Source organism: Saccopteryx bilineata, chromosome 2 (genome assembly GCF_036850765.1).
Source record: "Saccopteryx bilineata isolate mSacBil1 chromosome 2, mSacBil1_pri_phased_curated, whole genome shotgun sequence".
Taxonomy (NCBI): Eukaryota; Metazoa; Chordata; class Mammalia; order Chiroptera; family Emballonuridae; genus Saccopteryx; species Saccopteryx bilineata.
Window position 1 is genome coordinate 332218145 of NC_089491.1, and position 144179 is coordinate 332362323.

The 144179-nt window shown below is 39.1% G+C and overlaps 1 protein-coding gene and 1 non-coding gene across 3 annotated transcripts; both read right to left on the reverse strand.

The window, feature by feature from the left end:
• Nucleotides 1-26624: 26624 nt before the first annotated feature.
• ZNF800 (zinc finger protein 800) lies at nucleotides 26625-80591 on the reverse strand. Of its 2 annotated transcripts, none has more exons than XM_066262218.1 (6): nucleotides 79952-80591; nucleotides 79382-79500; nucleotides 73733-73828; nucleotides 61469-61612; nucleotides 57183-58875; nucleotides 26625-27808 (listed from the first exon to the last, which is right to left on the reverse strand). In XM_066262218.1, the coding sequence occupies exons 2-6, from the start codon at nucleotides 79440-79442 to the stop codon at nucleotides 27637-27639; spliced, it is 2166 nt and encodes a 721-aa protein (XP_066118315.1). In that variant the 5' UTR covers nucleotides 79443-79500; nucleotides 79952-80591; the 3' UTR covers nucleotides 26625-27636. The 2 variants fall into 2 exon arrangements, with proteins under 2 accessions (XP_066118315.1, XP_066118316.1); XM_066262219.1 differs by lacking the exon at nucleotides 26625-27808 and adding an exon at nucleotides 54141-55902 and having other exon boundaries at nucleotides 79952-80589.
• TRNAS-GGA (transfer RNA serine (anticodon GGA)) lies at nucleotides 47229-47304 on the reverse strand. Its single transcript has one exon. It is a non-coding gene; the product is annotated as a tRNA-Ser (tRNA).
• Nucleotides 80592-144179: the final 63588 nt, after the last annotated feature.

A 144179-nucleotide genomic window follows, 5' to 3' on the forward strand; every position in this document is an offset into this window, starting at 1 on the left:
GGGATGTTGAGAAATCGACACAGAAAGGAATCTGAGGAGAAAAGTAACACTGAAATTGATGGGCTGGCTTAGTCTTTAGAAGCATGTGTCATGTAGAATTTTTTACCTTTCTATTATAAAATAAAACACAGATACAGAAAATTATACATATCCAAGACATAGCTGAATAAATACTATAGTATGATATAAAGTAAACATGCTTGTAACTATCGTCCTGAGCTCATACAAATGCCTTATTCCAATCATATCCTTCCTCCCTCTGTCCAAAACTAACCTCTATCTTCCCTAATTGTTATTACTACCCTGTATTTGTCATTTTTATTGCCCATGTGTGTATCTTTAGACTTAATAGCTTAGTCTTGCCCATCTTTAAAATTTTTAAATGTCTCTTAAATATCTTTTAATCTACAAATTTATCTTCTTTTTCCTTACATTTTATCTGATGGAGGATTCATAGCATTTGGCCTGGTTTCCCACAGTGAGTGCTGCTGGCTCCCAACTCATGAAGCAGTTCATGTTCCTCTGTCCCCTCTATGTCCTACAAATTGATCAGACTCAGGCTCAATCCCTTTGGTAAGTGATTTGCATAAAGTATGGACTCTATAGTGTGTCCTCTTTAAGGAATAAAATGTGAAACATTTCATTTTATAGGCTTATATTTGATCTTAACAATTTCAAAATGTAGATTCCGAAAATGAGTCGTTTAACTCCCAGCTCTACCTAAGAACTGGCTTTAATGGAATTCAGAGCCTTTCAGTTCACCTTTCTTCATTCACATAATCTAGCACTGACATCATAATACCCTGTGGGATTGTTTAATGATAATAGTAATTGCTAACACTTACTGAGCATTTTCTTATGTCAGGAACTAGTCTATAGACTCTCTATAAAGCAACTCATGTAATTCTTGCAACCCTTTGAGACAATTACCATTATTAATCCCAGTTTATAGATGGAACAACAGAGGCATAGACAGGTTAAATAAGGTCTCTCAGCAGATGAGTGTAGAGCTCATCTCTAAACCCACTAGTCTCATATTTAAGCTGGTCTTTACTAAGCTTTTAAACCCTATACAGTTTAGTTTAAGAAATTGTCTTCTAGCCCTACTACCTAACACAATGGGCAGAGGGCAAGCAGCAGATAAAAGATTACTGGCTTGACTTTTAGAAATAATATGGGAATTGTGCTGTCATCTGTCTTTGTGGATCTAACACAAACCCTCTCATTTTATAACTGGTTCTGTAAAAGAAGTTTGCTATTGGCCACCTCATTTCAGTGTCTGCTAGACTACATCTCTAAGAAAATTTATCTAGATATAATATCTGCAATTAGAACCAAAGCTTTGATTTGACCTCTCTGAAACACACTAATAGTACATTTAGATTTATTGATAGGTTTTTTTTTAACTAAGGCCTAAAGTCTGCTTGCAAAACAAGTTATCTCATGAGATAATTTTTGCCATATGTGATACACATTTATTAATGAAGAGCTAAATATAAACTGACTCAAATTTTAACTACACTTGGGAGATTTGTTTCTGAAAGATACTGTATTATATATTGACTCATAAATGAAAAAAAATTCACATTTGTTCCTATTGTAAATCTATATAAATTACACCTGTGTCAGACTGATGTTCCCAATAGTAATATAACTAGGTGGCCTTTTTTAGCCTTATACTGTCACAATTGATTTTAACCAAAAGACTGAAAAATGATAGGCTTATATAAATATTGATCAACTTACAACCTATGCAACTTACGACCATTCGACTTTACGACCACAATCGCTAGCCACAACTGCTCCACACAAACGTTGCCCAGCTGGGCGTACGACAGTGCAGACCAGCTTCCGGCAGCACTACCATCTCCACGTGCACCATTTCAACTGTTATCCCAGACTCTGTACAGCAATTTGTGTTTTGTGTCTTGGATATTTTTCATCAAACCCCTCCCAAGATGTCTACCAAGAGGAAATTGCCTTTGCAAATATTAAACCAGTTGTACTGGTAATGCAGTGTTTTACTTAAACCTGACAAATGTAAAACTAAGAAACAAAATGGTGTAGAGATGATACAAGTGACATAAAATGAATAAAGAAAATTATGATATATAACAATAATGGGAGATCAAGAGGGAAATAGGAGAGACAAGATGGCGCTGGAGTAGGCGGACGCACCAGCATCTACCTCCCAGAACCAATGTGGATTACAAACTAATTTTATGAACTATCAGCTGGAAAAACCAACTTTGGACTAAACTAAAAGGACTCTTCAACCCAGGAACGCTGAAGAAGCCACCCAGAGACTGGTAGGAAAAGCGGAAACGCGGAGAGGGCTGCCCAGCTTCTCGGAGCGAAGGGCAGCAGGTAGAGACTCGCGTGGCGGGAAGTGAGTTTAGCAGAGGGGGAAGAGTCCTGAGCCCCGGGAACAAAGCCCCAGCCTGCATCCCCAGACCCCAGAAGAGGCGTAAGGACAGTATTTAGCTGGAAACAAGTCAGGATACTGTTTGTGAGAGAGTCTGATTTCTCAGACCCAGGATCCTTCTTAAAGGGACCACGCAGAACATCTCTCTCACAAACACTCACCCGGGGCTCCTGGGGATGGGAGGAGAGAGGAGAAAACCACAGTAACAGGAAGAGAGTGCAATCTAGGAGGCATAGGGAGAAACATTTTGAGAGATAGCCACCCTAACCCCTGGGACGAGGCACTCCCCAAAGCTGAAGTGAATATTTCCCCCGGAAACAGCAATACCAGCAAAGGGACGCAGGAGAGCAGCCAAACAAGCCCGCAGCATTCAGAGCAGAGTCGCATAGAAGGAGGGAGCTTTCGGGTCTACAGTAGTGAGTCTTAGGGTCCGAGCTGCAACGCCCCCACCCACGCGGCTGAGGGCGCACCGGAGAGCGGGCGGCAGCGGGAGACAAAAGCGCGGTTCTGCTGGCAGGGGCGGAAGCCAGCTGGCCACCAGTGGGCTCAGGTGTGAGCTCAATCTTGCCCGGCTAGGGAGAAGGGGGCGTGCAAAAGTGGCCAAGCTCAGCTGCTGGCAGCCTGTAATCCAGCCTCCGGGAGAAGGGCGGGAAACCCAGAAAGGGTAGAAACCAGCCCCGGGGCAAGGGCAGAGGAGCACATCCCTGCCCCGCCCATGCAACCCAGGCTTGCGGTCTGACTTGGTAGCCGGCTCCTCCCATGAGGGTGGAGCCAAAAGCCCAGAAGAGGCGGAGTTGCACTACGAAGCTGAGCTTGGGCACACAGCCCTGCCTGGCGGTAGAGCCAAGGCTAGCAGCTGTTCCTTGAGTGGGATCATCCTGCAAAGGCAGAGCGAAAGCTCGGAAACAGGCGGAGACCCGCAGTTGAGCAAAGGTGCTCGCCAGTGCCCTCAGGACCAAGCATAACGTCACACACGGGGGCGGGGCAAAGGCCAAAGCCACCAACCCTTGTGCACCCGAGCACATGATCACAGCCACTCTCGTGAAGAGAAAATGCGGAGGCAGAGAAATACAACACAAATAAACCAAGAGAAATCCCCAGAAAAGGACCTAAGTGAATCAGATATAACCAAATTACCAGATGCAGAGTTTAAAATAACGATTGTTAGGATGCTCAAAGATATTAGAACCATCATAGATGGCCACTACGAAAACCTAAATAAAGAGATAACAAATATAAAAAAGGACATTGAAATAATAAAAAAGAATCAGACAGAAATGACAAATACAATATCTGAAATAAAAAATACAATGGAAGGAATTAAAAGCAGGATGGGTGAAGCAGAGAATCGAATCAGTGAGTTAGAGGACACAATAAATAAAGGCACAGAAGCAGAGCAGAAAAAAGAAAAGAGACTCAAAAAGTCTGAGGAAACTCTAAGAGAGCTCTGTGACAACATGAAGAGAAATAATATCCGCATCATAGGGGTTCCTGAAGAAGAAGAGAAAGAACAAGGGATAGAGACTTTGTTCAAACATATTATAACGGAAAACTTCCCCCAATTAAGGCAGGAAAACATTTCACATGTTCAGGAAACACAGAGAACTCCATTAAGGAGAAACCCAAAGAAACCAACACCAAGACACATCATAATTAAATTACCAAAGCTAAATGATAAAGAGAAAATATTAAAAGCTGCTAGAGAAAAAAAGACTATCACCTACAAAGGAGCCCCCATAAGGATGACTTCTGACTTCTCAACAGAAACACTTGAGGCCAGAAGGGAATGGCAAGAAATATTCAAAGTAATGCAGAGGAAGAACCTACAACCAAGACTACTTTATCCAGCAAGGCTATCATTTAAAATTGAAGGAGAAATAAAAAGCTTTACAGACAAAAAAAAAACTCAAGGATTTCACTGCAACCAAACCAAGGCTGCAAGAAATGCTAAGGGACCTGTGGTAAACAGATCAAAGGAAAAAAAGAATATAGCAAAAGAGAAAAACAGTTTTAAAGAAAAAAATGACAATAAACAATTACATATCAGTAATAACCTTAAATGTTAATGGATTAAATGATCCGATCAAGAGACATAGGGTAGCTGCATGGATAAGAAAACAGGACCCATACATATGCTGTCTACAAGAGACACACCTTAAATCAAAAGATGTACACAGACTGAAGATAAAAGGATGGAAAAAAATATTTCACGCAAATGGAAATGAAAAAAAAGCTGGGGTAGCAATACTTATATCAGACAAAATGAACTTTAGAACAAAGACCATAGTTAGAGATACAGAAGGTCACTACATAATGATAAAGGGAGCAATCCAAAAGGAAGATATAACCATTATAAATATCTACGCACCTAATATAGGAGCACCTAAATATATAAAGCAGACTTTGATAGACTTAAAGGGCAAGATCAACAGCAATACTATAATAGTAGGAGATTTCAATACCCCATTAACATCATTAGATAGATCCTCAAGAAAGAAAATTAACAAAGAAACAGCAGACTTAAAGGACATATTAGATGAACTTGATTTAATAGATATCTTCAGAACCTTTCACCCTAAAACAGCAGAATATACATTCTTTTCAAGCGCTCATGGTACATTCTCTAGAATAGACCACATGTTAGGGCACAAAAGCGGGCTCAACAAATTTAAGAAGATTGAAATCATATCGAGCACTTTCTCTGATCACAATGGCATTAAACTAGAAATCAACCACAGTAGAAAAATTGAAAAACATTCAAACACTTGGAAACTAAATAGCATGTTATTAAACAATGAATGGGTTAACATTGAGATCAAAGAAGAAATTTAAAAATTCCTAGAAACAAATGATAATGAGCATACATCAACTCAAAATTTATGGAACACAGCAAAAGCAGTCCTGAGAGGGAAGTTTATAGCATTACAGGCATACCTCAAGAAGCTAGAAAAAGCTCAAATAAACAACATAACCCTGCATCTAAAAGAACTAGAAAAAGAACAACAAGTAAAGCCCAGAGCTAGTAGAAGGAAGGAAATAATAAAGATCAGAGCAGAAATAAATGACATAGAGGCTAAAGAAACAATACAGAGGATCAATGAAACCAGGAGCTGGTTCTTTGAAAAGGTAAACAAGATTGATGAACCTTTAACAAGACTCACCAAGAAAAAAAGAGAGAGGACTCAAATAAATAAAATTAAAAACGAGAGTGGAGAAATAACAACTGACACAACAGAAATACAAAATATTGTAAGAAAATACTATGAAGAACTGTACGCCAAAAAACTAGACAACCTAGATGAAATGGACAAATTCCTTGAAACATATAATCTTCCAAAAATCAATCTGGAGGAATCAGAAAACCTAAACAGACCAATTACAACAAATGAGATTGAAACAGCTATCAAAAAACTCCCAAAAAAGAAAAGTCCTGGGCCTGATGGCTTCACAAGTGAATTCTACCAAATATTCAAAGAAGAACTAACTCCTATCCTTCTCAAGCTATTTCAAAAAATTCAAGAGGAAGGAAGACTTCCAAACTCCTTTTATGAGGCAAGCATAATTCTGATTCCAAAACCAGGCAAAGACAACACAAAGAAAGAAAATTATAGGCCAATATCCCTGATAAACTTAGATGCAAAAATCCTCAATAAAATATTAGCAAACCGGATCCAGCAATATATGGAAAAAATCATATACCATGATCAAGTAGGATTTATTCTTGGGAGGCAAGGCTGGTACAATATTCACAAATCAATCAATGTGATTCATCACATAAACAAAAGAAAGAGAAAAACCACATGATAATTTCAATAGATGCAGAAAAAGCATTTGATAAAGTCCAGCACCCATTCATGATCAAAACTCTCAGCAAAGTGGGAATACAGGGAACATACCTAAACATGATAAAGGCCATCTATGACAAACCCACAGCCAACATCATACTAAATGGGCAAAAATTAAAAGCAATCCCCTTAAGATCAGGAACAAGGCAGGGGTGCCCCCTTTCACCACTCTTATTCAACATAGTTCTGGAAGTCCTCGCCACAGCAATCAGACAAGAAAAAGAAATAAAAGGCATCCAAATTGGAAAAGAAGAAGTAAAACTATCATTATTTGCAGATGATATGATATTGTTATAGAAAACCCTAAAGTCTCAGTCAAAAAACTACTAGACTTGATAAAAGAATTTGGCAAGGTGGCAGGATATAAAATCAATACTCAGAAATCAGAGGCATTTTTATACACTAATAATGAACTGTCAGAAAGAGAAATCAGGGAATCAATCCCCTTTACCATTGCAACCAAAAAAATAAAGTACCTAGGAATAAATCTAACCAAGGAGATTAAAGACTTGTACTTGGAAAATTATAAAACATTGATAAAAGAAATCAGGGAAGATACGAATAAGTGGAGGCATATACCATGCTCATGGTTAGGAAGAATAAACATCATTAAAATGTCTATATTACCCAAAGCAATTTATAAATTCAATGCAATACCAATGAAAATACCAATGACTTACTTCAAAGATATAGAACACATATTCCAAAAATTTATATGGAACCAAAAAAGAACACGAATAGCCTCAGCAATCCTGAAAAGGAAGAAAAAAGCAGGAGGTATCACACTTCCAGATGTCAAGTTATATTGTAAGGCCATTGTACTCAAAACAGCATGGTACTGGCATAAGAACAGGCACATAGATCAATGGAACAGAACAGAGAACTCAGAAATAAACCCACAGCTCTACGGACAACTGATATTTGACAAAGGAGGTAAGACAATACAATGGAGTAAAGACAGCCTCTTCAACAAATGGTGTTGGGAAAACTGGACAGCTACCTGCAAAAAAATGAAACTAGACCACCAACTTACACCACTCACAAAAATAAACTCAAAATGGATAAAAGACTTGAATGTAAGCCGTGAAACCATAAGCATCTTAGAAGAAAACATAGGCAGTAAGCTCTCTGACATCGCTCGCAGCAACATATTTGCTGATTTGTCTCCACAGGCAAGTGAAATAAAAGACAGGATAAACAAATGGGACTTTATCAAACTAAAAAGCTTCTGCACAGCTAAAGACAATAAGAACAGAATAAAAAGACAAACTACACAATGGGAGAATATATTTGACATAGCATCTGATAAGGGGCTAATAACTAAAATTTATAAAGAACTTGTAAAACTTAATACCAGGAAGACAAACAATCCAATCCAAAAATGGGCAAAAGAAATGAATAGACACTTCTCCAAAGAGGACACACAGATGGCCAATAGGCATATGAAAAAATGTTCAACATCACTAATGATTAGAGAAATGCAAATTAAAACCACAATGAGATATCACCTCACACCAGTCAGAATGGCGCTCATCAATAAAACAACACAGAATAAGTGCTGGCGAGGATGTGGAGAAAAGGGAACCCTCCTGCACTGCTGGTGGGAATGCAGACTGGTGCAGCCACTGTGGAAAACAGTAGGGAAATTCCTCAAGAAATTAAAAATCGAACTGCCTTTTGACCCAGCTATACCACTGTTAGGAATATACCCCAAGAACACCATAGCACTGTTTGAAAAGAAGAAATGCACCCCCATGTTTATGGCAGCATTGTTCACAATAGCAAAGATTTGGAAACAGCCCAAGTGTCCATCAGAGGACGAGTGGCTTAAAAAGCTTTGGTACATATATACTATGGAATACTACTCAGCCATAAGAAATGATGACATAGGATTTTTTACAACAACATGGATGGACCTTGATAACATTATACTGAGTGAAAGAAGTAAATCAGAGAAAAACTAAGAACTATATGTTTCCATACATAGGTGGGACATAAAGATGAGACTCAGAGACATGAACAACAGTGTTGGGGTTACAGGGTGGGGGGAGGAGAGGGAGGGTGTTGGGGGAGGGGAGGGGCACAAAGATCATGGCTTTTCATCATTTGCCATATTCCCCCCTTAATCTACAGACTGCAAATATTTACTTATGGTGTTTCCACTATAAAGACTGCTGTCTTACGGAGAAATGCTGATAAACTATTTCAGCAGTTCCTCCTTCTTCAAAGACTTATAAGTAAACATAGAGCTCCATGTTTCATAGGACATACTCAAGCTCACTCCATGCTCCCTGGAGCTTTAGCACAAGGGAATGCCCCCCCCCTTTTGTGGGTTGTTGTTTTTTTTAGTATTTTTTCTTTTATTTATTTATTTTTTGTATATTTCTGAGGATGGGGATGGGGAGGCAGTCAGACAGACTCCTGCATGCGCCTGACTAGGATCCACCTGGCATGCCTACCGGGGGAAATGCTCTGCCCATCTGGGATGTTGCTCTGTTACAACCGGAGCCATTCTAGCGACTGGGGCAGGGGTCATGGGGCCATCCTTAGTGCCCAGGGTGGATTTGCTCCGGTGGAGCCTTGGCTGCAGGCAGGAGGAGGGGGGCCGGGAGGAAGGAGAGGGGAGGCAGTGGAGAGGTAGATGGGCGCTTCTCCTGTGTGCTTTGGCCGGGAATCGAACCCAGGAATCCTGCACACCAGGCCAATGACTCCGACGGGTCTACCATATCATGCTTTTTACTTAAAAAAAAAAAATTACATTTCTTTTGAATGCTGATGAACAGGAGACACCAAATCTTTTTCGCCTGCAAACTACTACCTTCTTTATTAGATCTAGCTAATAACACTGTTCTGTCTTTTTTCCAAATAGCTCCAGATATATGGAAAAGATTTATATAGGCGGATGGGGATCCTCAAACCCCTCAGCGAGATCTTCTGAGAATGGCTCTTAAGATACCTAGAGGCAGAAAAAGCCCAATAGAGATCAGGGGGAACTACCAGCTTTTAGGATACACCCTTAAAGGCTCCAACACCCCAAAGGGGTCTCATAGGATGCCATCTGGGTCCTGCTTCAATAGTGGAAAGGAAGGTCATTGAGCTAAAGCCTGCCAGGCTTACACGCCTCTGCTGTGAGGAAACAGGGACACTGGAAGGTGGGCTTCCCCCTTGCTCCTCTAAGGGAGGGTTCAGTCTCTTCCAGCCATGCTCCAGCCACCTATGACCTAACTTTGCCCAGAAAGCTGGGGTTTGCCACTGAAGGCTGAAGGTGCCCAGGGCCGTCGGCCCCATCTACGACACTGTGGACGAGCCTAGGGTATTTCTTCCAAGAAGCAGGTAAACTGATCTCATTTGCACAAGGGCCACTTAACTATGTCTTGCCTGAATAGTCAGGTTTTTTTATTCTTCCCTCAAAGATCTCTGTTGTGGGTGTTGATAGTCCTATTTTCTGCTGCTTTGCTTAATATATAGTGTTTCCTTTATTCCTCCTACCTCAATGCCCCACTCATATTTCAGGCTGGGACCTACTCCTAATTTAGAGCTCTCTTTCCTCCTTTTGCCAACTTGTATTATGAATTTACCTTTGCCACCAAGCTTAGTGTATCCCAAGGTTCTCTTTACCAGGCCACAGCCACAGAGCTCCAGGGAAAAGCAACCTGGTCTCAACTCTCCAGGCAGAGGAGAACAGGAGCTCCATATCCATGCATGCTGCAAATGGCTTTTTCCAGTCTACCTGAATCATTACCAGCTAGAAGCAGCGGTCATTGGGACTTGGACATGAGCTGCAAAGTATAGAATGGTGACAACAATTCCAGTGCCATGCGGACTTTTCCTGTGGGGAACTTTCCTGTACTCCTGCTCCCTGTGACAGCTCCTAACAGACTGAACTGTGGTTGGGTTGCATTTTTCAGGGATTTGGCATGGTGATGGGGTCAACTTGGACTTGGGGAACATGTTAAGGACACTACTCATTTATGGATTCTTGCTGTATTCGCCAAGAGTTTGCTTAAAGGCTCTTAATCACTGTAAAAAAAAATAGAGGACTGGATGAAGAAGATGGGGCACATATACACCATGGTATATTATTCAGCTAGGAGAAATGGTGACATCGGATCACTTATAGCGGAATGGTGGAGTCTTGGTAGCATTGTGCGGGGTGAAATAAGCGAATCAGAAAAAAACAGGAACTGCAGGATTCCATACATTGGTGGGACATAAAAGCGAGACTAAGAGGCATGAACAGGAGTGTGGTGGCTATGGGGGGTGGGGGGAGGGAAGGAGGGAGAGGGGGAGGGGGAGGGGTACAGAGAGAACTGGATGGAGGGTGGCGGAGGATGATCTCTCTTCGGGTGATGGGTATGCAACATAACTAAATGACAAGATAACCTGGAAATGTTTTCTTTGAATGTATGTACCCTGATTTATTGATGTCACCCCATTAAAATAAAATTTTATTTATAAAAAAAATTAAAAAAAAAACAATAATGGAAGAAAATTATGATAAAATATGACTTAAATATTTTTATAACATCACTTCACAGTACTGTATATATAGCCTACTCAAGTTACAACCAAATCGTGTTAGGACCAGTCGGAACCAATCATGGTCGTAAGTCGAGCACTAGCTGTAATGTCAATAAGATCTTTGAAAGAAGGATATGTCCTCAGATGATTGTCAGAGAAGTTCTATGGTGTCTCCCATGAGGCTCTTCTCCCAGGCTCCTTAGGAGTACAGCCATCATCATGCTCAAGTTTCTGGTGTAGCCATTAAAAAACAAACAAACAAAGCAAAAGTGGTGCGGGGAATGAATTCACCCCTGCCTCCCCACTTTCTCTGCCTGTTCCCATGGCTGCCTCACTGAGAGCCTCCACCTGTAAGCTCAGCAAGTATCTAGAGCTGTGTCACTATCAACATTACCTGCAACGCTTCTCTCTCACAGGAACATGAGATTAATCTGACTCAGAATCCCACCACCTAGCTATAGCTGCTGGGTTCTGGGGTACTATCTTTATCTCCACCCCCACACCCATGCTTTCTTTTCCACTAACTACATCTAGTGTGCTAGGGGAAACGTGGGGTCTTGATTTTCTTCTTTTCTTTTCTTTTTCTTTTTTTAGCAAGAGAGAGACAGACAGACAGGTAGGAAGGGAGAGAGATGGAAAGCATCAATTCTTTGCTGCAGCATCTTAGTTGTTCGTTGATTGCTTTCTCATATGTGCTTTGACCAGCAGGGCTCCAGCAGAGTGAGTGACCCCTTGCTCAAGCCTGCAACCTTGGGCTTCAAGCCAGCGACCCCTCATTCAAGCTGGTGAGCTCACGCTCAAGCTCTCGACCTCCGGTTTCAAACTTCTACGTTCCAGTCGGATGCTCTATCCACTGTGCCACCACTTGATCAGACATTGATTATCTCCCAAGTTGAAACATGGCCTATCTTCCAGCCAAGGAACTGCTGCGCCAGCCCTGTGAGGCCTTGCCAAGGACCCAGTGTCTGGCTTGCTCCAAACTGGCTTTTCTTTGCTGTGGTGTTGAGACCTGAGCCTTGGAAATGAGCTAAGAGAAAGTTGGTTGTCAGCCTCCATACCAGATACACAGCTGCCTCTTGTGGCGCCAGTGGAATCCTGCACTGGAGGGGTTGGCACGAAGTCATAGCGAGTGCACATTGGGGACTGCTGTCCTCGGTGCCCGTGTTGCCCACAAGCTCCCTGAAGAGACGGCGGATTGCTTCAAGACAAAGCTTATATATATTAGAGATTCTGCTCAAATACTACTAGTATCTTGTTTTCACTCGTGATTAACATTCTGGAAAAGTTATTATTATTTATGCTATAAATATAATTCCTCTTTAGGATTAAAGTTGTCTTCGCTGGCTTCTGAAAGTTCTAGTTCAGTGTTTCTAATTCGTATAGACTACTGCATAGTTAAAAGCTGTTCGTGTCTTATTGCTAGACTTATTTTTTAATTGCATCTATCTAAACATATTAATACCCTCAGTTGTTGGTTTGTTGCTGTTGTTTTAGGAGTGAAAAGTAAAAGCAGAAAGGGGAGAGTTCAGGCTGTGGGACTGGCCTGTATTTCTGCGGATTGATTCCAATGGAGACGGACATTCATCATCCACCGCCTGAGGTGGTGGTTTAGTTTTTAGTAAGAAACTAAAGAAAGAAAATATCTCCGGTGGTTCCATTGATCCGCTCACGCCATCCTCCAACCATTCATTACTCCTTAATAATGGTTCATTTGCTCCTTTCTTGGGAAGAATCGATTTTTCAGTTTAGTCTTTATGATTCGCAGAAGAAAGAATATGAAGATTTTCGCCTTCAGAAGATGAAAGCTCATGAAGAGAATGTGGAATTAAAATGAATCCTTATTTTTAATATGATATCCTTCCTGAAAAATCGATACAGCCAAAAATATAAAAGAGCACACCCACCCTACCCCCCACATTACTGCAAATATACCTCGCAAATCTAAATCAGAGAAAAAAAATATTTGTTAACTATTTAAATTGAAAAAAAAATAAAAGAGTTCTCTCCAAGAGAGAACAAGAAACATGAAGACATTGGAGAAGTTGTGCAGCTAAATGTATTCCTGGCAGTTCTCTAGTACCCCAGCGGCAGGAGAAGCCGTAGGAACGATCGCAGCGACAGCAGGAACAATCGTGGCAACAGCGGTAGCAGCTAACAAAGTGTTTACTATGAGTCAGGACTTGGGCAGGTCTTTACAGCTTTATTTAACTTAATCTTTAAGGAAATCTCAGAGAAAAATAATTGCTGTTATTATTCCCATTTTTCATGTAAGAAAACTAAGGCTTCAAAAAATAAAATTTGCCTAAGGCCACGTAATGAACAAGCAGTAAAGCAGGGTTTGAACCCAGGCATTGATCTAAACACTTGGACACAGACGATTAGGATTGAAGCAGTTCGTAGCCAAAACTATAAAATGTCAAATCCATGTCCCAATCTTTGGCTTATCCTATTAAACCACACTTTCTTTCCATTTATATTTCAATTCAATTCTCTTCATTCATTCCTATTAACTCTTTCATTCAAATGAACTGAGCTCCTTTGATGGGGGCCCCAGAATAGCGACATCACAAAAGCAAACCATTTCTTCTCTTTCTGTTCCTTTATCATCTTTTCAACTTACATGAGAACCCAGAGTACTGAAAGAAAAAAAAAATGTAAAGAAAGCATGAAGAAAAGGAAAAGACCAACAACTCACAGACAGACAACAGTATGGTGACTACCAGAGGGAAAGGGGACTTCTATAGTAGAGGGTATAGAATGAAAAAATGGTGAGGGAAGGAGACTTGACTTGGGATGTTGAGCACACAATACAATATACAGACGACGTATTATAGAACTGTTCACCTGCAACCTATATACTTTTATTGACCGATGTCAACCCAAAAATTCAATGAAAAAGAAAAAAATAAAGAAAGCGTGACATTTTTTAAAGTTTGATTATGTTAAAGTATCTGCTTCAGGCAGAAAACCAGCCCTTTCATAATGGATTTGCTCAAGCTACATATCCCTAGTTCTTCATTCGTTCCTTTGATTTTTATGTATGTGTTATAATGCTGATGTGGGCAACTACTGGAAATAGTATATTCCAGAAGATGATCACCCAGTTACGTAGAGCTATTTCCTGGGCAATTAATCAAGAGAAATAAGCTCTGACATTTTATTAAATTTAATGTGCTGTCTTAACATTTTAAATAGTCAGCAAATGGCAACAATTCTGAAGTATGAATAGAAACATTTCTGAGGGCTGTGAACTCAAGTCTTACCCTTACTGTTCTCTTTCTGAACCTCAGCCTACAATTGTTAAATACAGAATTTCAACTGACTTAAAAGGAGAACTAGAGAATAACTAAAGTGTTTCCAGAAAATTAGCACTAGGCATTATGTTTGATTTATTATGCACAATAATAAATAATTATATCACAGGATAGTGAAAGTCAGGTAAGAAAAACAATAGCAAACTGATTTTGCATTTGTTTTATCCTAAGAAACTTGAGTTTTCTGATACACGAGATCATGTTCAGATTTCTGCTAATGCTAAAGCAAAAACCTACAAAGGAAGATAAATTATTTATCTGCATGAAATCTAATTTCTACAAAGCACTTTATAGGATTTGGATGTCAGAAAAAATTATCAAAGCAATCAAATAAATTGTTGATTGCATATCTTTTTTACTTAGAAACAATGAATGCTGTTAAAGAACAACATAAAAGGAAAATTGCAAATTTAAGGTTTATGATTCAAGGACTATTTTTCATTCTGCTCAAAACTGATAAACTGGTCATTAAGCACTGCCAGTTAAAATTGAGGCTTGAGTTTTTACCTCCACAAACAAGCAATAAGTTGTTTAAAGGAAGTTACATCAAGCATCCAAGCACCAGGCTGTTTAAAAATGAAACTGGCCTTGGCCCATTTGCTCAGTGGTAGATCATTGGCCGGGCCTGTGGGTGTCCTGGGTTCGATTCCTGTTCAGCGCACACAGAAGAAGTGCCCAACTGCTTCCCCACCCCTCCCTTTTCTCTCTCTCTCTTTCTCTCTCTCTCTCTCTCTCTCTCTCTCTCTCTCTCTTTCTTCTACTCCCACAGCCATGGCTTGATTAGTTCCTGCCTCAGGCACTAAAACAACAACAACAACAAAAAAAAACCATGCTCCCTTGCTGAGCAACGGAGCAAGGGTCCCAGATGGCAGAGCATCCATCGCCCCCTAGTGGGCTTGCCGGGTGGGTCCCGGTCCAGGCGCCTGCGGGAGTCTCTCTGCCTCTCCTCCTCTTACTTAAAAAAAAAAAACAAGAATCATTTCTATAGTTCATTTAAAATAAAACTGAAATCTGACTCATGACAAGTCAAACTTAAAGGGCTTTAAAGAGACCACTGAGTTATTATGTGTCCCTACAGATTTGGTCTACAGTGAGCTGGGGTCTGACTCTTCCCTGAATTAGTGTTTCCTGTTGCTGCTGCAAAAAATTACCACAAACTTAGTGGCTTAAAGCAATGCAAATGTATTATCATCCTGGAGACCAGAAGTCTTAGTAGGCTACATTTTAGGCATCAGCAGGGCCATGTCCCTTCTGGAGGCTCTGGTGGAAAATCAGCTGCTTACCTTCTCCAGCTTCTAGGGGCCGTCCACAATCTTGGGTGCATCACGCATCACTCAAACCTGTGCTTCCGTAGAACCTTGATCTGGAGGATCCAAGACCGTCTCCTGATTTTAAACTCCCTTTTACACAGCCCTTTTTGCCACATAAAATAACTCATTTATAGGCTCTAGGCAGGGACTAGGCATGGACACCTTTCAGGTGGGAGGGCTCATTATGCTGCTGAACAGGAGTACCTGCTGGGAGGTAAACAGGAAGAGGCAGCCCCACTGGCAACCAGTGCTTCTAGACAAGATCAGGGCAAAGGATGCCTTAGTGTTTGCCATTGAGCAGATAATGTGGGCAACATGGGAGATTCAGGCCGTGTGAGGGGCAGGCAGGCCTCAGATGGGGAAGGAAACATCACCATCTTCAGGCACTGGGGATAGAGCAAGCACCGAGCTGAACCAGTGCTCTTCACTCTGAGGTCTGGCTCTGGTCCACAGCTGTCCCCATCTACAGTAGTTGAAATACATAGCAACCAAAAGTAAGCTCTTAGAAAACTTCATAGTAGTTTAACAGAGTACTTTATGTCTGTAGAACGTGATACTTTATCAGGTGTTTACATTTTATATTTATTTTTTCATTTCATTTTACTAGAAATACATATTTATTTTACTAGATATAATAATTTCCAAAACTATTGGTCCATGGCAGATTGAAAAAATTGAAAATTATTGTTTCCTTTCTCTTTCTTTAATGACACACAAACAAACCTGGTTTTTCACCATGCATGGTTTTATAAGAAACCCTACATGGGGGGAGGGGGAGTGCATGGCTCACAGAAGAGAATTCTAGGTGAAAGGTCCCCTAGCAGTATCTGAGGAGCCAGAATTAGCTTTGAGCACCTTCCAGGCCAGTGAATGTCACACCAACTCTGAACACTATCAGTCCATGAGAAACTCTCCAGGCTTCCTTACCCTCTTCCCATCTCACGCTCCAACCCAGAGACTGGGCAAGATAGGAGAGGGGTAGAAGCATGAAGCCGGGAAGGGGGTGTAATGCCGGTGGCCAAGGCCAAGAAGGTCCACATTGGTCTTCCTTCAGGAAGACAGTAGGGACACTGTGGAGCCGGAAACCGTTCGGCTATTGATGTTTAATAGAGTCTCCCAACGGCAGACGAGCACACAGGCAGGAAAACCCGCTTCTCAGGCAAACGAACAGCAAAAATGGTCCCTCCACAGTGGCCAGCAGGCAATCCATAACCTTACATAGACTATACACACATGGCAGTGCCACGTGCTTATGCACTAATCAGGCAAAGTACAAGCAAGCAAGCCTAACAAACCTGTTTTCCCAGCACTTCAGAAAGCAGAGATGTTCAGACTGAGACTTCTAGGTCCCAAACACCCAGAATGTAGTCTACGTAACCGGGCTTGGGGTCCAAGTGGGCATAGTCCCTTGCTCCCCAGACCCTTCACCCTGGCAGAGCAAGAGTGACCAAAGGAAGGCCAGAGCAAGGCCCTGTAAAGCAGAGGCCCCAAAGCAGGGGCCCCTCTTTCCTGTGTCTGAGAAGAATCTTGAGATTAGATCCGCAGGCCATGCTGGGACTAACTTCTCAGGACACAATAATAAGAGGCACCAGAAAATCAATTTATTCTACATGTTATATCAGTTGAATGTCAAACTATCAAGAGTGATTCAATGACATAAGACTGAAGTGTGGAAGCCAAGCTAAAGGGCCATTTTGGATGTTGCTAATAAACAAAATTAGTGTTTCCTGGAGTTTTATATTTTTAATATTACCCGGTTTTATTAAAATAAAAGTTTTCTTAATATCCAAAATTTATAAAGAACTTATAAAACTCAATATCAAAATACAAACAATCTAATTTAAAAATGCATATTGGTGTAGCCACTATGGAAAGCATTATGGAGTTTTCTCAAAAAATTAAAAATGGAATGACCTTATATAACCCAGTGATTCCAACAGCATGGATGGACCTGGAGATTACTGTGCTAAGTGAAATCAGCTAGTCAGAGAAAGATAAGTACTCTGTGATTTCACTCATATGTGAAATCTAATGAACAAAATGAACTAATAAGCAAAATAAAGACAGACTCATAGAGAGCTGGCTGACAGCTTTTGGGGAAGCGGGTAGGTGCACTGGACAAGGGAGGTAGAGGAATGGAGCAGGAAAGAAAAAAAAACCCGTGGACATGGACAACAGCGTAATGATTGGCTGGAAGGGGGAAGGGGGAGGAGGGGATGAAGGGATAAATGGTGATGGACGAAGACTTGACTTGGGGTGGTGAACACGCAATGCAGTGTACAGAAATGGGTTGTAGATTTGGGCACCTGAAACCTATATAATTATATTAACTAGTGTCACTTTAATAAATTCAATTAAAAATTAAGTTTTCTCTAATAAAATATTTCAAATAGATATTTTTAATGCAAACTTTTTTCTTTAATGTAGAACTTCTCAAAGCCTTTAATATAAGAATATGTTGATGAACATCCAAATAGGCAAATACAATAGGTGATATACATATGGGTGGGGGCACGTACCTGCACATGCATGCATAGTATGTCCCTTGGCACAGGAATTCTGAAAATACTATCAAACAAAATCTCTGTATTAGTTGGAGTTGAGAGTAAGAGACATAAACTACTTACAGCCAGTTTAAGGAACAAAGAAATTAAATGAATGATTATCAAAGGAGTTTTCAAGGACCAAGTTTGAAAAGCAAGCAATCTGGGCATAGAAACCACAGCAGAGAAAGTCCAATGCTAAATGCTATTAATACTGAAATAAATCAATTCCCAAACATCACTACTTCCTTATGTAATAAGGAAATGCTCACGAATGACATAACAAAACCATAGTGCAAAAGAATATAAGCCAAATTCTATCAAAAAGTAAGAATATTGGTAGAGCGTCGGCCTGGCGTGCAGAAGTCCCGGGTTCGATTCCTGGCAAGGGCACACAGGAGAAGCGCCCATCTGCTTCTCCACCCCTCCCACTCTCCTTCCTCTCTGTCTCTCTCTTCCCCTCCCGCAGCCAGGGCTCCATTGGAGCAGGGTTGGCCCGGGCGCTGAGGATGGCTCTGTGGCCTCTGCCTCAGGCACTGGAATGGCTCTGGTTGCAGCAGAGCAAAGCCCCAGATGGGCAGAGCATTGCCCCCTGATGGGCATGGCGGGTGGATACCGGTCGGGCGCATGCAGGAGTCTGTCTGACTGCCTCCCTATTTCCAACTTCAGAAAAGTACAAAAAAAAAATTAAAAAAAAAAAAAGTAAGAATATTGTACAGAAATAGTCCTAGAAGGAAATACAATAAAATATTAACTGTTTTATTCATGTACATGAATTACATTTGTAATTACAGATTAAATATTTTAAAACTACCTTTTTCAAGTTAAAAAAAATGTTTTAATGCCAAAATTTTGTGATAAAGTCCATGTTAATGATTTTCAAATGCTTCCTGAGTTCATAAACTTTGATAATGAGTTTTTCTAATTATTAGATGATCATTTAATTCTACATTACCTGAGGATTTTTGATGCAATATACATTTTTAAAGCTATTTCTTGCCATTTACATGAATAACTAGGACATTAGATAGAAATCACAATTTCAGTGAATTATTGGTATGAGTGGTATACTGTTGTTAGTAATAGGTATATCACCACTAGTTGGCACAATTGGTAAACTCCTGTAACAAAGAACTCTAGGTACTTGCTAGCATATAAATTCAGATAAGACCAGATAACTATATTTTTTCCAAACACAATTAGCTCTTTATTAAAATAGCAACATAAATATTAATAAATTTATTAAAGGGAAACAGGATTGACAGTAACAAAAACTTCACAATGCTATCCTAAATAAAACCAATCAAAAGTGAAATAAAAACAGCAATTATAATCTGTTTTTTAAAATAGCTACAATTAAGAAACTACATACCAAAAATTTCTGAGATGCAGTCAAAGTTGTGCTCAGAGGTAAATTTATAGCCTTATGTGTACTATTATTAAAAAAGAAATAAAAATAAATTAAGTTATCAATTACAAAGAAACATTCATAAAACAAAACAAACAAGAAAAATAAAGAAGAAATTAATAAAGAGTAAAAGTTACATGAATGATGTTGAAAATAGAAAAAATATAATTTATAAAATACCTAAGTGTTGGTTCCTTCAAAAGACTGTCAACTGTGATTAAAGAAAAATGCAACTAAAAAGACTAGAAATGACAAAGAAGTTACAATTATAAATACAAAATATTTTTTAAAATGAACTCAATAAATACAAAATATTTTAATTACATATAGGAATCTACTAATAAACTTTTAAATTCCATGAAAATGCATGGTTTTCTTTTAAAAAAAGTTTTTAACTTTTACTCAAGAATTAGTAATTAACCTGTCTAGGCTAAAATTGCAAAGAAAACTTTAATGTTTTCAGAGATTTATCTTCTACTCACCCACCCTTAAAAAAGCTTGGGCCCTAAACAATAGTATGCATGAATTCCTCCAAACCTTAAAAGAATAGGTAATTCCTATACTCAATGTTAATCTAGAGGATAGGACATTTTTGAAATCTGATAAAAATAGAATTTAGAGATGTAAAACTATAGTCCAATCTTATTTATCAATATAAATGCAGTTATCCTAAATAAAATATAAAAAGCTGAATTCAATATTATTATACTGAAAAGGGGGTCAGGGGAACCCACCATGATGAAATAGGTTGTATCTCATGCAGAAATAACCCAATATTGAAAAAGCTATTAAAATAATTTATTATCAAAGGAATAAAACTATATAATTTCTGATTCCCCAGAACATGTTTATTGTAATTCAACAGCTTTCAATAAAATGCTTATAATACTTGAACCAGGAAACCACTTCCTTCACCTGATAAAAACATCTATGCAGTCCAACAGCCAACAGCTAACATTAGAAGCTGATGAAATATTAATGGCATTCCTAAAAAGTCAGGAATAAGAGAAAAACTAATACCATCATTTATTTAATATATAAAGTATAAATATTATAGAGGAAGAGATCAAATTAGCATTAATTAAGCTTCAAATGATTGTCTTCTTAGAAGAGAAACAACTAGTAGGATTAATGAAAGAGTTCAGAAAAGTTGCCAAATACAAAAATCAGTAAATTGAAACAGGGGACATGATATCATGCTGGCATGGAGAGGGAGGATTAATTAGCGGAAACCCTAAAGTCTCAGTCAAAAAACTACTGGACCTGATAAATGAATTCAGCAAGGTGGCAGGATATAAAATTAATACTCAGAAATCAGAGGCATTTTTATACACCAACAATGAACTGTCAGAAAGAGAAATTAAAGAAACAATCCCGCCTGACCTGTGGTGGCGCAGTGGATAAAGTGTTAACCTGGAATGCTGAGGTCACCAGTTCAAAACCCTGGGCTTGCCTGGTCAAGGCATATATGGGAGTTGATGCTTCCTGCTCCTCTCCCCCCTTTCTCTCTCTCTCTCTCTCTCTCTCTCTCTCTCACTCTTTCCTCTCTAAAATGAATAAATAAATAAAAATTAAAAAAAAAAAAAAGAAACAATCCCCTTCACTATTGCAACCAAAAAAATAAAGTACCTAGGAGTAAATTTAACCAAGGAGATTAAAGACTTGTACTCAAAAAATTATTAAAACATTGATAAAAGAAATCAGGGAAGATACAAACAAGTGGAAGCATATATTGTGTCATGTATAGGAAGAAGAAACATCATTAAAATGTCTATATTACCCAAAGCAATCTATAAATTCAATGCAATACCAATTAAAATATCAATGATTTACTTCAAAGATATAGTACACATATTCCAAAAATTTATGTGGAACCAAAAGAGAAGAATAGCCTCAGCAATCTTGAAAAGAAAGAATAAAGTGGGAGGTATCACACTTCCTGATATCAAGTTATACTACAAAGCTATTGTACTCAAAACAGCTTGGTACTGGCATAAGAACAGGTATATAGATCAATGGAACAGAACAGAGAACCCAGAATTAAACCCACACCTTGCCCTGGCCGGTTGGCTCAGTGGTAGAGCGTCGGCCTGGCGTGCAGAAGTCCCGGGTTTGATTCCCAGCCAGGGCACACAGGAGAAGCGCCCATCTGCTTCTCCACCCCTCCCCCTTTCCATCCTCTCTGTCTCTCTCTTCCCCTCCTGCAGCCGAGGCTCCATTGGAGCAAAGATGGCCCGGGCGCTGGAGATGGCTCCTTGGCCTATGCCCCAGGTGCTGGAGTGGCTCTGGTTGCAACAGAGTGATGCCCCGGAGGGGCAGAGCATCGCCCCCTGGTGGGCAGAGCGTCGCCCCTGGTGGGTTTGCCGGGTGGATCTTGGTCGGGCGCATGTGGGAGTCTGTCTGACCATCTCTCCCCGTTTCCAGCTTCAGAGAAATACAAAAAAAAAAAAAAAAAAACCCACACCTTTATGGACAATGTAAGAGCATACAATGGAGTAAAGACAGCCTCTTCAACAAATGGTGTTGGGAAAATTGGACAACTACCTGCAAAAAAAATGAAACTAGACCACCAGCTTACACCATTCACAAAAATAAACCAAAATGGATAAAAGACTTAAATGTAAGCCGTAAAACCATAAGCATCTTAGAAGGAAACATAGGCAGTAAGCTCTCCGACATCTCTCAGAGCAATATATTTGCTGATTTATCTCCACAGGGAAGTGAAATAAAAGACAGGATAAACAAACGGGACTATATCAAACTAAAAGCTTTTGCACAGCTAACGACAATAAGAACAGAATACATAGACAAACTACACAATGGGAGAACATATTCAACATATTCGACAATACGTCTGATAAGGGGTTAATAACCAAATTTATAAAGAACTTGAAAACTCAACACCAGGAAGATAAACAATCCAATCAAAAAATGGGCAAAAGAAATGAATAGACACTTCTCCAAAGAAGATATACAGATGGCCAATAGGCCGATGAAAAAATGTTCAAAATCACTAATCATTAGAGAAATGCAAATTAAAACCACAATGAGATATCACCTCACACCAGTCACAATGGTGCTCATCAACAAAACAACACATATTAAGTGCTGACGAGGATGTGGAGAAAAGGGAACCCTCCTGCACTGCTGGTGGAATGCAGACTGGTGCAGCCACTGTAGAAAACAGTATGGAGATTCCTCAAGAAATTAAAAATTGAACTGCCTTTTGACCCAGCTATCCCACTTTTAGGAATAGACCCCAAGAACACCATAGCACTGTTTGAAAAGAAGAAATGCACCCCCATGTTTATGGCAGCATTGTTCACAATAGCTAAGATCTGGAAACTGCCCAAGTGTCCATTAGTGGACGAGTGGATTAAAAAGCTTTGGTACATATGTACTATAAAATATTATGGGGCCATGAAAAAGATGGAAATCTTACCTTTTGCAACAACATAGATGGACATGGAAACTATTATGTTAAGTGAAATAAGCCAGGCAGAAAACGAAAAATACCACATGACCTCACTCATTTGAGGAATCCAATGAACAATGTGAACTGAGGAACGGAATTGAGACAGAGGAGGATCAAAGGGACCAGAGGAAAAGAGGACAGAGGGAAAGGGAATGATGGGATGGGATAAAGCTGAAGTGAAGGGGGGAGGGTGTAATCGAGAAGAAGGAAAGGGAGATGTTGAGGGGAACACGGGGAGGGGGGATGCATTCGGGGCAACACTAGAATCTATGTAAACACAATAAATTAAAATCAATAAAAAATCAGTAAATTTACCCTACAAGGAGCAACCAGTTATAAAACATAATGAGAAAAATAATCCCAACAAAGACATGAAACACCTAATAGGAAATATGCAGGATCTACAAAATTACTGGACAATATATAAGAAGCTTCAATAACCTTGACAAGTTCCTGAATGGAAAAATTAATATTACAAAGATTTCAATTTTATTCCAATTAATCTATCACATTAAAGCAATTCTAACACAATGCCAGTAGATTTTCTTTTGAAAATTGACCAAAATATAACTAAAGTTTCTTGAAAAATAAATGCACAAATATAGCTGAAAATATTTTGAAAAAGAATAAGATTGCACCCATTAAAAAGGTAATCACCCAGTAAAGCAAATTATAAAATGACAATATAAATGACAGCATGGTTCAGGAATAAAGGAGGATACCAAAACAAACTAACAAATAAATAAAAGCCAGAAACATTCCCAATATATGTAAGAATTTAATATTTGATAAATGTGAAATTTTCAAAGCAGTGGAAGAGTTCCAATAAATGATAATGCAACAACTAAATAAATATTTAGAGCTTTAATCACACCTATATCAAAAATAAATTTCATCTGGAGTAAAGATTTAAATCTTTAAAAAAAAGAAAACAAATATTTTTATAACATTGAGGTGGAAGAAACTTTTAAAAATATATCACCAAAAGCAGAAATCAAGAGAGAAAAGATAAGTTTATCTAAATGGAAAATGTAATATTTCTGTATATCAAAGACATCATGAATTAAATTGGCATCCATATGACAAGGGGCAAAATATCTGTACATACAGAATAAACAAATGGTTAGTGGCTTTAATATAGAGAGCTCTTACAAATTAATAAGTGAACTATCAAAAGGAAAATGAGCAAATATATTTATTCATTTCTTCAACAGATATTTATTGTTCACCTAATATGTACCAAGTATTTTTCTTAGGGCTGGAAATATGATGTTGAAGAATCTAGACATCCAGCCTGACCAGGTGGTGGTGCAGTGGATAGAGCGTCAGACTGAGATGCAGAAGACCCAGGTTCGAGACCCCGAGGTCGCCAGCTTGAACGCGGGCTCATCTGGTTTGAGCAAAAGCTCACCAGCTTGGACCCAAGGTCGCTGGCTCGAGCAAGGGATTACTTGTTCTGCTGAAGGCCCACGGTCAAGGCACATATGAGAAAGTAATCAATGAACAAATAAAAGTCTTGCAACGAAAAACTGATGATTGATGCTTCTCTCCATTCCTGTCTGTCTGTTCCTGTCTATCTATCCCTCTCTCTGACTCTCTCTCTATCCCTGTAAAAAAAGAAAAAATAAGAATCTAGACATCCAGACACAGTCTCTTCCGTCATTCATTCTAGTATGGCAAACAGCAAATACAACCACCACCACCCCTCCCACACACACACACAGAGTAAATAAATAAAGTTACAAGTTGAGATAAGGAATTCTAATAAAGAACTGAGAAAGCAAATGGGAGAAGGAGGCTACTTTCAATCAATGCTCTGGGCAGGTCATTCTTAAAATGTTTTTAACCTGTTATCTAAGAAAGAGGTTGTGGTGGGGAAGAGGCTAGCCAGGAGAGCAGGTTAAACAGATACATTTACTAAGCCCCTGAGCTGCAGAAAAGATCTTGGCCTATTGGAGGAGCCAGTTTGGCTGCATCATGGGCAATAAAAATAGAAGCATTCATGGGGTTTGAAATATAAGTAAGGGCCAGATTGTGCAGGGCTCTATGAGCCAGGTAAGGAGTTCAGATTTTATCATAGTAGAAACACTTAACTCGATTTATAAGTAAGGTCATTTTTGCCATTCTATCAAGAAGTGGGTCTTAGGTCAAGAGTGGGAGCAGAAAGACTAGGAAAGACTGGCTGTCAGATGAGAAAAAATATATATGTTGATCAGGATTCAGTAATGCCATTGAAAATGGAAAGAAACCAACAGATTAAAGATATATTTTGAAGATTCAATCAATAGATTATGTTGGTCTATTTGATATAAGACAGAGGTTATGAAAAAAATCACAGATGTTGCTTAGAGAGAAATTGGTTGGATGGTGGCACCATTTACTATAATAGGAAAAAATGGGGGAAACAAGTCTGGGGTGAGAATGAGGAATTAGATTTTGGACATGTTAAGTTTGAAAGATTTGTATCATCCAAAGGAAGATATTGAGCAAGCAGTTAGACATATAAGTCTAGAACTTATAGGAAATGTCAAAGTAGGAAACATAAATTTAAAACTCCTTAGAATAAAGACATAACTTAAATCAATGGAAATTGATAAGCTCATCCTGGGAAAGAACATAGGAAGAAAAGAGTGTTCCAATGGCAGTGAGAAACTTCAACTTTTCAAAGTTAGGCAGGAGATCTAGCATAAAACTGAGGAGTGATCACTGAAGCAAGAAAAGAACCAGAACAGAACAGTGCCTTAGACATGAAGAGAGAACATTTAAAGAAGCAGAGTGATCAAGGTGAGGACAAAAGAAAATATCCTTTTGGATAGGGTAATATGGAAGTGACTGGTAATCTTAATTAACAATGACACTTTCAGCAGTGGTGATGGGGAGTCATCACGTTGTGAATTTTAAAGTGAATAGATTAGCGAAACTTGGTTATGAAGTAGAGCTGAGAAATGGCTCACTGATGGAAAAGATGTACACAAGGGAAGGGTTGATCAAGATGGGGGACACTGGAGCATATCTGCAATCTGATGGGAAGGATTCATTCGAGACAGAGATTGATGATGCAAAAGAAAGGAGATAACCTAAGGACAAGAGTCCTTGAAAAGAGAAGAGGGGATGGGGCCCAGAGCTCGAGGAGCTAGCCTTTGAAACTTCCTCCGTAGTCACAAAAAGGTAGAACGTGGTTACCAATGCAGCTGAACTGGGAGCAGAGGTCTTGTGGTGAAACAATGAGGAAGTTTATATGTAATACCTTAGTTTCCAAGGGAAATTTGAAGCAAGCTGAGAGGAGGGGGTCACAAACACGTGGAGGAGATTAACAGGTGTAAACAGTAGTTTTAGAAGTGGGAAACTGGCCCTACAATAGGAACAATAGCACCAATTTGAAGTTAGAAATAACGGATTGAAAGTAAAACTGGTTGGCTGCATTATGTGCTTTTCTTGAAGAAAATGTTCAGTTGTCCCAGTCAGGTGCATGAAAGGCAAGTGGTAAGATTCATCAAAAGCTGGGATCTTACAGGACAGTAAATTGGAAGAAATTCAGGTTCAAGACTGCTGAAAACATTGTGTTTCAAGGAGGAGGATTATAAGGATGGACTATGGGCTTTAGGCTAGAAAGAAAGGAAGTAAATCCAAGAAATGGCTGGCAAATAGAGGAAAAACGGGTTAATCAATTAGCTGTCAGTGAACGAAGGATTCAGAATAGGATGATGATGATCAGTGGAATGTCTGATACTGTGCTAGCTCAGGTCCTCCTAGAAGTAGACACCAACACAGGGTTAAACTTGCAAGAGTTTTATTGAGGGAACATCATTGAAGGATAAAGGGAAGGATTCAGAAATGGGGTGGGGTAGGCCTTCATATCATAAAGCAAGTTGGACAGCTATGAAAGGAGACGAAGGATTGCGCAAGAAGAACCTTAGACTGCCTGCAGCAGTTCTAAGAAAGTTTCAGCCAGGCTGCGGAGGAGTCCCCACGGCCAAGTTGCTCATTAGAGGAGTCCAGCGTCGCACATCACTAACACCCTCACTGTGCTCAGTCTCCGACTGGGAACAGCCTGGGAGCAGCACAGCCTGAGAACAGCAGCCTCGTGCACACCCAGCGCGCAGTGGATTCCCTGGGGTGGCAGTGCAGAGGAGTGGGAGCAAGGACTGATTCCGAAGGAAGAAATGGTCCCTGGAGACAAAGCTACAGGAGGGGACTGAATGTTGGAGCTCAAATCCAACCACAGTAACGCATTACGCAACTCCAGATTGTGTGGATCGATCGCCCAGACACTGGGGACGTGCACGCTTATGAAAACAATCTTCTGGCTGGTGTGTGGGGGGAGGTGGGGGAAGGCGGGAGTTAGCTACCTTGTTGATAGGATTTGAGGTGGCGAAGACTAAGCTGGGTGCTAGTCTTTGAAGAACTGATCATGAATAAAACTGACTAGGTAGTTGATAAATTATGCGGAGGAGGCAGAGAGGGTGGTATTGTCCAAGGGCAGGATTCTCAGAGAAGCCAGGATCTCGGCGGGCAGGAAGAGATGATCTGTGAGGCCAAGGACTGCAAGGCAACCCTCCCTACCCTCCGGCCCTAAGGCACGGGGTCCTCCCGGGCGGCTGCGAAGAGAGTTCTGGGCAAACCAGGTTCCGTCCGAGCAAGGGGGCGACGGGGTCTACTAATGCCGTGGACACCGGGAAACACTGACGACAGAGAGACTGGAGGGTGGGCGGCAGGGCGGACGCGGAGAGGCGCCTCAGGTCCTGGAGCGGGGAGCAGCGCCGGCGTGGTCCCGCCGGTGGCCGGGCGGCGGCGCTCACGGGGGCGCGGGCTTCCGGAGGCCGCGGGCAGCGTGCTGGCGCTCCCGGGCGGCGCCCCCACGAAGCTTAGCGCGGCAGCTGGCGGCGGCTTGGCGCGTGGTGACGGCGGCCGCCGACGGGCAGCGGCTCCCGGGGGCGGCGGCGCTGCGGGGCGACGACTTCCCGAGGCTTCGGCCCGCGCGGGCGCAGCAGTTCCCAGGGAGAAAGACAAAGACACGCCGGTTAGAAACGGGAAAACGCACCGGCGCCTCCCCGCTAACCAAAGAGCCGGAACCCAACTCAGCGCCATGCCATTTCCGCCCAACAGGTCATCGGGCTGTCACTTTGACACAGGAGATAAACCCGTGTGGACCACAGAGAAACTGCGTCCACCTAGTTGGTCGCAGACATGTTTTAGTAACTTGAGAAAATGGGTTACTTTTTTAGTACTTCGACCCAGAAATTCTAGTTTCATAATCTTCCCTTAAATAATGATTATGAATACAAACAAAATTTGCATAAAGGGTACCCAGTGCAGTATCTACAATAGCAAACAAACAAAAACAAAAGAAAAAATTAAAGAAAAATTAGAAATATCCTATACCTAACAAAGTGTTGATGAGATTAGACAATTTCTTATAATGTATACTGACCTATTAAAATAATGTTGAGAAATAATACCTAATCATTCGGGGAAAGGATACTAGATGGGATAAAAATCAGTTTCATCCCCATTTGTAGTGTGTGTGGACATGTGTATACTTATGTGTGTACATGTGTATACATGCATAACACACCACATATGTATAAAAGTGGAAAGACTCCAAAATGGTAACTGGTTATCTCCAGGTGATGAGGCTGCAGGTAATCTTGTTCCCCAAATTGTATACAATGAGAATATTTTATTTTTATAATAAAAATACAAGTTAACTCAAAGGAATTTTACTCCATTCTTATGTACCCATTCTTTCTCCCAATTCAAATTTATGTATTTATCTTTATTGATTGATTTTAGACAGAAGGAGAAACATTGATTTGTTGTACCACTTATTTATGCATTCATTGGTTGATTCTTGTATGTGCCCTGACCGGGGATCCAACCTGCAACCTTGGCATTATCATGACACTCTAACCAACTGAGCTACTCAGCCAGGGCCCAATACAAATATATTAAAATAATTATTTTAAATTGTGTAGCAGTGGTGGACATCAAAAGACTTTAAAAGTGAATGGTCTACCGAAGTAGTTTAGCTTTCTCAAAGGTTCTAAGTAAATTACAATATCACAGAGCAGTTTATCCCTTAACCATTACACAGTTTATCAAAACCACTGTCTTTTGTGAAGATATACCTCATTTTACTCTATTAAACATTTCTACCTCAGGGGGAAAAATGCCTTCTGGGCTTCTAACACACATAATTTGATTTGTAATCCCCACAGACCTGGGAACATAAACTTTGCTTAAACCAGAAAATATTACCATATTTTAGAACAAATATTTAACTACTATCAATGTTTGAAAAATGTATTCAATAATTTTCTCTTTAACTTGGAAGTAGGAACAAAACAAATATTACAATGAACTATAGTCTAAACATCTGGATCTTCCAATCATAACAAATTTAAAATCTTTGGCAATTATATAAATACTTAGGGAATCTGTTAAACTTTCTTCTAGGGAAATACATAAGGATAAAAATAAAATCATACTATGACAAGGGGTGGGGTTTTGTTACTCAATTGATAGAATATTATTATTGAAGTTCCAATGATATTTCAAGCTAAAGTGACCTCAGAGTTGTCAGGCTGATTTTACTTAATGATGAGCAAACCAAGCTTCGATGTTGATTGGAATGTTACTTAAAACAGGGTTTTTCAACCACCAATCCACGGACCATTGCCAGAAATTTAGTGCTTGTCCGTGTAAGAATTAACCACCCTGATGTTGTATGAAGAGTATAGACCCAATGATCTTAGTTGAAGTCACTTATGCTAAGGGTGATTTCTGCCTTAGCACTCCCTGAAATAATTGTATTTTCACAACCTATCCCCAAGTGTGGATAGGTTGAAAACCACTGATTTAAAACACACAATCCTGCAAGTTTCTTCCCTCTAGATACTGGATAAAAATTATCATGTCTAAAGGCATGCCATTAGTTTAAAAAAAAAAACAAAACCATAAATAAAATATACAAAAAGGCCAAATCCTAAGAAGCCAAAAGTTTGTGTGTTTTTTTGAGCAGTTAATTGCGACTGCTCCTGAACAAAAAGAAAGCTGAATGAGCTTTTTATGAAGCATCAGCTCTCCAAAAACCTTATCACCAAATGATTTCACATAACAGGATTAAATACAGGTAAAATGGAACAGCACTTATTTTAGGGGCTAGTCCAACTGTCTATCCATACTGAGATTTCAATTTAATTTGACATTTTTGAGTGCTCATTGTCACAGACACCTAAGAAAAACAAAACAAACAAAATATAAGGTTCCTGCCTTTGAGAAGCTCTAACTAGAAAATTACCTTCAGATTATTAAAATAATTCAGACCCTGAGGCTAATCTGAATCCCTAAACCACCCCACTCCACAGTCCTGCCAAAGTATACTTCCCCATCATATTCTTCAGATGAAGTAACTTCCCATCATTCCTTTCCTCAAATTCATCCCAAGAGCATCCTTTTGTCTCCATGCTAAATTATTAGTTCTTAACCTTTCAGGGGAGTGAAAACTCAGTCTGAGATTTTGACTAAAGAGGTGGATGGACTCTGTCCTCCAGAAACATGCACAGAGATGTATACACCATATACAGTGTGTCCGTAAAGTCATGGTGCACTTTTGACCAGTCACAGAAAAGCAACAAGACGATAGAAATGTGAAATTTGCACCAAATAAAAGAAAAACTCTCCCAGTTTTGTACCTATTCAGTGCAGTTCGATGTGGGCTCACGCACAGATTTTTTTAGGGCTCCTTAGGTAGCTATCCCATATAGCAGGGGTCCCCAAACATTTTACACAGGGGGCCAGTTCACTGTCCCTCAGACCGTTGGAGGGCCGGACTATAAAAAAACTATGAACAAATCCCTATGCACACTGCACATATTTTAAAGTAGAAAAACAAAATGGGAACAAATACAATATTTAAAATAACAAGTAAATTTAAATAAACAAACTGACCAGTATTTCAATGGGAACTATGCTCCTCTCACTGACCACCAATGAAAGAGGTGCCCCTTCCTGAAGTGCGGTGGGGGCCGGATAAATGGCCTCAGGGGGCCACATGCGGCCCGCGGGCCGTAGTTTGGGGACCTCTGCCATATAGTCTCTACAGACTCATCACTGACTGATGGCCTACCAGAACAGGGTTTCTCCACCAAACTACCGGTTTCCTTCAACAGTTTATCCCACTGAGTAATGTTATTCCTATGTGGTGGCGCTTCGTTATAAACGCGCCGATATTCACATTGCACTTTGGTCACGGATTTGAATTTAGCGAGCCACAGAACACACTGAACTTTCCTCTGTACCATCCACATCTCGACTGGCATGGCTGTGGGCTGCTCCGCTGTATACATGGTGTTACGTCATCATCTGCGCGTGCGCACATGCTACCATATCATCCTACAGAAACTGGGAGGGTTTTCCTTTTATTTGGTGCAGATTTCACATTTCTATCGTCTTTTGTTGCTTTCCTGTGACCAGTCAAAAGTGCACCATGACTTTACGGACACACTGGACTTTATTTCACTGCACTGAAAACTGATTTCCTGGACATAAGCAATAAATAACATTTATACAGGATTATGCCTCCCTCACATTGTTATTTTTCATGAAAGAAAAATGATTTCCTGAAAAAAATTAATTTAAAAAAATCCTAACTGCTCAGTAATCAATTTCAATGAATTGAGCTGAAAGTGTGATATGGCCTTTGACACAGCAACACATACATCATCTCTGATAATCAAATACAACTTTTTTATCCATGGCAACAAGTGCTGAAATCCTCTACTTAAAGGTACACAGAACAAAAGCAGAATTCTATAGCATGTTTTGTTAGGTTATGGTAGTCTGTGAACCAGAATACTAAATTCCTCCAAAATTCTCAAGTCAAAGTCACATTATTTCTTCTGCCTTCAAGTTCAATTAAGACTCCTGGAAAGGCAGCAAATTTCTGTCTGGTAGAGAAAAACATCATATTCTGTTCCTATTTCTTGGCAATGCCTCTTGGAAAGTGGTGACAGGTGCTGATACGGAAAATAGGAAGGCACAATGATGTATGGCTATCCTTTCCTCATCAAAGCAGGAAAACCATGATGTGTGATTAACATCACAGGTACACATCTGCCCTCTAAGTGCTATCATTTTTTCCCATTTAAATATTTATTAAAAAGAGAGAGAAACAGGAGAGAATTTTAAAGATGTTACTACTCTTTCCAGTTTCCAGAAAGTATCCCAAGATGGAATTATTTGATGACATCAGGGAGCACATGAAAACATGACTTGCACTGAGAGGCATCAATAGTTTCATGCAGTCGCATGCTGGACAGAAAATGGTATAGCACTCATTTTTTTTTTTCCAACTCTGGAGTGATACCATTTGACAGAAGCACTGCCTCAATTCTCTTAGGATTTCATGGACTATATAGAAGAACCTTTTGCACCAAACTACTTGCCTGTCTATTCCCCAAACCACACTATTATGTCCCATCCAATGCTTTTGTTCTTGGCATTTCACCCTTCAGAAATATATCATCTCCCTCCTCTCATCTACTCAAACATGCCCATCCCTCAAGACCCAGACCAAACCCATTCTGATATGCTTTGATTACTGCAGTCTGGAATGATTTATCCATTTTACTTCCCACAATGATTTCTATCTATGACCGTTCTCAGTGTGGTTCTGAGACTACCAGCTTCAAAAATGCACCAAAATCTGTATTTTTCAAACACCAGAAAGAGCTGTGGCAATTCTCCCACTGTTTTCACTAATCTGTTTCACCACTCTTAAACGAGTAAGTCATCCCCACGTGCATGGAGAGGGGAAGGCTGACAAGGCTTATTGTTGCTGGAGTGACCAACTGATTCATCTCAATTACTCCTTTCTGTGCTCACTTTCACACATTAAGTTTTGATTTGTCAATTGTGTTTGTCGGATCTGTAATGTCATTGTTGACTGTTGAATTTGCTATCATCAAACATCCATCCCTGTGTTTTTCAATTATCACCTCCCAATTCCAAGGCCATCCTATTGTTCAAAGCTTCAGAGGCTGCTACCATTTTCTAAATAACTACACTCTACGAAAAAGAATTGCAGCAGAGCCTGAAATGAAGGCAAGCGTGATTAGATGGAAAGGACTACAATAGGCATCTTTTACTCAAATAAAATATAAAGTTATATATATATTCTGGAGCTAAGCAGTAACTTGAAGATCATTTCTTCCTTTAGATTCACAGTACAGATAAGGGAAATGTGGAGAATAGACTATTTTGAAGCAAAAAACTAAAATTTTGAAAAAAACAAAATAGCAAAATCATGCAAAGCCAAAAGTGTCCTAATAAGTTAATGAATTCAACATTAAGGATAAATGAAATTAGGACTTAAAAGAATTAAATTAAAAAATGTAAAAGATGAGATAGGTCACTTATAGAAATGGCACAAAAGATTGTCTCTGACATTACAAATATCAAGATGGCCTGAATTCAGTGCGTTACGTTTATTAATATTATTTGTCAGGCATTAGGCTAAGTGTTTTACATTTATTAGTGTAATTTTATTAAACTCTAATGGGAAAAAAAATGTACTAAATGAGATAGTCCATATCGACTCTGTAAGAAAACAAACCAAGAAAGCAAAACTGGCCATGTGTCCATACCCTGCTTGGTTTAGTAGAAAGGTTGCTCTAAAAATTGAAAAACATCTGGTGTGTGTGGCAAGTACAGGGTGGGGCAAAAGTAGGTTTATAGTTGTTAGTATGCAAAAGTTTATTCCTATATTATTATTAATTGTATTATTTTCTATGGGAATAACTGTAAACCTACCTTTGCCCCACTCTGTATATTCCTATGGGAAAGATGAACATATCACACTACCAGAACTTGCTAACATTGATCAGAGAGCTGACTCAATGCTCATTAAGCAACCTCATAATTATAATTAACTTTTCCATGCAGATTTGCCAACTGGGAGAAAATATATTTAACCATAAATATGAGAAGTGAGTGTGCCTGATACTTCTCATTGCAAATTTGAACACTAGCATCATGGTATTTAAACAGCAGTATCTATGTGCCTAGGGTGACCTTGCTACATCAACCAATTAACCACAATCAATAACCAGGGCCAGCCTTAGAAAGAAGTGGCCACGTCACAGTTACCTGTGAGGTCTGGCAGGAAGGCTAGCATAGCCACTCTGTCTTGCTGTTCACCATCTTCAAACTACAATGCTATGTGATTTCAAACATGCACATGCACCTGTGCGCGCGCACACACATACACACACACACACACACACTATTTAATTAGAAATGGAAATGATGTAAAAAGAAGAAACATAGTGTTTACTCCATGCTCTAGAGCACCACCTTGTGAATTTAGAACTTAGTTTTAATAGCAGAGAAGGCTGAATATGGTTTTTAATGGCATAAACAAATAAGTATTTGTTTCACTTATTAAAAGAATTAGTCACCTAAACATAAAAGAAAAAGTTCAAGTATAACTTGGACATATAAACTTTTACTAAAAAGTATGAAAACATTTCCCATGACCACAATATGTAGTTACTTAGGGTGTTTTTCCCCCTATTTGGGGCGTTTTGTTTGTCATTGTTTATTTACTGATTAACATTTCTTTAGGAGAGACATAAATATAGCAAGGTCCTAAAAGGACTTATCACAATTCTTGACCAGACTTTAAAAGGTCCCAATCTTACACCAAGAATTTCAATGTCAGAATGCAGTAAGAACCAACAGGACCCGCCTAACCAGGCGGTGGTGTAGTGGATAGAGCATCAGACTGGGATGCAGAGGACCCAGGTTCGAGACCTCGGGGTTGCCAGCTTGAGTGCAGGCTCATCTTGTTTGAGCACAGCTCACCAGCTTGAGCCCAAGGTCACTGGCTTGAGCAAGGTGTCACTCGGTCACTCGTTCTACAAGGGGTCACTCACTCTGCTGTAGCCCCTCGGTCAAGGCACATATGAGAAAACAGTAAATGAACAACTAAGGTGCTGCAACGAAGAACTGATGCTTCGCATCTCCCTTTCTGTTTGTCCCTCTCTCTCTCTGTCTCTCTGCCACACACACACACACAAAAAGAACCAACAGGACCCCATGTCAAGGGTTGAAGATAACACACACAAAAGCTGCACTACTGCTATGAACATCAAGGATACAATCTTAACTTGTTCTGCTACTGAATTTTAACTATTGTGACAGTATTATAAAAAAATACTTTTAATCTTGTTAACTTTCTCCTATCAAAACCAGAGTTATTGATACTATTTGGAAAAATAATTACTCAGTAAATAATACACTGAGAAGTATTGCCATCCTTAGGGAGAATACTGGAGTACTGAATAATTAAATTATTTAGCCCAAATATAAGTACTTAACCTCTTTAAATCCTATCATGGACATTGGCATGGGACACATTTTTTTTAAATGATCTGTCTTTTGTGATACAGTTTGGTACAAAAGATAAAAAATAAAGCACTTCTGATAGGCACCAATTACTTCTGATAAATAAAGCAATAATTGCATTGATAGGTAAGTTGGCCAAAATAAACCCAGAATGATCAAAAGTATGGATTTTTTTATACAGATGATTATGAGTCTTATCAAGAATATGAAAAGATAAAAACTGTTTCATGAAACAAAAAATCATTTCTGTAATTTTTTAATATGAGGGTGTTTTAAATTTTAGAAAATAAACATTTATGGTTTGATATTTATAAAATCACTGCTATTCACTGGACATATTAAACTGCTTTGTACATACCATATGGTTTACACACATCTAACGATATATGATTTCCCTGAAAACAGCACCTGCCATTTCTTTATCAAGTAGAAAACATCCAAATTAGCTATATTTGGTAACTAGCAGTAATTATTATATACATTTCACTTTTTTAACTTCAACAGTTATAAAATAAATCGATGACCATGATCTCTGAAAAAAATGTGAAATACATTATATTGCACATGTGGTAGCCAATATGATATGCTATAAACAAAGAACAATTTAACACTTTGTTCATTTCCATTAATGAAAACTGGATATCTAAATGATAGGTAATATAGTAAAAACTGGAAAGTTCATGGACCAAGAAATAAAAATACCTGGGGTTCTATAATTTTCAGACATATTGTTAAAACATGATGAAAAAGTAAGGTACAGAAAAGTGGGTACTATATGCTAGCATTTACATGAAAAGAATTACATTTATATGGGTATAGATGCATAAAACGGCTCTTGAATGCCCAAGAAACTAGGAAGTTGTTGACTCTGGGAAAGAGAATGGAGGAACTGGAAGATGGAGTAGGACAGAGACTTACCTTTCACAGCACGTGTCTTTGTTAATTTTTTTACATGTACATGTTATCACCTACTAAAATAACCTTTAAGACAGAGATGGCTACTATCCCTGACCTCTTCATTAATTACACGTGACTTGTGCAATCACTTACCTCAAATTTCTCCAGTTTAAAATGAGGTTATACTAAATTCTAGAGTTCCCATCTACAATTCAACAGAATTATGGCTCAAAAAAAGGTATATACAAAATACCAGGTGGCTAAAGAAAATAAGCTTAACTTTGCAGTGACATACACAACATGACATTATAATTTATTTATTGTACATTGCTGCCTGCTCTGTTCCCATTAGGGCAGTGGTTCTCAAAGTGTGCACCCTATGGTATTCCAGAGAAAGATGTGCCTGTTGGGGACCAAAAAACCAACAGGGTTTTTGAAGTTTAGATTTTTGGGGGACAGAAGTGTGGGGAATTGGCTGTAAGCTGACAGTCTGCCCAACCCCCCACCTCACTTGCCTGATTAGGTTGAAAAAGGCTGTTAAACTGTGGTGCTGGATTATTTATACTACCCTCCCATGTTCCCAGGAAAGACTGGAGGCAAGTTTCTTCTATCCTTTTTTTGTGGTGTAAAGTTAAGATGATATGTATGGAGGGGGTTTTCTGCACTTGGTACAACTCTTGGGTTGTCTTGGAAACATGATCAAAGATCTCATTGATTTGTTAATGGCCCACTTTGCCCTATAAATAAAGCAAGATACGGTTTTTGGGTGTGCTTTGTTCTTGCCAGCAGCAATTATAGAGCCCTCCCTACCCCGTATTTTCTTAATTTTCTTAATTCCACGTATCTTCTTAATTCTGTACCATTCCCACTCGGGACCTGGAATTACTAGCTGCACTGGTTCACAGCATGTGCCCAGATATAAAAATAAATATAGTTACTCTATTATATCATTTCATTATGGAAATACCACTCTTTTTGTTAACACATCATTATTATATTTATTAACACATCATTATATTATGTTTAGATAAATACACCCAAATAAAATGGATAGATTTCTCAAAAAGAAGTGTGATATCGAAGAATCTGATTCTGGAAATGAGCAAAAGTTAAGTGTAAATAAAATAGGACTTGAAGACTGATGGGAAGAATTTAATTTATAGCATTTTCCATCACTTAACACTGAACAATACAATTGGATTAAAAACCTATTCATGGAAGCTTCAAGTGATTTTGGCTTAACATTAACAGAAGAAGAACTGGCAGCTATATCCACTGATCGTGGATTGATGATTAAACATAAGGAACTGTCTCTTGAAGCCTTTTGGATTTCTATAAAAGAAGAATATGTGGCAATATCTAAAAAAGCTTTGAACATTTTATTACAATTTTCAACATCCTATTATGTGAATTAGGATTTTCTACCCTCAACACAATTAAGAGTAAAAAGAGAGGAATTCTTCAATGTACTGATGAGGAGATGAGAGTTTGCCTTTCAAATATATGCCCAAACATTGAAGAAATCGCTAGGCACATCAGGCACGTTTCTCATAAACACAAGAATGAGAAAACTTAACACATTCACATTGGGACCTGCTGAATTTTCTAAATCTTACTAAGAATGTATCTATATATATAAAAAGATAACTTTTTTGTCATTTTTTAATTTTTTAACCCCCCTTTTTTACAAATTCTAAAAAGCATAACAAAAAATGTAACATAAAAATGTTTTTAATGTCAGAATAAATTTAATTTTATCATATTTATTTTGTTTAATTACTATAAAAGCACACTTGGACTTTATATTTTTTTCCTTTAATATTTGACAATTATTATAACATAATTTCTAAAAACTTTGTATATAGTGCACCTACAATTATTTATAGGATTTTAAATGTGCCCCAACTTCAAAAAGTTTGAAAACCACTGCATTAGGGTATAAAGGCAACATAGTAAGAAAGTCTGGGAAGAAAATTCATGTTTATCAACTTGACAATGACTGTCTTCTCTCCTTTTATTCTGTACCAAAAGTAAAAGTCTGGTTAATCCTCCTGTTATATACATCCAAACTATTGCTTCTAAGATATGGACTCTCAAAACATATTTTGATAATTAAATAAATATTGTGAAAAGCAATTATAAAGAGGTAGAATTTTTAAGTGAATCCTGAGATAAGGAAAAGATTAAAAAAATCACCCCTGTATTCCCATATATTAGCCCAAGAATCTCCTAAAATCATCCATAATCTTCATAAATACAAGATAACAACAGAATCACAGTAACCAAAAGTAGAGCAATAGAAAGAAGGGTCAGACCAGCAAAGTAGGACGTGAAGAGGACATGGAAAAGAAACCAAAGTTGATTGACACCCAGTGAACAGAGAATGGGGACAAACAGGCCTGGGACCCCCTTCTTCATTAGTCTACATGCTAGAGTAGCATGTTTGTCTAGGGCAGCGGTTCTCAACCTGTGGGTTGCGACCCCGGTGGGGGTCGAACAACCAAAACACAGGGGTCGCCTATTTCCAATGGCTTTAGGCGACCCCTGTGTTTTGGTCGTTCGACCCCCACCGGGGTCGTGACCCACAGGTTGAGAACCACTGGTCTAGGGTCTCAAAGGGCTTTGAGTCTAATCATGGGGGCACTGTAATTAAATAATGCAATAGTAACAAAAGATGAGAGTGAAAAATAAGTTCTTCAGAGGAAGAGGTTGGTGGGTTGGAGCTGTCCGGTAGATTCCCAGAAGAAACAGGACTTAGAAATCTATGTGATAAGCAAAGTAACAGCAATAGCACAAATAGAATAAAGTCAGCAAGGAGTCAGTTCCGATAGGATGATAAATTTAGTTTTAGTTAAGAGTTTGATTTTAAATAGTAACTCGGCAAAAATGTTAGAAACTTTTTTCAAACATCAGGTTGCCAAATATTCTTCATACTACAAAAGGAGTGATGACATGCTAATAGTATATCAAAAGTGACTGGACAGGCTCAAATATAAGATCAATATGCATCTAGATGTAAATTTTAATAGGGCAGGGCTCTGAGGTATGAGAAAATCAGACACATAGGATGTTGGGCAACCCTCTTCCAGTATTTTCTTATAGGTACCTAGTATTACTTTCTATCACAACCTTCACACTCAGGGGTCAGCTCCACCCAAAAATACATAAAACCAGGAAATCAAGAAGTGCCAGTTTTACCTTTCCATTGATTAAGTCTGGAATTGGGCCTGGTTGATGAAAGAGTGCTATAGGTTTCACTGCATGAGAAAAAATGTCAAAACAGAACAAAATACTATCCTCTGTCTCTCAGTGATCTAGTGACCTTGTAAAGCTAAAGGAATAATGTCTAACTACTTAATAGCTTTTGGAAAAATATGCAATATAAATTAAAAAGTAGTCATTACCTTATTAAAAATGTATCTGTGTGTGCACCCATGAACGTGTGCGTGTGATTTATTGGTAACACACTGATAAATCTTAAAAGAAATGTTGAAACAAAATTTACCTGTTAAATGCCGGCATAGGATGAGAAAGAAGATCAACAAATATAAAGAAGGTAATTAAGCAAAAGAAGTCTTCGATGCAGAAAGTATAGTCTAAAATCATATCCCACTGTTCATTTGTGTTACAATCCTCCAAATGCCTAAATACACATAAAACCTTTACTTAATAATCTCTTAATGATTTCCTGAGGTAAGCAAAGGTATATAGAGACTTGCCAGAAAAAAAAAAATCAACCTTTAAAAACAAATTTATTTTAAAATGAGGGTTTAAAACAGGTTATCAGTTAAAGGTTTTATGATTTCATATCATTCTGTGCTAGAGCAATGTGCTTTGTGTTATTTTGACATGGACATGAAGTTTATGCTATTGCCTATTATTGAATAATTTAAAGTTCAAAATAACAGAAAAAAGAGATCATTTTCAAAGCATTAAAACAGAAAACTTTGAAGGTTTCTTTCTCATTTTACTACAGATTATAATAATAAAATGTTGTTTTATTATAGCTATCCTGTCCTGGTTCAAGTCTGTCAGCATTTCTATTATTAATTTCAGTTTTTAAGGGTTATAACTTACCCATAAAATTTACTCTTGAAATCTGACAAAATATCCTTGGTTTATCTTCCCTTTAAAGCAGGGGTCTCAAACTCAACTCAGCATGTGGGCCGCAGAGCAAGATCACAGCGTTTGGCGGGCCGCACTAGGTCTACAAAAGGCAACTGTTACGCAACACTTTTCTCACTGCAGTTGAAAACAAAAAAAAAATCAGTACAAAATTGTTCGGCGGGCCGCGACGAGTTTGAGACCCCTGCTTTAAAGGGAGATAGTAATTAAAAGTTGGATAGCTCAGATGGTATAAGACCTATGCTTTCTGTATTAAATCAGTGATTTGTATTCCAAACAGGGTTGACTTCATAGAAGTCTCTGTGCACACCTTCCTAAGTATGTCTTGGCCTGGGCAAGGTAAACAGGTTGCTTCCTTTAAGTGCCAAGGTTGACAAAAATCTCCACTTGAACTCTAGTGGTTATCTATAGATAGATGGCAAGATCTCAAGTTTCATTGTTGGGTTCTCCCTTCAAAAAGGAGTGAAAAGAAATTGGGAGAAACCAGTGAGGGTCACAGGAACAGAGATGACAATGCAGAACATAGCTATTATTAACTGTTATTTTAAATATGCACTAGTCCAAAAAGTACAGCTTGGCATAGTAAAATTAGTATGTTTCAATCATCTGTTCAATGTTTGATAGCCTATTTTTTTTCCTATAGAATCTGGCTATAGCTACTAAATTCCTTAAGTTTATCATATACACTGTGTCAAGTTCTATTATTAGTTTACCCAGATGGCTTCCTTCTACTTTTCAGAAATAGTTTCTTCCTCGGTCAGAGACATAGGGACTAAATCACAAAATTCCAGGACAGATCAAGCTTTGGGACTCAACAAATCTTGTTCAGTCCAAGAATATTAATAGATTGTTTTATTTTTGAAAGTAAGATATTCCTTTTTTAAAAAAAATCTTTAAAATAGTTCTTACAAATTTTTTAAAAACCTTCTACATACAACACATAGCTTAGTTCACATTGCCTATTACTATTATAACTTAGCTTTCCAATGTGTCTTAGAGTAATATCAAATACATGTTATATTACAAATTTTACAGATGGTAGTGGGTGTAGGGGATGGGAGGTGGTGTGGGGAAAGAGACAGAGAGAAAACCAGTGCTAGCCAAACATCATTTTCCAAATGAAAAAATGAAATAAGAAGACACTGAACTAAATTACATAATAAGCTAAAAGAATATGAGAAGTGCAACGTTATGTTCTATTTATTTTTCCTGCTAATCTCTTCAAAACCTACGGCTGCACAGTAATGACTCCTAAATCTTCAGCCTCTGTACAATCTCTCTCCTGACCTCTAGTCTGTATATCCTACTCCTACTAAGCATCTCCAATTAGATATCCCACAAGCACCTCAAACTTAACACATCTAAACTTTAATTCAACATCTCCTAGAAAGTGTTCTCCCATTCCCTATCTTAAAGAATGGTGCCACACACCAACTCAAACAAAATGCCCAAACCTGAGAATCATACTAAATTCCTTCGTCTCCACTGTTCAGAAAATTCCATTTCTGAAATAATTAGCCTCAGTATCTATCTCCATAGTCCCACTGCCACTACATAAATTGAGGACCCATCACTTCTTAAATTTCTGAAGCTGGTTTCTATTTGATTTCTCCACCACAAATATTACCCCCACCTCTACTCCAATTCACTCTCCTCAATGCTATCAGATGTCCCTGCTTACAAGTCTTCAACAGCTACCCCTAATCTTCAAAATATAATTCAAACTACTACTTGGTACCTAACATCTCTGTTGATTTGGCCAGTGCCTTGTCTCATGTTCCTTCCCTTGGCCTGTATGTAGTCTCGTGTCTTTGTACCTACCTGCAAAGCTTTTCTGCCCAGTCAACTCAAAACTCAAGAATGAATTTAAGAATTACAAAAAGCCTTCCCTGACCCCTCATGTCAGGGAAGGAAGGCTTTTCATAATTAATATTCCACTACTGTACATCCTATAATGTGTTCTGCTTCCATGGTACTTGAGAGGAGGAACTATGTTTCTTATCTTTGTAACACTAGCACCTAATTCTGTCTTGCATAAACTAGAAGCTCAACATGTCTACTGAATGGATGAAATAAGTCAACCTAAGTCAGGGAAATCTGAAGAACACTCATCAAATTCTTAGACTTTTGACACGTGAGCAAGCTCCATGGGGAATAAAAGTTTAATTTGCTGACTATCACTAATCTGTCTGTAAATATCTTTAAAAATTTATTGCTTCTTCAATAAGTTTGTTACAATGAAATCTTCAATCTCTAAGAGGCAAATAAATACCTTGTTTCAAACACAACTTGTCCTACAAGTAATAAACACTTTAATTAGCAAATAGTACAAAGGCCTGCATCACTCAAGAAACAAGAAAGGAATCTGGGTTAACATAGCCTAGCACATACCTGTTTGGCTGCATGCCTAGGGCACCACCTAGGCATCAATGTAATAGGAAAACAAACCTAGCTGCCACCACCAAAGGCCCCCAAATCAACAATAGTTACATCAGCATTAGTATGAGCGTGGGGTAATATATATAATTGTTGACTCCTGTCCTCAGGGAATAAATGCAAAAGGCAGAGGGGAAATCCCATTGCTATTTCAGGAAGGCTACCATGGACTCAAAATGTAGAAAGATTCCAGGATCCGATAACTTCTCTGCCTTTGCTATCTTCTGCTTGCCTATAATGAATATTTATCTACCATCCATTGACTCATTCAACAAATGTTTTTTAAGCATTACTATATCCCAAGCATTGCAGTAGGCACAGGGTCTACATAACTCTCTCTTGTCTCCCCCCCACCACCGTCTCTTACATAAAGCTTTCCAGTGGGAAGACAGACATTAAACAAAACAAGGCACAGAGGCCCTGGCCGGTTGGCTCAATGGTAGAGCGTCGGCCTGGCGTGTGGGGGACCAGGGTTCGATTCCCGGCCAGGGCACATAGGAGAAGTGCCCATTTGCTTCTCCACCCCCCCCTCCTTCCTCTCTGTCTCTCTCTTCCCTTCCCGCAGCCAAGGCTCCACTGGAGCAAAAATGGCCCGGGCGCTGGGGATGGCTCCTTGGCCTCTGCCCCAGGCGCTAGAGTGGCTCTGGTCACGGCAGAGTGACGCCCCGGAGGGGCAGAGCATCGCCCCCTGGTGGGCATAGCGTCGCCCCTGGTGGGCGTGCCAGGTGGATCCTGGTCGGGCGCATGCGGGAGTCTGTCTTGACTGTCTCTCCCCGTTTCCAGCTTCAGAAAAATACAAAAAAAACCCAAAAAAACAAGGCACAGATATGAGCATAATTACAAACTATATTGGATGACAATGAAGAAACATGCAACAGAACTTCAAGGGAGACATACTTTAGATTGTCTTTATTTAGAAGTGGCATTTATACTGAGACCTGAGAATGAGTTAGTCAAGTGATGGACCAAAGCAATGATCATACAGCAACAACAGATCTGTGTTTTCGGAAGATAGTTCTGACAGCAGTTTGGAAGACAGATTAAAAGCAGGTCAGTTAAGAGACAATTGCAGTAGTGTAGGAAAGAGATAAGAATTCAAACTAAACTACTAAAGGTGGAGATGACAAGAAGGAGACAAATGTGAAAAATATTCAAAGGCAGATGGACGAGCACTGACCACTGATTATGTAAAAGAGTGTAAGAGAGAGAAAGAAGTCAATACAGAACATATTTCCTAAGATTCTAATTAGCCTAGGTCCGTGGGAAGGTAGAAGAGTGAATAATTGAGACAGGGGACACATAAAGGACAAGCACATTTAAACAGAAGGTAAGTTTGGTTTACTGAGTTTCTTTTGCATTTAAGATACTGGAGAAATATCCAAGGGAGATGTCTGACATGCAACTTTGAAAACAAAGCAGCTAAAAATAAAATTTTAAAGTGGTCTTATAATCAGAAAAATAGGCAGACTAGAAAATAGGTCTGGGGTATCTTCACAGATGTGGTAAGTAATGTTCTGGGAATGGATGGACCACCAAGAGAGTATAAAATAAGGAAAGGGACTAAGAAAAGTTTGATCTGTACTTAAAAACCTAGGAATAAAATAAAAACCAGTGGCAAGGGGAAGAATCAGAGTTCACCACATTCCAGGTATGATGCTAGATACGAGGTATGTAAGCAGCAGGCAGGAGCTCTATCCTTAAGATGTTTATAACCTAGGGGAGGAACACAATAGATCATTTCAATAGTTATTGATGGGGCACTATACATACATAGACACACACAAGGGGAAACCCAGCCAAACCCAGGAGTTCAAGCAATACACATGGAGGAGATAGTGTCTCGTATAAGGTTTTAAGACTGGGTAAAATCATGCAAAGAAAGTCGATAAGGGAAAACTAGATAAAATCAAAATAATATTTCCATACTTTTGGAATGCTGAACAGGAAAATGTGTAAAAAAAAAGAAAAGAAAAACCCTGGAAGACACCAAGAGGCTAAAGGAATTGAAACAGAAAATAACAGAGTTACTCTTAGAAGAAAATAATAGACCCAGAATATGGGAAATGTAGACATGGGGTTTTTGATAGAAAATTGACAGGTTTGGGGGAGAAGTGTTACAGAAGAGACTAAACAGAGAAAGCTGCCAAGCTGAATGAGGATTTTGGAGGAGAGATGAAACTTATATGAAGTTTGCTTAATTTTATGTAATAGTATCTTTTGACCTCCACAGAAGATTTCTGTAACTAGTAAAGATTCATTATTTTCCAAAGAATTTTGAGTTTGTCTGGGGGTTTTTTTGGATATAATACCATGTTGAGACTGGCCCAAAGTGACCCAGTTATAAATGACTATGAGCATCTGGGAAAGGCAAATTTGTAAGCATTAATGGTTGTGGAGAGGTCAAGTATGATGAAAAGCAAGATGCCATCAGATTGAGCATTTATGTGGTCAGCAATGCCCTTCCAACAAACTTTCAATAGAAATGTATGGGTAGAAAGCAATTGCAGACAGTTCTCAAATGAATAATGTAGACATGGTTCTATATTGTTCATTCATTCAACAAATACTTAGTGAGTGCCTACTGTGTGCTGGGAACTATCCTAGGCCCTTGAATCAACAGTGAGCAAGACAAAGCTCTCCTAAGAGCTGACTCTAATGGAAGAGGGAAGACAAGGAAATAGACAACGACAGTTATAGGGAACGGAATGCTAAAGCAGAGTAGCAGAGAGCACACACAAGTCTGACTGTAAAGGAAAAGGGAATTGACAGCAGTAACCAGACTGAGGGTAGTGTGGAGGGGAAGTTTATTTTTTTACTAAAAGGAATTTGAGCATGTTTGTAGGCTAGGGAGGAAAAGCTTGTAGAAAGAGAGACAGAAGATGGGAAGGAGGAAAGAGAGGAGAACAGTTGGAGGAAGGTGCAGAGAAGGTGACTCGCAAGGGTAGACATACTGGACTTGAAAAAGAAGAACATTCCTTCCTCCAAAGATTCAAAGAAGGTACAGAAGACAAAAAATAACTGAGATGGGAAAGAGGAGCATAAAAAAATATCCTCTACCCTTTGCTACAGCTTATTCAAGGTCACCTCTCATAAAGCAAAAGCATGGCTAGAGGCTCTGAGGACAGTGTAAAAGTTTTCAAGTTTGCAATGTGAGAATTAGATAAATGAAATCACTAAGCAATTCCAATTTAAGATTACACAAATGACAGAAGAGGCAATCAACAATTGTATGTTTCCTTTGTTTAAGTCTGGAAGTAGAATTTTAAGTAAAATGTGACCTACATTTCATACAGTAGGCAGAAACTAAACAAAGCTAAATCTCAGTATCATGCATACAGCACTCCCATGAGTTTGACTCTGTCACCATTACTTGGTGGTAATGCAGAAACAAGGAGGCTCATACAAAGGCAGGTAGCAGAAGCCATCAGTAGCAGAAATGAAGAGGCGTTTGGAGGAAAAGAAGTCATATATATTAGACAATGAGGTACTGAGAAAGGAGCTTAAAAGCAAAAATGTTTTGTTGACTAATGATAAGCCCGAAGACAACTGATGTTAATGTCCCTGCCTTCTTTCTTTCCTTCCTTCAACATGCTCTAGTCAGGTTCACTGTGAGGCACTGGTGATACAATCAGAAGACATAATTCTTGCTTGTAACCCCAGAATATGTTCATGTACCTGTAGTTTAATGTTTACCAAAAAAATTAAAAATGATCTGAGTTTTGTTATACAAAACTAGACACTGTTCTGTAAGACATTAATCACAAAGGAGCAAAACTATATCAAAAAAAGTTCAACAAATCCTTCAACAATTAGCAAAAGTGCTGCAAAAAATGGCAGTATATTAAAGACCCATAAAGTAGTATGTTTGAACTTAATACTGTTGTATATCTTGGCTTTATCACAGATGTTACATCTGACTTTTCATTAAACGGATGGATAAATGCCAACAAAAAGGCAACGAACATCAAATGGCAAAGCAAGATAACCAGAAACCAAGTGCTAGAAAGTACTTCAGCAAATTGACAATTTTAGTGATCACTACAACAGTAATATACATTTATTAAGCTCTCACTTGAGCCAGGCATTGTGATAAGTATATTCTATATAAAATAGCATTAAACTTTTATAAATTCCTATTTTACAGACAAGAAAAGTAAAGCTTAGATAAATTACGTTTCCTGCTCAAACTACACAGCTATTAAGTAAAGGACACAGAACTTGAACTTGGGTCTAGATTCTTTTTTTTTTTTTTTTGTATTTTTCTGAAGTTGGAAACGGGAAGGCAGTCAGACTCCCGCATGTGCCCAACCGGGATCCACCCAGCATGCCCCCCAGGGGGCGATGCTCTGCCCATCTGGGGCATTGCTCTGTTGCAACCAGAGCCATTCTAACGCCTGAGGCCATCCTCAGCGCCCGGACCAACTTTGCTCCAATGGAGCCTTGGCTGTGGGAGGGGAAGAGAGAGACAAGAGAGGAAGGAGAGGGGGAGGGGTGGAGAAGCAGATGGGTGCTTCTCCTGTGTGCCCTGGCCGGGAATTGAACCCGGGACTCCTGCACTCCAGGCCGACGCTCTACCACTGAGCCAACCGGCCAGGGCCTGGGTCTTGTTTCTTAAAAAGCCACACTTTAATCACTATATGATTGTTTCCACAAAAGAATGGCATTTGCCAGGCTCATGATGGACACTCAACAGTGTCTGTTGTGGAAGAAATGAACAAGAGGACATCAAGTAACTATTGCAAAGTGAGCCTAAATCTGGAAAATACAAGTAGAAAAGCAGAAGCAATATTTTAAGTATTCACTAACTCACCAACTCAAATTCTGCAGCGCAACTGTGTGTATCTGGGAAATGGCAGCAACTGACAGAATGGCCTAATACGCTGTTACAGAAAATACAATGGCTCTTTCTGAGTGAAAACTTCAGGCTGTCCACAAATCTGCAAGCCAACGGTGGTAACAGCATTCAGGCGGTTCAACAAAAGGAACTGCAGATGCTGGTCACAAAACACTTTCCCATGTTTTCTCAGCACAGAAAGGACTGTGGTGATACACTGACGTAACAGTCAAGCCCTTTAATGCTATCACTGTTAAAATGGAAAAAGTCATGTGTACCAGAAAGATTATGACATTCTAGGACTATCCAGATCCCTTTTATAAAAGATTCCCATTGAAAGATCCCTTTTATTGGGTCCAGGGCCCATATTCCACTTACTCTGCCACCATGATCACAAATGACAGGACCAACAGAGAGCACTTGTCCCAAAAGCAGCCAATCAGTGAAGAATAGCCTATGGCCAGCAATCTAGGAAGAGGCTTGGCATGGGAGATTTGCCCAACTTAACTGAACCAATCACACTTTCTCTTTCAGGAGTGTGACTTTACGCTATCTGGGAAGGAAAAGCAGCAGAGGGACACAGAGAAGGTAAGGAGCAGAAGAAATGAGGCAGTAATAACTACATTTACAAGACAGAATGAGGTAATTCACTTAAAGGAAAGTAAAAGCAGTCTGAAAAAGGTGAATAGCAGTAGAGAAGCAATACTTTCAGTAAGAGGGCAACACCCAATCACTAGAATTGCATTTTTTCCAGTTTCTATGACGCCCAGTGGAAATCTACATGATGAAGCCAGTTTGTACAATTACTCCTAGATTCCCATAAGGCCTGACCCCTTGTATCTCCCGTCTTTCCCCACATAAAGCCATCTAATAAACCTCTCCTTACTAACTACAGACCAAGTAAAACTCTGTGCTTGCAACAACAAAAAATAAAGCAGCAGCCCTGGCTGGTTAGCTCAGTAGTAGAGCATCAGCCTGGCATGTGGATGTCCTGGGGCCAATTCCCAGTCAAGGTATACAGGAGAAGTGACCATCTGCTTCCCCACTTTCCCCCTTTCCCTTCTCTCTCTCTCTGTCTCTTCTCCTGCAGCCACGGTTCAGTTGGAACAAGTTGGCCCCGGGCACTGAGGGTGGCTCCATGGCCTCACTTCAGGTGCTAAAATAGCTTAGTTGCTGAGCAATGGAGCAACGGCTTTAGATGGGCAGAGCATTGCCCCACAGGGGGCTTGCCAGGTGGAACCCAGTTGGGGTGCATGCAGGAGTCTATCTCTCTGCCTCCCACTCTCACTTAAGGAAAAATTTTAAACAGTAGCAGCAGTATAAGCCAGTATTGTACATGTGGGCGCACATGTACTCACACACCTGCAATTAGACAATATTGGCAGATTGGGTGGTGGCTGGTAATCCAAGCACTGTGGGTTTTACTTCCACCTTGTAGCATCTGTGATTGAAAGTTACTATGCTACTTAGCTCTTGTTAACTGCTTTAGAAAGAAGGAACTTCAAAGAGGTATCTTACTTACACCTTAAAATAATTCACATAATTACAATTGCACACTCAGAGATTAAAGAGGCCCAGGGCCATTACAGGAAAGAAGACCATCTCCTTTAAGTTTCTTCCCCTTGTGTGTGTAAATCTGTGTCCAAATTTCACAGCAAAAAGTGATTTTGTTCTCTTATAATCATAAGAAACAACAGTGGACTAGTCAAGACGGGTAGGCAAAAAAAAAGGGGGGGGCAAATTGGAAAATTATAAAAATGTTTTGAGGACAGCTTAACTTCAAGATATAAATATTAAAAATTATTTATAAATTTCATAAAGTGTGTTCTTATCTATCCTTATGGCAGCCCACTAGGCTATCTTATCTCCGCAAATGCCCAGTGTGGTGGATTCCAAGAAACACAATAAATATCTCCTCACCAAAGCCATGAAAATGACACAACCACTCTCCTACTGAACTTTATATAAAAAACCCAAACAAAATGCATCTCAAAAATTCAAAGAAACTACATAAAAATCCTTTCCCTGAGTTAATTTTTTCCATATAATTCAGTCAACTGAGCAATGTCCCTAGTGCTTCACTATTTCTAATTAGAAGAAAGTATTCATTGCTTTTTCTTCCCAACCAAAATAAAAGCCACCCATCACAACTAGCAGGTATTTTGGGGTTCAGGTCTACCAAAGTACTCAAAACAGTCTCAGCATTTTTAAAAAATATTTAACCCAACTTAGTTTGACTATAGCCACTGTTTCACTTCTCAGAGCTAATTTATTTTCAGGATAATTCCACAAATAGAAGGGATTAAATGCCAATATGCAAAACCAGAGTAGTAGTAAGAGTTCTATGTACTAAAGGTTCATTTTGGTGTAATAATGTCTTCCTCTCAACATCATTACACTTTTTTGGGGGGTGGGGGGACTCCTTAGTTGTTCATTGATTGCTTTCTCATATGTGCCTTGACCACGGGCCTTCAGCAGACTGAGTGACCCCTTGCTCTCAAGCCAACAACCTTGGGTCCAAGCTGGTGAGCCTTTTTTTTTTTTTTTTTTGCTCAAGCTAAATGAGCCCAAGCTTAAGCTGGCGACCTTGGGGTCTCGAACCTGGGTCCTTCCACATCCCAGTCCGATGCTCTATCTATTGCGACACCGCCTGGTCAGCAACATCATTACACTTTTATATTGAAAGTATTATCAAATTATATAGAGCAGGACACCCAAATACATTACAAGTTGTTATTGCTCAAGCATTCAAATTGGAAATTTTATATTTTGGTTTGGCTATTTTTTTCAACCACACCATTCTATTACTTAAACATTACAATATTCTGTGTGCCAGAAATATGCTCCAGACACCTGATGTAATTATTTGAGTATCAGAATTGTTAGGAAGCCACACAACCCAGGTGTTCAAACCCCAGCACTTGATCTAAAGTTCAGGATATGAAGGTTCATCCAAACCTACAGACAAGGTTCTCTGGTGTTGCAAATTATACCAGTCCCTAAACACTAGAATTTCTAAAATCATCATCTTCAGCTCAACAACGGTCAGGTGTGTGAGTAAACCCTCTCAGCAGATAATTTAACAGTACTTGGGCCTCAGCTGAAATTTGGAGTACTGCCACTAATGACTACCACTGGCAAGACTGTTGAAAAGTGCTGTTTCCTCTTATCTCTTCATTACACACTCATCAAAGAAACTCCTGACAGCCTAAATCGCGATCTCCCGAGGAATCCATTCTTTCCATAATGGAATGCTTCCTTCCAAACAGTACTGCATGTTTGTTTAGAAATATTTTATCTAGTTAATTAATATTTACTTCATGTCAATATTTTATATGACCAAAAATAAAATATTTATATGACAGGATACATCACTAATGAGAATTTTAAGACAGATAAGTTATTCTAAGGAGTAACCTTAAAAACAAAAGCTTAACTTTCAATGAATATACTCACAACTAACGAATATCTTGCAAGATAAATGAAAACCTTACAGGAAGAATGATAGGCTAATAATATCTGATCAGAAGAGAACTGATAGAAAATTATATAGCTGGTGTATCTTCATTGTCCCAATTAAATGCAAAAGAAGCTGTTAAAATGACATGTAGAAATAGTTTTCTCTTCTAATGTACACATTTTTTTTCTAAACTTGAGATAATTTAAAAATTACAGGTTTTGAGGTAAGTAGGGCACAAAATGTTTGAGTAACTTGCACAATGTCACACGGAAAATATATAATTTGTGGGTCCAAAACCTTCACCAACTCATAAGGCTCCAAAGCATTATACTAAGTCACCAATAAGGTAATGTAGTGAATGTGCTTTATTATGGTAAAATGTGCAAATGTCAGGAGTAATGGTCAAGGGCTCATACTCTGGAGACAGACCTGGTGTCAAGTCTCAGTTCTGTAATACACTACTTATGTGAACTTAAGTGAATCACTGAACTTCTCTAAGTTTTCATTTTCTGTTTTATGAAGTGGGGGAAATTAAGTAGCAGTTCTTCACAGGGGTGTTGTAAATGAGGGGCACTGTGCATGTGAAGGATTAGCAGAGTGCTTGGTATACAGTGAGTGCTCCATAAATGTTCATTATTATTAGCTAATTCTAAGAATGCTCTTCAGTATCATAACCTCTCATTTTCATACTGGTGGCATTTTCTAAAATATTAAATCTATCAATATTGAGATAATAAAAGTTTATAAAATTAAGATCCAAAGTCTCAAAGTATATGACAGCACAGTTTTGAGATGGAAAAGGCTACTACTTACTGTGGTATCATTATCAAACATTTATTTCGTGCCTGGGTGTGCATCAAAATGGGCTAGGCACTAAACAAAATTATCAAGACATAGTCTCTGACTTCAAAAATACACAATCAAGCAAATTAATTTTGCTGAATGAACACAAACAGCAAAACCTCCAACTCTGGGCTTTTCCAAACCAGATGCACCTATGTTCCCCTCGGTCTCTGGTGCAGTAGTGATGAATATATGCAGAGGAAGAAGCTTAAAAATAAATTATAAACCTGACAAATAAATGTAAAATATTAAGATTCAGGAAGAGTTGAGCTAACTTCTCACCCTCATACCATCCCCAAAAAAAGTCTTGGCTAACTTGGCACTAATGATCTCTGTTAACCAGAAAATAGAGAAGATAAGCTTAGAACACAGGTCACAGGAAAAGGCTGCAGAAACAAATGATAAGAGAGGAAAAATAAATTTGGAAAGTTAAAAAAGCCAAAATAATTGTGAGTTTAAGTGAAACATGTTCCATTCTGTGTGCTATCATATGCAGGGTGACTTAGAAACCAAACCACTAACAGCAGTTCTTAGATTGCTGAGCCTTATTCCTTTTCAATCCTGAGGCTTCCATTAGCTCCTGAAGTCAGAGAAGAAGAATAGCATAGAGTACAGAAGCATTTTTGTGCATATTTGCTCTTAACTGAGCAAACAGCACAGCCGACATCATGCTGCACATATCATAGACCTTGGTTTCAGATCAACTGTGAGAACCATGGCTAAGTCATAATCCTGGCAATCTATGGATTCCATTTGAAAAGTAACTCCTAACTAAGAATCTGGAATAGTTCTACAGGTCACTGCAAGAAACCTAGAAACCTCATTTCCAAAGTTTTAGAAGCATTTCTATCTGATTTTCAGTGGTCATGGTAGTCAAAGAGATATTCTGCAACTTCCCAACAGAAAATGATATCCACTATGCCTCTCTATCTCCATACTTAGTTGTCATAACACCAACTGGGAAACTTCTCTTTATATACCCCCAGCATCAAGCCATGGCAAAGCAATAAAACTCCCTGGCACTGCATCCACAGGCTCTTTAAAGCAAGCTGAGAACAGCCAATTGACCATAAAATATAACACATTTCTAAAAAAATATTAAGGTACTTTTAAATAATACAAGCAATCTGTGTCAACAGAAAACTAAACTCATATATACAAAATCAGGCTAAAACTTAAATAAGGGTAATTTATAAATTATTCAAGAATATGTATGAATATTCTTTAAGATTTTCTTCTTGAAATAGGGAAGAGAAAAAAAAATGACATGAACCAATGGTTATTGTGCACTCAAGGTACATGCGCATGTCCTAATGAATATCATCCCAGTGTCAGCCATACCTCATCCAGCTCCCACTTGCACTTCCAAGATTTAAGAAGTTGAGGTGCAAGTCAGATCTTTTATTGTTTCTATTCTTCTAACACACTTAGGAGTGGAAGGAAGAAAGATGAGTTGAATTCTCTAGAAAAACTCTTAACTGAGCAAATAGCAGCAAAGGTGGATATTATCTGTAGCCAGAAATATATAGGTCTTGATACAAGCAGTTTCTGATGATGGTGCTTTTACCTCCGTAGCTACATCAATAACAAAAGCACTATAAATATGTGTTTACATAGCCTACATGCAAAAAAGCTTCCAGCAAAAATTTCCTAGGCCTCTTCTCAAGAGCATCAAGCCTAAGCCTCTGAGAAGACAAAGCTCAAGAATCAAAATAAAACCAAAATGTAAGACAGAAGACCAGAAAGGAATAGGAAGAACAACGAATTTCTAATCCCTCTTACTAGTTCATGCTACCTTTCTAAACCAGTCCGCTTTAGCCTCTAACTTCTATGTCTGCTGTGATCTGTTAGTTTAACTATTATGATAAAATATTCCAAATCTCTCTAGGCCTTTCTAATGTAAACCAGTCCTGACATAGAGCTATTTTTTTATCAATGACCCACACAATATTTTTGACAGACCTTGAACCCTCAATTCTTCTTTCTAAACTCCTGCTCATGGCCCCAGAGTTATAACAGAGAATACATGGGGAAGCAGGTGAGTCAAGTAAGGAAATTCTAGCAACTGGGCTCCCCTCAACCAACTGCAGGCTGTTTCTCATTCATCCACACAGTATTTAACAAGCAAAGCAGAGAAGAAGAGGCTGACATACAAATGAAAGGCTGTAGCAAGAGCTACCCCAAGCTTTCTAAGAATCCTCTTATCTTTCCACTGGTCATGGATACTTAGGTCTGGAAAATATATATCTTTGGAATACGTCTCGTGTGTGGGAATGCATAAAAGATAACACCTTGCAAAAGTCAAACATACAGGTTTAATAATGTGCAGCTAATGAAGATGGTTTATAAATGAAATACCACCTACACATTTAGTTTCCTAAGTATATTACACTATTAATCATTAAAGTTAGACCTATAAGTACAAGTTTTCCATATGTGGAAAAGTAAATCTGTTTTTAAATTAAAGAGAAAATATAACTCTAATTCTTAAAAATAAAACTATAGATATAATTCAAGTGTAGCTGCTCATAGTCACTGAATAAATTTAAATTTAATAATAAAACATTTAAGTTTCAACCAATGCACCTTTGCTGAAGCACATTTAGCTGAAATAACTCCAAGTCTGGTTTATTTCCATCACATATAGTACATTTTTCCAACAAGAGCATGTACATTCAATATAGAACATTTCCAGCAACAGTTACAGTCTTTCTAGTTTCCTTTCACAGTATATTTTAGTGCAAAGCACTGGGAAGGGTAAATGTTTTTCTGTGTATGACCTTGTGGATCTTCATCATTTTAAAATTTTATACAAAAAAGTATATAGATGGACAGGATCCCTCCTAAGTACAGGTGTGAACTTATATAAAAACATGGTATATTCTCTGCTGTACCTTTTAAAATTATAATTTGACAAAAATGACTAAAAAATAAAGTTCCTAAAAAGTACAAAATATTGATACACAAAACCTGTCCAAAATTTCATAAAGATAGGTGTACTTCTGTTTTCCTAAAATCTTGATTAGAAAAATGAACAAGAATTCATTATTTTCCAAATTTTATAGTAGGAATCAAATATTATCTAAAGTGGTCATTTAAGATTTTACTTGGGAGGGAAAAAAAATCAGGGTTAACAACCCAATTGCCTTTTTTTTAAAGCAATATTTAAAGAAATAAACCAATAGCATAAGAAGTGGTTGTGCATGGATTGTCGGCATCCATAAAATATCAGTACGCTAGTTACTACCTTCATATTAACATTAGTAAAGGTGTGGTCTAAACAGAAACTGAAAAACTAAGTTGCATCTATCATTAAAGTGCTTTGTATAAAATTTAAAGAAAAACAGGGGAATGTTAAATTTTCAGAAAAACCTCAGATGCTTACAAATGACCAATGTAATGATCCATGGATGACAATGAACTAGAATTCTCCTCTGCTATATATTTTAGCATGAAGCTTTAAACATTTAAGTGCTGACGAACAAGTTAGAAATAAATGAATGTAAAAAATAATTACAAATATTTAGTAGGCTAAATATGTATAATGTGTTAATACTAATTTGCCTTTTGGTCCTAACACACACTCACTAGGAAATCAAATATCTGTACAATCCAGATGAAAATCTTGCCGAATAAACTGGAACAAAACTAAAATCCCTAAAATATAAAGTCTTTGTCAATTAAAAATCACCAGTGGTGATATTTTCTTCCGGTTGTTGATCACTTTAATCAACAAATTGGAAAACAAAATTTGCAACATTTTTGTAGAAACTGTAGATCAAATGCACAAGGTCAAAGGGTTAGCTGGTAAGACTATGATGACAATAAGTAATGTCACAGCTACTTGAAAGTGCTGGAAAGGCAGTGCCTTTGAAACAAGTGGTTAGATGATTATCATTTTAGTGAGAAAACAGCAGTTACAGTCAAATATTTATGATAATGTTTTTCTTTTTTTTTTCTCATAGTACCATTTGAAGATGTTTAGTGGTTCTAACACCAATTTAAAGTCTTTCCACAAAAATGAACTCCAAACCTTTTCGTACATCACTTGAAGTTATCTGAGGAGAAATGGGAATAAATGAACACTTTTGAGTTTACCAATAAAAGCTTGTTTTTAAAATTACACAACAGTAAATGACTTTTAATGGTTTCATCTCATTTTCTATAAAAATAAAAAAATGTGTGATAATCAGACCACAACATTTAACCTACTCAGCACTCAAACTAAGTATACTGCTTTAGAACCTGAATCCAAAACTAATTTAATACTAATTAAATATATTAATTGCCTTAACACAGGACACAGGTACTGAAGGTAAACTTTAAAAATACAGAGAGACTTAAAAAAACAAGTATAGGAATTCCACTCCTTGTTTTATATTGCATTTTAAAAAATCTCTATTTGTTCCAAAACCTTCTTAAAAGTACATATTTTTTCTTTCTTCCCAATAGGGATTTTAGTTTTCTTGCAACACACAAACACACCGAAAAAAAATATATGTATATATGTATGTGTGTGTATATATATGTTTACATATATATATATACACACACACACATATACATATCCCTATTTAATAATATTAACTACTTTGAAATGGTCACCAAAAAGTTTATTTTTTAAAAAGGGGGGAAATGAGAGAATTTGGGACTTAAATAATCACTTTTTTCATAGCTCAAACTAAAAATTCATAACTGACACTCCAAAGAAGAAAAAAAATTCCAAACTTTTATCAAGTTTCCTCCTTCACCTAGAAGCGCTATGTTAAATGTAAATAACAAATGCTAATGCATTCTAAATTCAATTTGGGGGTTTTGTTTTTCTGAGTGCAGCACTTTATTTAGCCGTCACAGATAATTTTTACAATAATTACAGTGCCTCAAAAGACTTTTTTCCTATAATTATTACCTTCACAAACAAATTCATTCTAACATATTTAACTTTCCTACAATGTATTAATTAGTAGACTAAGTCACTGAATCAAATTAAACCTGTGCAAAGTTAGTTAAACAGAAAACTTCTATTGTAAACATAAGCCAGTATAAATGTATATTTTACAACACAGGGAGGAAAGTACTGACCCTGTACCATCTTCCTATAACTATATTGCATTGTTCTGTGGAAGATAAGTTCTGAAGTTAACTTTTGTTCCCAAGCCACTGGAACAAAGGTCACTGAAGAGGAAATGCAATGTGCGCATTACTCTTGCAGTTCCCATTGCCATAAGATATATGGAAGCAAACATGGGTTAAAATGGAACCAGCTATAAATTATGGTCAAATGATTTTTTTAGTTCGATGGGGGAAAAAAAGCAAAACTCTGTTAACTGTTCCTCACCAGACAAGAGCCTTAGATCTTGTACTTCGGCCTTTGGTTTTGTTTCCTTCAGGTGAATTGGAAGCATTTGCCTTATGAGTTTTCTTATGATGTTCAAGATAAGTCTTTTTGGCAAATGCCTTTCCACATTTATTGCATCTGTGAAGAGAAAAGTTTTTTGTGACTTTTACTTCAATACCAACGTCAGCTACTTCATACTTTTTACTAGGAGAGTTAGAAGTGCCATCATGTTTTGAATCGCTATTTTTTGCTTCGTCCCTCGAAGGGCCTCTTTTTGCCACTTTATTTAGAACAAAATCAATAGGCTTTTTTATAGCTCTGATCTCCAAACTGGCTGTTATTTTCCCAAGATAGCGGGATGACTTTTTATGGACCACAGTTATATGTCGTATCACATCACGCTTCCGACGAGTTTCATAAGTGCAAAGAGGACACTTGTAGAATTTAACATAAATGTTATTCCCATCTGTGTGCAACTCAATGTGTTTAGTCAAGTTCTGTTTGGAAGTAAACTGACGTTTACAAAGTTTACAGTAAAGTTGCTTAAAGTCAAAGCCAGCTGAAAGTTTTGGTTTCCTGGTTTTTTGCTGGCCACCTGCAGCAGACGGACTGGTTGATTTAGGGCTTTCGGAGTCCTGTTTAACTTTATTTTTCTGTGCTGCCGGTGTGTTCTTTTTTTCATTTGAATGATTTGTTCCCTTTAATTCATTCTGTGGAGAATGGGTAATGGAAGGGGGTGAAGATTCTACAGAATCTGCTGGTTCAACTTTAACTTTTATTTCTGAACTGCTGGCAGTATTATTAGGGCCTTTCTCTCTTTTAGAGTTTGTCCCAGAAAGAGTTATCTTGTGGACAATTTGCATATGTCTTTTAAGCATTATTTGTGAACTATATTTCCTCTTGCAAAGGAGGCATTTGCATGCAGTTAAATTGTATTCAGCCTTTGAAGACGACTTTTGTTTTCGAGTCTTAAAAGATTTTTTAGGAGAAACAGAATCCAGGAACAAAGGTTGCCCAGGCTTTGTTGCTATATCAGGAGTAATTGAATCCCTCCTTAGTCCTCTATGAACTTCATCAAAATGTCTCCTTACATTCGCTTTTGTAGCAAATGATTTACAACATACTGGACAATTCCTACTTAATGGAACTAGAACATTCTTACTGCGCCCTTTAGAGGATTGGTTTGGATTCTTTCGTGTTTCAATGTACTTTTTTAGTTCTTCCATCTTTTTCTTGTGTACTTTTCGAATGTGACGACGAACACCTCGCCTGGAATTAAACTCTTTTCTACAAAGACAACATATCAACTGGTGACCAAAATCAGAACTGTCAGAAGTTTCCACGTCAGCCTGTGATTCCTGAGGTTGTTCATCAGTTGTAGGTGCAACTTCATCTGCAACAATCTCAACAGGAGGGGGCTCTACAGCTTCCACCTCTGTATCTGTGACTGGTGCTGTTTTAGAGGGTTCAGTGCTGCTTTCCTGTACTTGAACTTCGGTTTGTTCTGGAGTACCACTGGACTCTGTGACTTCAGTAGGATTATCAGTCCTTGAAATATACTGAAACACCGCATTCTGATTTGTTTCTATGGGTTCTAGCTTAATAATATATTCTCGCTTGTCCACACTTGGATATATGGCTTCTAGGAGATCATTTATGGCTTGGCTTTGTTTATCATTTACATCAGGAAGGTCTGTTAAGGAAAAAACAACATTTTAATCTGAAATAATTAGCCTACAACAGTCCACTAATATTTTTAAATGTATTTTAACAGTCTACCTTAAAATTTATTATATTTCTAGTTCATGTTTATTTTTATAACAGCATTACCTCATGATCACGGTATCTCCCCTACCAGGTAAGTATATAACAGCATTATCTCTTTTCAGTAGTTTATGAAGATAAGAACTAGTATTCATTAAAATTTGCTTTAATTTAGAACCTCAACATAGTACACAATGTTAAGGAATAAATGCAACTAAAGAGCTCCTTCCAATTCTAAGTGCCCTAGATATAAAATACACAAGCACATGACTGTCCCAAACAATAAAATAATATTTCACATCTTTAGTCTAAAATTTTTAGGCAACCAAAAGCAAATCAAAGTTCTCATAACCTGACATGAATAAAACATCATGAAGAATGTTACTACATATAGACTTTTTTTCAGAAAACATAATAGCATTCCTAGTAACCTTATCCATAATAAATTACCTAGTCTAATTGTAGGATATACTTATGGAAATGAAAAAGAAGTATTTGTAGGAAAATATATAAACGTGAATGATATGTATATGCTAAACTCAGTACTATTGTGTATCTCCTTAACGTGACACAATTCTATTAAAACAAATATTAAAAACTATAGATTTATTCCAAACACAGAACCAGTTGTATTTACCTGTATAAAAATTACACCCCTATAAGCAACTAAATATTCCTATAACAGAGCTGTTTAACACTGGTCATGTTTCCATGTACAACTCTAAATTCTAACTATATATTAATTATTGAATATAGCATCATATTTCCTATTTATTTAGAAATCAAGAAATCACTCATTATAGCTCTCCTTGTCCACTATCCATTTTAAAATGGATAAAGTATCTATAAGAAGAAAAATGCTTTCACAGAAGGATTTCTAGAATGAGTAATACCCAGAAAAGAGCACAATAATCCAGCAAATCCATTTATCTATTTCCCTCTATAAGTCAACTCCATCCTAAAAAATAAGAGTAATTACGAGAAAATTAACTTATTTTCTAGTAGTAGAAAATTAATTAATTGAAAAGTTAGTTTGAAACTAATCTTTATAGACTTCCTTTTCATTTACATCTCAATGATAAAAGTACAGATCTAATAATAGTATCCAAATAGAAAATTTTCATTTCATGTATGTCCTATAACATAGTTTGAGTCAGCTTCATGCTGACATATGAAGTTAGTATTTCATCCCCACCCCAAAAAGGTTAGGATAAAAATGTATAAAATCCACAGTGCAATATAGTATCAAATTGGCAAAATAAGTTCTATATTTTATAAGTTAACAGACTTAAATCCTTGAACAAAAAATTATGAAAGTTAGTATTTATTAAACTATTTTAAGAATATACATGAGTTCTTTAAAGCAAAAAAAATAACACCATTACATATACTGCAACTTAATCATACAGGGGCAATACACTTAATTCAACAAACATTTGGTTCCACAAAGACTCTATCATCCTGACCAGGCAGTGGTGCAGTGGATGGAGCATCGGCCTGGGATGTAGAAGACCCAGGTTCAAAACCCCCAGGTCGCCGGCCTGAGCATGGGATCATACAGCTTGAGTGCGGGCTCACCAGCTTGAGCACCAGATTGCTGGCTTGGGCAAGGGATCACAGACATGATCCCATGGTCACTGGCTTGAGCCCAAAGGTTGCTGACTTGAGCCCAAGGTCGCTGCCTTGAGCAAGGGGTCACTGACTCAGCTGTAGCCCCCTGGTCAAGGCAAATATGGGAGAGCAATCAATGAACTAAGGTGCTGCAACAAAGAACTAATACGTCTTATCTATCTCCCTTCCTGTCTGTCTGTCCCTACCTGTCCCCCACTTGCTAAAAAAAAAAAAAAAAGACTTTATCAGCCTACTATCTACCTTTATCACATAAAGCTACTTCAGGTCACAAGTTAGCCCATGATACAATCTAATTTCTGATCTAAATAAATTTAGAGAACAAGAGAACAAAACTGATCTTCAATCAAGACTCAAAAAAGACTAGAAACAGTAATATATTTTTTTAATGATTGCTACTATTCCCATGAAATCAACTCATTTACTCATTCTTTGTTCAAATCTAAACCTTCTCATTTACTTAAGAGGAACCTAAGTAAATGGTCAGTCTTATCTGATAAGCTGTTAAAGATGTAAAGAAGAAAAATAGCAATATCCCCTTCAAGAATTCATATTTTAACTTACAAAAATCCTGCATATAAATTATGATCCATATGAACATTCAAAAACAATATTCAATATTTTAAATCAGGTAAATAAACATATTCAAATCAAACAAATAAATATATTCATTAATCTTATCTCATATATCTTTAGAAAAATCCAAGTGAAAAGCACAGGCATGAAAGTACATATATCTAAGAAACTGAATAACAACACTGAGTCAAGTATTTAATTTTTTCTCTCTCATTAAGATATCTAAAATAGATATCCATAATTTAACACAAATATATAGTTGTAATATAAGGATATTTAATTACAAAAGCCTAACTAAATACATGAATAAAACTTACTGTCATCCATCTGGAGACTTGGTGGACAGTAGAACTTTTTGTGGGTAATTAAATTTGGTAATCCTCTGAAGAGACTTCGGCATAATTTACATTCAAAAATAGTGTCCACATCTTTTAATAAAATATGTTTAAGTTGTTTAGTTCCTGAGGAGGGAAAATAGAAAACACAAAAAGTAGCTTTAACATATACTTTTAACTGAACAACCACTGTTGAAAATCCAAAAGTGCAGTTTTACTCTTTAAAAACAAAATACACAGGCATTTCCAATTACTACTACAATGTATTATTCACAACTTCGTTATAAACTAAGTCCTAAGCAAAAATCCTTCCATCCTTTGGGTATTAAGACAGCTGATGCTTTTTTTCTAATTAAACAGCCAATAGAGTGTTGGGATATATACCAACAGTGGTCCAATATCTGTTTGATCATCATAATGACCTGGGAATAAAGGTGTATGTGACCCACCCCTAGAGATTCTGACTCTATAGATCTGGACAGGAACAGAAAAAACTAAATGTCCCCATCCCCTCCTATTACTTGCCAAAGTTTTTGCCTGATTTTTACAGCTCACTTCTGCATTAGAAAGTGAACATGAACTTTTGTAACACATTTTCCCTGATTCTGTAAAGCAATTCAAAACTGTCACAGCATTGTCTATGACTTTTCTTTTTTTTCTTCTTTTCTAAGTGAGAGTAGGGGAGACAGAGAGACAGACTCCTACATGTGCCCCAACCAGGATCCACCCAGCAACCCCCATCTGGGGCCATGCTCACAACCGAGCTATTTTTAGCACCTGAGGCGGAGGCTCCACACAGCCATCCTCAGCACCCAGGGCCAATGAACTTGAACCAATTGAGCCATGGCTGTGGCAGAAAGAGAGAGAGAGAAGCGAGAAAGGGAGGGATGGAGAAGCAGATGGTCACTTCTCCTGTGTGCCCTGACTGGGAATTGAACCTGGGACATCCACAAGCTGGGCCAACACTCTATCACTGAGCCAACTATTCTTTTTAAATTCAGCTCAAATTACTTCAGGTCCTGGGCCAACATAGGATTACGGCAATTTAGTGTGACAGTAGATCTTGTTCATAATTTTGAATTTTGCTTAGGCCTCTTGATACCACTGTATATTTACTCAAAACCTTTCTCCCTCAGAAACTTACCTCAATTGTAATTAATTAAATATTGGCATAATTACTAGTATAAAGCCTGTCTTTTCCGCTAAGATTATAACCTACAAAGCAGCCAAGACCAAGTCTGTCTTACTTGTAACTACAAAGTGTTCAGCTCTAGTAGTGCTCAATAACTATTCATTAAAAAATGTCAGTGATCTGGGAACCTAAGCATTGTGACAAAGGATCAAAAGGCAGAGAAAAAAAATAAATGGCAACAAGCATCTGATCTTTAAAATTAAAACATCCATCAAGAATAAAACACAAATGGAAAAAAAAAAAAATGGAAGGTCTTTGTCACTACTTCCTCCAGGTCTTTGCCACAGGTAAACTGACAAAACTGATCTGCAGTAATTTAATTAATGAGCCTTCAGTTTTCTCAAATACAAAATAATAATAATATTGATTTTAATTAAAAATAAAAGTGTCCTGAAAAATACCTTTAAGACTATTTGGGTGTAAAATGTTCTGTTATTCAACAGCATTTGACTATTTAATATTTAAGCTCAGGAACTACTAAAGAGTAAAATCTTACTAATGTAATTAATATTGAAGGGTCCATAAAAGTTAAACATTTCTGATTCAATCTTTTGCAATCTGTCTACATTTAATTTTTGTACTAATCACCACTTTTATTTCACCATCATCCTAAAAACAGACCAACCTTACTGCTAAAAGACTGATTAGCAGGTTACCACAACTTACCAAGTCTTTAGATGACCTTAAAGAGCATAATCTTTGCACTTTCATTTATCCATCTTGTAAAACAAACAAACCAAACCTATCTTAGAGAATTATGAAAGAAGATATATGACCTTAAATCCCCAAAAACCATATATTTAGGTTTCTACTGGAAAAAATATACATAATAAAATAATTTCCACCACTTCCCAAATTCAAATCAATGTTTACTAATATGGTCCACTAGACCTTATTACCACAAAATTAGAAAACATAAATTTAAGAAGATTCAGAATATAGCTTGGGTATTATTCTTTATAAAAAAGCAAATTTACATGCAAACGTACAAACATATATATGAAGTAAATAAAAAAGCATACATACATTAAAAAAATATACACATATTTGCAAAGTTCATTTCACATTACAAAATATACTGCCAATGAACTGCTACTACTTATAGTTTACAAATTCCTAAGTGACTGACAAATTATGAGAGGTGGACAAACAAAATATTTTAGATAAACCTCTAACTGATCTACATGAAGTCCTCAGGAAGTGTAGTTGAGTGTAAAACCAGCAGAAACATAGGAAATTTCTGCACACTTTAATTCTACCTTAAAAGACCTATAAAACCTACACTAAAAATTCAACTTTAAAGATATTCAAAAAAGACTGAAGACACAAAAGTAACATAATAGGTTAACTTAAGAATTCAGCTGAAGAGTTACATAAAAAAGGACAGCATGAGGTTATGAAAATATAAGACTGCATCCCTACATCAGACATATCACTTTGTCTACCAGGTTCTCTCAGTCAACCATTGAAAACAAAAACCATACTTAGCTGAGGCTCAGCTGCTGAGAGCATCGTTCCAACACATACAATAATCAACCAACGAAGGCATAAACAAGAGGAACAACAAACCGAGTTTCTCTCTCTCTCTCTCTCTCTCCTCTTTCCTTTCTTCCCTCCCTCCCTCCCTCTTTTCCTCTTTCTCACTCTCCCTCTTCAAAATCAGCAAAATACTTTTTAAATTAAAAAACATCTATCAATTTCCTACATATTCCTAGTTATAAAGTTATATTCATAGAGAGTGCTCGAAAATAGAAAAGCATTTGACTCTTTGACTAATCATTCTTAATTACTGATCACAAGTGCTACCCCACCCTAAACACACACACACATACAAAATAGTTGTGTTAACCCAGACATACCAAATGTCTTTCAGGTCCACGAATTAACCAAATTCTCTCTTTCTCGCTTTTCAGGACTTCACCTATGTTTTTATTTCTCTTCCTACAACATTCTACATTTCCCTGGTCGGGCTCATGTGTAGTAATCCTTCAAATCTCAGGTTATATGTCACATCCTCCAGGAAGCCTTTCTGACCCCTCCTGTATCTTTGTTAAAAATTCTTCATATCTATGCCCATAGCATGCTTTACAACTATACTATATCATCCCACTAGCTTGTAATTAATTATTTTTCTGTATCCCCATTCACCTGGAAGCTCTAAAAGGACAGAGAAGGTAGATTTAATGTTTATCATTATGTTCCCAGCCCTCACCACCATACCTGATTAACACTTTTAAAATGGCATATTGAGAGCTTTCTCTATGTGTTTAAGAAAATTCTCTCTATAAACAAGATTTTTCTATTCCATGTAGAGTTAACTGGGAAATCAATAAAGGGACCTGAAAGATTTATTAATTCTACTTACACATTTTATCAATAAGAAAAATACTTTTGGCGCTGGTGGGTTAGCTCAGCGGTAGAGCGTTGGCCCAGTATGTGGAAGTCCCGGGTTTGATTCCTGGTCAGGGCACACAGGACAAGCGACCATCTGCTTCTCCACCGCTCCCCCTTTCCTCTCTTTCCTTCTCTCTCTCTCTCTCTCCCCCTCCTGTAGCCATGGCTCAGATGGTTCAAGCAAAGTTGGCCCCAGGTGCTGAGGTTCCATGGCCTGGCCTCAAGCACTCAAATAGATCAGTTGCGGAGCAACGGAGCAGCAGCCACAGATGGGCAAAGCATCATCCCAGTAGAGGGCTCGCTGGGTGGATCCCGGTCAGGGCTTATGCGGGAATCTGTCTTTCTGCCTCCCTACTTCTCTTTTAGATAGATCAGGGGTCTCAAACTCAACTCAGCATGTGGGCAGCAGAGCAAGATCACAGCCATTCGGTGGGCCGCACTAGGTCTACAAAAGGCAACTGTTACGCAACACTTTTCTCACTGCAGTTGAAAACAAAAAAAAATCAGTACAACAAGCACAATCATACATGCAGTTTACTCAGTGTCACAAAATGACCAGAAACTGTAGTTCGCATCACAACTGCTGTTAACTAAGCTAATATCTAGCTAGGATGCTAGAGAAATGAAAAATACAAGTAGGCCCCTAGGCTTACTTAATTTTATCCAAAATATTTTGAACTTCGTGGATTAGTCTGCGGGTCACACAAAATTGTTCGGTGGGCCGCATGCGGCCCGCGGGCCGCGAGTTTGAGACCCCTGAGATAGCTAGATAGATAGCTAGATAGATAATTTAAAAATAAAAATAAATACTTTTAATTTTTAATTCCATAAATATAGGCATTAAAAGTTTTTCTAAGAGTTACAGTTAGTGCTCTTCTGTGCTAGACAAAGATAAGCTTTGATTTTTTTTCTTAATATACTGATATGTTGGTCAACAATTTTAAGTAGTGGTAGTAAACATTTTAAATGGTATACTGCTTGCTTTACTGCTGACCACACATGAACTCAATCTTCACAGTACCATCCCAACATTATAAGCAAATCTGTAACTCCAGTCAAACTCCTGAGTTCTAAGACAAGTATGAAAAAAAATTCTAACATATCACCCCTTAACATATGTTACTTAAAAGTAAAAACTAGGAAAAACTTAAAAACATTAAAATTGTCATCTTAAAACCACCACGTATAAGGGTTGTTTAAAAACTAGATTAATTATGGAACACTGCCATATACAACAAAAAATTTGGAGGCAGAATAAAATTACCTTAATGCCTACTTGGTGAATCTTTTAGTTTAGTTTAACAAATACTTATTGAACATCTAATATGCACTGGAGACATGAAAGAGAAGGGTGTGACCTGTGCCCTTGAGAAATTCCCAGACTAATATAAATGGCTGCTCCCTAGGAATACAGTCCCAAATAACAGGCTTTGAAGATGAATCAAAAAACAACAAGTCAAACAAATAAATCTACACTTTTTTTATTCATACAAAAAATAGTTGGCCTTAAAAATATCTAGATTTTAGCCCTGGCCGGGTGGCTCAGCGGTAGAGCATCGGCCTAGCATGCGGATGACCCGGGTTCGATTCCCGGCCAGGGCACACAGGAGAAGCGCCCATTTGCTTCTCCACCCCTCCGCAGCGCCTTCCTCTCTGTCTCTCTCTTCCCCTCCCGCAGCCAAGGCTCCATTGGAGCAAAAATGGCCCGGGCGCTGGGGATGGCTCTGTGGCCTCTGCCTCAGGCGCTAGAGTGGCTCTGGTCGCAACATGGCGACGCCCAGGATGGGCAGAGCATCGCCCCCTGGTGGGCAGAGCGTCACCCCATGGTGGGCGTGCCAGGTGGATCCCGGTCGGGCGCATGCGGGAGTCTGTCTGACTGTCTCTCCCTGTTTCCAGCTTTAGAAAAATGCAAAAAAAAAAAAAAAAAAATCTAGATTTTAAATTTTCTATAACTTCTATGTAAAAAACAAACAAAAAAAAAACACTTCGTACTGTATCTCTGATAAGTGCTAATTGCCTCCTATGCCTTTGCTTGAAGAGTCAGGAGGAAGGCCTCACCACCCAGTCACAGCTATACTAACTGGCATTATTAATGTTGTTCTAAGCAGTAAAAACAAACAAAAACAAAAACACTTCTTCAAAGAAGTTAAATGACCAAAGCTAAATTTAGAAAAATAATGACAATAGCAAACATCACACAAAGCTAATTCTCATTTTCACTACAATTTATTCCTCCTTAAAATTCAAAAAAGATGTTGTTCATTGCACATAGCAGTAGTGTATTCTACGGACAAAATCTTTTTTCAATAATATTACATATTATCTTTTTACAATATTACATATTTCAGGAATTCAAAAAAGATGTCAATTTCATATTAAAGACCAGTTTTATTATCTTTTCTAATTTTTTATTTTTATTTTTGAGAGGAAAGAGAAAGACGGGGTTGGGGAGAAGCAGGAAGCATCAACTCATAGTAGTTGCTTCTCATATGTGCCTTGATCAGGCAAGCCTGGGTTTCAAACCAGTGACCTCAGCATTCCAGACAGACACTTTATCCACTGCACCACCACATGTATCTAATTTTTTTAATTGAATGATTTTAGAGAGAGGAATGTAGAGAGAGAAAAAAACATCAATTTGTTGTTCCACTCATTCATGCATTCACTGGTTGATTCTCATATGTTCTCTGACCAAGGATCAAACCCCAAACCTTGGCATATTGGGATGATGCTCTAACCAACTGAGCTACCCAGTCAGGGTTAAAGTCCAGTTCTTTTTTTTTTTTTTTTTTTTTTTTTGTATTTTTCTGAAGTTGGTAACGGAGAGAGACAGTCAGACAGACTCCCGCATGCGCCCGACCGGGATCCACCAGGGGGCGATGCTCTGCCCCTCCGGGGCTTCACCCTGCCCAACCAGAGCCACTCTAGCGCCTGGGGCAGAGGCCAAGGAGCCATCCCCAGCACCCAGGCTATCTTTGCTCCAATGGAGCCCCGGCTGCAGGAGGGGAAAAGAGAGACAGAGAGGAAGGAGTTAAAGACCAGTTCTAACTAAGTATCAGACAAAATGATTACATTTCTCTCCACCCCACCATTTTTCTTTTTCTAACCTTAGGACAATCCATAGCTCTTTTGCCTCTACCAGAAGAATAAAAGACTTAAGAAAGTATTGAGCTCTATAAAATACATTTTAATAAATGTCTCATGAAAGTATACTTTGTTAGTTAAAATTTTGTTTCAATTTAGGGAGAAAGCCCAGGAAGGAAAGAAGCAAAAATTTTAACAGGCGCCCCCAAACTACGGCCCACGGGCTGCAATGTGGCCCCCTGAGGCCATTTATCCAGCCCCCACTGCACTTCTAGAAGGGGCACCTCTTTCATTGGTGGTCAGTGAGAGGACCACGTATTTGGCAGCCCTCCAATGGTCTGAGGGACAGTGAACTGGCCCCCTGTGTAAAAAGTTTGGAGACCCCCTGAGCTAAAATATAAGTGTAATAGAAAGGAGGGAAATTTGAGAACTGAGTGAGAAGTGATCCTGGAAGGACTAACACAACCAAGGCAAGGCTCTAGGAAAGGGCAGGGTGCAGTAAACACAGTACCAGAAGTCAGGGATTCAGAGCAAACAATATGTCTCAAGTCACCTAACCATCAGGGATTTCAAGGCAGAAAATTTGTAGGTCCGGGAAAAATAAGACAGTTTTCTTTAAAGAAAATGAGACATCACCTACAGACAGATGTCAAACAACAGTGCACTGTACTGTTAATAAAGCAAAGACACATAACAGTATACAGACTCAGCTACCACTTGTATTAGGAAAAAATGAGGAAAATATGCTTCTATATGTATAGAAGGGTTCATGGAAGAAGATACAAACTATGTAGCAGTGGTTGCCTGAGAAAAGAGACTTATTCTTTTATATCTTTTTGTTCTTCTTTGTATTTTAAAAACTACAAGCACATACCACTTATTCCAAAAAAGAAAAATCTATTCAAAACTAGTTTACAAGTCAAGTAGACAAAAATAAAGTTATCAGAGGTGGATAAGGACATGTAATTTAAAGCCAGAAAAACAGGGCCAAAGCAAAAGCAGAAGTGTGAGGCAAAGAGAATGGTCAAAACTGGTCATGCAGTCAGTACAGCACACATGGGGCTGGTGGACATAAAATATGAGTCAACTCCTTCCGCAACCTTTTATGAACTTCCAACTTGAGCAGGAATTAATACCAGGTCACAGAGAACCTAGCCTAGGCAGAAGAAGGTGAGTCACTTAAACAGAGATGACACTGTTGCTAAAGACAATTATCTGTGCTTGAAGGTAATGGTAGATATGCTAATATGATTATTGCCCAATCTGACAGCCTCCATAAGGTTAACAAGAACAAAAGCATGGACTTCAGAGCTCTGCCTTCAAATCTCCACCAGGTATACACCACTGCCAGCATACCTCTTTAAATGCAATGTGTGTGATCCAGCTATACTGGAAAGAGCCTAGAAAAGGATGAGTTATTGAAGCCACGCTTGGAAGTAGAGCAGCACTGGGAGAGACCTGCAAGGGTCTCAAGGTGGGAGGGCTCTCAGCTCCTCTAAAGCGCCATCTCATCATCCCAAAGTTTTGGTCAGCCATAGCTAAACACCTGAGTGCTAAAGAAGAGATACTTTAGCAGACTTTAGACTACCCAGATATGTAAGAGATTATTATCCTGGAGAAATTAAAACTGCTAAAGGACACATTAATGAAGTAAAAAATTCCTTCTTAAATCTAAAATTAGTCTCTTCACATCAGTCAGCATATTTCTAAATTACCTCTAATTTAAATTATTGAGTACTTAAAGAATTAAAATTATAGTATTTTCAGAATTTGCCTAAATGAAAATTAACTCAGAAGGCAAATTTGCTGGGAACATTTTAAAAAGAACATACGGGCCCTGGCCGGTTGGCTCAGTGGTAGAGCGTCAGCCTGGTGTGCAGAAGTCCAGGATTCGATTCCCGATCAGGGCACACAGAAGAAGCGCCCATCTGCTTCTCCACCCCTCCCCCTCTCCTTCCTCTCTGTCTTTCTCTTCCCCTCCCGCAGCTGAGGCTCCACTGGAGCAAAGATGGCCCGGGCACTGGGGATGGCTCCTTGGCCTCTGCCCCAAGCACTAGAGTGGCTCTGGTGGCGACAGAGCGACGCCCCAGGGGCAGAGCGTCACCCCCTGGTGGGCGTGCCGGGTGGATCCTGGTCGGGCGCATGCGGGAGTCTGTCTGACTGTCTCTCTCCGTTTCCAGCTTCAGAAAAATACAAAAAATAAATAAAAAATAAATAAAAAATAAATAAAAAGAACATACTACAAATTTCAGTCCTTTTTCTTTAGCTTAGATAGTAAAGAAATAGCAAACACAGAAAACAGATATGACCATAGTACAATATGGAAACAAAAAAACTTCATTTTTAAATACTGATCTTTCAAAATGAAAAAATATATAATTTTGAGTATAGGGTCTTGCTTATAGGTATTTTTTACAAGACAAAGCACTTATGAATGAACCAATTCTAACTTTTTAATCAAATAACTACAGTGGTACCTTGAGATACAAACAGATCAACATACGAATTTTTTAAGATACGAGCTGCGACTCGGTCCGTATTTTTGTTCAAGATCTGAGCAATATTCTGAGATACGAGTCGTGATTCGAGAAGCTGCCGCTAGTTGGCACATGGGTCCAGTATTGGCAGTTTGATATACAAGTTGACTGATTTACGAGCACAGTTACAGAACAAATTAAATTCGTATCTAAAGATACCACTGTATAGTAAACTGAAGCAGTAGAAAATGACCTTATTTATTCCACATTATAAATTTTTAAAAAGAAATATTACTAAATATACAATATTAGAAAGAACACAAAGAGGCCATGGTCGATTGGCTCAGTGGTAGAGTACTGCCCTGACGTGTGGATGTCCTGAGTTCAATTCCCAGTCAGGGCACACAGGAGAAACACTTATCTGCTTCTCCACCCCTTTCCCTCCCCCTCTCTCTTCCTTTCTCTCTTCCCCTACTGCAGCCATGGCTCAATTGGAGCACATTGCCCCCAAGCACTAAGTATGGCTCCATGGCCTTTGCCTCAGGTGCTAAGAGCTTGGTTGTTGAGCAACAGAGCAATGCCCCAGATGGGCAGAGCACTGCCCCCTACTGGGCTTGCTGGATGGATCCTGGTTGGGATGCATGTGGGAGTCTGTCTCTGCATCCCCTCCTTTCATTGAATTAAAGAAAAAAAAGAACACAAATGTTATGTCTAAAAGTAGCTAACAGATGTTCTTACTACAAACAGAAACTAGCCATTCTTCTGTTTTGTCAGAAATATATTTAAATACAGTTCCTAATAACTAAAATTTTAATTGTATTTACCATAGGAAAATTTGACCCATCAATTATTACTGTTGACCAAGGGCAATTATCAAAAATAAAAAACAAAAACCACCCTTAAATAGGTTACAACAACAACCAACCTGAGCATAAGTATATGGTATATACTCAATACTTATTTAATTAAATATACATAAAAGTAATGCCATGATGACTATAGATGAAAAGTCTAAGAAATGGATCTTAGAGAGTAAATAAAAAACCTTTATCTTTAGAGAAAGGAACAACTTATTTCTTAGTATCCTAAAATAAACCAAATATATGCTATTTCCCTTTACAATGTTTTAAAAAGAAGCACATCAAAAAATATCTCACCAATACAAAATGTGGCTGCATATAAATTATCTTTGCCTATGAATCTCAGTATTTTTTTCATTAAGATAAATAATATAGCCTGGCCAGGCGGTGGCGCAGTGGATAGAGCGTTGGACTGGGATGCAGAGGACCCGGGTTCGAGAACCAGAGGTCGCCAGCTTGAGCGCGGGCTCATCTGCCTTGAACAAAGCTCACCAGCTTGGACCCAAGGTTGCTGGCTCGAGCAAGGGGTTACTCAGTCTGCTGAAGGCCCACTGTCAAGGCACATATGAGAAAGCAATCAATGAACTAAGGTGTCGCAATGAAAAACTGATGCTTCTCATCTCTCTCTGTTCTCATCTGTCTGTCCCTATCTATCCCTCTGTCTGACTCTTTTTCTCAGTTAAAAAAAAAGATAAATAATATGTTAACATTTATCTTAATAATTTCATTAAGATAAATTAAAAATAACAAAAGATATTCTAATCCTGTAAGCATCCATTGTTAGAAAGCCATTGTCATGTGTGAGTTTTTTCGAATTTGACTCAATGGTCAGCAATGTCAGGGAAGCCAAATCCACTTGAGGTAGACCAGTGGATCACAGCAACTTAAGATCTTACTGATAACACAGGAGGAGTTCTAACACTTCTCAATCTTTGATAGGTGGTAAGCAACAATAATTCTATAGCACTGAATAGCAACTGCACAAATAGTACACTTACCTATCTAATTATTGTAATCATCTAATGCAGGGGAGGTCAAACTTTAATACCTACCGTCCACTTTTGTATCTCTGTTAGTAGTAAAATTTTCTAACCGCCCACCAGTTCCACAGTAATGATGATTTATAAAGTAGGGAAGTAACTTTACTTTATAAAATTTATAAAGCAGAGTTACAGCAAGTTAAAGCATATAATAATAATTACTTACCAAGTACTTTATATCGGATTTTTGCTAAGTTTGGCAGAATAAATCTTTATAAAACAACTTACTATAGTTAAATTTATCTTTTTATTTATACTTTGGTTGCTCTGCTACCACCCACCATGAAAGCTAGAACACCCACTAGTAGGTGGTAGGGACCAGGTTGACTACCACTGATCTAACGGAAAGAAAAACTAAAATGTATCTGAAGCTATCAGGGTTGAAATTAGTCTTTTTTCTATCTTGTGCTGGTTTAGATATTCAAACTCCAGGGTTAGAAGAGTCATAGAGCTGATAAAGTAATTAATCTAGGACAAGTGACCTCTCAGACATTCTGAGTAAATAATCCACTCTTCCAAAACTTACACAGACCTAGTATAATTTACCACGGCCCCTTGAGAGCTTATGAATAACGTGTCAAAAAAATAGCCTGACCAGGCGGTGGCGCAGTGGATAGAGCCTCGGACTGGGATGCGGAAGACCTCAGGTTCGAGACCCCGAGGTCGCCAGCTTGAGCACAGGCTCATCTGGTTTGAGCAAAGCTCACCAGCTTGGACCCAAGGTCGCTGGCTCAAGCAAGGGGCTACTCCATCTGCTGAAGGCCCGCAGTCAAGGCACATATGAAAAAGCGATCAATGAACAACTAAGGTGTCGCAACAAAAGACTGATGATTGATGCTTCTCATCTCTCTCCGTTCCTGTCTGTCCCTCTCTCTGACTCTCTCTGTAAAAATTTAAAAAATTAAAAAAAAAATAACAATGACTTTTCAAGAGAGAAAGGGACACTTTATCAGCATATATACCACATATTTCTTTAAACCATATTGAATAAGTTAATTTTAAAATCAATATATAATACATAGTACTGAAAATCTCTAGGTTACATCAATATTTATTCATCTACTGTTCTAAAAAATATAACATTAAAAATGCTATTAAAAGTGTAGACATTTAATCTTTAAAAATTATTTCTAAGAATTTCTAGGTAAGTTTTTAACTGCTATGTGAAGACTGAAAACTTCATCTTAAAACAGTCATACCTGATCGAAAGCACTCAATTATTTGCTGAATACCAGATTTGGATGTCTGTAGTGGCTGCTGCAGCAAAGGAGCATCTCCAGGTTCCAGGATATATACTGCAGGGAAGACAAATACCCACCCAAGGCCCACAAACAATGGTTATTTAAATCATTTACTACTCAAGTACAACAATGGTTGGCTACAGTTGTGTCAATGATAATCACACTTGTACATATTTCACCATCATCTTTGTAAGGCAAAATGAAATAACTAGAAAATAACAACTAAAATTATTCTCAATTCAAGGCTAAAATAAGGCTACTTAAGGCTTGATAATAAGTTTAAATGCAAAGATCTTCCTATCCTGGTATTTAATACAGATTTGTCATGTGCCTTTTTCTTCCCCTTGAAGAGAAATCACTATATTTAACCACAGTTCTAGGGTAATGATGGCCTAAATGCACCTCATCAACCATTTCAAAACCCTCTGGACAATCTAGTACAGCTCTCCGGACAACTGTGAAAGCACAATTCAAAAACCAGTACCTAAAGAAGTGGTAGAGCACGCAGTGATAGATGTACAAGAAAGTTCACTGCAGTGCTCTGCGGCACCGTAATTAAACTGAGAAAACTTTCAAACAACTTAAAGGCGTCTCAAAAGAAAGGAGACTAAATAAACAATGAAATATCCATACAGTGGACTCTCTGAAAGCATGAGCTGTCAGAAAGCATGAGCCTAGGTGTCCATGTACTGAAAACAAAAGATGTCAACAACAGATTAACAACAAAAACAAGTTATAGAATGTGATCACGCTTATATTAATATGTATTTCAATAGCTACTCAAAGAAATAAATTTGACAATATACATGTATTAAACACCAAAGAGTCTGGTGGGTTACCAACAAAACTTAACAAAGGTTCTGTTAGGTTTATAGGGGCAATTTTCACTTTCTGCCTCACACTTCACTAGTACTTCAGAGCCTGGACTTTAGAAATGTGCATTTGAGAGACTATTTATTTTTTTATAGTAAGTAAAAATATTTCCATTTTAAAAATAAAAATTAGCCCTGGCCGGTTGGCTCAGTGGTAGAGCGTCGGCCTGGCGTGCAGGAGTCCCGGGTTCGATTCCCGGCCAGGGCACACAGGAGAAGCGCCCATCTGCTTCTCTACCCCTCCCCCTCTCCTTCCTCTCTGTCTCTCTCTTCCCCTCCCGCAGACAAGGCTCCACTGGAGCAAAGTTGGCCCGGGCACTGAGGATGGCTCTGTGGCCTCTGCCTCAGGCGCTAGAATGGCTCTGGTTGCAACAGAGCGATGCCCCAGATGGGCAAAGCATCGCCCCCAGATGGGCATGGCGGGTGGATACCGGTCGGGCGCATGTGGGAGTCTGTCTGACTGCCTCCCCGTTTCCAACTTCAGAAAAATACAAAAAATAATAATAATAATAAATAAATAAATGAAAATTATTTCCATATATAGAGGTCTAGATCACCCCTGCTTTCCAAAATTCTCAAATTAGCTTTATAAATATGCAGTGAATTATATTTTGGTAAAATGAAACAAGGTAACCAAAAAGGGAAACTGAATTTTCCATCAGATATCAAATAAAGAGAGATGGTTGCATTGGAGGAAAACCGGCTACTTTAATTACCTCTTTTTTAAATATTATAATGCTCTACTTGACTATTACCGTTTCACAGTGGATCATGTGCTCAGTGTGGGGCGATAAGGAGAGCTCTTCAGTTTTGTGGACTGCTACTGCTTCAAGGTCTGGGAGTGGACAGCGTTTAGTTTTTCTGAGGGGGCTAAAGCCTGTTGTGCTATGTATACAGATGTAGACTTAGATTCTCTTATAGGCTTGTGCTCAGTGTACACAAATGGAAGGAACTATGTGTCTCAGGTCCCAGACATTTTATTAAGCAAAACTGTCATAATTTTTATGAGACACGTAGGGGTATTTTAAATGAATTCAGAACATACACAAATACAATTCATTCTGAGAACATCTGACATCAGCCCTAACTGTGATTATTAAAATTCCAGACCTGGACTGTGTTGAAATTCTCTTTCTGCCATTTACTAGACACAACTAGGGCAGACTAAAATCTCTGGTCTCTCTTTTCTCATAACTAAAATAGTGATAATAAAAGTACCTAAATCATAGGACTGTGTGAGGATTAGATTAACTAATAGCAGTAAACTGGTTAACACAGAACCTGGAATATACTAGGAGCTCAATAAGAGTCCATGTTGTCACCATCATCATCACTACCACACCTTTATCATCACGTGCCAATCAACTGCTTTCCTGACAAAAATACAAAATCTTTTCCAAAACCTAAGAGAAGTAGAATTCAACCCCCTAGCCCTGGTCGGCAAACTGCGGCCCACAAGCCACATGCAGCTCTTTGGCCCCTTGAGTGTGGCTCTTCCACAAACCACCACGTGTGGGCGCTACCTTGATAAGAAATGTACTTACCTATAGAGTTTAAGTTTAAAAAATTTGGATCTCAAAAGAAATTTCAATCGTTATACTGTTGATACTTGGCTCTGTTGACTAATGAGTTTGTGACCACTGCTTGAGAAACAATAACAGAAGTTTGTAAATAGATGGGTGATACCATTTACTTGGATTAGATGGATCTCTTTCCAGTATTTGTACTTTGTAAACTGGTAACTGTTTGACAAAAAATAGTAACAGCTACAAAAGAAAGAGTGGAAATTATGCAATTGTAAAGAACTAAAAGCTTCAAGGTCTGACTCTGTAAGTGGCAAGAATTCTAAAAAGAAAGAACAAAAAAACTAATAAATAAGGGAGGGATAAAGGAAAAAAATGGGAACTTCTCCTTAGCACTCCCTTTCCTCATTTAGGTACATGCTCCAGAAAACTTTCTATAATACATCTACTTCCACTTTCATGTGACAACACCTGCTTTTAAAGCTAAAGCTAAATTTTGTTCCCCATCACCTTCACACCCTGCTACCACCAGAACACGTGTACCTCCTGAGATATCATTCAAAATAAACCCAGGATTGGCTTAGTTATGCAAGGACACATCCTCCAGGTACACATATCTGTGTAGTGGTTACTATTTAAGAAACTAGCCTTTCTTCATTTGAAAACATACTCTCAGCACTAAAAAAATTTATATATTAATATTCCATACAATTTCTTCTTACATATTTTATCATCTCCTCCCTAGATCAGGTTATATGAACATTTAGGAACACACACACACACACTCACCATCTCACTCTAACCAAAAACCCAGACCTCGAGAAGTTAATATCTTTCTTTTTTTCGTTCTTCTTTTTCAAGTGAGAGGAGTTCACTTCCACATGCACCCCGACCAGTATCCATCTGGCAACCCCCATCCAGTGCCAATGCTCTGCCCATCTCGGGCCATGCTTGCAACTAAGCTATTTTCAGCACCTAAAGTGGAGGCTCCACAGAGCCACCCTCAGCACCTAGGACCAATGCACTGGAACCAATCAAACCATGGCTACGGGAGGGGTAGAGAGAGAGAAAAGGGGGAGGAGGAGGGGTGGAGAAGCAGCTGGTTGCTTCTGTGTGCCCTGACCAGGAATCGAACCCAGGACATCCACACACCGGGTCAACACTCTACCACTGAGCCAACCAGCCTGGGCCTAACATCTTTTTATACATCCTTTGAAAAGCACACTTTCAGAATAAAATACCTACTTTCGTAAGGCTCTCTCCTACCTTAAACAAGTTCCTTAAAAGATCCTTCTACAGATGATGTCTGGAAGATGCTTTCAAATAATAGAGGGTAGTGGAGCAGTTGGATGATGTAGAAGGAAATCACAGGGAGGGGAGGACAGATATGAAAATTGACTGTCCATGTGTTAACCACTGATGGAAGTTGTGCAAGGTTCCTTACAAAATTCTCTCTACTTCTGAATATTTGAACATTTCCATAGCAAAAAAAATTCTTAAAAGAAAACTAAGAAAATACATACACTGAGGCTTACACCACCACAAACTGACCCATCCTGTCAAGGCCTCCTCAGAAACACATGCTCTCATCCAAGGAACTTACCCACCATTCATAATCCAAACCAGAACAGACCTCTCCAGAGAGCCCATTAAAAGAATTCTTCAAACATCAAGTCACCTTTTATCATAATATATTCCCCTCAGTTCTGGAAACATCCTCCCACTCAGCACCTACCTTCCTCTAAAACAATGACAATTAACTCCCCTATAAGTTAACAAACTTCTAGCTTTCCACTGACCTAAATGCTTAGTAAGTGTTTAATTATAACTAAGAAAGCAAAGAAATACCAACTATTTTGACTTGGTAGTCTGAAACATAAACTGCATGGAAAGGTTAGGGTAAAAGAAAGTTGAAATTTTCAAAATAAATCAACTTATCTGATTTCTTGATCCTGGGGGAAGGGGGGAGAATCAAAAAGTTCCAATACATATTTAAAAGTTCAACTCTGGAAAATATCTTTAAAAAGACATTAAAGTATCTGGAAAACTTTAATGATCAGAATACACTAAATAAGCTATAGTCACACATTAGCTTGGTTTTATTCATTAATGTCTATCTCTTCCCACTCAGAAGTCCTGTAAGGGAATGAATGACCTTATCTGCTTTACCACTTACATTCCCATTGCCTGGACAGTGCCTAGCACCTTACAGGTGCTCAATAATATCTTGTCAATAAAATGATTCAGTAAACTTCTTCCTGAATAAAATGATTTTGCTAGTAAGTTCAACCTAAGTGACTTGAAGTATTCTCAAAAAAAAAAACCCACAAAATAAATTGTAATAAAGGGGAGAGGGAGATAGGGGGAGGGGGGCAAAGGGGGTATAAAAAAGGACACGGGTGGGGGGTGAGGGAGTTATATTCAATGGGACACTTGAATCCATGTAACACAATAAATTAAAAATTAATAAAAATTAAAAAAAAACTGTAATAAAAGGTCACTGGAACACAAATATAAAAAGCATTCACAGCCTTCCACTACAAAAGTTCCACTGAATAAAACATATATCTTTAAAATATTTGCATAGCCTATCTAAATAATCAGGTTTTGTTGTTTGGGTTTGTTTTTGTTTTTTTTGTTTGTTTGCAATAAAGTATTATTGCAATACAGTATGTTCTCCCCAAAATTTTTTTACAAAGGTTGCACTTGGCAAAACCTGATTCTTCCAACGAGTTCAACAAACTTTTTTTTTTTTTTAGGCCAAAACTAAACTCATTTTTAGGTTTTAAAGGGCTACTCTCTGACCAAACATATAAGAAACTTCACTGTTCCAAGGTTAAATGAAACAACTTCCATGAAGATAAATGCTAGTATTCTACTATGTTTCTTTTCTCCTCCGTTTTAAACATTTACAGAGCACGGGGTACAGTCACTCACTGCAGGCAGCCCCGAAAGAGAAGGTGTAAGGGGACTGGGAAACTGATCTGGTGGGAAAGACTGAAGGTGACACCTGCTGTACTTTCTTTTTTAAGGGACCACGTAGGGGAGACCTCTTGTTTGCACGAGCATCTAGCCTCATAACTAGTTTCGCGCTAGGGAAAATTACAGCCTGCTTCCTTGGGAATGACTTCTTGCGCAGGAAGAGAACCAGAAGAAAACAGAAGGCAAAGTGGCTCTGACGGAGGGCAAAGTCACTGAAGAAAGGGGCATACCTGGTTCACAGCATCCGTGATGATGGTGGTCAGTCTGACAGTATTTGTCCCTTAAAGGCATTTTCAGTGGGCGCGACCTACTTTCCTTTCACTGTAAGCAGCTCTTCATTGCGGCTTGGCTGTTGAAAAAAGCACAAACCAGTCACTCACCCAGAACTTCCTGCGGGGACATTTTCCACAGATGTCCCCTCCGCCCGCCCCGCGCGGTCCTCCGCGGACCCGCGGCTTTCCCGGGCTCCGGAGAGAGAAGCGCGCACGGAGCTGCCCAGCCCGACCCGCACGGGTCCGGCGCGCCACCCGGAAACGCGGCCACCGAGGCCTGGCCGGCGGCGCGGGCGGCGGCCTCGCCGGCCCGGCGGGCGCGCGCGGAGATGGAGGCGCGGGGCGCGCTGGCACGGCCGGCGCCGAGGCCCGCGGGCGGCCCGGCGGGGGGCGCGGCGGCCGGGGCGGCGAGGGGCGGCTCCCCCGCGGCCGGCCCACGGCCTCCCACCTGCACGTGCGCCGGGGTCTCCCCACCGGAGCCCCCCCACGCCGGAGCCCCGTCCCCACCACCAAGTGCGCCCAACTTACTGAACTCCGAGGACGGGCGGAAGGAAGGAAGGCAGGACGGGCGCTCTCGGGGGCAGCCCGGCGGGGAGGCGGCTGCGGGCCCCACCTGGCGCGGCCTCCGCGGACCACGCGAAGGGAACCACCGTTCGGGCCCGACGCGCTCCCAAAGAGTCCCCGCCGGCGCCGACGCGGAAGCGCCACAGCTCACCAGGTCCCTCCGCGGCCCGCGGCGACGGCGACGGCGGCGGCGGCTCCCGGCGTCCCTCCGCGCGGCGGGGCTGACGGCGGGCGGCGCAGACAGTTGACAGTAGGAACCACCCGCGGCCGCCGCCGCCACCGCCGAGGGCGCCGGCGCCGGGCCGGGCAGGAGCTGAGGCGCGCCTCACAGGGGCAACGGCTGCCGCCGGAGCCGGCTCCCCGGCACCGCTCCACCTGCAACGGTCCCTCCGGCTATGGAGAGGGGCGGGAAGCAGCAGGAGTCGCCCCCCACCGCGGGCCGGTTTTGGTGGTAGTTGTTTCAGGAAACTTTATTAAGTCAGTCTCGCCCTTTCTCTGTCTCCCCCTCCCTGAGGAGCCTGCGCTACCGCCGCGGAGCGGGTAAGAAGGGGGAAGCAGAGACTCTCCGGCAGCGACAGGGAGCGACTGACTGACCCCGGACGGAGATGGGGCGAGGGCAGGAAGTGACAAGCTCACCGAGTGGGTGGGGGGGGGAGTGTGGCCGGCGCGCCCGGGAATGCCGCGCGCATGCGCCCAGCCCGGCGCCCCCGCCCGTGGGGAGGCGAAGCGCGGCGGCCGCGCGGGGGAGGGACCCGTGGCGGGTGGCGCTGGGGCAGCGTTGCGGCCGGGGACGGAGCTGCCGTCCGCCCGCGCGTCCTGTCGCAGGCGTCGGAGAGCCGAAACCCCGGGCTGCGCGCATGGAGAGGAGCGAGGCCTTGGCGCGTCTTTCGCGCCCGGGAGACGGGCTGCTGGACAACCAAACTGTTGCTGTCGCTGTTCTTTGGCACTGAAACGCAGGGGTGGGAAAGAAGTGTGGGCAGAGGCTTGGCTAACGCGTGAGGCACCAGAGGTGCCGATTCCGAAAAGGTGGTCGGCGCGTTTATAAACGGTGAACATCGAAATGCCCTCCTCCCCCAATGATTTTCGTCGGGTGCCTCTCAGCCCTTAGGGGCTTTATCAGGTGCTTGAGGGGAAAGCAATGTAGCGGTGGAAGGTCGGTGTGACTTCCGCAGCGCTTCGCTTAGGAACCTGAAAGTGAAGTTGGGTCATGTGGGCAGTACGCCCTCTTCCCTCCGCTCCGGCGCCCGCATCCCGCTTGGAAAATCCCCGAGGTTCGGCGATCGTGGTCTTCTGTCAGAGTCAGCAAACACATATGCACGCCGCTTCTTGGGGACGAGAGAGCCACCTCCTGCGCCTTCGGCCCAATTCCTAGAATGGAAAGCTTCAAGAAGCAAATCTGTGTCTCTTGAGAGAGAGAGAAAGCCCATGTATTTGTTTATTCCCTCGCCCCCGAGATCCACTGAAAACCTTTCCAGTTTAAGCTGCCACTTTCAAGGTCCTGAAAAGGCAAAGTTGAGTCGATAGATAGGCTCGGGGTACATTTTGCAAGAGTAAACGAGTGACTAAAATCCATTGTCAAACATTCAAAGGAAAGTTTGTAGGAGGCCCAGTAATTGATCAATCAGTCTGTTGTAAAAGTAGTCAATGGATCATTTGCATACGTTTTGGCGTATAGTAACAACTTGATTTGGGGGTGACAGGAAAAGGATAGGAAAAATTTTTTAAAAGAATTCCACATATTGTACATTCTACACATACACTAAGCAGTCACACAGCTAATATGACTGATCGGTTTTTTCCTGTTCCATTGTCAAGAAACATCACACATCAAACTAAATGTAATGAAATGCCGCAATTTATAAACCAAAGTAAAATAAATTATGAGACATCCATATGAAGATGTTCGTTATATAGCCAATAAAGATCACATTTTGTATAATATTTAATTGTATGCAATATGCTTAAGCAAAATATGAAAAAAAGTCTCGTGATGACTGGGATCATAGGTGGTTTTTATTTAACATTGAAAATCTTTGGGCCCTGGCCGGTTGGCTCAGTGGTAGAGCGTAGGCCTGGCGTGCGGGGGGACCCGGGTTCGATTCCCAGCCAGGGCACATAGGAGAAGCGCCCATTTGCTTCTCCACCCCCCCCCCTTCCTTCCTCTCTGTCTCTCTCTTCCCCTCCCGCAGCCAAGGCTCCATTGGAGCAAAGATGGCCCAGGCGCTGGGGATGGCTCCTTGGCCTCTGCCCCAGGCGCTAGAGTGGCTCTGGTCTCGGCAGAGCGACCCCCCCCTCCCCGAGGGGCAGAGCATCGCCCCCTGGTGGGCAGAGCGTCGCCCCCTGGTGGGCGTGCCGGGTGGATCCCGGTCGGGCGCATGCGGGAGTCAGTCTGTCTCTCCCCGTTTCCAGCTTCAGAAAAATACAAAAAAAAAAAGAAAAGAAAATCTTTGGTAAAATTTAAGGTGAACTATGTATTTTGGGGTATTTTTTCCTATTTTTGTTTAATAAGCATATTTATCACCAGTTTAAAAATTAATGCACAATTTTAACTTGCCATAAACCTGGAAAGGCATTGCTTCAGATATATGAGTTATCAATGTCTACTGACCACATAGGAGCAAAAATGTTTAATTTCCTGAGTAAATGCAGTGTTATTTTTTATTTCAAAGTGGTCTGACTAGAGAGTCTAAAATTGCTTGCTAAAAGAAGTGTGCAACATTCTTAGCAGAATTTAGACAAGATTGGAATATGCATGTGGTAAAACAATATTGAACACTGGATCATAGAATTGTAAAGATGAAAAGAAACCATGAAAATTATCTAGTAGATCTTACTTTATAGATGAGAAAAACAAAACCCAGTGAGGTTAAGTGATTTGCCAAAAGACACACAGTAACAGATTCAGGTCTAGGATCTAGATTATTCACTTCTGTAATATACCACCAATACTGCTATTTGATGTGTGTTGAGTATTATGTTTTAAGCTTAAATATTAACTCGGTCATATCAACAATTCAATAAGGTTTTGTTATCCTTCCATTCTACAAGTGGGAAAACTGAGACAAAGGTAACACAACAAGGTTACAGCAGATACACAGCTGAGCACACATTTGAACCCAAGTAATATGGCTCTGGAGCCCACGACGTTAGCCATTATACTGTATTGTGTTGGCTACACTATACCATAGCTGTATGAAAGATGAGCCAATAAATCCTGTCACTTGTGAAAAGTATTAAAATGGTATGTACCCTGGCCGGTTGGCTCAGTGGTAGAGCGTCAGCCTGGCGTGCAGGAGTAGTGGGTTCAATTCTCAGCCAGGGCACACAGGAGAAGCGCCCATCTGCTTCTCCACCCCTCCCCCTCTCCTTCCTCTCTGTCTCTCTCTTCCCCTCCTGCAGCGGAGGCTCCATTGGAGCAAAGATGGCCCGGGCGCTGAGAATGGCTCTATGGCCTCTGCCTCAGGCGCTAGAATGGCTCTGGATGCAACAGAGCAAAGGCCCAGATAGGCGGAGCATCACCCCCTGGGGGCATGCCTGGTGGATCCCGGTGGGGCACATGTGGGAGTCTGTCTGACTGCCTAGCCTTTTCCAACTTCAGAAAAATACAAAAATACAAAAAAAAGTAAAAAAAATAAATAAAAATAAACTTTCCTTTAAAAAAAATGCTATGTAAATATTCATAAGGTAAAAATGGGGTTGCTACAATCACAAGAATTTTATTGGAATTTCACAGGGCTCTAAAGTTTAAGGAAACTTTAAACATCATCTAGATTCTAGAATATTGCCCTACCTCTGAAAACACTGGGCACAAATCATCCCAGAAAAATCATCTGTCTTCCCTAGTTCAGTACAGCTTTGAGAAACTTTTTGATCCTTATAGTCTAGAAGTACATCCCAATGATTAACTTAAGGCCTTTTACAATTTAAAATTACTCTCTCATTTTGTTTAGAGTAGGAGATTTCTAACACATAATACATTATTGCTGCAAAACAAACCACCCTAAATTAGTGCTTTAAAGCCATTTTATGCGCTCTCAGTTCTACAGATAGTAATTTGGACTGGAAGAGTTACATGAATGGCATCTCTTCCAGCACATTTTATTAGTCATAGTGAGTTAAAAGCCAGCGCAGATTCAAGAAGTGTGAAAATAGATTCCCTGTCTTTACAGGAAGAGGAGTAAAGTGACATTTCAAAGGAATATAGGCATATAAGAATAGGAAGAATTGTGATGATCTTTGAATACAGTTTATTACAATATATAATTTCAAGAATGATACTAGCTAATTAAAGCTGCTAGGGGTTTTTTCCTGCTTGTTGATGCCTTTAAGAACATCAAAACAAGGAAATGCTAGTCAGATATTCTTTAAATTGACTAGGCTCAATCTGGTGGCCATGTGTAAACTTTAGTGATTCCTTAACTTTTATCACTGGGTTTCTTAGTATTTTGTTGCTTTCTTTAAGCTTTTCCCATCTGTTCTAAACAGATCCCACTAAAACAGCATAAAAACCTAACATCAAGTAGAAGCAATTATCATTCCTCTAATCTGGTCCACATTTTGCTACTTATAATTATAATGCTACACAAATAATTAAATTCATAATTATGTACAAATTATGGGCCAAAATAAAGGCTGAGAGTTTATAAAGGGTCATCAAAAATTGATTTAGAAGGATGAATATTAAACTGTTGATCTATTAACTATATAGAACCTAACACCTAATATTAAACAAGCAACATAATATGAAAAGAGTATGCTGTTTTTCCTTAAAATGCTTATTTTTAAGAGGGTAGTGAGTATTTGCACCTGAGTTTCTTTATGGAAATAAGTTGCCTACTAGTAAATCTTAGACATTCCTAAAGGGACATTTAGGTCTTGCTAGCAAAGTGACATATTGCATACACCATGCTGCCATGTGGGCACCAAACCTTTCCTTACAGATCTTCCATTCAGATGCATTCAGATAGCATTTAAGTGAATTCCATGCTTTTTATTATAGTGGAATTTGTAAGTAAATCTGTATTGTAACCTGATAATAACAGCTAATGATAATATTGTTGTCACTTATTGAACCCAGACAACGTGCTAAGTGCTTTCTAGCTTTGCACTGAATGCTTACAGAGATTGTAGGTTATATATTATCCCATTTTACAAATAGGGAAGCAGATAATTAGTGTCTGAGCTAAGATTTAAATGCAGGGCTATCTGAATGCAGGTCCTATGCCTTAAGTTACATATGCTCTGATTATTCCTAAAATTTTATCTCTGGCTACCCCGGTCCCTGGAGCCTCGAAACTTAATTTCTAACTACACATGAGACAGACCCTCTGAATTTCCTCAGGCATCTCATAATTAGCTGAACCAAAACTGGACTTATCTTCTCACCAAACCTATTTTTCCTCTTCCAAAATTTAATCAATAGTGTTACTATCCAGACTATTAAGGTAGAGAAGCCTTGGAGTCAGAGAACGGCATATTCAAAAGTGCAAAGTAATGCAAGTTAATCGTGTACAAAGTTTCTCATCTCACCTATCCTGGTCTAACCTATCACCATAAATAACTGATTATCCTTAGAAAATTCAAGGAAATACAATTTCCTCTCTCTTTCTGCACCATCAGTCTACTAGTCTAGAACCTCATGTCTGCTCCATTGCAATAACTACTTCCATGGTTTCCCTACGACCAGTCTCACCCTCACTCCATTATTCCACACCATCAACAGAATTATAATCCAAATGAATCAAAAATACTACTCCCCAATTTAAAATCCCTGTTGACCATCAACTTTCTACATGAAGAAGTCAACTCTTAAGTAGCATTAGTGGCTGTGGCTGGGTAGTTCAGTTGGTTAGAGCCTCATCCCTATGTGCCACGGTTGTGGGTTCAATCCCCAGTCAGAATACAAGAATGCATAAATAAGTAGAACAACAAACCAATGTTTCTCTCTCTCTAAAATCAATGAGTTTTAAAAATGTAAGAAGCATTAGTAAAAATAGCATGTGTTTTGGAGTCCAAAGAATCTGGGAGTTAGTCTTATCTCCATCATTCATGAGTTTTGTGTCTCTAAGCAAGTGAGAAACTCTTGAGCCTGTTTCTTCAGCTACTTTCAGTGTTGTGAGAAATCAGTTACTGAGTAAAGCACCCAGAAGAACCTAGAACACAGGATGTAATGATAAACACTTACGATATGTGACCCTCCCACAACTTCACACAAGGGAATTTTAGAGATGATAGAGATGTTGATTATGTGGGTTTGTCCATTTGTTATAACAACTCTTAAAATAATAGAATAGTGGTTACCTTTGAGAGAAGGAGAGGGTTGGGAAGTGTACTGAATGGGGAGTGCCAACTTTGGGATTACTGTCCATCTTACAGATCTTGACCTCAATGATCATTGCATATTTATTTGCTTTGTAATAATTCAATAAGCTAATAGTATATTTTATGCACTTTTGTGAACGTGTCTAATATTTTACAATAAAATTTTTTTTAAAGTAGCTACCTTAGGCTTTAATGCCTCTGAACTAAATCTAGCATAAAATTAGAAATGACAAACTGTTCAAGGTTTTGTGCCTTTGCACATGCTACTCCTCACGGCTTCTCCTCCACGTGGAAAACTCTTACTCTTCTTTCAAGACCCATTTCAGATGTCTCTTCTGTGAAACTAGTTTCCACAAATAATTGCACCATCTTCCTGCTCCTGTAGTACATCATTCTGATTAAATGTCTGACTCTCCCATTAGTTTGAATTCATCAAGAAATAGTCCATGCCCTGGCCGGTTGGCTCAGCGGTAGAGCGTCAGCCTAGCGTGCGGAGGACCCGGGTTCGATTCCCAGCCAGGGCACACAGGAGAAGCGCTCATTTGCTTCTCCACCCCTCCGCCGCGCTTTCCTCTCTGTCTCTCCCTTCCCCTCCCGCAGCCAAGGCTCCATTGGAGCAAAGATGGCCCGGGCACTGGGGATGGCTCTGTGGCCTCTGCCTCAGGCGCTAGAGTGGCTCTGGTCGCGACATGGCGACACCCAGGATGGGCAGAGCATCGCCCCCTGGTGGGCAGAGCATCGCCCCTGGTGGGCGTGCCGGGTGGATCCCGGTCGGGCGCATGCGGGAGTCTGTTTGACTGTCTCTCCCTGTTTCCAGCTTCAGAAAAATGAAAAAAAAAAAAAAAAGAAAAGAAAAGAAATAGTCCATAACTTACTCCTCTTTGTTTTGCCATAATCGAGCACACTACTTGGCACATGATAGGCAACTATAAAAAGTTATGGAATGGAAAAAAAAGAAAAAGACATTACTGGATGAACTTAAATGAATAAATTTTTGTTTTAATTGTGCTAGAAAGAAATATTGACAACATTCATCCTTTGCAATAAATAAGAAAACATTTAATAAGGAAAATCAATTCTCGTGGTTTGGTTTTGTTGGGCCCTTGGCCTAATAAAACACTCATTTCCAATGCAGAGAACAACCATACAAGGACATTGAAAGGAACCCCTTTTGTATAGAATTAATAATGCTATATAATATAGGCTATACCGGACACTTAAAACTACTAACCATTCATCATGTAAAACCATCATGATTTTTTGTTTTGGTTTTTATGAGGGTCATATTTTGCTCGATTTTCTTTAACTTTTAGTTCAGAAATAATTTCAAATTTAATAACAGATTTCAAGAATATAAATAATTTCCATATTCTTTACCCAGATTCACCAATTTTTTACATTTTGTCACCCTTTCGTGTCCGTTCTCTCTCTTTCTCTCTCACTCTGAGTTCATATACATATATAATTTTTTGCACCATCTGAGGGTAGATTGCATACATCAGGGGTCCCCAAACTTTTTACACAGGAGGCCAGTTCACTGTCCCTCAGACCGTTGGAGGGCCGGACTATAAAAAAAACTATGAAGAAATTCCTATGCACACTGCACATATCTTATTTTAAAGTAAAAAAACAAAACAGGAACAAATACAATATTTAAAATAAAGAACAAGTAAATTTAAATCAACAAACTGACCAATATTTCAGTGGGAACTATGCTCCTCTCACTGACCACCAATGAAAGAGGTACCCTTCCAGAAGTGCGGCGGGGGCCGGATAAATGACCTCAGGGGGCCGCATGTGGCCCGCGGGTCGTAGTTTGGGGACCCCTGGATACATCATGGCTCTTTATCTCTAATTATTTCAATGAGTATTTTCTAAAAGCAATGATATGACACTATACTTACAAAAGAACACTACAGTTATCAAAATCAGGAGAGTTAACATCTATACAATATTTTTATTTAAACTATAGTCTATAATTTTGTCAGTTATCATGATAATGCTTGTTATAGATTTTTTTTCCTTTTTTTTTTTTTTTTTTTAGTGAGACAGAGAGAGGGACAGATAGAGACAGGCAGGCAGGAAGGGAAAGAGATGAGAAGCATCAACTTTTCATTGTGGCAAAATCTTAGCTATTCATTGACGGCTTTCTCATATGTGTGGTGACCAGGGGGGGCTCCAGCAGAGTGAGTGACCCCTTGCTCAAGCCTGCAACCTTGGGCTCAAGCCAGCAACCCCACACTCAAACTGATTAGCCTGTGCTCAAGCCAGATGAGCCCATGGTCAAGCCAGCAACCTTGGGGTTTCAAACCTGGGTCCTCTGCATCCCAGTCTGACTCTCTATCTACTGCACCACCGCCTAGTCAGACTGTTATGGATTTTTATTATTTTGCTCCAATATAAAACCCAATCCAGAACTACATATGGCATTCAGTTGTCATATCACTTTACTTTTGTCTAACCTGGAACCATTCTTCAGCCTTTCTTTGTCTTTCATGGCAATGACATTTTAATTAATACAGGCCAGTTGTTTTATAGAATGAGCCAGTTTGGATTTGTCTAGAGTTTCTTCATGATTAGATTGATGTTTCACGTGTTTTTAATGGAATGTGACATAAATGATGTGGTATCTCTCTCAGGGTATGACATCCAGAGACATGTAATATCTGTTTAGTATTAATCATCTTTTATTGAGGTATAACTGACAACAGTATGTTAGTTTCAGGTATAAAACATAATGATTCAATATGTATATATTGCAAAATGATCTCAATTAATCTAGTTAACATCCATCACCATACATAGTTACAAAATTTTGGTGTGCATGATGAGAACTTTTAAAGTCTACTCTTAGCAACTTTCAAGTATACAATACAATATTATTAACTATAGTCACATGCTATATATTACATCCCCAGGATTTATTTATTTTATAGCTAGAACTCTGTATCTTCTGACCTCGTTCAACCATTTCACCCATTCTCATCTCCTGCCTCTTACAAACACCAATCTGTTCTTTGTGTCTATGAGCTCTGTTTTCTTTGATTTGGGGCTTAGGGGGATTTTTGTTTTATTTTGTTTTGTTTCAGACTTCATATATAAGTGAGATTATATGATATTTGTCTTTCTCTGTTTAACTTATGTATTTCATTTAGTGTAATACCCTCAAGGTCCATCGTGTTGTCACAAATGACAAGATTTCTTTCTTTTTACGGCTGAATAATATTTTATTCTATATCTTGCATTATCCACTCATCCATTGATGAACACATAGGTTCCTTCCTTGTCGCAGCTATTGTAAGTAATGCTGCAGTTCAGGGAGTGAGAAAGTATTTATTAAATCCATGCCCTAATTGCATTATTTTTTTCATTTGATTAACCTAACCTGTTTGTGGGACTAGTCCTACCCAATAGGAAGCCAGGGGCATTTACCTCTATTTACCTCTGTTGCCTTCATGATGGATCCACTTCCTTTCTTTTTCTTTTTTTTCAGAGACAGAGAGAGAGATAGGGACAGACAGACAGGAATGGAGAAAAATGAGAAGCATCAATCATCAGTTTTTTGTTGCGACACCTTAGTTGTTCATTGATTGCTTTCTCATTTGTGCCTTAACTGCGGGCCTACAGCAGACCGAGTAACCCCTTGCTCAAGCCAGCGACCTTGGGTCCAAGCTGGTGAGCTTTGCTCAAACCAGATGAGCCTGCGCTCAAGCTGGCAACCTCAGGGTCTCGAACCTGGGTCCTCTGCATTCCAGTCCGACGCTCTATCCACTGTGTCACCACCTGGTCAGGCTCCACTTCCTTTCTTGAGGGTTACATTTGACTCACATCATCTTTTAGTCCCATCCCCTGCTCCCATTACCAACTTCCTTTCCAATACAAGAATTTGACTTCTAATAACCAGGTATTTAAAATAAATAAGTAAATAATGCGGCAATGATTATTGGGCTACCTATATGTTTAATATTAGTCTTGATCATTGGTTTAAAAGGTTATTCAGTTTCTCTGCTGTAAAGTTCCCTTTCTTCTTTTGTTATAAATAAGTAACCTCTGAGGGGATAACAATGGTTTTATTATAGACACATTGTTACTAGTGATCTTAATAATCCTACTTAGGTTTCAGAAATTATCAAGGCAAAAGTAAAAGAGACAAAAAGTTAAGTGAATTGGTTCCAATATACTCAGAAACTATGATCAATTCTGTAATTGAAAAGTTTTTTTTATTTACTCGTATAATATGAAGTTAAGAAAAAGTTTATAATTACCCTAGGTGCTAATTTATTATCATAAAATCCATTCAATCAACATTTACTGAGTATATCTTATATTCTAAACATCATGCCAAATGCCAAATTAAGAATACACACATGAGTAAGACAAGGTCTTTTTCCTTTAGTCAACAAAAATTTCTTTAGTGCCTCTGCACCAGGTCATAGGAATACACATCCATGAATAATTTGGGAGTTTCTTACCCTCCTAGAATTTCTAGTCTAATTATTGAGAAGCTCCCAATATAATAATGGTGGCATATTTTTTTAAAGTGCATTATTTCATGATAACCACATAACACAGGCCCAAGAGATATGACTGAAATCATGGACATATAAGGTCCTATACAAAAGAGCAGCAGGGGGCGGAAGGAGGTAGTGTTTGTAGCGTAAGTTTTTCAACTTAAATTAGAGAAGAGATAATAATAGCTGATAATGAATAATGTGCTGTTTTATTCCAAGTAAATATTATAATATTGCCAAGACCTATTTTTTTAGGACAGCTTATTAATAGATTATCTATTGTTATATATTAGCAGGGTAATTCATCATGACTTATAAGCTGTAAGTGCTGTGTGAGCCAGTTTGAACAGGTAGTCACTGAAGAGCTTTGTTTTTGACATCATATCATCAAAAGGGCATTCTGAGTTTTTCATTTATTCTCCCAACTGTTCCTCCTAATGGTTAAGAAGTTTTATTTGCAGGACTGGGAATAAGACCACAGTTTAAAACTGTGGAACAGAAAGAAGTTACCTCTTTCATAACTCTAACTTCCTTAGCCTTTTTATCTGAAATACCAAACTGGAAATCTTCTCTGGAAAAGTGAGGTGGCAGCTCATCACTAATGAACAAGTATCAGAAGAAATGTACACTTTTCCCTTATGAAAACAAAGTCAAAAGTTAAAAATCCATCCATGTGCCTCAGCTCTTAGTCAAAGTTGAACAAATAGACTACAGTGTTCCGGACCATCACCTACAATACAATACTATATTAATGGACCACTTTTAGGAAATGACTGGTGTTTGCCCTTATTATAGTTATCTGAGATTTTTAATAATTTCTAAAATAATTTCCACAAATGATCCCATTTTTATCTTAAATTGACATTCATTAACTTTTTCCCTTCAAACTTTCTAATTTTTTCAAAGTTAAGTATCTTGAATCTGCGAAAGCTCTAGAATTAGAGCATATAAAAATAGAATATATTTTATCTCAAGTCAGGAATCTTGCTGGGTGTTTCATCAGATATTAACAGTAAGCAGACTGTTTATAAAGCAATGTCAGTGCGCTAATTGTTGGATGGCACGGAAAGAGTTAAACTTGGAAAAGCACATCAGGGAATTACTTTTGATACTCCAGCAAAGTAGTTTTTGGTTAAGAGAAAGCCCCACAGGTTCCAGAGTGTCAAGATTCTGGGCAAGACCTGTTTTGCTAGGTGGTGCTAAATCAACCAGAGATACCTAGATGCTAGAGTTAATATCACTGCTTTTTAATGCCACAGTATGACATTTTCTTCTTAGTGCTTTGTGGGGGGAGTACCTACATCGAGTGTCACTCCCTTTTCTAAAATAAATGGCTTTGTAAAAAAAGTGAGTTGAAGTTCAGTATGTGTCTAATCATCTCACTGCTAGAAGAAACAGTGTGCCGACACTGTCAGAAACAGCAGTTTTGGCCCTGGCCAGTTGGCTCAGTGGGTAGAGCATCGGTCCGATGTATGGATATCCTGGGTTCAATTTCCAGTCAGGACACATAAAGAGAAGCAACCATCTGCTTCTCTCCCCTTACTTCTCCCCCTTGTCGCCCTCTTCCCCTCCTACAGCCCACGGCCTGATTGGTTCCAGTTTGGGCCCTGGGGGCTGAAGATAGCTCTGTTGGTCCCAGCATCAGCCTCAGGTGGTAAAAATAGCTTGGTTGATTTGAGCATTGGCCCCCGACAGGGGTTGCCAGGTGGATCCCAGTAGGGGCCTATACAGAGAGTCTGTCTCATTATCTCCCCTCCTCTCACTTAAAAAAAGAAAAGACAAGAAAAACAAAAGTTTCATTTATGGGAATAAAGTTACTTTACATTTCTCAGAAACTTGTTTTAAAAGGAACAAGTGCTATTCGATATTCAAAAATTCCCCCATCAAGTTAGTTCTCATTTCTTAATCACTTGTGAAACTGAGAACTATAATACAATAAGACAAGAGAGGATCTAATTGAAACCATTCACTTTTATATTCTTGTATTTCTAGTCTTAGGAAGATCATTTTAAATACACAATGCAGCCAGGTGAAGAAAATGGAAAATAATACACAAGGCAACCAGATTAATAAAAGGAATGCCTAAAGATTGTTCAACTTAAATACTAGATTTCATCTGGAAAACGTCAGAGCCATTTATATCTCATCTAACTGTCTTTAGAATTTTACTTAAAGAAAACAAAGAACTCATGTCTTCTGGGAATTAAAAGAGTCTACACTGAAATATTTTATAGTCCATTTGTTCATCCTTATATCACCCTTGTGTTAAAAAGGGGGACGGAGGGAATTCCAAGATAAAATATAAAAAGGAGGCAAGAGGAAACATAATGTTAACTAAGATTTCTTGACTAACTACTCTGAACCAGACACTGGGTGAGGCACTTACATTCATTATCTCACTTATTAGCAAAGCAATCATTAAACAGTTTTATATTAGACTTCATATGTTTCCTGAGCATGGAAATAAAAGAACATACATGTTATCTTTGTTGTTTTTTCTAAGATCTAGGAAAGAATCATTTCTTCCGATCTAAAATGCTCTAACTCTGATACTTGAGAGACAGAAAGGTTGTTGCTGATTCAGAGAAACTACCACATCGCTCCCAGGAACACCTCTGAGACACTCCTGGCTGTCTCCAAATCCGGTATTTGGCAGGCGCATAGTTGCTGCACATAGCCACACTTAAAATAATGGGTTCTGTCTGGACACTGCACTTTATTTTTTTTAATATATATTTTTAATTCATCTATTGATGTTAGAGAGAGAAGAAGGGATGAAGAGACAGAAACATCGATATGTTCCTGTATGTGCCCTGACTGGGGATTGAACCAGCAACCTCCGTGCATCAGGACAATGCTCTAACCCAGTGGTCCTCAACCTTTTTTGGGCCATGGACTGGTTTAATGTCAGAAAATATTTTCACGGACCGGCCTTTAGGGTGGGACGGATAAATGTATCATGTGACCAAGACAAGCGTCAAGAGTGAGTCTTAGATGGATGTAACAGAGGGAATCTGGTCATTTTTTAAAAATAAAACATCATTCAGACTTAAATATAAATAAAACAGAAATAATTTAAGTTATTTATTCTTTCTCTGCGAACCGGTACCAAATGGCCCACGGACCGGTACTGGTCTGCGACCCGGGGGTTGGGGACCAATGCTCTAACCAACCGAGCTATCCGGCCAGGGCTGGGCACTGCACTTTAAAAGAGATATAAACAGAGGCATGTTTTCTGGGAGAGTGAACGGAAAAGGGAAGAGACTTGAAATCATGGCCTATATGGAGTGATCGTACAAAGCAGAGAATTTACACCTAGCAAGGTAAGACCTCGAATACATATGGGGTATTGGATAGAAGAGGAAGTATATGGGTTCTATATACCCATCTTTGCTTGGGATGAGAAGCTCAGGAAAGCCAATCTTAATACAATAAAATAGTTTCCTAACCAAACTGTCCTAAAATGGAATGGGTTACCTCAGGAGGTAGTAAGTTCCCTCTTCAGCTGAATCCTTGGCAGAAGTATTGTAAAGAAGATTCAAGCTTTACATGAAAGGCTGAATTGAAAAACATGACTTTGAAGTTATTTCCAACCTTGACATCATGCAAAAATGATTGGTACTTAAGCCACTATTCCTGCTTCTGAATTTGCACAGTTTGAAATACAGTTAATTGAAACAAACCTTTCTCTTATGAACCATGCAATAAAAAATCAGACTTTTTTGCTCCTCCTAATTCAAACTTAGAACTTTCCTTACTGGTTTCTTTCATAAACTGAGACACAAACCAACAACTTGATCTGTTAATAACAGCACTGCTATCAGGCACATTGATTTTGCCTCCATAAATATCAAGTATGGAATGAGAGTATTTTAACTCATTCATGGAACAAGTATACAATATTTATTGAGCACCTACTATATGCCACTAACAGTGCTAAGAGTTGATACAGGAGATAAAATAATGAACCAAAAATCCTCATGAAGTTTATAATCGAGTACTATTGCTGTCTCCCTACAGATTATATGAAGTCTACTATTTTCATGCATGTGTTTTCATTAATTTTCTTTCTAATTAAAAATAATTTTAGCCCTGGCTGGTTGGCTCAGCGGTAGAGCGTCGGCCTAGCGTGCGGAGGACCCGGGTTCGATTCCCGGCCAGAGCACACAGGAGAAGCGCCCATTTGCTTCTCCACCCCTCCGCCGCGCCTTCCTCTCTGTCTCTCTTTTCCCCTCCCGCAGCCAAGGCTCCATTGGAGCAAAGATGGCCCTGGCGCTGGGGATGGCTCTGTGGCCTCTGCCTCAGGCGCTAGAGTGGCTCTGGTCGCAACATGGTGATGCCCAGAATGGGCAGAGCATCACCGCCTGGTGGGCAGAGCATCGCCCCATGGTGGGCGTGCCGGGTGGGTCCCGGTCAGGCGCATGCGGGAGTCTGTCTGACTGTCTCTCCCTGTTTCCAGCTTCAGAAAAATGCAAAAATAATAATAATAATTTAAAATTTTTCTTCTATTAAATATTCCTCAGAAAAAAATCATGATTATCAACTTAGAAGGACTCAATTTACATAATTTGAGAAACCATATGTCCGCCAAAAATACATTACTGCTTATACTTACAGACTTAGTACAAATACATATATTAAAATGTTCTTTACTATGATTAATTTTTATGAACTAATTTGCATAAAACATGATTCATTAAGAAAAAACAATTACTTGAATAGTTAAAAATCATTTATGAAAATTGATTAGCTGATTCTTTGCAGTTTTCAGATAGGTAGTACAGTCTAGATCAGCATTTGAATTAAATTTTTTTGATATGTCAGGTTTTTATATTTTCCATTAGTTTGATTTACTACAAAATTAAATTTACAGTTGAACAGGAAGTCCTCCGGTATTAGGATTAGGTTAGGAGCTAGAAAGACTTTCAAGATTAAGTTATGTGATTTACTTGACTGACATGACCAAGATAATATGTTGCAAACTCTAAAGGGAAAATCTATGAAGCCTCAAGTTGTCATATGCACAGCCATGTTATGAAGAGATGCATTCCTAAACTCTTGCAGGACTAGTTAGACTTTTTCATAAGGAAAATAATTCTTGCTTCATAATTGTAGTTGATTAAACCAGTCATCATTTCATGAATCACAGGCAACCCTATATACAATCTGCCATATAGTAGGCACCAAATGGGTACTCCTGAATGAATGAACAAAAGAGCAGAACAGGAAGTAAATTCAGAAGTGGCCTAACGAGGACTACAGAGAAAATAACTCACTCACTAACTCATTCAATAAATATTTACTGGTCTCTGTAAACAGATCAGGCACTGTGTGAAAGATACTGTTTCAAGGTATATAGGTGTAAACAAAACTAGACCTGATCTTACTACCCCCTCAAGGAGTTGACAGTCTAATTGAAAAATAGATATTAACCCAAAATCACCCATTAAAATTCAAATATAATATATATAATACAAGTGTAATGATAAGAGATATGCTATAAGACTGTATGATAGAGAAATTTGACCTTGTCGGGGAAGTTGGGGAAGGCTTGCTAAAGAAAGTGACAAATTACTACCCAGGTGGAGTGAGGCGGAAAGCGGGTTTCAGGCACAGGGTCCTGCATGTGTAAAGATCTAACGGAAGACAGAGGGTTAGTATTGCCTTTGCACAGGGGACGCGGTGTGAGATGAGGTTGGAATGACCCTTGTAGGAAATGCTTCAAGGTCCTTTATCTTAAAAGCAAAGTGAAAGCATCAGTGTGTGTAGCAGAATTACATATTTAATCACTACACTCAAATGAGGACACAAAACATGGTATTATGTTTTATGTGTGTATAATGTGTGTATATACATAGATATAAACATTTTAATTGATATCATTGGTATTATATAACTGATATTATAAATTCACCCTGTTAGAATACAGACTGTTTTTCAAAGTACCTGCACCATTTTACAATCTTACCAACGGTGAATGAAGGTTCCAGTTTTTCCACATTCTTGCCAACACTTAGTATTGTCTGTCTTTTTTTATTATAACCAACCTGGTGTAAAGCAGCATCACTTTGTGGTTTGATTTGCATTCCGTGTTTATTGGCCACTTGTATATCTTCTCTGGAGAAATAGCATGCCTGACTTTTGAGTGTTCCACTAGACTTTCATCAAGATGAAAAAAATACATATCTGAGTCTAGAATCTAATTCTATTTTACACATAATCATAAAGTATTTTTACATGGTTTTAATATACAATGAATTCAAGGAATGCACCCGCCATGTAAATTGCATATCATTTTATACCTTATTTTGCCTGGAAGTTTAGCTAGGTTTGTTTATTATCCAGAAGGCATCATCAGTGGCAATGTCCTCATGGTATCTGAATTGCTGGTGCAACATGTATTTTTACATCAGTCTGCATTTGCTGCTGTGACATGTAAATATGTACCCAAAGGAATTTGAAGCTCTTTGAAGACTTAGTAACACAGGGATCTCATTGAATGATAATAATAAGGGTTGTTTTAAAATATTTTACGTTACTTCTAACATATATTTTAATGTTGTGTAACACTTATCTGTGCTGTACATATTAAAATTATATAATCTGTAATGGTCTGTTGTTCTTCAATTTTAATTTGATTCTGTTCCCAGATGTCTGTGAAACAACCCTCTTGGTAGTTTTTTCTGATACAGTATTATTTTTCAACCTGCCTATTTCTTCTTTGCCTATCTAAAGATACAGTATCCAAAATCTTTTTAAATGCCAAAGATGGGATGTGTTGGGATTTTAAGACAAGAAATATGTTTTGTGTGATAGATACCTCATCCCTGCCTGTCTGATGTAATAATAAAGGGTATTATTCTACACTATACTAACAAATAAGACCCAAATCATTTGTATAAATGTCACAGTTACTCGTTTTATTCATTTCCTTGTCTGTAACTTCTCCTCCCTGTAATCCACAATTCAATTATGGTAGTTTCTCTCTTTCTCTTATCATATACAAATAAGTCTGAGCTGGTACTACATATCCTAATTCTAGCTTTTATTTTCATTTCTACTTGTATGTGTGCTCTTTCATTTTCCTGTACAGTGGTACCTTGACATACGAGCACTTTAAATCACAAGCAATTTGAGAGACAAGCAGTCACTCGCGTGATTTTTTGCTTTAAGTCATGAGAGTATTTGAATCATGAGTGTTAGGCAAAATAAGTTTGTAAAATTTGTGTTTTTGAGTTTGCTCACTTTAATTGTTAAAAATTGTGCTGGGCAGCCACCTGTGTGCTTGACCTCAGAGCAAAGCAGTTGATTGCAAATTGAGGGTTGTATTCCTGCTTGGGAGGGGCCATTGTTATGCTAATTTTGGCTGAGGAGAGGTATTGGCACCAGAAAAGTTTTAAAAAGGAGAGAAGAAGGAGGAAGAGAAGCCATGATGGCAGAGTGAGAGCAGGGAGGATGCAGAGGGCTGAAGGAAGAGCCAAGATGGCAGAGACAGAGAGAGAAGCCAAGATGGCAGGGTGCTGAAGGGGAAACCAGTTTGTACAGAGAGGAGAAGGGAGAAGGTGTGCAGATGGGGAACCAGAGGTGACTGAGACTTGTGGGGGCCTTTGATTCCAGGAAAAATCGGAGAAGATCCTCCTGGTTGTAGAACCAGAGAATGTATAAGTGGCTTTGGGAGCCCTGTGTGTATTTACTCATTGGCTGGTATGAGTCTTGAATAAAGGAATGGCCCACCATTTTTTGGCTCCACTGTATCTTTACTGTCTGCCCAAATCTAATGGGAACCTGCATGTGTACGGCCACAACAGCAGCAAGTACTGGCCATACATTTTGCGTAGTTTGCAGCAGGATTCAGATCAGATCAGTATGGAGCTGCTACCACCCTTGATGGGTGGGGTAGAGGACCGATTGTTATTATGGTTCCCCAGGGCTGTCCTTTTGGGGACCATGGGCTGGCTGATTTTTACAGCCCTGCGGAGGAAACTGGGAGCTCTGTGGAAGAGGCTGCCTGAGGCCTGCTAACTGAGGAGTGGAAAGAGTTGGAATGGCCATGGGAGAAAGAGATGTTGATCCTAGAACTGGAGCAAGCGCTGGAGAAGGAGGTTGACTAGGTTCGGGAGTTGCACCTGGAAATGGAGCAGTCTCTGGAAAAGGAATTAAAGGTTCATGAGTTGCAGTTTGCCCTGGAAGTTGTGGAGAGCCAGCAGCCATGGGAACATAGCTGGAGTTATGCTGGTGGAGTGGCTCTGAGTCAGCGAGAGCAGGCCTTTCCAACTCCTCTTCTGAAGATGAGGAGACTGGGGCTGAAGTTGCCATCTGAAGACTCCAGAAGGTAAAAGCCCAGCAGCAAAGAGTACCAACTAAGCCCTGGTAGGTTTGCTGTGATTATGGGACATAGAGGTGGATGGCAGCATGCTCTCTGGAGCAGAGGTAGAAATGTTGGCCGCCATTGCCATGTGCTCCCCCTTGGGGCAGCGTCTTAAGAGCTGCCAGGACAGCAGGAATGAGGGGGGAGGCCTGAGGCCCCATGTCAGTGCGTGAACTGACTCTTGGACTGTGACCAGAGGGGATACCAGCTCCCTTGTTGGGTGGACATGTGGCTTTTGGACAATATGAGAGACCCTGATGGAGGGGGGAGCAGGTCTGGTTGAAATTGTATGACTTGTGTTGTTGATACAATTTGTTGTGTGATGTACCTAATACCTTGCACAGGAATGCCTGTGGTGTGAATTGAAAAGTGAGTAAAAGGGGTGGAATATTGGGCAAATGAGTTTGTAAAATTTTGTGTTTTTTGAGTTTGCTCATTTCTATTATTAAAAAATGGCACTGGGCAGCTGTCTGTAAAATTGCTAATTATCTTCCTGCTTGGGAAGGGCCACTGTTATGCTAATGTCTCCTCCCTCTCCGCCATCATCTTCACCTGACCTTGAAGGTAAATACACTTCATAAACTACTATATTTTTCTCTCCATAAGATGCACTTTTTTCCCTCAAAAGTAGAGGGGAAAATGCCCATGCGTATTATGGAGTGAATGTTCGTTTTTGTTAGCTGCTGTGGGGCACTGCATCCGTAAACCTATGTAGAATGAGTGCCAGCGGGAGGATATTCATACCCGCCATGGCGGCATGTGGAACCCTGGCATCTGCTGAGTGATCTCCTGGTTCCGGTTTCCACAGTTGCATACAGTGCAGGAGGGAAGGCGAGTGATGTTGTGTGGGCGCATTCATCTGGCATCATCGAGGACAGATGTGAAAGGCGTGCTGCAGCAGTGGAGGGCTGTGTTGCAGCTGCTGGAGCTCTGTGTGAAGTGCTGGCATCACTTGTTGCCAGCCTAATAGCATTTTACTGGCTGGCTGGCTGGCAGATAGGGGAAGGGCCACAGGTGTGAAAAAGTTTGGTCCAAATGTCCTAGAGGGCCCTATTAGTGCTTGACTAGCTTACAGCACATATTAGCAAAACCACACACACACACAAAAAAAAAAAACTTTAAAGAAGTGAAGACTCATCTTGCTGTAATTCCTGAGGGTCTTACCAGCCAGTCACAACCTCTCAACATTTCCATCAAGAAACCATTTAAAGTCTTTATGTGATAAAAGTGGAGCAAATGGGTGGCTGCTGGTAATCATGATCTGACACCAACTGGACGAATGAAGAGACCCACTGACACTCAAGTTTGTGAATGGGTGAAAACATAATGGCAGTCAGTGAAGAATGAAACCGTAGTATGGTCAAAAATGTGGCATTACCAATGGCTTAGATGGCACAGAAGATGGTATCATATATGAAAATAGTGAAGAAAATGATACCAGTGATTGTTAGCTACTGAGCTTCTTAAATTCTGACACCAGTATGATGAGTTCCTGGGATTCCTGGACAACTAGAAGAGTATTTGAACATTAAAGTCTCTTTCATTTGTTAATAACAGTGCTAAAGGTTGTTAATAATGCTGTTGAGTTTACATTGTTGAAAATTATTGTGGTATATTTTATTAAATATTTGAACACACCATTTGTTTCAGAATATTTTTTTCTAATTTTCCTCCTTAAAACCCAAGGTGCAGGAGAGTGACATCAGAGAAATGGAGGCATGAAAGATACTCCTCCTCTCTCCCCTTGAAATTTCAACAAATTCCACAACTATATGCAGAGAATAAAACCCAGATGAACGTGAAATATACACATACCAGATAGACAAAGGTATAATTGAGCAAGAAGGCAGGCCAAAGCACAGAAGAAAAAAAAATACCAGAGGACTGAGTCTTTCTCTTTCCTCATGGACCAGAGGCAGGGAGGCACTGTTGGTGCAGGCTTTGTCTCAGACCAGGAGAAGCCAGGAGAAGAGGAGAGTCTGGGGGGAAGGAGCTGAGATAGGGGCAATGACCAAGAAAAGGGAGCAGGGCTGTTTTCTGGCATCTGCTGCACACATGATTGCGGGGCTGGGCAATTACAATCATGGGCACACACAAAGCCAGTGGCATGCTCCCAAGAACTGTGGCAGAATACCTTGTGGAGATTGGCCCACAGGACCGGGCGCACTTGATCTGCCCATGCTACCAGCACAATTTAGCCTTGTGGTGCCAGATGCGGTTGATCTGAGATCTGCGTGCCACCGGCTCTGAAGCTCGGGTACTGGCTTGCCAAAGGGAGTTTAGCGTGTGTGGGCAGGAAGCCCCTGATCTGCAATCTCTGCCACAACAGCTCCGAAAGCTCAGACATGGGCTTGTGGCACACGGTACCTGCCCTGCCCAAGGCTGTGCTTGGAGTGCTTAGAGTGGTATTGGAGGAGGGACTGGATTGTGTCACCTCAGACTACCGGTTCCTCATTGCTCCTCTTACTGTGAGAAAAGTAGTGGTGGCAGAACCCTCTCCACTAGGTCTCCAGGCTGTTCTCTCCTGTGAGAGGTGTGGGCACCCAGATACTAGATCCCCTGCTCTGTTGGGAAGTGGGGGAGGACCCTGGAGGACTCCTGGTCAGCCATTGCCGGTGCCATAAAATTGCAAAGTCCTAACAACAAGCCCCACCTACCAATGCGATGACCCTGCCTGCATCATTACAAAGGCAACAGCTAAGCCTTAGCAGAACATCCAAGAATCTCGCAGAGGCAAATCTTGTAGTGTAGCACCCCCTGCCAGAAAAAGGAATAATTATCTCCTATTGGGGTACCACCCACAAATGCCATCCAGAAAAAAGAAATCAAATATGGATATACAAGACAGAGACATAGCTCAGATAGATGATGAAAAATCTCCAGGAAAAAAAATATCTCAATTACATGGAAACCTTGGAGCTCAATGACAGAGAATTCAAAGTTGAAGCTCTAAAAATACTCAATAAGATACAAGAAAACACTGAAAGGCAATTTAGTGAGCTCAAAAAACAACTTAATAAACAAAAAGAGTACTTCACCAAGAAAATTGAAACTATTAAAAGGAACCAAACAGAGGTGAAAAACTCAATACACGCACTGAAAAATGAGGTAACTAGTTTAGCCAATAGAACAAGACAGATAGGAGAGAATTAGTGACATTGAAGGTAGGCAACTAGAGATACTACAGGTAGAAGAAGAGAGAGACTCATGAATTTAAAAAAATGACAAAGCACTACAAGAATTGTCTGACTCCAACAGGAAGAGCAATATAAGAATAATGGGTATATTAGAAAAAAAAGAGAGGGAAAAGGGAATGGAGAACATATTGAAACAAATAATTGATGAGAACTTCCCAAGCCTTTGGGAAAGTTAGAGCCTTGAATCCAAGAAGCAAACAGAACACCGAGTTACCTTAACCCAAACAGACCTACTCCAAAGCACATCATAATGAAATTGTAACAAAACAATGACAAAGAAAGAATCCTCAAGGCAACTAGGGAGAAGAAGGATATAACATATAAAGGAAGGCCCATTAGCTTATCATCATATTTCTCAGCAGAAACTCTACAAGCCAGAAGAGAGTGGACCCCAACATTGAAAGTACTGAAAGAGAGGAACTACCAACCAAGAATACTATATCCACCACTATCCTTCAAATATGAAGGGGAAATGAAAACATTTACAGATATACAGAAGCTGAGGGAATTTATCACCAGAAAACCCCCACTCAAGGAAGTACTAAAGGAGGTTATCTGACCAGATACAAAGAACAAAACAAGACAAAATTACAAGTAAAGAATTTTAACAAAACCACAATAAAAACAAGGATAGTCTGTGACAACAATAACATAAAAGGGGAGAGGATAAAGATCAGCAGTAACAAAAGAGGATGGAGTGCAGAAGCACTCATGAGATAATGGACTCTAATAAATATGATAATTTTTCTTTTAATAACCTAATGATAACCACCCCTGAAAATGCCACTACTGAAACACATAGTTTAAAAAAAGAAGCAGAAGATAGAAGTATGGAATACCACCAAACAAAAACAAATGACAGAAAAAAACAAACAAGACACAAAGCTATCAGAAAGCAGAATATAAAATGGCAATAGGAAATCCTCAAGTGTCAATAATTGCACTAAATGTAAATGGATTGAACTCACCAATAAAGAGGCACGGAGTAGCAGATTGCATCAAGAAGCAAAACCCAACAGTATGCTGCCTTCAAAAGCCACATCTAAGCTACAAGGATAAAAATAGATTCAAAGTGAAAGGTTGAAAAAGGATTCTCCAAGCAAATAATATCCAAAGAAAACCAGGAGTAGCTATACTCATATCTAACAATGCTGACTACAAGACAACAAAGGTAACCAGAGACAATGATGGACATTTCATAATGATCAAGGAGACACTGTATTAAGAAGACATAACACACTTAATATTTATGCACCAAACCAAAGAGCACCAAAATATATAAGACAACTACTAACTGATCTAAAAGTGTAAACCAAAAAATATATAATCATACCTGGAGACCTCAATAACACCATTGATGTCTTTAGATCGTTCATCCAAACAGAAAATCAATAAAGAAATATTGGCCTTAAATGAAACACTAGAACAAATGGACATAATAGACATCTACAAGACATTTCATCCCAAAATGTCAGAGTATATATTTTTCTCCAGTGTACATGGAACATTCTCAAGAATAGACTATGTGCTGGGCCACAAAACTAACACCAACAAATTCAGAAAGATTTAAATTATACCAAGCATATTCTCTGACCATAAGGCTTTGAAACTAGAATTCAACTGCAAAAAAGAAGTAAACACACCAACAAAAGTGTGCAAAGTAAACAACATACTTCTTAAAAATGAATGGGTCAAAGAAGAAATAAAAGAAGAGATGAAAAGATATATACAGACAAATGAAAATGATGACATGACGTATCAGAATCTCTGGGATGCAGCAAAAGCAGTAATAAGAGGGAAGTTCATATCATTACATGCTTATATGAAAAAACAAGAGAGAGCCCAAGTAAACAACAAACATCACATCTTAAGGAACTAGAAAAACAAAGCCAAACAAAAACCAGCAGAAGAAAGAAAATAATAAAAATTAGAGCAGAAATAAATGAAACAGAGAACAGAAAAACTATAGACAAAATTAATACAAAAAAGAGCTGGTTCTTTGAAAAGATCAATAAAATTGACAAACCCCTGGTAAGACTCATTAAGGAAAAAAGAGAAAAGACTCATATAAACAAAATACAAACTGGAAGAGAAGAAATTACCACAGATATCATAGATATACAAAAAATTATTGCAGAATACTATGAAAAATTATATGCCACCAAATTCAACAATCTAGAAGAAATGGATAAACTTCTAGAACAATACAATCTTCCTAGACTGAATCACAAAGAAGTAGAAAGCCTAAACAGACCGATAAGTGGGGAGGAAATAGAAACAATTATCAAAAACCTCCCCAAAAATAAAAGTCCGGGGCCAGATGGATATACTAGTGAATTCTACCAAACATTTAAAGAAGAGTTGGTTCCTATCCTTCTCAAAGTCTTCCAAAAAAATTGAAGAAGAAGCAATACTTCCAAACACATTTTATGAGGCCAACATAACCCTCATACCAAAACCTGGTAAAGACAACACAAAAAAAGAAAACTACAAACCAATATCTCTAATGAATACAGATGCTAAAATACTAAACAAAATACTAGCAAATCGAATACAACAACATATCAAAAAAGTAATTCATCATGATCAAGTGGGATTCATCCCAGAAAACCAAGGATGGTTTAACATACGTAAACTATTAACGTAATACACCATATCAACAAAACAAAGAACAAAAACCATATGAGTCTATCAATAGTGGCAGAAAAGGCATTCAGTAAAATACAACATCCTTTTATGTTTAAAACACTCAACAAAATGAGTATAGAAGGAAAATACTTCAACATAATAAAGGCCATTTACAACAAACCATCAGCTAACATCATACTAAATGATAAAAAACTGAAAACATTTCCTCAAAATCAGGAACAAGACAAGGCTGCCCACTCTCTCCATGCCTATTCAACATAGTGCTGGAAGTTCTAGCCAGAGCAATCAGACAAGAGAAAGAAATAAAAGGCATTTATATTGGGAAAGAAGAAGTAAAGGTTTCAAACACATTTTGTAGATGACATGATCCTGTATCTAGAAAACCCCTAAGACTCCACAGAAAAGCTATTAGAAACAATAAACCAATAAGTAAGGTTGCAGGATACAAAATTAATATACAAAAATCTATTGCTTTCTTATATGCCAACAATGAAACCTCAGAAAAAGAACTCAAAAAAATAATCCCTTTTACAGTAGCAACAAAAAAAATAAAATACATAGGAATAAACATAACAAAGAATGTAAAGGACCTGTATACTGAAAACTACAACATATCATTGAAAAAGACAATGAAATGGAAAAAATATTCCTAGTTCATGTACAGAAAAAATAAATGTAGTTAAAATGGCCATATTACCCAAAGCAATATATAAATTTAATGCAATTCCCATCAAAATTCCAATGTCATTTTTTAAAGAAACGGAGCAAAAAATCATCAGGTTTATATGGAACCATAAAAAACCTCGAATAACCAAAGTAATCCTAAGGAGGGAAAAAAACACAAAGCTGAAGGCATTACAATACCTGACTTCAAATTATACTGCAGAGCCACAATAATCAAAATAGCCTGGCACTGGCAGAAAAATAGACACACACCAATGGAACAGAATAGAGAGCCCAGAAATTAAACCACATATATATGGTCAAATCATCTTTGATAAAGGAGCCAAAAACACACAATGGAGAAAAGAAAGCCTCTTCAATAAATGGTGCTGGGAAAAATGGAAAGCCACATGCAAAAGAATGAAACTTGACTACAGTTTATCTCCTTGCAAAAATTAATTCAAAATGGATCAAAGACCTAAATATAAGATCTGAAACAATAAATTACATAGAAAAAACATAGGTACTAAACTCATGGACCTTGGCTGGAGAGAATATTTTATGAATTTGATCCCAAAAGCAAGAGAAGAAAAGGCAAAGATAAATGAATGGGACTACATCAAACTAAGAAGCTTCTGCACAGCAAAAGAAACTATAAACAAAACAAATAGACAGCCAACTAAATGGGAGATGATATTTTCAAACAACAGCTCAGATAAGGGGCTAATATCCAAAATATATAAAGAACTCACAAAACTCAGCAACAAATGAACAATCCAATAAAAAAATGGGAAGATGACATGAACAGACACTTCTCCCAAGAAGAAATACAAATGGCCAACAGATATATGAAAAGATGCTCAGCTTCATTAGCTATTAGAGAAATGCAAATTAAAACTACAATGAGATACCACCTCACACCTGTTAGATTAGCTATTATCAACAAGGCAGGTAATAATAAGTGCTGGAGAGGCTGTGGAGAAAAAGGAACCCTCATTCACCATTGGTGGATATGTAAATTAGTACAACCATTATGGAAAAAAGTATGGTGGTTCCTCAAAAAGTTAAGAATAGAACTATCGGCCCTGGCTGGTTGGCTCAGTGGTAGAGCATTGGCCTGGCGTGCAGGAGCCCTGGGTTCGATTCCTGGCCAGAGAAGCGCCCATCTGCTTCTCCACCCCTCCCCCTCTCCTTCCTTTCTGTCTCTCTCTTCCCCTCCTGCAGCCAAGGCTCCATTTGGAGCAAAGTTGGCCTGGGCGCTGAGGATGGTTCTATGGCCTCTGCCTCAGGTGCTAGAATGGCTCTGGTTGCAGCAGAGCAACGCCCCAGATGGGCAGAGCATTGCCCCCTGGTGGGCATGCCTGGTGGATCCCGGTTGGGCACATATGGGAGTCTGTCTGACTGCCTCCCCGTTTCCAACTTCAGAAAAATACAAAAAAAAAAAAATAGAACTATCATATGACTCAGCAAACCTCTACTGGGTACATACCCCCCAAACTCAAAAACATGGGTACGTAAAGACACATGTACCCTCATGTTCACTGCAGCATTGTTCACGGTGGCCAAGACATGGAAACAGCTGAAATGCCCTTCAATAGAGGACTGGATAAAGAAGATGTGATACATATATACAATGGAATACTACTCAGCTATAAGAAACGGTAACATAGTATCATTTACGACAACATAGATGGACCTTGATAACATTATACAGAGTGAAATAAGTAAATCAGAAAAAGCTAAGAACTGTATGATTCCATACATAGATAGGAGACAAAATAGAGACTCATGGACATAGATAAAAAGTGCGGTGGTTACCAAGGGTAAGGGAAAGGTGGAGAAGGAGGGGGATGGGGTAAGGGGAGGGGCTTAAAGAGAAACAAAATATAGAGTGACAGAAGATGATTTGACTTTGGGTGATGGGTATACAGCAAAATCGACTGTCCAAATGATGTGGAGATGTTTTCTCTAAATCTATGTACTCTGGTTGACCAATATCACCCTGTTAAATTCAATTGTATAAATAAAACAAACAAACAAAAATCCCTAGGTGCGTCTAACGGTCAGGTGAGTCTTATGGAGCAAAAAATATGGTAGTTTATTTCTTTACATTCTCTCTTATTATGTATATATATGTATTTGTTATTTATAAAGTACATTTTCTTATTTAAAAACATATAAAACAAAAAATCCATGTGGTTTTGGGGGGCTGGAACGGATTAATTGCATTCCCATTAATTTAAATGGGGAAATTTGATTTGATACACGAGCAAATTGAGTCACGAGCTCAGCCATGAAATGAATTAAACTCGTGTGTCAGGGTACCACTGTATTTCTTGTACAGATGAGTCTTTTACTTCTCTTAAATTCAAAAATTTTTGTTATAACCAGATGCCAGTATCTGACCCCTTTATTATATCTTCTAGTCTAGACATGTCCAGGCATTTAGACATTGAAAATTTTATTTTACAATAAATTACCTTTCCATTATTTCTCCTTTATAGTAGGCTTACGCCATCATATTGATTTTCAGGAAATATATGTAAAGATCATCTATATCATCTGTAACTTTCATTTCACGATAATAAAGGCAGCATTACAAACCATTAGCTATGAACATGGGACACTGATTCTGAGACAGTTGAGAACCATGGCTCTAAGTCACTGCAGGACACCAAGCTTCATGGTCTGGCTATCACAGGAGGAAGGGGTATTGCCTCTAAACTATGGCAGGTGCAATGGTCTCAAGCGAGTAGGGCTGGTTCTTGATAAAGTGAAGGAATTAGATAATCATCTCTAACCCAAGCCTGGTTTCAAGATTTAAAAACTTAAATAACTTCCCTCTCAACCCCAGACTGGTAAGCCTCAAGATTGAGCTCCAAATGTAGATGATAAAACTCATAACTTAAGGGACAAATTAAAATGTGTTAGCTAACTGTAAATGTTTTAAGCAGGGTCAGGGGTAATATAATTGTGTTTGGGTTCTACACGCTCCAGCTATTGTGCATATAATTTGCAAAGACATGAAACATAATGGAGTGGCTTAATAATAATTTTAAGAATCTAATTCCTTTATATTCTAATTTATATGTATTGATTAGCTTTAAGCAGCATTGTTGCTCAGCTGTGGTCTGGGTTTCTGCAGCTTCTAGCTAACAAAGGCAGATCTTGGAATGTGCGTCTGCATTAACAGGAAAATATGGAGGCGATATGCATTTCTGCTTTCTCAATTGAAATCCTCACATTTTATTTCAGTTTCAATATGTGATTTGATTAAATTGAATTAAGTTCAATATCAAGACATCTCCTATAATTAACACATGGTATTATAGCAACAAGAGTCACACTGGTGAAGGATCAAGATGGCTGCAGAGTATGTGGAAGCTACACACACCTCCTCCCAGCACCAAACTAGATTTACAGCTAAATTATAAAGCAATCAACCTGAATGATCAATTGAAGGACAGTGGGGCAGGATATTATATCCAAGGATTTATGGAAGAAGCTACATAGAGACTGGTAAGAAGGGCAGAGACGCAGGGAGGGCTGGTTCCTGCACCCAGGTGCAGGGCTGAGAAGCCAGAGGGATATCTCAGCGGCACACGTCCCCCCTGAGGAGCATGGGGTTTCAAGCCCATGCCATGGTCCCCAAACCAGAGCACAGAGGAGCCTGCATAGCACCTAGCAGCAAAAATCAGTGGAGGATGCTGTCTGCTGCAAAGAAGGAGTCTGCTAGAATCCTAGGTGCCCTCATAAAGGGCCAAAGCACAGGAGCTTGTTCTTGGGCACTCACCCAGGGCCCTGGTAGAGAGAAGGTGACTCAGGGAATACAGAAGCCATAAGAAGATCTGTGTGGCATGACGCCAGAGAGAGATTTGGAGGGTCACCTACTGAGATCCTGGTCCTGAGTCAACATCCCACACCGCCTTCAGGCACTATCTTTCAGGGTCAGGCACCACTGTTCTTATAGCACCAGCAGGGGGAGTGCACTGACACAGTCCTCCAAATACTGGTGACAGCACCCTGCCAAGCTCGAGTCCAGAATAAAGGACAGTTGGCTGAACCCAATAGGGATCTGAGGTGCACTTTTTCCAGAGAAACTATAGGCAGACTATCAGACGGTCACTGAATTGTGTGGCTTCAGAACATGGGTCAATCTATCTCCCCTCTGATGCATTAGGTAGGCACCACCCCAAATGAAAGACTCCCTTGTCGGGGTCACTGGTGATGGGGCTATATAGGACCACAATGGTATGAAACTACAAATCAACTACAATAAAAAAAATCTGTAAAACACTCAAACACATGGAGGCTAAGTAGCATGTTATTCAATGATGAATGAGTTAACAATGAGATCAGGAAGAAACCAAAAGCTACCTGGGAACAAATGAAAATAAATACACAACAACCTCAAATCTGTGGGACACAGCAAAGGCAGTCCTAAGAGAGAAGTTCATAGCATTCCAGGCCTACCTCAAAAATAATAATCTCAGATAAACAATCTAACCCCACACCTAAAACAACTAGAAAGAGAACAACAAACAAAGCACAGAGTAACTGAAGGAAGGAAATAATAAAGAGTGGAAATAAATGACATAGAGACTAAAATATATTCAAATGATCAATAAAACCCAGAGCTGATTCTTTGAAAAAATAAACAAGATTTAGGAATCTTTAACCAGACCTATCAAAAAAAAAAGAGAGATGACCCAAAGAAATAATGTCAGAAATCGAAGAGAAGGAACAGCTGACACCACAGAAATACAAAGGGTTGTAAGAAAATACTATAAACAATTCTATGCCAACAAATAGGACAACCTGGGCCAAAAGGATAGATTCATAAAACATACACTCTTGCAAACTGAATTAGAAAGAATCAGAAAACCTGAATAAACCAATTACAACAAATGAAATCAAATAAGTAATCAAAAAACTCCCAGCAAACAAAAGTCCTGGACTGGATGGCTTCACAGGCAAACTTTACCAAACAGTCAAAGAATTAACATCTATCCTTTTCAAACTGTTCTAAAATTTCAAGAGGAAGGAAGACTTTCAAGCTCTTTTTACAAGGCAAATATTATCCTAATTCCAAAACCAGATAAAGACACTACAAAAAGAAGAAAATTATAGGTCAACATTCCTGATGAATATAGATGCTGACATCCTCAACAAAATATTAGCAAACTGGGTCCGGCAATACAATAAAAAGATCATATACCATGATCAAGTGCAATTTATTCCAGGAATGCTAAGTTGGTACAATATTTATAAATCAATAAACATGATACATCACATAAACAAAATGAAGGATAAAAATTATATAGTCATATCAATAGATGCAAGAAAAAACATTTGATAAAGTCCAGCACCCATTTATAATAAAAACTCTCAGCAAAGTGGAAATAGAGGGATCATTCCTCAACATAATGAAGACCATATATGACAAACTTACATCCACCATCATTATCTATGAGAAAAACTAAAATCATTCCCCAAAGATCAGGAACAAGACAAAAATATTCACTTTCATCACTGTTATGCAACATAGACTGGAAGTTCTAGCCACAGAAGTTGGACAAGAAGAATATATAAAAGGAAACCCATTTGGAAAGGAGGAAGTGAAACTGTCATTATTCACAAATGGCACGATATTGTACATAAAAAACCTTAAAGACTCTACAAAAAAACCCACTATATCTAATAATAGAATTCACCAAAGTAGCAGGATACAAAATTAATATTCAGAAGTCAGTAGCATTATTATAAGGCAGAAATTAAGAAAACAATCCCATTTACTATTGCAACAAAAATTTAAAAAGAAGGTACATAAGAAAAAACTTAACCAAGGATATAAAAAACCTGGACTTGAAAAATTATAAGACGCTGAAGAAAGAAACTGAAGGGGATACAAAATAAGTGGAAGCATATACTAAGTTCATGGATTAGAAGGATTAACATCATTAATTACCCAAAGCAATCTATAGTTTCAATGCAATTCCTATTAAAATACTAATGGCATATTTCACAGAAATAGAACAAATATTCCAATAATTTTTTTTTTCATTTTTCCGAAGCTGGAAACGGGGAGGCAGTCAGACAGACTCCCGCATGCACCCGACGGGATCCACCCGGCATGCCAACCAGGGGGCAATGCTTTGCCCCTCTGGGGCGTCGCTCTGTTGCGTCCAGAGCCATTCTAGCACCTGAGGCAGAGGCCTCAGAGCCATCCCCAGCGCCCGGGCCATCTTTGCTCCAATGGAGCCTCGCTGCAGGAGGGGAAGAGAGAGACAGAGAAGAAGGAGAGGGGGAGGGGTGGAGAAGCAAATGGGCACCTCTCCTGTGTGCCCTGGCCGGGAATCGAACCCGGGACTCCTGCACGTCAGGCCAATGCTCTACCGCTGAGCCAACAGCCAGGGCCTATTCCAATAATTTTTATGAAACCAAAAAAGATCCCGAATAGGTTTAGTAATATTAAGAAGTAGAAAAAAATTGGAAGTATCACACTATCTGGTATCAAATTACACTACAAGGCCATTGAAATCAAAACAGACTGGAATTGGCAGAAGAACAGGCATATAGATCAATAGAACAGAGCCCAGAAATAAACCCACACCTTTGTGGTTAATTAATATTTGACAAAGGAGGCAAGAGCATACAATGAAGTAAATACAGTCTCTTAAATAAACAATGCTGGAGAAATGGGATAGATACATGTGAAAACATGAAACTAGACTACCAACTTACACCATACACAGGCATAAACTGAAAATAGATCAAAGACTTAAATGTAAGTCACGAAACCATAAAAATCCCAGAAGTAAACATAGGCAGTAAAATCTCAGACACTTTCATACCAATAATTTTGCTAATATATCTCTTCAGGCAAGGGAAGCAAAGGAAAAAAATAAACAAATGGGACTATATAAAACTAAAAAGTGTTTGCACAGCAAAAGACACTATCAACAAAAAGAAAAGGGAATCCACTGAATGGAAGAAAATATTCACCAGTGATACATTTGATAAGAGGTTAATTTCCAAAATATCTAAAGAACTTATACAACTCAACACCAGGAAGATAAACAACTTAATTAAAAATGAACAAAGGACCTGAATAGACACTTCTCCAAAGAGGACATACAGATGGTCAATAGGCATATGGAAAAATTCTCAACATCACTACTCATCAGAGAAATGCAAATTAAAACCACAATGAGATATCACCTCACACCTGTTAGAATAGCTATCATCAATAAATCAACAAACAAGTGCTGGCAAAGGTGTGGAGAAAAGGGAACCCTTGTGCATGGTTGGTGGGAAAACAGATTGGTGCAGCCACTGTGGAAAGTGGTATAGAGTTTCCTCAAAAACTTAAAAATAAACTGCCTTTTGACCCAGCAATCCCACTTCTGAGAATATACCCTAAGCAACTCGAAACACTAATTTGAAAGAATATATGCAGCCCTAGTTCATTGCTGTATTATCTACAACAGCCAAGGTCTGGAAACAGCCCAAGTGCACAACAGTAGATGAGTGGATAAAAAAACTGTGGTACATTTACACAATGGAACACTACTCAGTCACAAAAAAGAAGGAACTCTTACCCTGTGCAACAGCATGGATGGACCTGAAGATTATTATGCTAAGGAAAATAAACCAGTCACAGAAAGACAAGTGCCATATGATCTCACTCATATGTGGAATCTAATAAAGAAAATAAACTGACAAGAAAAACAGAAACAGAAGCTTGGATACAGGGAACAGACTGACAGCTGTTAGAGGGGAGGGAAAAGAGAGACTGGATAAAAGAAGCTGAAGGGATTAATCAAAAAGCATGTATATAACACATAGACACAGACAACAGTGTGATGAGAGCAGAGGAAAGGGGGCTGGAGGGCAGGTGGAGGTGGGCAAAGTGGAGGAAATGGGACAGAAAGAAACTCTGGGAAGATGGATGCACAAGGCAGCCTGCCAATGATGTTTTATCGAGTTGTATGCTCGTAACCTGTGCCCCAATAAATTTAATTTTAAAAATAAAGTCAAACCTATTTTTCTAAAAAGAGTCACATTGGTCCATGGGAACTGTTTAATGAACATTGTATTATTGATCCAGCTACCTAAATACATCTATGACATTCTAGACTGGAGAAAAAGGAAGAGTCATCAACTGTCCCCAATTATTTTGGGGAGCAAATGGGCATAAATTGTATAGGATGGAATACCTAAGTCAAAATGATCAAGGAGAAGACATTGCTGAGAAGGATCATAGAATTTTTTTATGGGGAATATTCATTAATAAAACTATGTATCTGTTAGAAATAAAGCAAGAGAAGGCTGCATGGACTGGATTTCTTTGTCCTTTTCAGACAGAAGGTTCTGTGATTCATTGAGAATCATAAGTGAAATAAAATGAGGGTTTAGGGGAGGTCACTTGCTGGCTAATTCCTTGATTGAAATTGCTGGTGTACTCAGCATACCTTAGGAACACGTGCTTTCTGTTTCTTTTCTCTTGTTTGACCAGTCATTTCTTAGTAAAATGCAGACTCTATGAAATATGGCGAGTTCTTATCATATGCCTTCAGCAATCCTTCTGCTTAACTGTATTAGTTTACGAAGGCTGCCAAACAAATACCACATACTGAGTGGCTTCATCAATAGAAATGTATTGTCTCCATTCTGGAGGCTGGAAGTCCAAGATCAAGGTGTCAGTAGGACTATGTACCCTTTGAAGTCACTAGAGGAGGATCTGTTTCAGGCCCTCTCTGAGCGTCTAGTAGTTCTTCGGCATGTGTTCTCCCTGTGTGGGTGACTGTGCTCGAATTTCCTCTTTACATAGAACAGCAGTCATATTGTATTAGGGATCTACTCTACTCCGGTGGGACCTCGTCTTAACCAGTTTACTCCACAGCAACCCCAATTCCAGATAAGGTCACATCCTGAAGTACCTGGGGTTAGGATTTCAACATATAAATTGGTGGGGCAGGGAGACACAATTCAGCCCATAACATTTACTGTTTTGCTTACAGCAACATGCTTTGTCTATGAAATTACAGCAGTGGGAAAGGAAGTAAAATCGCAGTTTTGAATAGTGGTGTGGCAACCACAACTTCCAGTTTCAATTTCTAAGTCCTCCTACTTATTTTTGTTCTTGATTTTTTTTTCTGAAGCTGGAAATGGGGAGGCAGTCAGATAGACTCCTGCATGTGCCTGACTGGGATCCACCAGGCACGCCCACCAGGGGGCGATGCTCTGCCCCTCTGGGGTATCACTCGGTTGCAACCAGAGCCATTCTAGCACCTGAGGCAGAGGCCATAGAGCCATCCTCAGCGCCTGGGCCAACTCTGCTCCAGTGGAGCTTCGGCTGCCGGAGGGGAAGAGAGAGACAGAGAGGAAGGAGAGGGGGAGGGGTGGAGAAGCAGATGGGCGCTTCTCCTGTGTGCCCTGGCCGGGAATTGAACCCGGGACTCCTGCACGCCAGGCCAACACTCTACCACTGAGCCAACCAGCCAGGGCCTGTTGATTTTTAAGGAGGACAGATCCCCAGAGTCTCGGACAAGTCTAAGTGCCCATAAACTGCCCTGAGTGTCTTCTGTGAGAGACAATAGCAATAGAGATACAACTAGCCTGGCATAGAAAATTCTGTGGAATTATCAGCAAAACTTCAAAGTGTCATGAGATTGCTACTTCTAGATGAGATCATATAAAACAATGATGATATGTACCGCCTCTCAGCTTCCTGCTGCTGTTTTCCTCAAGTTTAAGAATCTTCAGTTCTGGCCGGGTGACTCAGTGGATAAAGCGTTAACCAACCGTGCCAGAGGTGGTGGGTTCAACCCCCCATTAGGGCACATAATAGAAACAATCAATGAGTGTACAACTAAATGTCTATTCTCTTCTCTCCCTTCCCTTACCCTCCGCTTTAGCCTCCCTTGGACACTTGCTGTGTGCCAATGTCTTTCCCAGAAAGATCCTCTGGGGTCCTGCAGAGCTGCTGCTGGGCCTGCCAGCCCTGCTGTTTGGCCCGTTCTGCCACTGCCACTCAGGATGAGTTTACCTGCAGAACTCTGCTAGGTCTGGGTTTCCTCCACATCAAGCTCTCTAAGATGCCATCTTTGATGACAATTTGCAAAACTGATGAATTTTATCCATGATAATGTGGTTGTGGGAGACAGAAAAAGGAACTTTTCATCTGTTCTAGGTAAATCTGTGTTAAAAATAAATAAAAGAGAAGAAGAAGAACTTCTGACATAATGGCAGGTGCCTCTGTTGTATAATTCAGCACAGTGGTTTTCACTGGGATTCTCAGGCAGGGACGGCTACGTGATTGGCAGGGTCCAGTACAAAATGAAAATGCTGGGCCCCAGGCTACAGGGCACAGTCAACCCCCAAAGGATGGCAACCTCCACACCAATATGGACTCAGTGCCTCAACTGGGGATGTTCAAGAGGGCTCCTCAGTGTCACCTGACAAATGGGCCATGGTGCTGCCTCTGACCCTCCTGACACCTGAACCCAGGCTGCCACCGGAGCAATAGAATGCAGACTTCCGCCCTCTGCTGAGGAGACTTGGGTGCTGCATCAGGCAGATGGTGGCAGTGGTCAGGGGATGAGAGTGGGGAGGAGGAGGAGGCTGGGCGGGGCAGACAGCAGGCAGCCAAGGGCCTGCCTAGGGGGTGTTGGGGGAGATGGGGAGCGGCAGGCAGTACTTACTGCATGTGGGCCATGCCTACAAGTCCCCTGCGCATGCTCCATTGTCCCATCAGACCTCATTTACAAAACACAACTTCAAAAATAAAATGATTGTTTCAAGACAGCAACCACAGAGCATTACACCCCAAGTGCAGTGGCTCCATGGAAGAGGCAGCAATATTTTCACACAACTAGATCTTGGTTCTGCTCCTTCAATCACATGGCATCAGAAGGACACCAAGACATAGTGCAAACAGTGTAGGATTTGGAACAAGAAGGTCCCAATTTGTGTCCTGAGTTTCTAAATTGCTAACTAAATGATATCATTAAACTTTTCAAAACCATATTTTTATCGTTTCTGATGATATCATATAAGGTAGTATTCTGTAAGGGTTATATTAAACCAGGTTAGTTGGGGCAGAGACTACAAGCTAGCGACCAAACTTCACCCACTCCATCTTTGGATACACAGCCGGACTAATTTTCTGGTCTCTCTTACAGGTAGGTGGAGCCATATGACTGAGTTCTCTCCAGCAGAATGTGAGAAGTGACAGGTGCTCCTCCCAGGCCAGGAGCAGAGAAACCTCTGCAGCTGCTTCTCTGTGCCCTTTGCTTTCTGCAGGCTAGTTGTAAATGATGATGAAGCCCTAGAAATGAGGATTCCTAACCTGAGGCACCTGGAGCCCCAACGATCTACGGGTAGAATTCAAGAAGTCTGTGGCTTAGATGAGAAAAATCTTTAAATCTTTATTTTCACTAACCTCTATTTGAGATGTCGCATTTCATTTTATTATTGATGTAGGCTACAAAACACAATACTATGAGCAATAACTGAACCTTTTACCAATGAAAATAACCAATATTTTCATATTTTATTACAGTTGTCACAGATATTTTAAAATGCAATGTCTGCTCATCACTACTTTGATATTATAGTAGTTAGTAGACTCACTGCTAGATTTTATTATTTAATGCATTAATAAAAACCACACATATTACTATATCACAAATTAGCTCTTCTAATGCTTTTATATCTATATTTCAACATAATTTTCATTATGGACTCCTAAATATTTTATTTTATGCATTTGAAAACATTATTCAAAAAGGAAGTCTAGAGGCTCAACCAGACTGCCTATGTGACTTATGAAACAAAAAGTTTAAGACTCGCAGTATGATTATGCTAAGGAGAAAAAAATCAGACACAAAGGCTATTTACTATGTGACTCCATCAATATGACATTCTGGAATAGGCTAACTCATGGGGACAGAAATCAGTAGGAGAAGAAAAGATTGACTGCTAAGAGGCACAAGGGGACTTCTTTGAAATGATGGAAATGTTCTATATCTCAAATGTGATGGTGGCTACACAACTGTATGTATTGTCAAAATTCATTGAACTGTACACCTAAAAAGGGAGAGTTGCAGTATATGTAAATAAACCTGACTTTTAAAAGCAAAAACCGGCCCTGGCCAGCTGGCTCAGTGATAGGGCATCAGCCTGGTGTGTGGATGTCCCGGGTTTGATTCCCAGCCAGGGCACACAGGAGAAGCGCCCATCTGCTTCTCCACCCCTCCCCCTCTCCTTTCTCACTATCTCTCTCTTCCCTTCCCGCAGCCAAGGCTCCATTGGAGCAAAGTTGGCCTGGGCACTGAGGACAGTTCTACCTCAGGCACTAGAATGGTTCCGGTTGCAACAGAGCAATGCCCCAGATGGGTAGAGCATCGCCCCCTAGTGGGCATGCTAGGTGGATCCCAGTTGGGCACATGTGGAAGTCTGTCTTTCTGCCTCCCTGCTTCTCACTTCAGAAAAATTAAAATTAAAATTAAAAAAAAAATTTTTTAAAAAGCAAAATCCTAAAAAAAAAAACACCTGTTAGGAGATAATAGAGTCACCAATAAAGGGAGCTTGCGTGATACCATGGAGGAGAGTCACCCAGTGACCTGAACCCAGGGCTGTTATGTCAGAGAGAAATAAACTTTGATTGTGCTGGGTCCAGGTTTGGATCCATCTGTTACTACAGCTTTACATGTTGAGTAAAACTATTTTGTAAACTGTGAAACATTCAAGGTGACACTGCTGAAGGAGTCTGAGCCATCTTTCTGTTTGTTACTGCACTGAAGAATCACCCACAGTTGGTGGGACCCAAGGGAAGTGGGCTATCTGCAGCAAGGCTGTGGCCGGGTACCAGTGGAGCCCAAGCCAGAGATCCCATACAAGGAACTGTGCGAAGACGGTGTCCCTATTAGCATCCTTCAGAGAATCAACAAACACACTCAGAGAGAATCAGCATCTGTTACTCCTACAAAATGCAAATGTGTAAGCACCAGTCATGATGCACAGAGTGGTAGCTACTACTTCTCTATGAACCGTTCTATAAGGAGACTGCAGACTCGGCCTTTCCTATTTGCTTCCTTTCTTCCCAGCACCACAGAGAAAGCAATGAGAAAGGAGGTGTGAGGGGAGGTGCCTCAGATACTGTATACTGTGTGTCCTCCCCCACTCCAGGAAGGCGGGACACAGCGCTCCCAGCAGAGCCACTAACCAGCTCCCAACCTCCACCACTACCATTACCATCATCACCAGCACCACCAACAATAAACACCATTCCTCTAACCACCATCCTACCCATCACCACTGTCACCATCACCACTACCACTGGCCCAGCCCTACACCTACCACCACCACCACCATCACTACCTGTACCAAAGGTCTTACCTGTATGGGTAGAGGTGTGGGTAGAGGGTTGGGCTAAGTATAAGTTTAATATTTGAAAATAAATAATAATGAGTGTTAAAACATTATCTAGAAACTATTCTAATAACTACATGTCTTTAAAGTCATGGAATTGCAATGCAATGTCTCATAGGAACCCATTACCCAGAAGTAGAGCTTAACTTGAGATGGTAAAACTATTTTTTTACCATCTTTGCCATGCAAGCTCTTTTTATTGGTGACTCTGTTATCCGCTAGCACCATGGTCGGCAAACTCATTAGTCAGCAGAGCCAAATATCAACAGTACAACGATTGGAATTTCTTTTGAGAGCCAATTTTTTTAAACTTAAACTATATAGGTAGGTACATTCCTTATCGAGGAGTGCCCGCACATGGTACTTTGTGGAAGAGCTACACTCAAGGGACCAAAGAGCTGCCTGTGGCTCACAAGCCGCAGTTTGCCAACCAGGGCCCTTAGCAGGCTTTTGCTTTTAAAAGTCAGGTTTACTTACATATACTGCAACTCTCCCTTTTTAGGTGTACATTTCAATGAGTTTTGACAATACATACTGTTGTGTAACCACCATCACATTTGAGATATAGAACATTTACATCACTCCAAAGAAGTTACCTGTTCCCCTTTGTAGTGACCCTTTATATTTGTACCCACAATGAATTGAGACCTTTTTATAGAATGAATATAAATTGACATTCATTGAGCATTAAGTCTTTTCCAAGCACTAAGTTTGGGGCTTACTTAAATGTGTCTCCTCAATAGAATAGTTCCCGTGCCAAAGCAAGCTGATGTGTTCTTTCCAACTCCAATAAAAAAAATATTGGTTTGCCAATAGACTATGTTTAAATACATCTTAATAAGTACACTTATTGGTTAGGCAATCATTAGTATGTTATGAATTAAAGCATGAGGCAGAAACAAGAGGTCCAATGGATCTCAGAGCTTTGCCAGGAAACTGCCCACCAACGTATTAACTTGTGGTTAATGAATGGCCACATAGCAGAAATCATGGGATGTGGAGATTTTTTTCTTGCCACATTGTATTTAATTTGTGGACGATCAATACTCATTTGCAGAACGTGAGGCCATCGATTCGGAGACAGACATCGATCCAAAATCAAAGTCACGACCGATATTAACACAGTTGAAAAAGCCAGATCCTATGGAGTCGTGCCAGTAAGTTTGAAAGAACAAGACAAGATTCGGGAAATCTGCTAGCAATTAAACATACATTCTAATGTCAATGGTGCTTTGAGAGCCATTGTGTTTGGCGTTTCTGATGCCACTAGTTCTTCTCTGGGTTTTGGTGGTGGTGAGGGTGATGGTAGTTTTGGTTTCTTTTGACTTTTGTTTCTGGCTAGCCAAAGCTTCACCATGAAATGACTCACCAAAACAGAAACTGAAAACACAAAATTAAGAATACATTTTTTTCATAATTTTTTATTAAACCTCCTAGAAATAAAAAGGCCCAAATAACATGCTTAGCAATTGTTATGGGCTGAATTATGTCCCCTCAAAATTTACATGTTATCCCCTCAAACCTGAGCATGTGACTGAATTCGGAGATAAGTGTCTTTCAAGAGATAATTAAGTTAAAATGAGGTCATTAGGGTGGGCCCTAATCCGAAATGATTGGTTTCCTTATAAGAAGAAAAAAATCGGGTACCAACATACACAGAGAAAAACCATCTAAAGACACAAGAAAATATCCATTTACAAGAGAAAGAGAAAGAAAGGCTTCAGGGGGCACCAGTCCTGCCAACACCTTGACCTTGGATTTGTGGCCTCCAGAACCGTGAGAAAATAAATATCTGTTGTTGAAGCTGCCCAGTCTGTGATATTTTGTTATGACAGTCCTTGCAGACTAATACATTATTTTCAACTACACATTTTACTTAAAATTATAGCATGGTAGAGCTGGAAAGTGCCCAACTGTCCAGTCCAACTCTATCATTTCATGTATAGTAATAATAACAAGTAGTATTGAGCACCCACTGTGTGGAACAGTTCCATTCAGATATTTACATCAGCCCTGGTTCACGTATCAGTTATTATCCACATTGTTACAGCTTCCCAGAGCCAGTGATTACCAGAAACTAGGGTTCAAAGCCAGTTAGTTCGGCTTGACACCAAAGTCCTGAACACTTTTTTTTCTTAAAAAGTATTTTTTAATAAATCAATGTATTTCAATGCCCTGAACCCTTAAACCACGCACAGGAAGAGCTCTGCCCAAAGCTAACTGTGTCACAGCAGAACTAAAGGTGAAATGGAGGTCACCTGACTCCCAGGCCAGTATCCTGCCTCAGTTATTATAAACACAGTTTTAAATACACAGCCGTAGAGAGTTTATGTACATGCACGGCTGCCTGGGAACGTTCTGAGACCCCCTGAAACTCTCAGTCCTGTCTCATGCTCTGCAAATATTTTATAAAATATCAGAGGATTTGAGTACGTTAGGAAATGTGTGAGGCTGCCGCACTAGGAAGAGCTGTGGGTGCAGCTGGACAGTGAACAGGGGGCAGAGATGGGGAAGAGCCTATGCCGACAAGGTTTAGGGTTTAAAGAGAAGTGCTCAAACAGCAGAGGTTTAGAACATGAGAAACTGGTTTTCACCATTCATACAGGTTCGAAGCTGGCACACATCCTAAATGTTCTTCTAAACTATGTCAAATAAATAGGAAACTCTGAGGTTGAGGAGGTTTTCTTTTGAAGAAATTGCTTTTCCTCTCTTAGGCCTTGAAAGATTTTATTATTTTATTTTATTTTATTTAGAAAGAGAGAGAAAAAGGCATGGGGGAGGAGTCGGAAACATCAATTCATAGCTGCTTGTTGTATGTACCTTGACTGGACAAGACTGGGGTTTCGAACCGGCGACCTCAGAATTCCAGATTGATATTCTTTCCATTTTGCCACCATGGGCCAGGCAGGCCTGTAGAGCCTTTAGGTTGAAGTCCTGTAGTTTATACTCCCGCCTGTACCTGACATTCTCATGAAAATCAGACCACAAAATTGCACTTTAAAATCCCAAATAAAACCTAGAGATCATCACTGTGTTGAGAGATATCCCAAACGGAAGATGCTAAGTTGTAGGCATGAAACTATTTTTGCCATGTTAGGGAACATTGCCTCTTCTAAGTTGTGTTCATATAAGTATGCCCTATATCAGTGGTTCTCAAAGTGAGGTCCCCAAGCCGGCAGGACTAGCATCATCTGGAGTGAGTCTTGTTAGCAATGCAGAGGTTCAAGCCACTGCAGATATAGTGTGCAACAGGAAACTTGGCAATGTATATTTTAATAAACCCTTCAGGTAATTTTGATGCATACATGTGTTTGAGAACCACTGCTCTATAATAAACATTTTATAATTTTTGCAAAAGTCTTTAAATATTGAACTCCAAAATCTTTAAGAAGTAAAATATTTAAAAGGGACTGTTGTCAGAATGATTCAAGCCAATCATTAAATCATGTTCTGTCGAAGACTCGATACCACCTATTGAGGTGATCCCTGTACTTAGACCTCCTGGGTACCAGTCAATACCCAGAGTCTGTGAGCACTGAGAAAAAACAATCTTCCAACTCAAAAACTGGCACTTTCATTTTTTTTCCAAGTTTTGATTTTCTATTCTCTTTTTTAAAATGTCAATCCTATGACAATATGCTCCTGAAGTATAACTTAGTCCATTTAGCATTTTAAGATCCAAATAAGAAATACACCAAAATGTTAACAATGGTTATCCCCAGGCAGAAGAATTATAGATGAATTTTTATTCTTATCTTTACATATTTGCATTAATGTTTTCTTTAAAAATATTCAGATAAGGTTAGATAAGCATAGAAGTTACCATTAAACCCAAGAGGAATCCATCATTCATAATGACAGTAGCCAGATCCAATACTAATAGGTGAAGAAAGACTTTTTAATAAATTGACATAAAACGCATTTTCAGCAAACAAGATTGAAGAGATTTTTTTCTTTCTTCCTTCCCTTCTAACATGTCATAGATGAATGGCTTATATTACATGGGAATTAGATAGAAATTATTCCAGGAAAGAAATGCAAATAGATTTAGTTTAATTGTAAAACAAGTTTTTTTAATGTTCAAATGTTTCCTACTCTAAATAAAGAATATGCTTTGGAATCTACAAAGAAATTCTTTTTATAATACATAGAGTCACTATATAAAACCCCTTGTCATGCTTAATGGTCCTCAGTCCATGGGCTGTTACTCTCTTTGGTTGATTGGCAGTTATATTGTAATGAAAAGGGACTCATATTTGAGCTTCTCACTTTTTATTGCAGCAAGTGAGATTGAAATTTTTTTATTTTTTTCACTTTGGTTCTAAAGATCTATTTTTCTTAACATAGATCTATTGTTTTCATTTTTAAATGTTTTTCATTTAGCTATCCTTTAGGTACTTCCTGTGAATGTTATGGGCCTCCATTCTTATTATTGCTGTAGTTGTCATTTCTGAAATCAATGAAGCATAGCCTTTTATGGGATTGACTTGTACCAATCTACCGAGATAGAAGAAGAATTGGCATTCTATTTCTCTACAATTTCCTACTCAAATAATGACTCTGTGTGTAATGTCGCTAGACTAACTTTTTGAAATCCTAAATAAGGTCTTTTTTATGTTCATTTTGTCATCTCCTATATATTGTGCTATTGTCTTTGCATTATGGTTTGAGCAAAGGAAGCACAGAGTTAGAATCAAAATTCCTGGATTAAGTTCAATTTCTGCCACTTACTGGTTCTACGAATCACTTCACTCCATTGAACTCCACTTTCTCCAGTTGTAAAATGGGAGTAATGTTAACTACATCACAGGATTAGCAAATAAATAATGTAACAGTGAGATCATGAAATTTTATTATAATTACTTTCATTGATTTCTGTTCTGACTCAAGTGCCCCAGGTAGCATAAAATAACTAAAGAAGGGCATGGAAAGAGTATAATTCAAATGAATTAAAATTTGTCTTCAGAATTGAGCCTAGGACTTGTCCTTGTCACATTTTGTCTGCCACATATACGTCCTTCACTTACATACTGCATGCAGTTTACTGAATTTTCCAGATGTTTGACTGGGGAACTTTTTAACCAGGCCTGGAAGGAGTTTTCCCACTGAAAGAGTTTCTAGAACAGAGTTGGAGAATGGTTGTTAAAAAGAAAAATCCTATGAGGAAACAGAATCTAAACACAACACCAGCATGTCCACCATCTGCTCAAACTTTACAGTTTCCCCCAGTTGGGGATAGAGAGGGATTCTGCCATAGGGGTAAAAATAGATGGATGGCTATGCAGGTGTGTGGCTAGTTATATACGCAGTCACTTAGTTTCATGGGGATAAATGAAGTCTTAGAAGGGTAAAGAAGAGATGGGGTTCGTGAAATGCATGATAGACAATCACAGAACAACAACTAGGAGTTTGACAAGTCAGACAGGAACATGTGCGTAGGGAAGACTAAATCTTAGGGGAACTAGAGAAGGGAATGAACGTAACGTAGTGGTTCTAGGCCACCAGGATGTGAATTTGAAATAGGTTCCACACTAACTGGGTGATTAGTGGTCAAGTACAAACACAGCAAGGTGTTTGCAATTCAGTATAGTCTCTCTTAGTTCACCAGTTTTTGCTTTGTTAATTGAAAATCTTTTACAGGGTACTTTACTTACCCTTTAGACTCCTTTTTAAATAGTTTTTTGTATTTCCAAGAATTAAGAAATTGTTTTGTACTAACTGCAATGAATAATAATGTAAAATAGCATTCCATCAAAAAAAAAAAGCATCTGAGATCTGTGTACCTAATATAAGAATGAGAAAGCTCTTATGACACTAAAGGATTCAACACATTCACTGCAGACATGGTCCCTCAAGTTACTCAGCTCTGTGCAGAAGAAAATATTCATTTTCTAAAGATGTTATGATGGTGAATGAGACTAATGCTTATAAAGCACTGATATGTTTTCCCAGATTCGTGTGTATGTTTTGTGAAAAACACCTTGAAAAAAAAATGACAATATCTACTTTGTTGCCCCAAAAGATAGAGTTTAAAGTATTTTTTAATTTTTAGTTAAAAGGAAGTATTACTAGAACTACAGAGGGTTTTATGTTATTCAGAGACCAGTTGATAAAAGAATGCTAACTCTAGTATAATAGAATACTAACTAAAAAGAAGGATACAAATTGTACATGCATTATAACCTCAACTTTGTGCCTTAAAAAAACTGAAAGTTTTTTACCAATTATTCATTCTGAAAATTAATAAATAAAGGGAGATTATTAAGCATTTACTCTGCCTTTTTAGGAGAAACCAAAGTTTATGAGGGAAGCTCTTCCTTATAGAATAATTCCAACTAATAGATGTAGAAAGAGTAAAAGTAGAAAGTAACTATTTTGCAACCCTACATGAAATAATTAATTCAGGCAAGAATCTCAGTGGATGTTGAAACCATCAGATGAAAAGGTGATGAGGGACTAGATATGTGAAGGTGTCAATATTTCATACCACAGATTATTTGCCAATCACAAGGGGTGGGGGGAATGGAGGGATGTGGCGACATCACTGTACTCAGGGAAGCAAATAGCATCACTATCAGTGAGACAACCTGATAGCAAATGCCCCTTAATGTGAACCAGTATGAACTCATAGCATCACCCATGACACAGTCTTGCTAAAAATGTTAGTGTGAGTCTAACCAAGGTCTAACCAAGGTTACGTCTAACTTCCAGTTTATGGGAAGCACATGGAATAGAACAAGTTAAGAATCACCTTGAAGAAACAATCACCTACCAAAATGAGAGACATCCTGCAAAACTAGCCTTTCAAAAGGCAATCTCATAATTAAAAAAATAAAAATTCATAGACATAGACAACAGAGGGAAAAGGAGGTGGGGTGAGGTAAAAGAGGGTAGAGGAAGTCAAAACATAACGGCAGAAGGAGACTTGATTTTGGGTGGTGAACACAAAATGCAATATACAGGTGATGTATTATAGAACTGTACACCTGCAACTTATATACTTTTATTAACCACTGTCACCCCAATAAACAGTTTTTAAAAAGGAAAAAAAGGCAATATCATGAAAAGAGGGTAAAGAAACATAACTCAATGGCCATCCTTGATTATATCCTGGGTTTGTAAAAAGCATTATAAAAAAATGGGGGGGGGGGACAATTGAGGACATTTTAAATAGAGAATGAGTTTTAAGTTATATTTTGAAGTTATTAATTTTGATAATTTTCGTTTTTGGAAAGTAAGGAGGCATAGTTCACTCTCCTAAAGAGACAGTTACAGAGAGAGAGAAATAGAAAAGACAGAGAAAGATGAATCATTTATTGTGAATCCTAATAACCATTGAACTTTGTTGGTAAGTATATGAGTGTTCCTTGTGTTAGTCTTTCATTTTTCTATAGTTTTAAAATCTGTATCATAAAAACTTGAAAAAAAATAGGTATAGAAAAAAAGACTAAGAAGAAAGACACCAAAATATTGACAGTGGTTATATCAGCATAATTATAGGTGACTTTCCTATAAATTTAAAAAATAAAAAATTTCAAAATGTCTCTTAGTTATCACATATTATAACCAAAAAAAGTGGGTAAAAGAAAGGCAGCCATTAAATCCAATTGTGTGTGAAAAAAGAAAAAGCCATAAAACATGTCCATTTAAGGCAATTGTGATGTGAGCTATTGTTTTGGTCCTGACGTTGTTTCATTTATTAATAGTTTCCAAAAGGAAGTGTGAGGCATATTAAATTATATTTTCAGCGTGGCCTGTGGTGGCGCAGTGAATAAAGCGTTGACCTGGAACGCTGAGGTTGTTGGTTCAAAACTTTGGGCTTGCCTGGTCAAAGCACATATGGGAGTTGATGCTTCCTGCTCTTCCCTCCTTCTCTCTCTCTCTCCTCTTTAAAAAATGAATAAAGACTAAAAAAAAAACTAAATTAAAAAAATTATGTTCTCAATAGCATTTTGGCAAAGCCATAAAGAAGGCTACAAAAACAGGCCAACCCAGTTCATCAAACTGCCCCACACATTTCATTAATAAACAAGAACATTTTTTAAGTCTTAAAAAATTTTAATCCAATACCTCTGGGAAAATTCTTTTCTGCATAGTTATTCAATAACAGGGAAGTCTGGAAAGAAACAAATGGCACGAGGAACAGCAGTGAAGGAAAAGGGAGAGATCTTGGAATGATAATGAGAAACAAATTAGAGATTAGTTTTCAATGACGTAAGTGAAAAGCAGGTCAGTGTGGATTTGAACTAGGTATCCAGGCAAGACTGACTTTTCTCCTTGCTCAACTGAGACCGTCTAGTCCTACATAATGTTGAAATTGGGGACACAAGAAACCTGTGAACAGTAGGTCTAGCAAAGCGTAGGAGCAGAAACCTTAAGGGATTCATTCATTAAAAAAAAAAAAGAGCAAGGAATTAAATATGTCAAACTTGCCAAGAGATGACAGAGTGCAGAGATAAAATTACAAAAATATGTGGGAGATATTAATGCCAAAAAGAAAGAGAAAGCACTTAGCCCAGAGCTAAGAATAACAATATTAAATAAAACTAAAAGAGTTGTAATAAAAATTGTTTAAATGATATCATTGGAACTTCTCTTACTACTTGCCTTTACACGTTACTCCTCAATGTAATAGTCACAGTCTCTTTGCACAGGTGACTTACATGGGTTAACGCTTCCCTTTTAGTCAGGGAGTAGCCTGTGCTAAGAGTCCGGAAATATTGACATAGTGCAGAGGTGCCTAGTTTTGTTATACATGAGAGTTACTGGGGGCTTCTAAAAATCCCAGAATTTGTGCTGCATTTAATACATATTAAGCCACATATCTGCATGCGTGAGTCAAGCATCAGTCAGGAGTGTCCAGTGCACAAAGACAAATGCTGGAAGCTGCACTGATTACAGACTTTATCCTGATCAAAATAATTTAAGCAAAACCTACCCCACAAGTGCTCACAACCCAGTCAAATCACATATCATCTACAGAGAAAGAGGCAAGAATTTTGACACATTATAGGCAGAAAGTACAAAGCCAAGAGACTCGGTGACCAGGAGTAGAAGCTGGTAAACTGTACCATAGGCTCAGCTTGGAGTGGGACACTTGCTGGCATGTTGTAAGGGTTGATTCCATACTGGCTGAAAATAAACTGAATGTCTATATACATAGCAACTAACTGCACTAAAATGTTTTCATCCCAAATAGATGTTGGTTTTTATATTTCAGAATATCAAACCCATTTTGAATTGCTACCATTAGTCTTTTGTTCTCTGAGTGCTTATTAAATTTCCCCCACATAATATTTGGGGAAGTTTCTTGAAATACTTTAATGTCTTTAAAAAATAAAATAAAAATTTAGGTGTATGAATTTGGAAGCAAATTGAAAAGTAGTTTGAAGTTTATTTCACTTGAAAAGCACATAATAAGTTATAATGTTTGAGTTTGGCTTTTGAAAGCAAACATAATTTATGTTTAAATATGCAGTACCAGAGGCCAAATGTTTCTTTCAAATATTTGCCTGTATCAAAAGAAAGCTAGATGCATTGTTCTCTGCTCCCATCCGATTGTCCACAGCCTGTCTTTAATCCCCTCTTCACCAGGGTCATCGCCAGGGTCCCTATCACTAGGTGAAAAGAAATGTCCCACACGACTGAACTCAGACATCTACTATGGGGTAGAAGTGAGATCAGTGTTTTCCACAAATGACCATTTCAAGACTTCCCAGACTGATCTTTCTTAGGGAAAAGATAGACAGATCTTAGGTCTTGGTGACTAACCAACCCAAGCTTTCTGACATGGAGCTGCCACACCCACTAATCAAACAGGATAAAAACTGCCTTTCCGGAACTGTTTTTGCTGTTGTACCTACATGTAACCTGTAACCCAGAGCTGGGACTACACATTCACCCACCACTCTTTCTACACATAACACATAGAGTCCCCTTCGATCCTAATATTGATATATGCATATATCAGCTATATATGTGTGTATTATGGATGTACAGATATATTAGCTGATAAAGATATAATTCACATAAAATTCAGCCGTGTAAATTGTATAATTCAATAGCTTTTAGTGTAATCACAAGGCTGTGCACACACCACCACATTTTTGGATACTCTCATCACCCCCAAAAGAATCCCTGAACCCATTAACAGACATTTGTACTTCGCCCCAAAGCACCTCATCACCTCCCACCCTAGGCAACCATTAATATACTTTCTGTCTCTATAGATTTGCTGCTGTGGAAATTTTATAGGAATTTAATCATACATTATATGTGTTTTTCTTTCTGACTTCTTTTCCTTAGCATCATGTTTTCAAGGGTTATCCATGTGGTAGCATGCATCAATACTTCACTCCATTCTGTTGGAAAAGTTCCATTAGCTATATTTTCCACATTTTATTCATTCCGTCAGTCGACAGACATTTGAATGTTTCTATTTTGGCCATTATGAATAATGGTGCTATAAACATTTGTGTGTACTGGTTGCTATATGGAATATATACCTTTCTATATAGAATGTACATCCTCTTGGGTATATAGGAGCAGAATTGCTGGGTCATATAGGTAACTCCATATTTTCTCTTTTGAGAAACTGCCAGACTATTTCTTCTATTAACTGTACCACTTTAAATCCCCACCAGCAATATATAAGGTTTCCTTCCAATTTCTCCACATCCTCACCTACACATGTTATTCTCTCTCTTTGATTATAGACATCGTAACGGGTATGAAGTAGTTATCATATATCCCTGCGTATGAGATGCTCCCATGTATAAAACACACCTTAATTTTGGGGCCCGAAATTTGAAAAAAAAATGTGTTCCATAAAGTTATTGAACTCAAGTTTTATTAATCATAAAATTCATAAAATTAGATTCTCCTCATCACTGTCAGAACTCCCATCCATTAGCTTGTCCTCATCTGTGTCTGATGACGAATCACTCTCTTCAATAATGAGTGCAAAAACAAGCACAAAAAAGCAAAAAATGCAAGTAAAAGAACTACAACCACTGTATAAGACGCACCCAGTTTTTAGACCCCAAATTTTTTGGAAAAGGGTGTGTCTTATACATGGGGAAATACAATATTTCATTGTGGTTTTGACTGGCATTTCCCTGATGGCTAGCGGCATTGAGCATCTTTTCATTTGATAGTTGGGCATTTGTATGTCATCCTAGAGACAATGTTTATTTAAATTCTTTGCCCATCTTTAACTGTAGTATTTGTATTTTTATTATTCTTATATATTCTTTACTCTAGATATATGATATGAGAAATACGACTTGCAAATATTCTTTCCTTTTCTTGGGTTATGTCTTCACTTCTTGATGAAGTGACAGTATAGCCACTGTAGCACAGAAGTTTTTACCCAATGGTTTCTTTTTTTCCCTCTCTCTTTTTCTCCTTTTAACTAATCCTATATAATTGTGGTCCTATACAAAGCTTTTTTTTTTTTTTTTTTTTTTTTTTTTTGTATTTTTCTGAAGCTAGAAACGGGGAGAGACAGACAGACTCCCGCATGCGCCCAACCGGGATCCACCCGGCACGCCCACCAGGGGGCAATGCTCTGCCCCTCCAGGGCATCGCTCTGCCGCGACCAGAGCCACTCTAGTGCCTGGGGCAGAGGCCAAGGAGCCATCCCCAGCGCCCGGGCCATGTTTGCTCCAATGGAGCCTCGGCTGCGGGAGGGGAAGAGAGAGACAGAGAGGAAGAAGAGGGGGAGGGGTGGAGAAGCAGATGGACGCTTCTCCTGTGTGCCCTGGCCGGGAATCGAACCCGGACTTCTGCACGCCAGGCCGACGCTCTACCACTGAGCCAACCAGCCAGGGCCTACAAAGCTTTTAATGCATATCAGATCTAGAATTTAGTCTTTTAATAAAGCAGTAGTTTTTATCTGTTTTGTTAAATACTGCAATCCTAAAGCAGTACGTGGTGCATATATAACCTTAATAAATATTTGTTGAATGAATGATTGAATAGTATTCATGTGCACTCACGTTTTTATCTTCTTGGGTATATATTACAATTTGTTTAAGTGTGGCCTTCTGAAACCATGGAAATTGACCCTGGTTCTCAGTCCAGTGAAATACTGCAGGGATAGCTCAGCCAAGCACAAATATCAGGATCACCTATACCCCCTCTAGTCTTTCATATTGACTACCTCCCTCCTAGTCACAGAGAAGCTGCTAATCACGCAGCCAAGGAATAGCTCATCCTAGCTCTTTCCCTGCTGCCTAAACTACAAGCAAGAGAACACTTCAGTGGTCCCTCCTTGATTTCCTTTCAAGGGACAATTACACACATGTTTGAATTCTTTTATTATTTTAAGTGAAAATCCTTCAGTTCTATAGAAGCTAATTTTTAGTGATCCAAAAAAATCTCAGAGTCACTAGGGTCAGGGTGTACCGGGTCCTTCTCACCACACCACGAGAGGGGCTCTTTTGAGTCCTTCCCTGGATAAACACTGAGAATGGGTGCCAGTCCTAAACTGGGAATAGGTGCCAGTTCTACACTGAGAATAGGTGCCAGTCCATGAGCATCACGCAGCTCTGGCAAGTCTGGAGCGATTAAGCCCAGACTTCAATAGGTCACTGAAGCCACCACAAACTAGAACTCGTCTTTGCTGGCCTACAATATTTGGGCTATACCAAGCATTCTCTTGTTAAAAGTATTGAGTCTCCTTTTGCTTAAGTGAGCATTGATGGTATCATCCTGTGTGCTTCGGTCAGACTCATTGGAGCAAACATAAGTGGACTGGAGGAAAAGCAGTGCCTCAAATACTAGGATAAGGACCCTTCCTTCACAGCCTGGCTCTGAATAGACCAGTGGTAGTCAACCTGGTCCCTACCGCCCACTAGTGGGCATTCCAGCTTTCATGGTGGGTGGTAGCAGAGCAACCAAAGTATAAATAAAAAGATAGATTTAACTATAGTAAGTTGTTTTATAAAGATTTATTCTGCCAAACTTAGCGAAAATTCGACATAAAGTACTCGGTAAGTAATTATTATTATATGCTTTAACTTGCTGTAACTCTGCTTTATAAATTTTCTAAAGTAAAGTTACTTCCCTACTTTATAAATCACCATTACTGTGGAATCAGTGGGCGGTTAGAAAATTTTACTACTAACAGAGATACAAAAGGCGGTAGGTATAAAAAGGTTGACTACCCCTGGAATAGACTCTAGACCACCAATAGAATATTTTTATATTATTCTCATTATGTAACTTTTTTTCTTCTTTTCCAAGTGAGAGGAGGAGAGATAAAGAGACAGACTTCTACATGCACCCAGACTGGAATCCACCTGGCAACCTTCCTGATCCTCTGCCCATATGGGGCCATGTTCGCAACCAAGCTATTTTTAGCGCCTGAAGTGGAAGCTCCATCCTCAGCGCCCAGGCCAATGCACTAGAACCAACTGAGCCATGGCTGTGGGAGAGGAAGAGAGAGAGAGAAGGGGGATGAAGATGAGGTGAAGCAGATGGTCGATTCTCCTGTATGTCCTGAACCTGAGACATTGACATGCCAGGCGGATGCTCTACAACTGAGCCAACCAGCTGGGACTCATTATGTAATTTTTCTATACTTGTATCTTTTATTACCACTGGTTATCTACAGAAGAAATTTCAAACTCCTCAGCATGGTGCCTGTGGTTCCCATGATCTGGTCCCACCTTGCCCACTCAGTTTTTCTTCCCCTTTCTTCAGTACCAACCCCCTTCTCCCTGCAAGCCACCTTTTCTGTCTTCCAAACACGTCATACTATCTCCCAACTCTCTGCATGTGCTGGAACACAGAGATGTAAATGTCTCTGCATCTTGTCATTATATTTTAGAAAATCAATTCAGTGACAGATGGTGAATGCCTTCCATTTCTTAGTGTACATTTTTAACAAGTTTCTTTTGGCCCTAACTTATTAGTTTTATTTTTTTATTTCTCAAATGGGAAATTTAATGTCAAAAGTTATAGAAGCAGATGCTTCCGAAACCAGGAAGAATAGAGCAGTGAAATATATAGTGCTCAAATATGCAAGAAACATGTATTTTTAAATATCTAAAACAATATGCAGTATCAACAGTGTAACAAGTTATACACTACCTAATAAGCTTTTTAAACAGCAAAGAAATATGGAAAAAGAATGATGAATTCTCACTGCTCAAATTAGTTGGGTGTACCATTTTCCCAATTTAAAGTACTATTAAGTGACTAAGTTTCCCACTATACCTAAAAAATACTTTAAGTCTTAAAATAGATGTCATAAAACACATTGTAGCACAATAAATAGGTTTCTCAGTAAAAATAATTTTAAACTCACTAACCAGATGTGTCCTCAGCAAGTCAAACTCACAGAATTGACCTAAATTCCCTTTATTTTATTATTGTGTGTGTGTGTGTGTGTGTGTGTGACAGAGACAGTAAAAGTCAGAGAGAGGGACAGAAGATAGGGACAGACAGACAGAAAAGGAGAGAGATGAGAAGCATCAATTCTTCATTGCAGCTTCTAAGTTAATCATTGACTGCTTTTTCATATGTGCCTTGACCAGGGGGCTACAGCAGAGCGAATGACACCTTGTTCAAGCCAGCAACCTTGGGCTCAAGCCAGTGACCATGGGATCATGTCTATGATCCCATGCTCAAGCCAGCGACTCTATGCTCAAGCTGGTGAGCCCACGCTCAAGCTGGCAACCTCGGGGTTTCAAACCTGGGTCCTCTGCAACCCAGTCCAATGCTCTATCCAGTGCACCACCACTTGGTCTTCCCATATTCCCTTTAAAAGAAAAGTAATTCCCCCCCCAAAAAAATACAAAAAGAGCCTAAACAGATGAACAAATATCCTATCACTAGTAATCAAAGAATTGTAAATTAAAGTGAGATACCACTTTTGCCATATAAACTGACTTTATTGGATAATTACATAACACACACACACTCTCGTACATTTAGGACTATACCACATTCTCTTTTTTCAAAATACTCACTGCAACAAGGTAAGGTTAGATAAATACTCCCAAACACTGTTGGTAGACATAACCTGATTTAATCTTACTAGAAAATGATTTGGTATGTTAAATTATCTATCCTGTGGTCTTATCATCTTCTAAAATTTACATTTAAAATAATTACAGATGTATGTACCATTCTCCTATCAATGAGTATGTAGGGGGGGGGGTTTGTTCTGGAGTTTGCTATCATCAATGCTGCAATGAACATTTTTAAATAATTTTTTGACAACATCTCTGATTATTTTCTTCAGCTAAATTCTTAGAAGAGATAGTACTAGGCTAAGAGGTAGAATAATTTTTTAGTTCTACTTTTTTCTTTTTTTTGTATTTTTCTGAAGTGAGAAGCAAGGAGGCAGACTCCCGCATGCACCCAACCAGGATCCACTCAGCATGCCCAACAGGGGGCGATGCTCTGCCCATTCGGGGTGTTGCTCCACCGCAACTGGAGCTATCCTCAGCACCTGAGGCAGAGGCCATGGAGCCATCCTCAGTGCTCGGGCCAACTTTGCTCCAATGGAGCCTCAGCTGTGGGAGGGGAAGAGAGAGATAAAGAGAAAGGAGAGGAGAAAAGGTGGAAAAGCAGATGGGTTCTTCTCCTGTGTGCCCTGACCGGAAATCAAACCCAGTACTTCCACAGACCGGGCCAACACTCTACTGCTGAGCCAACCAGCCAGGGCGTTTTTAGTTCTACTTTCAATCAATCCCCTACAGTGGTGTTTCTCCATAAAGCTAGAAGTTAGGCTCTTTTAGGGCAGGGGTATTTGTCTGCTTTGTTAAATACTATAACCCCACCACCTGGCACATAGTATGTCCTTAATAAATATTTGCAGAATACATGAAAGAATAACACTTGCATACATACAAATTTCGGCCATTGCTCTTATAAACTTCTGAAAAGAGATCCCACCCCGTCTTATTAAGGAAAGCTGGAGGCTCATTAGCACTTCATCAAGATATAGCGAGTACAGATATGAAATTTAGACAGATGTACCTGTCTTTCATTTTAAAAGAGATACTAAAATTACAGCAGCAAGTTGGTGATGACAGTCCTCAATCTACTGTCACTACTCTCACATTGATTTATAGATTCAATGCAATTTCAATAAAAATGCTAACAAGATTTTTTTGTAGAAATTCACATATTTCACTGTAAAGCTAATGTGGTATTGACTAAAGATAGACATGACAATCTAGAAAATAGAGATAAACATAAGGATAGACATCAAAAGGAAATGAATTCAGAACCAGACTCACACATATACGGTCAGTTGATTTCCACCAAAGGTGCCAAGACAATTAAACAAGAAAATGATGACTTTCTAAAAATGATGCTGTAAAAATTGCATGCCCATATGCAAAAATAAAATTAATCTGAACACTTACCTCAAATTATATACAAAAATTAGCTCCAAATGGATCATAAACCTAAATGTAAACACTAAAATTATAAAGCTTCTAGAAAAATAATAGGAGAAAATCTTAGTGACATTGGCTTAAGCAAATATTTTTTAACAGGACATAAAAACACAAATTCTAAAGAAAAAACAATAATGATAAATTGAACTTCATTAAAATTAAAAGCTTTTGTTCTTCAAAAATCACTGTTAGGAAAACATAAAGGTAAGACACAGGCTTGGAAAAAATATTCATAATACCTATATTTGCTGAGAAATCTAAGTCCAGAATGAAAAGAACTCTTTTAGATCAATAATAATAATACAGACAACCCAGTTTTTAAAAAATAAGTAGAAGATCCAAATAGAAAGTCATTTCTATTCCTAAATTTAGACACTGCCCCAAGAAAAACTGTACTATCAATTAAAACTGTCACATTAGAACCTGACCAGGTGGTAGCACAGTGGATAGAGCATCGGCCTGGGATGCAGACAACCCAGGTTAGAAACCCCAAGGTTGCCGGTTTGAGCATAGGCTCAACTAGCTTGAGCAAGGGGTCTCTGGCTTGAATATGGAATCACAGATATGACCCCATGGTTGCTCACTTGAGCCCAAAGGTCATTGGCTTGAGCAAGGGGTTACTCAGTCTGCTGTAGTCCCCCGGTCAAGGCACGTATGAGAAAGTAATCAAGAACAACTAAGGTGCTGCAACAAAGAATTGATGCTTCTCATTTCTCTCCCTTCCTGCCTGTCTGTCCCTATCTGTTTCTCTCTCTCTCTCTTTCTCCACTAAAAAAATAATAATAATAAAATAAAATTTACATTAGAAAGTATACAGTTCAACTTACCAAGTGGGGAAATGAAACTAATATTTATCGAATGCCTACTATGAGCTAAGCCTTACAGTAGGGGCGCTGCTTGTGTTTTATCACTTGACAACAATAATATTATTACTACCACTTCACACATTGGAAAACTAAGACTCAGAGAGGTTAGGTTACATTCCCATAGTTGCACCACAAATAAGTTACAGTTCCAAATTTCATCCTGCTTGACTCTTACTATGCTTGTCTCCTAACCTCATTGTATTACATCAGTATGCATGGTGCATGTTAGTAGTACATTCTAAATAGCAGCCCAAGGCTTTCTCCCCACTGCTCCTTGAGCTGTGCCTTTTTGGCCAGAAGCCAAAGTCACTACCATTGAGGTATGGGATTACAAACGGAAGTTGTCAATGTAGCTTGAAATGGCTTGGATTCCTTATTTTAGCCTCTCATTCTTGGCTTATCACCTAGACTTAACCACAGAGGGACTAAAATTACTATTTGAGAGGAATAGCCGCGTGTGCTGTTGTCCATGGTCCTGAACCATCATGTGCACGAGGAAGTAGGAAGTATAGCCATAAACATGAGATGGGGCACAAAATGAGGAAGGCCTAGCAGAACCAGATATAGTCCAAAGAACAGGGGACATGAGCAGATGGCTTAACCAGTGCAGTCCAATAGAACTTTCTGCAATGATGGTAATGTTCTAATTTGGCACTGTTCAATATAGTAGCCATTAGCTATATGTGGTTATTGGGCACTAGAAGTGTAGTCAGTAGATGAGTAATTGAATTTTTTTGTTTTATTTAATTTTAACTAATTTAAATTTAAATAACTATACATGTACCATATTGGACAGCACAGGTTATACTATCAGCAGAAAGCTCTTTTATGAATGCAAATTCCTGGGCACCACGCCAGATGTGGAGTGATGATCTCTGGGGTGAGTCCAGGATGTGAACTTTTAACCAGGAAATTCCTGTGCTCACTGACATTTGAGAGCCCCTATCCTACAGGGTATTTGTCTCAGCTTTCTGAAGCTTTTCCTCTAGGCCCCTGCTGCCTGCACTTTCTTGTCAATTCCTCAGCTGGTCCTGACTCAGGAAGTTTAAAAGCTTCAGCCCCACTATTAGATCTGTCTTTATACCTGGGGCCAACTGGCTCTGGACCTAGTGGTTGCTGGACTCCCGTATCCTTTCTCTGCATCCCAAGATTCCTTAAGGATCCATTTTAAAGACAATCACAACATGCAAACTCTATGCATCTGTCTGATTCTTCTCTGAGTCACAATGCTCCCAAATTTATTTGCTATTTTCCCTTTTCCCCATGTATTTTTTTTTTGTCTAGTCCAGAGAAGTAAGCATTTGTTTTGGTCTCTGGCTCCTTAGGTCCCTATCCTTCCCCTAATCCCCTCTGGCTATAGGGATGGTGCATTGCTAGTTCCAACCAGTCTGTCTTGGATGAATCCTCATCTTCACAATGTCCTTTCACAGTCAGGATGTGTGGAGAGTTCTCATAACATTGACCACGACACTACTGATTTTCAAGTTAAAATCACTTAGAATGGACTTTCTGGTTCTGATTAATGACTAATTTTTCCATACATTTGATATATCCTAGAAAAACTGAGTCCATTTCTCCAAGCTTCACATACTGATAACATTACCCAGGTTCCAGCATGCTAATCTGAATTAAATACTTTTAATTTAATAGTGGAAATGAGAGATGACACTAAGTAATTATTTTCAGGGTTGTGAATTTAATATCTGTTAGGGTTTGTTTATTTGTTTGTTTGTTTGTTTACAGGGACAGAGAGAGTCAGAGAGAGGGATAGATATGGACAGACAGACAGGAACAGAGAGAGAGGAGAAGCATCAATCATCAGTTTTTCGTTGCAACACCTTAGTTGTTCATTGATTGCTTTCTCATATGTGCCTTGACTGCGGGCCTTCAGCAGGCTGAGTAACCCCTTGCTTGAGCCAGCGACCTTGGGTCCAAGCTGGTGAGCTTTGCTCAAACCAGATGAGCCCGCACTCAAACTGGAGACCTCGAGGTCTCGAACTTGAGCCCTCCGCATCCCAGTCTGACACTCTATCCACTGCTCCACCGCCTGGTCAGGCTCTGTTAGGATTTTTATATCTTCTCATCACCTCCACTACTCAGACACACACACCACATAAAACTTACACTGGTATAACATTTTTAAAAAAAAATCATTTCCCATGCATTGTCACATTTGACTGCCAGAATGCAGAGATTGTTACACTAATTATCCCACATGAAACCTCTACATTGTGGCATAGTAAGCTCCCTCAGTGACCCTGGGTTTGGTCGTGTGACTTGTTTTGGCCTAAATAACATTTAGCAAATGTTACAGCAAAGACTTGGGAAGCATGGGACTTGCCCTCTGGGAATTGCCGTCACTTCCCTGTAAGGAATCTGGGGCTGGCACTCCATTGACAGGCCCTGATGACTATCACATGAGGATGAAGCCATCTTGGATCATCCAGCTCCAGTTAAAGCTCCTGACCATAGTAGCTCCATGAGTGACCTCGGGAAAGATCAACAGAAGAACTGCCCAGCTGAACCCAGCCCAAACTACAAGCAAATAGATAACTGTTTTAAGCCACCAAGTTTTGAGATAGTGTGTTACTTAGCAACAGATAACTGATACAAAGAATAATTCTAGGAGATACTATTAGTCAGTCCCATGTCATAAGTTAGGGATGTGAAGTTCAGAGATATTAGGAAATTCATTCAAGATCTGAGAGCTAGAAAGCAGCAGAAGAGAGCCTAGAACTTCAAGTTGTCCCCATGTTCAGCACCCTGCACTACACTAAGCTGCACCTACACAATCTCCACTCAACAAGGGCAATCGAAGACCTTGCCCCCCCCCCCCCGCCGACTTCATTTACTGACCTAGTCACCAACTTCCAGCATCCCTTGATGGAAGACAAGAGGTCTTCCAGCTTCCTCTTGGCCTGCTGGTGACCTCACTTGTTACTTTCATCCTACAAAATCTAAGGCCAGGGATTATTAAAGGAACCACTTGAATACAGCTAGTGGAAGCATTAAAAAGTGAGGTCTACTTTATATACAAAGTGAAGGATTCTGGTCTGCAGTCCTGAGTTAGGTCATCATAATGGAGAAAAAGGGAAGCAAATTTACCTGGTCTAGAGGGAAGAAATAAGAACTATCTAAGGATTTTTTTAATTATTAGTGAAAACAGATTTTGGAATCAAAGATCTTACTCATAGAAAGTATTATAGATATATTAATTCTTTAATGCAAAACTAAAGAATGAAATGGATTTAAATGACAAAACCATAAAAATGTGCAACAAAACTGACTACAGTTTTAACATGGAAATCTTGGTGTCTATAAGCTCTGAAAAATGCATGGTATTATGAAAATGCTCACCTTTTCAGAGGTTTAAACAGAAATTAGTGAAAGAGTAAGAAGATGTGAACAGGTTTACCCTCCATTTCTTCCACAAAGTCTTGACTAACATCATCTTGGAAGCCCATTGGGCTAATTCATGGGTCTAGTTCCAGATGAAACAAATGATTCAATAAGTCCCTGCTTCTCCCATAGAAATGTATTTACTTTGCTACAACAAAAGGCAATTTAACCAGGCTTCTGAGTTTTGGGCGTGAAGCCAAACAATCTTAAAACTAAAAATTTCACATCTGAATGTGATTTTTTAGATCGTGATAAGACAGTAAGAAAGCATCTGGTGTAATTTAAATGAACCAATGGTGTGAGGTCATTATGAAACCTGGCTCATCTACGGGGTTCCAGTGACAGAGGAGATGAAACACATGAACTCATAAACGAGCTTTTTCAGAACAAATCCATTTCCCCGCAGCTCTCTGTCCACACAATGGAGCGAGCAATCACACAGGTGTAGCCTGGCTCCTGTTTGCACCAGTAGAACTGTGCCCACATAATTTCACACAGGAAGGCAAAGCAGCGTGGGCTGGTGGGGAGGTGCCCTGCCTTCAACCCATCACTTAACCTCTCTGTGGCTCATTGTTCTTGCCTGCTAAAGGTGGGTAGAAAAACTCATGCTTCCTACTCCACTTTCATGCAAGCGTGAAAGACGTAAACACGCTTTGAAGAAGTAAAAAATGCTGTGCAAATACAAAGGGCTGTGTTTCTGGAGAAGATCTTATTTAGATTGGCAGAATCCCCACCACATAGCAGCAGCTGTCCCCCAGCCAGCCACAAGGCTGCTGCTGGTTCTGTTCCATGAAAGCTGAGGTATTTTAAAACACAAAAGACCTAACGAGGAGCAGAAATAAAGATATACTGCTTGCAAAAAAAAAAATGGCTGTGTCTGTTCTGGGGTCCTTACACAAGAAAATAATATTTTGAAAAATTGTCATGTTAAATTGAAGCTACCCTTGGGTGACTTCAAGCTATGCAATTTGCATTTAGCCCATGCTTAATTATATCCTAGAAGTATTCCTCTGCTTCTCATTCATGACAGTAATCCTGCAAAATTTACTCAGACCCATTTGCAAAGATTTATGCACAAGGTTACTAATAATAAGTAAATCATTTCTCTTTTTTCACCTACTTTCTGAATAATGATTGACTTGTTGCCTAGTGCAAGGGGTCCAAATCTTCTTTACCTATAAGCCACACATTTGCCCTATACCATTCTATTATTCCCATACATAATTTCACAGGCACTGACACTGGAAGAGGGTGCTCTATGTTCAAGTCAATCTATTTCATTTAATTAAAGAGAATTTATATCATATCTTATATTATATTATATTATATTATATTATATTATATTATATTATATTATATTATCTGGTGCTTTTCTTGTACCTACACCACATGTATATATGACTGCAAAGTAAACAAGTATTTCTTAAACAAGACATAAAAAAATATAAACTGTAGCCTGACCAGGCAGTGGAGCAGTGGCTAGAGCGTCGGACTGGGGCGCGGAGGACCCATGTTCGAAAACCCAAGGACTCCAGCTTGAGCACAGGCTCATCTGGTTTAAGCAAATGTCAATCATCAGCTTGAGTCCAAGTTTGCTGGCTTGAGCAAGGGGTCACTCAGTCTGCTGTAGCCCCCGGTCAAGGCACATATAAGAAAGCAATCAATGAACAACTAAGGTGTCACAACAAAGAACTGATGCTTCTCATCTGTCTTCCTTCCTGTCTGTCTGTCCCTATCTGTCCCTCTCTCTGTCTCTGCCACAATATATATATATATAAACTGTAACAGTAAAGATTGATAAATTATACTACCTGAAATAAGAACTTGGGTTCATCAAAAGACCTCACTAAAAAGTGAAAAGATGGCCTGACCTGTGATGGCGCAGTGGAACAAGAATAGACATGGAATGCTGAAGTTGCCAGTCCAAAGCCCTGGGTTTGCCCGGTCAAGGCACATATGGGAGTTGATGCTTCCTGCTCCCCCCCCCTTCTCTCTCTCTATCTCTCTCTCTCTGTGTCTCTCTTCTCTAAAATGAATAAATAAAAATTGTATATTTTTTTAAAGTGAAAAGACAGCCCAGAGTAGGAGAAAACATTTGTATCTCGTATAACCCCCTTTGTCTAGTACCCAGAATATATAAAGAACTATAGTTGACACACAAAAATAGTAAGGGTAAAGAAATTCCAACTGGAAAAATAGAGAACAATAATAGCTTTTGTTTTTATTTAGAACTGTGGGGTTGCTGAGCTAGGTGATCCTTAGAGATCACTATCCATTTATTTAATCCCCTATTTCAGGGGTCCCCAAACTACAGCCCGCGGGCCGCATGCGGCCCCCTGAGGCCATTTATCTGGTCCCCGCCGCACTTCCGGAAGGGGCACCTCTTTCATTGGTGGTCAGTGAGAGGAGCATAGTTCCCATTGAAATACTGGTCAGTTTGTTGATTTAAATTTACTTGTTCTTTATTTTAAATATTGTATTTGTTACCGTTTTGGTTTTTTACTTTAAAATAAGATATGTGCAGTGTGCATAGGGATTTGTTCATAGTTTTATTTTATAGTCCGGCCCTCCAACGGTCTGAGGGACAGTGAACTGGCCCCTGTGTAAAAAGTTTGGGGACCCCTGCCCTATTTCAAAGATGAAGTTAAAAGACCCACAGAGCCGGGGGCTGGTACCTTACACCACATTCTGCATCCCCAAGGTTGGCTGAGTGTTGAACTTTAGATGTGGTCTCATCTCTCCAGCCAGCAGTCCTTTTTCCAACTAAAGATTCTTTGCTTCACGAACAGGTGAGTATGTTCAATGAGGAGAGAGCCTGGTTGACGGCAACATCCACTTAGTATATTGTAAAATCCCTTGCCATGCAAAGCTAAAGAAATCCCCACTGAATTCCAACTACTGGAGTTTGTCCTGAACTCTCTTTAGGTTTTATGAGAAGCTTGTTTTGCATCACACCATTTTTCTCACCTCTTTGTGGGCCAGATTCAACTTGTCACTACTTGGCTATTGAACACTTTTTGCAAATTAAAGAGAAAGTCACCTTGGGCAACTCTCAAAGACAGGCTTATTGGAGACTTGATGATATTGCAAGTCATTAAAGAGCTTAGGTTCTGTGCCACTGCCCTCACTGATCAAATAGAGGGCACTGCTTTTGAAGTCAACCAGGACCCCCTAGACTGACCTAATACTTTCTTGCCTTCAGCTTCTGAAGTTTATCACGTTACTAAATGTTTGAGCCTCTGGATTCTGCTGGCTGTTTTAATCATCTTGAAGTACAGTCATATGAATACCATTAGAAATGATTTATCCTTCTTTGTACTAACCGCTTCCCTCTGCTTCTTTCATTCATTTTATTTATAATTTTGCAATTACAAGTTTTCTTCTCCTAAACTTTCTCTTTCTGGATGTTCAAAGTAAAGGTCATACCACCCCCTTTCTTATATGATCATTTGTAGCTATGGAAATAGAGTTTCCAGAAGGGGATTAAATGAACCAGGAGTAATAAAGAGAGAAAAAAGTAGTATTTTCTAAGAGAACATTTGTATTCAAATATAATCCCTTTATATGAAGTTGCCATACAAATATCATGCAATTATTAATTGAATTCTATGTATCTAGCAAGGTCCTAAGTGTGACAGAGAAAAATAAAGTCCATGATACAGAGAAAAATAAAGTCCATAAAATTGCGTTTCAGGTACATGACACATACACAAACAATGTAAGGCTATATATAATTCAGGTGTAAAAAAATTTTTATTTGAACTCAAAAGGAGGAAAAAAAAATCAAAGGAAACTAACAAATAAAAGCAGAAGAGTTTCATGTAAATAAGCCACTAGAATAAGGCTTTAAATCTAAAGTCAGAACTTTTACTTTCCTAATTAGAAGTTAGGTTTGGAAAAACAGTGCAACGTGGTCTGCGTACTGCCCGAGAAGAGTGACTCCACACGTTCATTGGGTCAACTTTCCCGAAAGTCTAGTTGACATTGAGTTCTGTGCCAAGCATGAGGGCATGAGACAATAGAAAATACTGAAACAATGTGCCTTGGGTCAAGTTCCCTAGAAGCAGAGCCTGAGACAAGGATTTAGGTCCACATGATTGATTTAGGGAGTACTCTAGGTGGAGAGAGGATAGGAGAAACAGAACAGGGCTGGCGAAGGAACTAGGCTAAGAGGTGACATCAGCAGGAATCTGGCTTTGGCTTGAATCCATGGTGAGCCCTGGAAATGAACATTCCCCATAGCACTGCTCCCACCTTGAGGCAATGAGCAATCAGCTGGAGGCTGCCTCCAGGGGAGGGAGATGAGGACTTTTCTAAAGGAGTTGGCTTCACTGAGTGAGGGGCCAGTCTTCAGACAGGTAGG

What these genes read in the sequence shown, in the direction of transcription:
- ZNF800 (XM_066262218.1), bottom strand. Translation starts at nt 79,442, where the DNA reads ATGCCTTTAAGGGACAAATACTGTCAGACTGACCACCATCATCACGGA. An exon ending in TCACGGATGCTGTGAACCAG is followed by an intron (nt 73,829 to 79,381) that starts GTATGCCCCTTT and finishes TCTTCCCTGCAG; the next exon opens with TATATATCCTGGAACCTGGA. An exon ending in AGATCTAAGGCTCTTGTCTG is followed by an intron (nt 27,809 to 57,182) that starts GTGAGGAACAGT and finishes CGCGGGCCGAAG; the next exon opens with CCTCGGGAAGTCGTCGCCCC.